The following is a 144,179-nucleotide window of genomic DNA, read 5'->3' on the forward strand; positions in this document are numbered from 1 at the left end:
ATGATTATGCTTTCCTGGAGAATAATGTGGGTAAACTTTTCTCGGAATTCCCTCCGGGTTAATGTTTTTATAACGGCCAACATTTCAAGTACCGTCTCGGCACTCATCATTCAGCCCTGATCCATACCTGACGGCGGTATCATCCATATATAAGGAGGATGATTTTCTAGACTCAACATGCCCTGAAGACGATGGACAACTCGACCATCGAAACATCGGCCGAGATGGAGTTGGCGAACCTGACCCGGTGGAAATCCCGTTGTAACATTTTGAGAACATCCACTACTAACCAAACAAATAATTTTAGTACAATTCAAAAACCAGCTCTATATTTTAAAACTTCGGAGCAAAAAAAACAACATCATTTATATTTTGTACTACCACTCACTGAACCACTGCCATGTACTGCACCATTGTGGATCTTGAGTTCCTCGTATCCCTTTCCTACCGTTCTCTTCTCCTCTCGTAAGCGCCTCCTTTTATCTGCGTTCTCTTCTTCTCCCTGCCGTTCTTGAATTCTGCCGTATCTCTTCCTCTGCTCTCCCAATACACCGCTACTTTAGTCTTTCTCCCGATCTTTCTTTTTAACACGTCTGCCTCCTCATTCTCTCCATACAAGTTTTCCCTTCACAACAATCTCCCCGTCCCTCACTACCATTGTTAGTTTGAAATTACATACAAACAACATGGTGGCTTGTTTATGTCATGTTACACTGTGTAACCTTCCTTCCACAATTCTATACGCTGAGAAAGCCTACGATCATTTGTCAGGAAAATAATTGTGCTTTTATATTTTGGGGGGTGTCCAGACCCCCTGGATACCCCACCCTGGCTAAGCCACTAGCCGAAACCAACTTCTCTCCGCACGATCTCGTTGTGTACCGAGGAATATTTGGTAAATTGGTCGGGTCGGGCCCCGTAAGGGATGGTCGGGGAGTTCGGTCGTGACAGGTGATCAGGGTGGAATGTGTGTAGCGCCGTTAAATATCATGATATTAAAATGGGCGATAGACCATGGGATATCATGATACAGTTGATTCCGGTTAATTGGGACGTATAGGGACTTGTGCACTTTGCCCCAGTTAAGCGGCTGCCCCAATTAAGGCAAACTCTCTTGTATATGGGCATAAACAAACGTTGAAATGATGAAAAGAAGACAAAAGAACGTTTATAATGCAGCCTAAGTTTATAAAACCATTACTTTGATTAATAAATCAGCGAGTTTAGTTAAATTATTATCATTTTAAAGAATTATAACAATTTAGTTTAACACGTTGCGTAATGGGATATTTAAATTCCTAGGAACGCCGAGATTGGAAATATGTGCCTATTAGGGCGTAATGCCTTTGGTTTAAACATGGTTAAAAAGCTAATGTTTGGAATATAACTTAACCCAATCAAACGTTATGATGCATCAATTCATTATGAATAACGAACAACAACTGAAAATGTACAAACGAATACATATTGTACGCTTTAAAATTGTTTAGGTTGACGCGCCTAAATGACGAGAATCTTCGTCATCCGTATGCAACGTGTTAAAATATTTTTCACAGCCTCGGGCAACACCGAATGAATGTCTTTTACTAAGTCCTATTAAAGAAAAGTCCTATCCTCTTGCGGATAATATAAAAACAAGAGCTTTCAAAATAGGGCAAGAAAAGGAACATTTGTGAAAAATGAGAGTAAATCGAAGGAGGAAAATATAAAAAAGTAGTACTCTGAAAACAAAAAAATTTAATTACGTCGCGAGTATAGAGTCTATGTCGCCGACTCATGGCCCAATAAAGCGGCATGCTGTCCCAATTAAGCGGAGAATACTCTATTGGGATATTCCTCTAATGGGTTCTGTTCTTCAAGATCTGCCCCAATTAAGCGGCTGCCCCAAGTAACCGGTGGACCCTTTTAAACGGAATCTACTGTATTAGAATTTATCAAGAACCTCCTCGTGGATTAAGTTTGATTGTCAACAAGTTAACTGTGTGGAAAATCATTGAAAAAAAATAGAGGGGTGACATTAATGACTCTCCACACTTTTTTATCATTTTCCTCAAACAGTGTCAACATTCTTCACTCATAATCTTCAAGAGCTGTGTCAGGTAACAAGTCAAGACCTGAAGAGATCTTGAAAATGACGTTTGAAGTGCATTGAAACTGGTCGGTGTGGAAAATTGCTATTTTCGTCTCCCTATTTATAATGGTGTTGAGTACTCAAGATTAGCAATGGATGATTGCCTGAATTATCACGCCAGATATGAACTACACCCATGTCTCGTATAGCGCAATTTCGATTAGCGCAATTTCGATATAGCGCAAATTCGTTCCTCGGGGAAACATTGCAACGCAGTGTAGCCTAATCAAAAGTGATAAAACGTGAACTTGCGCTAAGTACATACGAAATTTCTATCATTTTCGAAGGAAAACCTGGGTCAGGTTTCAAGGCATTTAAAGACTGTTTCACGTAGCTGCTAATGACTCGGAGGACTTCAAACTAAAATGATTTATCATTCATAAACTCCGCTAGCTATGAAATGGCATTGAAAGTAGCATTTTCCTGTCATTTCAATGAGTGACAAAAGGGCCAGGGTGACACAATAGTTGTTTTTAGACTGATTTGAAAAATCATCAACTGCCAGCAATGCATTACAAACCCCTGAGATAGCAGATGTTAGCCCACCCGCACGACAGGAGGGAATTTCAAAAGCACGTAAGAATTTTTTTTAACGTGAATAAAAGTCTTTGAATGCGTGCATACTATCTTTAAAGATGTTTTAAACTATAAACATTTATATAAATAATGTTTTCTAAGGCTTTTTATGGGAATATAGATGTTTTAGAGGAAATTCAATACCCAAGACCTATGCTACCAGGAACGCATCCCTATCTTCCCAATGTTAAAACGCTCTCGTATAACGCAAATTCGTATAGCGCAAAGGCCCCAAGGAACGCATCCCTTGCGCTATACGAGACATGGGTGTACATAGTCTGATTTGTAGGTCGAATTTTTACACTGGATCCAATTATTTTTAGCTGTCCTGGTATTTTATTTATATCGTATGAGTCCCAATATTATATCAGGCGTAACATTTTTATCTGGTGCAATATTTACTGTCTCGATATTAGTTATCGTTATCGCCAATAATCAATGTTAAAAAGTATCGTAATCAGTTATGGAATTTTCAATTATGCCCAAGCCTACTGTGGCGTACTTGAACGTATATTTACTTGCATCCCATTTTTTTAATGTAATCACTGTCTTTTATCTGAATATCATCTGTTCTTACTCGTCTTAATCTGCTAAGCCCTAAATTTATCTTATGTACTGCAGTTCAGTGACTTTATTACATGCCCATGTTTCGTGAAGGGCATATCAAATGCATTCCTATGCATGGATATACAATGTGTGTTCTGAAAATAATGGGAATTTCACCCTCAGAAAACTAATTCAGCAAGGAATTCAGCCAAAAATTAATCTTAATTAAGAGCCATGTATACCAACATAATTTTCAAATTTTCGGCAATCGGGCAATTTGCAAGAAAAAATTCAGTTCCCGTTACTTTCTGAACACACTTTGTATGTTTCCTGATGATTACCACATTTAAGCACTGTATGAAAATGCATAAATTCAGAATAAGAGCCTCGAGAATCGAATGCTATGATGTTGGACCACCAGCAAGCATTTGGCCTGAGGAGAATGCTATACCATTTACAGTCCTGACTTTAGTTATCATGATTGCCTATTATTGATGTTAAAAAATTGTTGTACCACGATATTACATTTCCAATATTGCCGAGGCCTATTTTGGCATAATGAGGAATATATCAGGGTTCTCACTCAACCGGGAAAACCTTAAAACCGTGAATTAGCCGTGAATTTCATCTACCGTGAAAAAAACCTGGAAATAGCCGTGAGTTTCGTCATAATACCCTAGAAATCTCTCAAACTTGATTGTAGATCTACGATAGACTGATTAAAAGAAAAAAAGGATGTTTCGATCATGTTTCAAGGCCGAGTCACGTGCAGATACAGTCCACGCATTTACCTGAACACGTGTATTCGAAAGCGCAACTATTAATTGGTCAATGTGTGCCATGACATCACATTGACCTTAAGCCTGTGATTGGAAGACATTTACCCTGGAAAAAATCAGGCACTTCTTCACTTCCCTGCCACCCTGCTCTCTCCGTTTTCCCACTCACACCCTTTTAGCCAGACATGAATTTTCCTAACGATGGGTGACGTCATGAGAAATAGCACTGTCATTGCTGCGTTTGCATTCAAGGCATCTGTTGCGTTTATAACATTTTTAGTAAACGTGCTGCTGATTATTGTTACGTGATCAATATTTCTGCCTAAAATGCCTTATCTGCAAACCGTGAATTTGATGACATTTAGACCGTGAAAACCTGAAAAAAACGTGAATATTGTAATGTAGTTAGAGTGGGAACCCTGTATATTTATAAGCATGGTCTCATTTTTTAATGCGTCACCTTCTATAAGACATTCAGCGTGGAGCACGTTAATTGATGTTCTCTGCTGGTCCTTTGGTGGAATGATGGGCCTTTCTCCGCATCCGTACGTGACTGAAATCCACTCCGGAGTCTTCCGATCGTGTTCGTGGCTCACTATTTTTCTCACCATCCCATCATCTATCATAGCATTTTCTCCACAAATTTCTCGAGTAAGGTTGATGAAAAAAAAACTTTTCACGGGTTTCAGCGCTGGTAAGATACTCTTAACACGTCGTGTACTAGGGTATTTAAATTCCTAGGAACGCCGATTAGGAAATATGGTCCTATTAGGGCGTAATGCCATCGGTTTAAACTTGGTTAAAAAGCTAATGTTTAGAATATAACTTTACCCAATCAAACGTTATGATGCATCAGTTCATTATGAATAACGAACAACAACTGAAAAAGTACTAACGAATACGTATTGTACGCTTTAAAATTGTTTAGGTTGACGCGCCTAAATGACGAGAATCTTCGTTATCCGTCCGGGACGTTCGGGGAAAAAATGACAAGAATTCTTGCCATCCGTACGCAACGTGTTGAGAGGAATCAATCAATTCGGCTTTAGCTTTTGTGAAAATCCATGTTGAAATGAAAATACACAACCTTGGTAAATTTTCACCGGACATTATTTATTGGTACGATGAGTTTCGACGCCGAGGCGTCGTTCTCAAGTGACTCAGTTTCAAGACTCACAGAATCTTCAAAAACTTCAAGAATCATTCAAGACTCATTTTCAAGACTCATTTTCGAGACTTTCAAGACTCATTTTCGAGACTTTCAAGACTCATTTTCGAGACTTTCAAGACTCATTTTCAAGACTTTCAAGACTCATTTTCGAGACTTGAGAATGACGCCTCGGCGTCAAAATGCATCATACCAATACATAATTTCCATTGAAAATTTACCAGGGTTGTGTATTTTCATTTCTACTCTGAGAACGGCGACGTATCGGGTTCCAACTCGTCACGCATTCTCAAGGCTGCTGAATAAATATTCGAAATGACCACTGAATTTTGCGAACGACAGGTGACGTCACGAGAGAACTTTAATTGCTGCGTTTGCATTCAAGGCGTCTGTCGCGTTTGTTACATTTTTAGTTACGTGCGGCCGGTGATCGTCACGTGATCAACATTTCTGCCTAAAATGGCTTAACAACAGGCCGTGGATTTGACGACATGAACCATGAAAATCTGGAAAAAAATGGTGAATTTTATAATTTTAGTTATTGTGGGAACCCTGTCTTTACACTTGCTAGCGCTCTTGTAAATACATATTTGAACATTGCGTGTGTTTATTACTGTTGGTGATGTGTTGACTGTAATATTTAACAGACCTGACTGAAATTGAATGTTAGAATGTGCTAGTTCCGCTGTTGTTGATGAGTGAAGTTTTATTTATCCATTGTGACGACACATGTTAACAATAAATGCCAAAATGAAAAACAAATGACAATCTATGATAAACAGTCTCTCCGCGGGTTAGCTATGTATTCCTGTTTGTGGACACGCGGACGCTGGTTCATCGAATTCTCACTGCTGGCAAAAAAAAGCATGACAAACAAATCAAATTTTGTTGAAATATCTCGAGTATTTTTCAGATTGAAATATGTATACATGCAAAATTATATTTAACATTTTTGTGTATAAATTTATATATATATATATGAAAAGTCATTATATTAAAATAAAAAATTTAAAGGCATGAAGTTTGTTTCATCTTCCTTGCATGTATGGCTTGTTGTTGTGTTGTTTTTCAGGATCCAGGCTTATTTACGAGAGTGTACAGTAAGTACAGTAGATTGAAAAGTAAGGTCTCCAACGATCATTACTAAATACATAGGGCACGCATGAAATCAGCACTGGACATGTATGATAATATAATTGAACCTTATTGTAAAATGAGATAGTCGAAAAACTGTCTAGCCTTGGAATTGAAAGCAGAAATTCAATGAAATAATGCCGTGGAAAATGATTTCTGCGACCTTCAGAAATTTTTTTAGGTAACTGAAATACGTAACATACGCATAAAATCAGCACTGGACGTGTAGGTACAGTCTTCTTTATTATTTCTACTGTATATATACCTTTTTCTCAACTTATACGCAACCAAACTCCACAAATGAGGTACCAAAATGTACAGAATTTATCAGAGAACATGCGACGGCATATCTTACTTCCTAAATATTGCTATTGTTTCCTAAAATTGGTTTTTAAATAATTTAAAAAAAAACAAACCGATTAATATTCCTGGCGTTAACGGTGCACAAACTGATACATTTGTTCATTTGCAACAATATTTCACATTCTTTAAATAACTTTTACCACAATGCGGCTGATTCCACATTCCAGTCTCCTGTTGATACGTAAGTATGAGTCATAGTCTGAGGTTTCAGGCGAGATGGAGTGGAAACGTGACATAATGAAAATGAAAAAGCAGGAGCAATTTCCACAATTTTACATTTATTGATACGACCGGTTTCGCTTTTCAGCATCATCAGGTACAAAAATATCAAGTGCGCTGTGCTTAAATAGGAAGGTAGGAGGGGGTGGTAGGCGGTAAGGCGGGGGAAGGGGATGGAGGGAGGGTGTACAGTCACGGGGCTTGGGAAAACTGAGGATGGGGTTAGAGAGGAGTATGACAAATACACTAATTGTCCTTAATGTCTTCCTACAAGGGGAAGGTGGGAAGGCCCCTGGTACCCTCTCCGCTGGGTTCCAACACTCCAGTCGCTCGGTCCGGTCACCTACCCCTGGATGCCTCATGGTGTCGGCCGTCGAGGAGGATGAGGGGGGGGGGGGCGGGCAACCGCGTCCTGGGGGAAGGGGGGGGAGGGGGAATGGCTAATGGAAGTCAATGGATAGGAGGGGTGAGCTGGTGTAGTACAGAAGTTCGTTGAGGAGGGGCTTATTTCTCTTTTTCCTTATGTTAATTTCTATTTGTTCCAGGGCATCAAGTTTCCTTCCTTTGTCGGCAACGTGGAGAATCACAGGATCAAATTCACAATCATGGCCCGAACTTAACAGGTGTTTTGCTACCATGGATGTCTCATCACCGTTTTCTTTGCACTTCTTGTGTTCTTTCATTCTCGTGGTGAAATCACGTCCTGTTTGCCCTACATAGCTCGCTCCACAATCACAAATTACCTCCTACCTTTCCTATTGAGCGTAGAGCTCTTGATATTTTTGTACTTGATGATGCTGAAAAGCGAAACCGGTAGTATTAATAAATGTAAAATTGTGGAAATTGCTCCTGCTTTTTCATTTTCAGTATGAGTCATCATGTGCGTTTAACAGAGGATAGTGTAATTACTTCCAATGTTGTGTTTTAAGAGGTCCTCTGACCTCAATGTGTACATGAACATTCCAATTAAATTTGTACATAAGACCCTGCCTTTTTTTCTACATTTTAAAATTAGAAAATTAAATTATCCCTCTGTGGACCTGCATTGAAAAGAGCGGGGGAAGCCCGCTGGGAGCGGGTGCAGCACGCTCGTAACGTAATTAAACGGTTAATAGATTCCAAATAATGCCTAGTCTTGGAATGAAAAGCGAAAAATGGACGAAATTATGCCGTGGAAAATGAATTCTGCAACCTTCGGGAATTTTGTTAGACAATTATTATAGGTAGCAGGTGCATAATATTAACAATGAAAATGTAACAGGTGGTACTCTAAACGAATATCTAAGAAAAAAGTCTGATACCTGCCGAGTTTTCGAATGCAGGGCGGATAATTAGTGACATTGGTTTGTAGTAAAAATTTATTCGTTGACTTGGGAAATTTTTTTATGTGTGAAAGTGTGGCACTCGGATCTACACGGATTGTGGATTGCTCTGTATTAAAAAATTTACAAGTAAGGTCATTTCCGATTGAAAGTCTCCTGGTAAAATTCAAGGAGGTTATAAGTATCTGGAGGCAGGGGTGCAGCTAGAAATGGGGTGGTTTCCTATTATTTCTTATTGCCTAAATCGAAAGATTATTACTCCTGGAGTATGTATTCACGCTTTTAGACTTTTTAATGACGATATCTATTTTTCGCGATTAAATGAAAAGTGAAAATTTTCAAGCGCGCGAAAATGCAACGGCTAAGCATGAATGCCGGGAAAACTCCATGTGATGTCATTCTAGTTCCCGCTGCCACAAGTGAGGTGACCTTGGGGCGAGGCTTTGAGCGCTGATACGACGCATGATGCTAGCAGGTAGCAGAGGAGCCTGCTAGCACGTAGCGCTTGGCTTAAATAAGGATTATTAATACCCTATCAAACAAAGGAAACTTTCTGACCTTGGGCAATTTTAATAGGTGATTATTAAGACATGTTTCCCTGAGCTCTGTGCCTCATGCACGCATTGGTAATCTCAGACGTTGTAAAACTCCTATCTACTCGTATAGCATCTAGGTCCCTGTGACGTCACGTGGAGTGGCATCGCATGGGCGCCAATCTGGCCTTTTTCAAATGAGGATAAAATTGACCATTGCCATTCGTCTAAACTGGAAATTCTAAAACCAAATAATTTGTATATTATGAATACACTAATGGTGGGTAACGAATCGCAATCAATGCCTTTCGTTTTCTTTGATGAAGGAAACTACCCTATTAAGGCTGGGGGGGGGGTCGGGGTTTAGGTTCAACTAAAATCGGGGTGTGTGTGGTATGTGGAATACCCACCAGGATAAGCGGTAGATGTGAGATTAATAAATTGCGGAATTTTAAGATAAACGGTTCAAAATGGTGAGTTTAACGGCTTACTGAGGGATATTTTATTATTCCTTATAGTATTTTATTAGTAATATCAATCCAATTAAGTAAAGTAAAGATAAACATTTCTCGGAGCTCTTGGGGGGGGTCTATCCCCCAAAACCCCTCCCCTTGCTGCACCACTATCTGGAGGTGCTGTTTCTGGGTTTCTAGCGTTGTCTAAGTTCTGCCATCATGGTTTGACAATTTTTGGACTTAGTCTCTGACCGATATTTTGAGGAGGCTAAGTTTAGTTCTGAAAAATTCAACTACATTCTACAGAAATACGGAATGTACTCAAATAACATTTTACGGAAGACAACGGTACCAATCAATTTTCAATTGACCCTCTGGTTTCGAAGTTAGCAGAGGTTTGCATTGTTTACTACAACTCCGTTAATTTTAGTGGTATAAACAATTTTTTTGGGCAAACTGCCAATAATAGATGTGGCTTCTTTATATAAAAATTTCAGGTTAAAGGAACGAAAACTACGGGAATGCCAAGCGCTCAAAGTTGGGCAACTTGATTTTACACGCAAAAAAACTGGTACTTTTTTGAGAAAAAATGAAATACAGGAAGTACTATCGAGCCAAAGATTTTTTAAAGTACATGATGGCACGTAAAAATAAATTCTCTTTCCTACGCTTTTTGTTGCATTGAAATTGATTGCTTCGTTTAGACGCTAGAGCTCCTCAAACTCTGGTATGTCGATTTTTTTTACAGACAGTAAGTGAAAATGCTATCATAATCATTAGAAGATATTTCACCGGCGATTGTCATAGGATTTTTTCCATCATTCGCAGATACTTCTATTTATATATAAACTTTGTGTCTTGCTAGCCACTTTGCTGGCGGGGATATCCTTGAAAATGTACTTTATTACTGTGGATAATTGTTAGATTTCTGTTGGCTATAGTAAAATTAAATACCTGTTTAAGTGCTCGTAAATGACTAGTTTACTCTGGTAAAATTTTATTTTCAAATGAGCTGGTTGTAGAACGTAACCGTGGTGATTGATAACAATTTTTCTCTGGGAAAAGACGTTTGAGTCATAAGTTCGCAAAGCCTACCAATGAAGAAAGAAAGAAAGGTTTACGTTGGGCGTTCTATAGTTTATTTTAATAATGTATTATGCAACGGGTTATGACAAAAAATTTCACCTAATAGTAAGCATTTACCCTTATAGGATTGTCAATGTTTTGGTTAAAGTGGTTTTGGTCAACTTCGTTCCACGCTCGAAACCAGCGGTGCCCCCTCCTGATATTCACAGCCTCCTTGGCAAAATTTGACTACAGTACTGCATTCCTTGATTCCTAAGACAAAGTACCGTATATGTCTGAATATAGTCCCCCCTTTTTTTCCAAAAATGCCCGTGGTAATAGTAAAGGAGAGATTATATTCAAACCCTTTTTTTTTATTTTTTCCTGAGACTCAAGCCTCAAAATTAGGGGGGGGGGAATACATTCAGAGACAGTGGTGCAGCGAGGGGGGGTTTTTGGGGATAAAACCCCCCTCCCCAGAGCTCAGAGAAATTTTTAAGTTTAATCCATTTTACTTATTTGGTTCAGTATTACTTATAGATTTGTGTTAGGATTAATCAAATATCCCTTAGAAAGCCGTAAAACTCCTCATTATACTTAAAATTTTTCTGGAGGAGGGCCACGGCAACTCCTGCTTACCCTGGTGGGTATGCAATACCCCCACACCTGTAAGTATTAGTCACCCTAAAACTCCCCCTAGCCTCAATTCCTAGCTGCGCCCCTGTTCAGAGGGGGACTATACTCGCAGAAATATGGTATAGAACCACCCACGTGACATTAGGCTGCTCAGTCGCTACTTAGCCACGGATGGCAATACATAGAAACTAAAAGAAAGTCAAAACCAGTAAAATTTTAATATGTAGTTTCGTTCCAAGGAGCGAAATGTAGAGATGAAATTGATTAAAAACCCAGGGAGCTAAACTCAGGCACGGTTCCCACTCAACCGTGAAAACCTTAACCTTTTCCCTACTACACACGTATATATGCGTGTGGACGTTTCCTGACCCGGGAGACGATGGGCGTATATTTACATGTGAGATTTTCCTGCCCAGTAGAACGAAAGCCGTATATATACGTTTTCTAGCTCCCCCCCTTTTAGGACGGTCACGGGTTTACCATGTCTTTGTCTCGGGACCCAGCGATTCGGGGTTTAGGATTAACCCTCCGAATCCGGGAGCAGGTACCGGGACCCTTCGTCTTTTATAACCCCTCTCAGCGGTAAGGGACAGCGGTCATACAATTATTTATACAGTCAATTTTTGAAATAAATATTTGTTCATTTCTCAAGAAATATACACTAAGATAGGAATTATTTGTCTTTTGAGCAGCGTTTACAATTTTTAAACGAAATTCTACGATAAATATTAACTTATATCTCGAGTTAATTGTAAACATCAACATGGAAATTGTTGCTGCGTTAAATGCGTTAATAATGGCCTTAGAACTTTGTTTAAAATTTGACAATGCTCAGATAAAAATGAGGAATTCAATTCAAAGTCTGTAATTTATGTGCAAGCAACAATTATCCATTTGCTAAATACATATAAGCAATACATAAGTTGACCGCGAACCAATGCCGCAGGTATGGTCGTAAACCCGGAAAGGAGGGAGCACAACTACGCTCTGAGTCCACGATAATGCGGAGTCCTCGCTGGGAGGGGTCGAAAAAGGTTCCACGAGACCCTTCTTAACGAATGCCCTCCAAAAATGCTCCGTACCACGAGAAAGAAAAGTCTCTTGGGGCTTAGTACAGCAGTCATGCTAAAACGAAAACTCCGCCGTCTCGAAAGGGTAAAGGTGGTATGCTTGGATTGAATTACAGCGCTGGTGTACCAGTGATGATGAGCCCCGAGTCTGAGCTTAAAATGTTGGCCATTATGGAAAAATTAACTTGGTGGAAATCCCGAGAAGAGTCTACCCACACTACAAGGGATGTTGGAATTATGCTTATAGCAAAGGGATGATGCCTCCTTTTTAGGCGGTATTCGCTTGGTACCATCATAATCAAATCCTTTTTAATTTTGTGTATCTACTTTTCACTCAGAAAGGAATCGTTAATCGCAGATGTCATAACTTTTGCTAATCCTCCGACGGGGGAGGCAAACCTCCAAAAGTGGGACCCTGTTTCTTCAACTAACACCACACATTCCCCTCTAAACTTGTATTGATAAGTCCTCTTGCCTTTTTTCATCAGACAAGAGTATAGTCTTTCATTCCAATAAAATGGAGCCCTTTGATGACACCTCTCTTTTCTTATTTACAGCAATTAGCATCTTTTTCTGTCTATGTAAGTAAATCTGGTACCTACTCTAGCTTTGATGTATCTTATGAAGTTATGACTTTTGCGTCAGCTTAAGTTGCGGAAACGATCATTGCTGTTGTTTGGTTATTTCATATACCTTTATCACAGTTGACAGACTTATTTTCCGCAAAGAAGTTCCAATTTGAGTTTATAGTCCTTAATGTTTATTCTATGAGGAAAGTAGAGATACAAATCGCCTAATTTCTCGCCAGTTTAATTTTCTTCGGATGAATTGATGAAGAAAATTTTTGATACTATTTTCCCATACAAGAATTGACGATATTGATTCAACGCTCTCCGATGATTCCCTTTTTTTTCCTCGGTTGTCGAGTTTCTTTAGGATTCAATCCAGCAGCTGTCATCTTTCTTTTCGTCAGCTTGTCTCTCAAAATACTTCTTCATTAGGGGGAACCTGATGCTCCTTCTTGCACTTACACGCAAAAATATCGCGTAATTTAAAATGTTCCTTTAAAATTATTTGTCTTTTATACTTCAATAAAACCCTACTTTTGGCCTAGTCTGATTTTCCGTAAGTTTTAGTTCTTCCTGTGGTACCGCTAAATCCATTTAGTCACATTCATAATGGAATAGAAGTGCATCACCATAGTTCGCACACCTTTATACATAGCCACTCCAGCGGCATCTTCATAGACCGCAGGCTCCTTTTCATAAATTCTCGGATCTAAAAATATTTCATCACTTCTCTAAAAGTTGGTAACATCGATTTTTTTAACCCCGAGGAGGCGCCTAATAAGGGACAAGTCGTCTCACTAAGCTTCCTTTATTACCTTCTACCATCTTCCGATTTATATTATCAAAGATGAACACTCTCCTAGCAGCACACGCGGGATGAATTTTGCTGTATTGGAGGCGTGGGAGGGGGAAAGGTGAGTGGGGAGGGGATAGGATCGGCTTGCTGCTCTTGTGTCCGCGACGCTGCGTGGGCATTGGAACATTTTCTTCGCGGGCGCGGACTCAAATTAGGCATTTTGTGGCTATACGGTGGCAGATACGTCTAAATGCACGAATTTTGACCCTCCCCCCCTAAATTGCATTTGAGCGAGGGTCAGGGGTTCACGTAGAGGTCTCAAATTTTTCATGTCTTATTTTTGATCGGTCCCACAACTTTTTTTCATTGGGCCAGATGGATTTGAAAAAAATCGATTTTTGCGATCCGCCCTACTGTACAGTCCTGGACTGAAGGCATAACTGACAGTGTGTGGCGATACCTTGAGGCGGATTGTCGGCCAGATGGGAAAACAATGAAGTCCGGCCTCAAGGTCGCTTGGCCTTGAGGCTGGACCTCATTGGATTCCCATCCGGCCAACGATCCGCCTCAAGGTATCGCCACACACTGTCAGTTCTGCCTTCAGTCCGGGACTGTACAGTCCAGGCCTTGAGGCCAAACTGAACGTGTATGGTGGGCCTTAGTGAAGGAGAATTAGAAATAGATTTGGAAGCTGTAGCAAATAAATACTTTGAAGAGTGAGAATTTCGCAGCCTATAAAATTTTATAATGCATTATAGTAAGGCTGTTTAAAGCCTTGAGCAGCCTTGTGCAGTGCCAAACTGGAAAATATTTTATGAATAATTCTACGTCTTGTCGATGGGTAATATCACCCATCAATAAACTTTATCATGAAAATAACAAGAGAAGCAGGGATGATACACAATTGAAAAATGTTTTCAAGGGGTTGAAAATAAAAAAAGTCAAACGGTTTGGGGATAAAAAAATGTTTAATCCATCTCGTAAAATTCTAGAAATTAAATACATCTCTCAACTATCAACGTACAAAATATTACTTCCACCTAAGACTCCAAACAATGTCCTCTCTTAAATCCCAAAAATGTTTAATCCAAAATACAGAATAAACATTGTACAAATACAATACTAATCTCTCTCTCTATTGTATAAATCTCTTGGATTAGGCCCACTGTTATCTTACAACAAAATTTTCAACAAAGGCAAAAGGGCTCTTGTCACATTCACTTGAGCAATCTGCAAACCGGACACAATTTGAGACAAAAATTCGACTTGTGCGTGTTTCAAGAATCAACGTTGTGCCCACGGGCGTAGCTGTGCGGGATCAGACTCCGTCTAGAATACTCGACAAACTGAGAAATTAAAACTGTCAATATTTAACAAAAATGCCATCAGAAATTAGGCACGATTAACTTCTACGGAGGTAACATTAACAAAAAATTCTGGGGGTGAGGATGGGGGGAAAGGGTACACTCCCACTCAGAATGAGGGCTTGTGGCATGTCCCCCGACCAGAAAAATATGACAAATCATAAGGTCCAAAATTTCAATATTTTTACAAAAATTTTCATTAGAAACTGGGCTTGATTTGAGCCCCGAGGAGGTTGAATTTAAAAAATAAATTCTGGGGGTGGGGGGTGAGAGAAGAAATATCCCCTTTCAAACTGAGTGTTCTCCCTTCCCAAACCAATTCCCGAGCTACAGGAAGACAGAACCACGCTTGCAGATAGGATATACGACAATGCCCTTTGAGAATATACCATAACACCAACATTGGAAAAAGAATGCACTGCCTTCAACAACAAAACGATGTCTAAAACCTCTTGATAAACTATCAAATCTTATTTACATCATCAACATAATTAGAGAACTTCAACATACTCAAAGTAATAAAGACTATACTATACACTGCGTTTGTTCTTTTCGAAGAAAATGCTTCGGCCGACTTCAAATCAGCACATGCAACAAAGGAAAATCACACACAGTCAACTCTCCATTATACAGTCCCAATTACTGGGTTCCAGGACTTACCATTGCGAAGAATATTCTGTTTGGGAGCAATTACGACGATACCTCTACGTACCTCAACGATAAAATTCATACATACATATACAAATACATATTTCTATGTAGAAGGTGAATCCTGAATATTTTCCACGATAGAGAATAAAATTTCCATTATCTGGGGAAGACCATCATGTTCTCAAACGTCCATGTTCCACAACTGCCCTCCGTTCGCCTCGCATTCATCAGCACAGATAATCGGAGAGTTGACCAAAACATTTCTCTCTCGACAAGACGTCGGTCAGCTTGAACAAATCACATTCGTTGTACATTTCAGTTTGCGACGTGTCGCAGTAATGCCCCCAGAGCTGACACCTGTATCAACGCTCCCGTCCCTGCGCTCCTTAGGAAATGGTTAGTTTGACGTTTGGATCCTTCAAGTACTTGGCCTTCTGCGTCTCAAACAATCGGATCAGTGCTTGGACGTACTCGTTGTGAACTTTGTCCACCTCTTCTTGCGTTGGATGGGGGTTCTGATCAATGTGTATCGGCTCACCGACTGAAAAAGAACAGGAGACACACATGATTGTTCATTGATCCCACTCACAAAAGAATTCTCTACTGTCGGCATCAAAATGATGTGCCACTGCACTTTGCATTGATGTACCATTGATGCAGCCTCGATTACATACATGGAATGACATTTTCAGCAATAAATGTTTCACTCGTTTTTTTTTAATACACCTTTAATATGCTATAATTTTCACGATAATCATTAGTTGTGGCCATATGAGAGTATACTTAACAGTAGGTAAATAAGAAAAAAGGTATCTAAATACACTAATCATTTTAATTGACTGTTGAATTAAAAGAGATCACATCGTTTTCTCTCAAATCATGGTAAAAAATCATGCGATATCGCTCGCTTTCTGTTATTAATAAATATATTTTCACTGATGCATGCATGTGTGTTTAAACACATAAATGTAATGGTTTTAAAGACAGTAGTGCCTTTCATTTCCAAAGGATATGTTAAAATGGTGGCTATCACTAAAACCTCTCTATAGTGAACCTCCATACATCAAATTGCCCAAATTTTGTTCCCCTCCATGACGATGTAAAGAGGTTTTATTGTATTTTTGGTTTTCCTAAATATAAATTTAGAATTTCAGGGTATTTAAACGCATTTGGGTAACTTCTAATAATTAAAAGCACTTAAAATATTTTTATCTGTCATTTATAAACAAAAATAAAGCACAAACAGACACCACCAGGAGATTAAATTACTACAAGCGTGATCCACCTGCTCCCATGGGGGCTTCCCCCCGCTCTTTTCAATGCAGGTCCACAGAGGGATAAGCTCGTTTCTAATTTTAAAATGTAGAAATAAAAAGGCAGGGTCTTATGTACAAATTTAATTGGAATGTTCATGTACCAATTGAGGTCAGAGGACCTCTTTAAACACAACATTGGAAGTAATTACTCTATCCTCTGTTAATACTCGTTTAGCGTTTTCCTTAATATTTACAAAAATATTTTGAAAAGATCTTACCCTAGAGACTACCCTTGCTACATAAAGTTGGCCATGAGAGAATACAGGGTCAGGCAGGAATAAGCCAGCTCTTTGCAAAGTCTGACCCTGAGCCTTGTTAAGAGTCATCGCATAGGAAACCTTAACGGGAAATTGTCTGCGAGTCATATTAAAAGGCATGGTGGGATCCGACGGCCTTAACTGTATTCTTGGGATGAGGACAATCTTGCCGGAATCGAATATTTTTTTAAAATCGATTATTTTAAAAAAATTTTTAAAAACCAATTTTAGGAAACAATAGCAATATTTAGGAAGTAAGATATGCCGTCGCATGTTCTCTGATAAATGCATTTGTGCATTTTGGTACCTCACTTGTAGAGTTTGGTTGCGTATAAGTTGAGAAAAAGGTATCTATACAGTAGAAATAATATAGAGGACACGTCATTTTAAAGGAAATTATATTCTCAATACGGATTTATTTTTTGTTTTGTGAAAAATTAAAAAATCGAGACACGCGAATGCAATAAATTACTCCGCACACCAACAAAAATTAGCCGTTTTGCCAACGTCATGAACTTTGTAACTCAACCTGGGGAAAACTGCTACGTCTACAACATTCATCTTACACAACAAGTTGCAAACATTAATGTAGATCAATAAAATGGCTTTTTCGTATTTTAGGAATGCGTATTTTGTTGTAATATAACAAAAATGTTTAAACACTATCTAGCCCTACAGTTTACCCCAAAAGAAGAAATAAAATAGATAGAAACACTTCTTAATTTATTTGAATTTTTTTTAAGATACGAAAATACATTAATTTTATGTAGTATAGATTATATATGGGCATTAAAAAAATATGCCAGAGCAAACGAATGCTGCATTGCCACATCTTGCGCACGAAATTTTGCTTCCTGGTAACCAGCACTGGTCCTGCGCAGCCCCGTTTGGCAACATGACATTGATAGAAGTTATTAATAGTCACAAATATCAATATTTTTATAGATTATGGATCATTATTGCCTAAATCGAAAGATTATTACTCCTGGAGTATGCATTTGATGCTTTTAGATTTTTTAATGACGATATCTATTTTTTGCAATAAAATGAACAGTGAAAATTTTCTAGCACCTGAAAACGTGACGGCTAAGTATGAATGCTAAGCGGATGATATAATGTGGAAAAGCCCATGCTAAGTCATTCTGGTTCCCGCTTCCGCCATGTGAGGTGACCTTGGGGTGAGGATGTGTGCGCCGCTGCAATGCAGGCCGCTGGCAGGTAGCAGAGTACCCTGCTAGCTGGTAGCACTTGGCTTAAATAAGGGTTATTAATACCCTATCAAACGAAGGAAACTATCCCACCTCAGCAGTTTTAATGTGTGATTACTAAGAGATGTTCCCCTGAGCTCTGTGCTTCATGCATGCATTGGTAACCTCAGACGATGTAAAACTCCTATCTACTCGTATGGAAACTAGGTCCCTGTGACGTCACGTGGAGTGGCATCGCATGGGCGCCAATATGGCCTTTTTCAAATGAGGATAAAGATGGACCATTGCCATTCGTCTGAACTGGGATTTCTTAAACCAAATAATTTGTATATTGTGAATACACTAATGGGAGGTAACGAATCGCAATCAATGCATTTTGTTTTCTTTGGTGAAGGAAACTACCCTATTCCTAGCTGCGCCCCTGGGCAACATCACCTCTTCTCTTCGCTACCTATCATCCCCCAACTCACACTCCCTCCTCCTGACAACGATACACTTCTCGTTCCCCATTTCACATAACTATCATCACTCATACATCATAACACACCAAAACCATCACTCATTTTTTAACCACCGCACATAACTCTCGCATGAATCGATCAGGTGGGATGGTTATCATTTCAAAAGTTGTCCTTTTTGATAATAGTATTACCCTGAAAATTTCATTCATCTCACTTGAAGGGTTTCCAAGTTATTCAAGATCGTGTGCTTCACAAAATGATGGCGACAATGATTATTCATGTGCAGGGCATTTTTCGGAATTTAATTTTGCCATCAATGCCTTCCGTTTTCCTGACATGTTAAACTACCATGTCTTGTCAATGCGATGTTTACGAATAGGCACGTAAATAGGGGCAATATGTCAGTCGCGATATTTTTACTGAACTCCTACTTCCCCTAAATTCCCACCGTGAGGTTTTAGGCGAACCCTTTCTCTCCAAAGTTGCACTATCATTTACAATTCCACACTTTTGATGAACCACAGTTAGAAGCGCTGATTTTTTTTTAGCTACATACGCCGGCGTAACTAGTTTTGTTGACAAATATTTCGCCATAGTTCGTATAAACGAATGCCTTTCGCTCCTGGGGACTGATCCGGGGTTCGTAAATTCGAAACATTTCATAAAATCGAAACTTCGTATAATCGAATAGCACCATGTATTTACCATAGGCTTTTCGCCGGGACCGCAATATCACTTCGTATAATCGAAAACTTCGTAAAATCCTGCTTCGTATAATCGAGAGTTTACTGTAATTTGTATATTATGAATATACTAATGGCGGGTAACGAATCGCAATTAATGCATTTCGTTTTCTTTGATGAAGGAAACTACCCTTTTAACCATTTGTATTCTTTTATCATGGATGTGTGAATCACCACTGGGACTCACTCAACTCACCGACAGTGTAGATTGGCTTCCTGAAGGGCAGGATGCCAAAGGAGTACTGGAAGATGCCACGTCCGAGGAACAGGACGGGAGCGAGGCCAATGACCTTGCGCATCTTCTCCTGTATGGTGCGCAAGATGCTGCCCTCTGGGTTCGAAATCTGGTCGTACACATCCGTCTCACCAAACGAGAACACCGGCACGATAGATGCCCTGGAATGGAAAAGAACGTCAGGGAAAGTACAGTAAACCCTCTTTACATCGTAATGGATGGGACCAAAATTTGGGCAGTTGGATATATGGAGGTTCACTATAGAGAGGTTCATTACGTTTCTGAAGAGACTGCAAAAATGAACGCAATATCCAGGAAAACGCACTAACCAAGCAAGATAATAGCAATTGGGGCAATTGCTTTCTGTGGAAAAGTCATCACCATTGTAACACAGTGAAACCTCTTTGCATCGTAATGGAGGGGACCAAAATTTGGGCAATTTGATGTATGGAGGTTCACTATAGAGAGGTTTCAGTGATAGGCACCATTTTTTCATATCCTCTGGAAATGAAAGGCACTACTGTCTTTTAAACCAATAAATTTATGTGTTTAAACAAACATGCATGCATCAGTGAACTTGTTTATTATTTCATAATAAAATTATTTCATAATAAAAGAAAGAGAGCACTACTGCATGGTTTTTAACATGATTCGAGAGAAAACGATGTGAGCTTTCTCAGTTCAACAGTCACTTAAAATTATTAGGACAGTTGGATACCTTTTTTCTTATTTACTGTTAGGTATGCTCTCATATGGAACAAAATGGCCTCAACTAATGATTAACATAAAAATTACAGAACATTATAGGTTTAAAAGAAAAAAAATAAGGGTGAAAGGTATGAGTATGAACAAACATGCATACATTCGTGAGCATATATTTATTATTTAATGATAACACAAAGAGAGCGCTATCGCATGGATGCATTTTGTTGCATTTTAAATGTTCGTTCAGAAATGTCCCTCCCTCACCACCTTCCCCTCTTCCCCTTTCTTCCACTCCCCTCAATCCAGAAGCGCTTTGATGAGTCGCACTGTGCATTAGCCAGTTACACCACCAAGTCATTTTCTTAGAGCGAACTTCGAGATGAGATTTACCAAACAAGATGTTGACGTCGCAAGTCCACATAGTGGCACATGAGGCATCAACATCTGTTGGTGTATTTAACTTTGCACCCATGTGCGTGACTGCGTACTAAGTCACTTGTTTCCGCAGTGCTTTGAAATTCGTCGTCTCAGAACAGCGACAAAATAGGGGTTTTTCACCCGGCAGTGGTTTAGTAAGCACGACCCTCGCCACATGTGCCACAGTGTGGAGTTGCGACGTCAACATCTTGTTCAGTAAAACCCATCCCAAAGTTCTCCCTGAGAAAATGGCTTGGTGGTGTAATAGGGTGGTTTCCTATTATTTTTTTATTGCCTAAATCGAAAGATTATTACTCCTGGAGTACGTATTTCACGCTTTTAGATTTTTAAATGACGATATCTATTTTTCGCGATTAAATGAAAAGTGAAAAATTTCAAGCGCGCGAAAACGCGACGCGTAAGTAGGAATGATGGGAAAAAGTCCGTGCGACGCATTTCTGGTTCCCCCTCCCGCCTTGTGAGGTGACCTTGATCGAGGCTCTGAGCGCTGATAGGACGCAGGAAGCTAGCGGGTAGCTGAGTACCTTGCTGGCTGGTAGCGCTTGGCTTAAAAAAGGTTTATTAATACCTTATCAAACGAAGAAAACTTTCCGACCTTAGCCAGTTTTAATAGGTGATTATTAAGACATGTTTCCCTGAGCTCTGTGCCTCATGCATGCATTGGTAACCTCAGACGATGTATAACTCCTATCCTCTCGTGTAGAAACTAGGTCACTGTGACGTCGCGTGGAGTGGAATCGCATGGGCGCCAATCTGGCCTTTTTCAAATGAGGATAAATTTGACCCTTGCCATTCTTCTAAACCGGTATTTCAAAAACCAAATAATTTGTGTATTATGAATACACTAATGGTGGGTGACGAATCGCAATCAATGTCTTTCGTTTTCTTTGATGAAGGACACTACCCTATTGGTTAACACATCTCACTGGCAATCGGGAGATCCGGGTTCGAATCCCGGCTAAGTCAAATATTTTTTCATGGCGAACTTCATCCGTTTGTCTATTAATAATTTTGTGCTATGTAAAGCCTAACGTAATTTAACGGAAGTAGATTTAAAGGAGGTAAACAAGACCGTTAATACACAAGAATTGCCATGAGAAAAAATTCCCCTGGACCGGGAATCAAACCACGGACCTTTGGTGGTATGGTATGGTATTTGGAGGAGGCGACCGACAGCTGAGGTCATTCACGCCATGAGGGAAGGGTAGGTGAGGAAGGGTGGAGAGAAACCTGGCGTCGGCATTGGCCTGCTCTTAACGAAAGGCGCCAAGGGGACCACGGCTTAACGTCCCATCCGACGGACCGAGTGTTGCGCTTGAAATGTCCTCCACACAACATTCAAGCAAGGATCGGGCAGTCTCTGAAAATTCTCTGCTGGGATTTGAACCCAAGCCCTCAGGGAGGGAAGGCAACACACAAGCCACCACACCAACCCAATCCCCATCCTGGTTAAGTCAAATATTTTTTCATGTCGAACCTCATCCGTTGGTCTATTAATAATTTTGCGCTATGTAAAGCCTTACGTAAAAGAGGAAGTAGATTTAAAGGAGGTAAACAAGACCGTTAATAGTTTATGTGGATTAAACTTACTACTTAAATGCAAACTGTTATATAAGATAATAATTAAAGCTTTTCAGCTGAGTCCACAATGCAACTGACCCTGTCTGCATAGCTATTCTGATGAATCCTTTCCTCTTCTTGAGGACCAGCTGATATGTTCCCGGGTGGCAAAAGAACGACTCCGATGCTCCGCCCACAATGACGGCCGCTACGTGCCCACCCTCTGGATTCGTCAACAGGTACTTGAGGCTGTCCTTTGATGCAGCCACGGAGCCTATTAATAGAACACACTTCGTGAAAGATACAACTCTTTTCACTTCATAAATGAAATGAAATTGAGAATCCAAATTGACATTGAGAAGGTACACAACAATGAAGACAAAAAAAATTGATACACAAAGTGTACAGCTCTATAAGTAACAGAAGTCATTGATCTTCCACTTTAGTACAAAAACTCTATGCAACACACTGTCGTCGTCAAAATGATGTGCCGCTGTACTTTGCAAATTTATATCTGGACTTCAGTGCATGCCATAATTATATGTAATACGTTATTTTACAGTAAATTTTATTCTCAATTCTTATAAATTTTTCGTTTTACGAAAAATTCAAAAATGTAGACACGCCGGTGCAATAAATGACTCCGCGCACCATAAAATTAGCCGTTTTGTCAACTTCATGAGCTTTGTAACTCAACTTAAGGAAAACTACTACGTCTACAACATTCATCTTCTACAAAAAGTTGCAACCATTAATGTACATTAATAAAATGGCTTTTGCCCATTTTTATAACGCATACTTTGTTTCAAAAGAACGAAAATGTTTAAATACTATCTAGTCCTACAGTTTACCCCGAAAGAAAAAATAAAATTGATAGAAACACTTCTTAATTTATTTCAAAATTTTCTATGATCCATAATCTATAAAAATATTTATATTTGTAAATGTCAATAACTTTTACTAATATCGTGTTGCCAAACGGGGCCGCGCCAGGCCATTGCTGGTTACTAGGAAGTAAAGTTTAGCGCGCAAGACGTGGCAACGCAGCATTCATTCGCTCCTGCGTATTTTTTTAATGCCCATACCTTATCTATATAACATAAAAATCATGTATTTTCGGATCATAGAAAAATTGCAAATAAAGTCAGACGTGTTTCTATTAGTTTTGTTTTTTCTTTAGGGGCAAACTTTAGGACAAGATAATGTTTAAACATTTTTGTTATTTTACAACAAAGTATGCGTTTTAAAAATACGAAAAGGCCACTTTATTAATCTACATTAATGTTTGAAACTTTTTGTGGAAGATGAATGTTGTAGACGTATAAGTTTTCCCTAGGTTGAGTTACAAAGTTCACGAAGTTGACAAAACGGCTAATTTTACGGTGCGCTGAGTCATTTATTGCACTCGCGTGTCTACATATTTGAATTTTTCATAAAATAAAAAATAAATTAGAATTGAGAATAAAATTTCCTTTAAAGTGACATATTATTCATTAGTATAGCATGCACTGAAGTCCAGATATAAATTTGCTAAGTACAGCGGTACATCATTTTGACGCCGACAGTAATCCTAATATAACTATACCACGATAATAAATGTACTTTATTAGGGCAAATTGCTCAGACACAAGTTATTGCTTACTCATTAAACAAAATTAATAATTGCACATGACAAAATATGGCACATAATTAAAAATATTACTTATTATGCGACACTAGGGAGAAACCCCCTTGCCTCACGCTTGATTTGACCTCAGGTTTTAGATGACTTACTCACGCTGAAAAAGACGTTCTTGCAAGAGACACACCCCCATTTTCGGCTGCAATTTCTGGGAAAAAAGGTGCGTCTCTTACACGTCCTTACATGGTATCTTAACGCCTGGTTACACGATACATTAACACAAACGGGGGTTAATGTCTAAATGTATGAATGCAAAAATGAATGCCAAAATGCACCGTGTAGCCACCCACCTTGTGCGAATGCATGAACAGAAAATAGAACCTGTTCTAATTTGGTTTATGCATTAAAAATTTATGCAATAACAAAGTGTATTTTCAAGGATATCCCCATAAGTAAAGTGGCTAACAAGGCACACAGTTTATACATTAATAGAAGTATCCTGAATGATGGGAAAAATCCTATGACATTCACCGGTGAAATACCAATGATTATGATACCATTTTTCATTTAATGTACAGTGAGTCCTCGTTTAACGTCACCTACCGTTCCTGAAAAATGTGACGATAAACGAAATGACGTTAATCGAGCACAATATCCCATAAGAAACAATGTAAAAAGTGAATACCGGCTCCTAGACCTCACAATTCCTACGCGAAAAAATTTTAGCGTATCATATTTGGGCCATTTCTTACGATTAAAATGCCAAACTATGGCATAAACACGAGTCCCTGTCTTCATTGACGGCAATACCAGCAGCGACGTACATCCTTCTCCATTTTTGTATCTTCCCGCGTTTGTTTTTTCGGCTTCGCTATGGTGGTCACCTGGGCATCATCATCGCTGAAACATCGTCGCAGTTACAGAAACCAAGATTATTGAGAACACGGCGAAAAAGTGACGACAAATACTCCGAGTTCTACCCGGAAAAATTCCTAGAAATCACTTTTCAGGTTCCAGAAAACCGTTACGTCAAGTAAAATTTGCTACAACTTTACTTGACATTTACGCACTTAACATTTGCGCACCTACCTAAGAATTCATTTTGCAGAAAATTTGCTATAAACGTAATCGAAATTGACAATAAACACACCGTTTTACACTTCGTTTAGACTGACTGTATTACCGCCCACGAAACGAACAACCTGCAACGCCCGCCGCTTCGCATTTTTTCTCGCGCGAAATTTAAAAGACCTGACGTTATCGCGAAGCAAAGGTGCGATAAACGAATGACGGTCTCAAAATTTTCGTGACGTTATCGCGAAATGACGTTAAACGGGGTGACGTAGAACGAGGACTCACTGTAGTTCATTTTCAGAACAAAACTCAGCCTCCTCAAAATATCAGTCGGAGTTTAAGTGCAAAAATTGTCAAACAAGATGGCGGAAGTTTGACAATGCTAGGAACTCGGAAACAGCACCTCCAGAACAGTGGCGCAGCGAGGGGGGGGGTTTTTGGGGGATAAACCCCCCCCTCCCCCAGAGCTCAGAGAAATTTAAGTGTAATCCACTTATTTAATTGGATTGATATTACTATATTACTACTAGATTAGAGTGAGGATTAATAAAATATCCCTCAAAAAGCCGTAAAACTCACCATTTTGAACCGTTTATCTTAAAATTCCACAATTTATTAATCTCGCACCTACCCCTTATCCTGGTGGGTATACCAAACCTCCACACACCCCGGTATTAAGGCCTGTTTACACGGTACATTAACACATACGGGTTAATGTCTAATCATGTATGAACGCTAGAATGATCGCCAAAATGCACCGTGTAACCACCCACCTTGTGCGAATGCATGCACAGAAAATAGAACCTGTTCTAATTTGGTTCATGCATCCGTACATGTTCCGTTCCGGTCCACCAAAATACGAGAAAAATAATGCAAGACAAAAATGAAAATTTATTCTAACACAAACAACAAAGATTAATCGATGAAATTAATTATGAATTGTTAACATGATCATGTAGTTTCAGATAGAGTATTTTGTTACAACAGAATTTTTTAAATCGTCGTCATCTCTAAGCACAGAAGACGGAATACTTTTTCCGTCCTCCATGAAAGATATAACGTACAGGCAGAAATGGTTCCTAAGTTATATCACCTGTTACATATTGTGACTATGCAACACGTGATTGATTTGGATACAAATTCTCAAATTGTGATCTAGGAAATCAAAATCATTCACGCAAACATACATTAGCTTGTACGTGTTAATGCACTGTGTAACCGGGCCTAAACCCTTTCACTGCTGTGAAGGTATCTAGTACGTTCGCACGGCATTCTGCTGTGAACGTACTTTTTCCTCCTCCCCGCCATGCACTTTGGCAAAAGCACTTCGAAGAGTCCCTAATCTAGGACCCTTTCCTCCACGAGCTCACCCACGCAGGACCATCTCGTTGACCCTACCAGCGAGGGAAAATGCACTACTAAGTACAGTGAGTCCTCGTTTAACGTCACTTACCGTTCCTGAAAAATGTGACGATAAACGAAATGACTTCAATCGAAGCACAATATCCCATAAGAAACAATGTAAAAAGTGAATACCGGCTCCTAGACCTCACAATTCCTACGCAAAAAAATTTTAGCGTATCATATTTGGGCCATTTCTTACGATTAAAATGCCAAACTATGGCATAAACACGAGTCCCTGTCTTCATTGACGGCAATACCAGCAGCGACGTACATCCTTCTCCATTTTTGTATCTTCCCGCGTTTGTTTTTTCGGCTTCGCTATGGTGGTCACCTGGGCATCATCATCGCTGAAACATCGTCGCAGTTACAGAAACCAAGATTATTGAGAACACGGCGAAAAAGTGACGACAAATACTCCGAGTTCTACCCGGAAAAATTCCTAGAAATCACTTTTCAGGTTCCAGAAAACCGTTACGTCAAGTAAAATTTGCTACAACTTTACTTGACATTTACGCACTTAACATTTGCGCACCTACCTAAGAATTCATTTTGCAGAAAATTTGCTATAAACGTAATCGAAATTGACAATAAACACACCGTTTTACACTTCGTTTAGACTGACTGTATTACCCCCCACGAAACGAACAACCTGCAACGCCCGCCGCTTCGCATTTTTTCTCGCGCGAAATTTAAAAGACCTGACCAGACCTGACGTTATCGCGAAGCAAAGGTGCGATAAACGAATGACGGTCTCAAAATTTTCGTGACGTTATCGCGAAATGACGTTAAACGAGGTGACGTAGAACGAGGACTCACTGTATCTAATTGATCTCGTTTGTTTTCTATACCTAATTTCTGTACTTAACTCTTCATAGAAAAGAGAAATCACATGTACCACTTGGCTTCCAAACCACTCATATATGATACAACAAGTCACTACTGAGACAATACACACAAAACTATCAACATAACAAGTATTAGATTTAGTTTTTTTTGGAATGATGCACGAAAGTAGTGCCTCTCTCCCCAAAAGTGACCGCTCTGACTGCATTTCTAAAATCAATCAATCAATCCGATCATCAAAAAATGATTGTTTCTTTCGCACTCCTGCCAATCAAGCACGTCTTTAAACCGTGTTTCTGCGATGAAAAATAACGATTTTGTTAACTTTGCTTTTTGCTTTGCTTTTGTTAACTTTTATTTTGTTAATGGCCATTTTCTCGTGGTCCGCAGCCACGTTTTTCAGCAAAGTTAACAAAATCGTTATTTTTCATCACAAAAATACCGTTCGAAGACGTACTTGATTGCTTGATTGGCAGGAGTGCGATGCAAACAATCATTTTATGATGATCGGATTGATTGGTTGATTTTCAAATTGCAGTCAGAGCGGTCACATTTGGGGAGGGAGGCCTAAAATCAGTCCGGGGGGGTTGGACATCTTTTTTTCAGGACCTAACACCGCGGGGGTTTAGGCTTCACCCTCTAAGTCTGGGAGCAAGTACCCGGACCCCTAGTCTTATATTACTCCTCTTAGCAGTAAGGGACCGCAGTCATACAATTGTTTATCCAGTCACGTTTCGAAATAAATATTTCTTCAATTCTCAAGACGAAAATATAAGTGTGGACGTTTCCTGCTCGGAGGGTCGAAGAGAGGGGCCAGCGAGGGAGAGCTCGCCGAGGAAAAGGTACCGGATTAGGGACTCTTTGGAAGGTGTACCACTCCCATTATTGAAGTACCTGCTCCATGGGCCCACGAAACGCATTTTAACCTTTTCGCCGCATGTGAGGAGTGGGTTTTCGGAGATTGAACAGCAGCAAAAGGGCTAATAAAAGGCACCCGCCATCGGATTAACCTTTCTGACATTTGACCTTTCGTCCACAAATCCTACCCGTAGCATATAAGCAGGAGGGGCAGGAAAAAGGTAATAATAAGAAAATAATTATACAAATAATTTAAACTAAAATTTACCCGTATTTAGCTTTAAAATATAATTTTATAAGCTTTAGCATTTAGGGGTAGTTTTCACCCCTAAAAAATAAAAAGCGCCCTTCGGCATAATATAGATTTTGAAGTAGGGGTATGATTAGTATAATCGCAAATTTTTATGCAAATTGATTTGGTTTGAAAAAATTTGTTGAAGGGGGTATGATTAGTATAATCACAAATTTTTATGCAAATGTTTTGTTTGACATTTTTTTTTCATTAACTCCCAATAAGGGTTGATTATTATGGGTTAAAACACCATAAAATTATTTTCCAAGCATAAAAAAATAATCATACAAATAATTTAAACTTAACTTTACCCGTATTTAGCTTTAAAATATAATTTATAAGCTTTAGCATTTAGGGGTAGTTTTCACCTCTAAAAAATAAAAAGCCCCCTTCAGCATAATACAGTGAGTCCTCGTTCTACGTCACCCCGTTTAACGTCATTTCGCGATAACGTCACGAAAATTTTGAGACCGTCATTCGTTTATCGCGCCTTCGTTTCGCGATAACGTCAAGCCTTTTAAATAAACACGAAGCGGCGGGCGTTGCAGGTTGTTCGTTTTGAGGGCGGTAATACAGTCAGTCTAAACGAAGTGTAAAACGGTGCGTTTATTGTTAATTGCGGTTACAGTTTCAGCTAATTTTCTGCAAAATGAATTCTTAGGTAGGTGCGCAAGGTTTTACTTGACATAATGGTTTTCAGGAACCTAAAAAGTGATTTCAAGGAATTTTTCCATGTAGAACTCGGAGTTTTTGTCGTCACTTTTTTCGCCGTGTTAACAATAATTTTGGTTCCTTTAATTGCGACGATGTTTCAGCGATGATGATGCCCAGGCGACGCTCGCCCGGGCGACCACCATAGCGAATTCCCATCGTAAATAATGCCCCACATATGATACGCTAAATTTTTTTCGCGTATAGAAGCCGATATTCACTTTTTACATTGTTTCTTATGGGATTTATGTTTTGATTAACGTCATTTCGTTTATCGTCACATTTTTCAGGAACAGTAAGTGACGTTAAACGAGGACTCACTGTATAGATTTTGAAGTAGGGGGTGTAATTAGTCTAGTCCCAAATTTTTTTGCAAATCGATTCAGTTTGAAAAAATTGCAAGGTTTTGCACTTTTATGAGCTTCATTTCCTGGACTATAAGGATTGATGACAGCCGGAGATGAAATGTCATAACATCCTTGGCACACAACCTACCTGAGCAGAGGAGGAAGTCCCTGTATCCTGGGATGATGTAGTGTCCTTGCAGCGTGAGGAGGTGGGGTTTGAGCCCCGGGAACACCTCGCTGAAGTTTGTGCCCTCGGTGGCGAAGTTGCCGAAAGCGCCCGAGCACAGGATGCCGTGGGGATGGCAGGCAAACAGGTAGTTCTTGGTGGGGTCAAGGTTTGCCAGTTTGATGAGTCGGATGGGGAAGTAGTTGCAGTAATGCTTCCACAGCGCCCACTTCCTCACCCACTGCACCCTGCAAACAAGAGCGCCACGTTTTACCACCTTATTATATTTATTTTTATGCCTTCATTTTGTGTGTGGTGCTACAGAAGAATGATGAAAATCAAATGGATCGACCGAGTTAGTAACGAGGAAGTCCTAAGAAGGGTAGGAGAGAAGAGAAGCCTCGTGAAAACCTTAATAAGAAGACGGAACAACCTTATAGGCCACATCTTGAGACATGATGGCCTGATGAAGACAATCGTCGAAGGACAGGTGGAAGGCAAGAATGGAAAAGGAAGACCTCGAACAAAATATATGGAACAAGTAAAGAGAGATGTGAAAGAGAAGAAATACGTAGGAGTGAAAAGATTAGCTGATAGGAGAACTGAGTGGAGAGCTGCGTCAAACCAATCCTAGGATTGTTGACCAGTGATGATGATGACCTTCATTTTCTCCAATACAAGTGGGAAGAGTAATAAAATATATTTTTGTAATGTGCAGTTGCCTACTTTGCCCCTTGATTTGACAAAATTTCTAACATTGTAATTTACTTCTCCCTAAACATTTTGCTACCACTAAGTAGACAAAAAATAGTTAGCATTCATACTACGCCAACGTATTCATCACTTGAACGAATTAATAAATTGTTCTCCTATGTTACTTTTTTAAACAATTAATGTTTATCATTAAAATTAATTTTTAAACCACTAATTTTCGACATTTCAAAGGAATACCTACTGAAAATATTGGTTTTATAGTGAAGAAAAATAATGAAATGTTGGTGCTTAGTCTTTCTACAGTAAAAATAGAGATTGGGCTCAGTGTAAAATTAAATACCCACCACGGTTTGGACATGGAAAAATTAAATACCCAGATGAGTGGTTGAGAATGAGCGAGTGAATTTTAAACGAATATTGTTTTCTCAGGTGCGCGTTCAGAGTGATTAAAACCCCAGTGGATGTATGCGAATGGGATAAATCTTGGCTGAAAAGTAGGATGCTGTCAAGGAAAACAAAGTCAAAACTATACAAGAGTATAATGCAGTTGGTAGTACTCTACGGATCTGAAACTCTTGATCTGATCTGAAAAATCTTGGACATTAACTAATAATCAAGACACAGTACTATTCCACAAACTTTTATTTTAACAGTCTACTAGTTTCGACGTTTACACCGCCATTATCAAGACTAACTTAGCAATAGCGTACAACGTCCAGCCTTATTTATCCAACAATAGTGTGAGGGAAGGAGGAGATATTGTTGGATAAATAAGGCTGGACATTGTACGCTATTGCTAAGTTAGTCTTGATAATGGCGGTGTAAACGTCGAAACTAGTAGACTGTTAAAATAAAAGTTTGTGGAATAGTACTGAGTTTTGTTTCACCATGAATATTTCATCGTTCCACCAAGTAACGCCCAAATCAGTTGATTTTATTCCCTAGGGAGTTGCTTATTCTAATATTCTCTCTCGGATTTTTTAATTTCTCCCTCTTAACCTTTTCCCTACTAAAGACGAAAATATATGTGTGGGCGTTTCTCGACCCGGGAGACAAAAGCCGCATATTTTTGTCCGAGGTTTTCTTACGCAAATGAATGAATGCAGAGCATTATACGTTTCTTAGATCTCCCCCTTTATGATGGTCGGGGGGGGTAGGTCGTCTTTGTTTCAGGACCCAACTCCGCGGGGTTTAGGCTTTACCCTCTAAGTCCAGGAGCAAGTACCCGGATGCCTAGTCTTATATTACTCCTGTTAGCAGTAAGGGACCGCAGTCATACAGTTGTTTATCCTGTCACGTTTCAAAATAAATATTTCTTCTTTTCTAAAGAAATATAAACTAAGAGATGAATTCTTTGTCTTTTGAACGGGGTTTGAAATTTTTAAACGAAATCCTATGATAAATATTAACTTACCGTATAAGCGTGAGTAAGAGGCGCACCCCTGTTTTGAGCATCGGAGCCAAAGAAAATAAAATCTTTTCGGCATTTTTTTATCCTATCGCGCGGCGTTGCAGACTTAGACTGGACTTTTGACAGTCATCAAATTTTCCACTTTCAATACTAATAATTCACGCGGTGTTTTTCAGCTAAACGTACACCATATGTATGGCGCTCGGAGATTAGTAGGTATTCACTTGTAACCTTAACCTTATGATAAACGTTTCCTAGGTCTCCCCCTTTTATGAATCAGCGAGACCCTTCTTAACGCATGTCTCGCAAAAATGCACCATACCAGGGGAAAGAAGAGTCTCTTGCGGATCAGCATAGCACAGTGGCGCAGTAAGGGGGGGTTTTGAGGGATAAAAACCCCCCCAGAGGTCAGAGAAATTTTTAAGTTAAATCCATTTTACTTAATGGATTAGTATTACAGTAGATTCCGGTTAATCGGGACATATCGGGACTTGTCCACTTTGCCCCAATTAGGCGAACTCTCTTGTATATGGGCATAAAAAACTTTGAAATGGTAGAAAGAAGACTAAAAAATTATTATAATGCAACATAAGTTGATTAAAATATTAATTTCATTAATGAATCAGCGAATTTAGTTAATTTATTATCATTTTTAAGAATTATAACGTTTTCGTCAAAAATATTTTTCACAGCCACGCTGAATGAATGACTTTTACTAAGTCCTATTAAAGAAAAGTCCTATTCTCTTACTGATACTATAACAACCCACTTTTCAAAATAAAAAATCTTTTGAGCTTTCAAAATAGGGCAAGAATAGGAACATTTGTGAAAAATAAGAGTATATCAAAGGAGGAAAATATAAAAAAATAGTATTCTGAAGAGAAAAAATTTTAATTTAGTCGCGAGTATGGAGTCTATGTCACCGACTCATGGCCCAATAAAGCGGCATGCTGTCCCAATTAAGTGGAGAATACTCTGGGATATTCCTCTATTGGGTTCTGTTCTTCAAGATCTGCCCCAAGTAACCGGTGGACCCATTAAACGGAATCTACTGTACTTATAGAATAGTGTTTGATTTAATCAAATATCCCTCAGAAAGCCGTAAAACTCGCCATTTTGAACCATTATTCTTAAATTTTTTTCTGAAGGAGGGTCCCCGCAAACTCCTGCTTACCCCGGTGGGTATGCAATACCCCCACATCCCCGTAAGTATTAGTTCCGCCTAAAACCCCCCCTAGCCTTAATTCCCAGCTGCGCCCCTGTTCAGAGGGGGACTATATTTGGACAAATACGGTAAAGAACCACCCACGTGACATTAGGCTGCTCAGTCGCTTCTTAGTCACGGATGGCAAGACATAGAAACTAAAAGAAAGTGAAAACCAGTAAAATTTCAATATTTAGTTTCATTCCCGAGAGCAAAATGTAGAAACGAAACGTAATGGATTTAAACGCGGGGAGCTAAACTCGTTGTCTAAACGAAATCGGAGTCAAAACCACTCAATAATAATAATAATGATAATGTTTTATTTGTTCAGAGATCTACTAGTACAAGGGTTACACTGATATAGGACGCGTCAGGTTAAAGAATATATATACAATAAATACAAATATACAATGATGCAAGATATGTCAAACTTAACCCCCCCCCCCCCTAGCCTTAATTCCAAGCTGCGCCCCTGGCATAGCAGTCATGATAAAATGAAAACTCCACCCTCTCAAAAGGGTTAAAATATGCTAAAGGGTGCAGAATGTATATCCTAAAAATCTCAGCCCGATTGTTTAACATTTAGAGGTCGTTCTTCGAGCATAAATGCAATAACATTCAACTTCCCAGAATTTGGGAAATAACATCATTTTCAGGGGTAACACAGTTTTACAGGCCCGTTGAAACAAAATTCCCTCCAGTGGCGGAGCGTGCATATACACATTTGCAACTGCACACCCAAAGATGAATGAATTATAAAAGAAAACTATATATTCCTTTGCAAAGAGAAAGATGGGATAGATGTCCACACAAAGATGGGATGTTAAGCTCCAAAATACAGCTATCTCCTTGGCAAATTCACCGTTCTACAAGTGGCCTCGCGCGCCGGCTGCATATTTGGTCTACGCGACCGCTTGCGGGTGCTCAGGCGGGACGACGTAAGCGGGGGGGGCATGCCATGTTCAGATGGGAGCAGACTCAACACAATGTGAGTGCGCGCGTGCATATTTGGTTAGTAACTCGCAGGTAGTGTAGCGGTATAGCTGCCACCTACACTATCTGCGCTCAGGATCCTAGTCCGTCAATGCCAGGGAGGCCCAAAAAATTACTTACAAAAGGACTTACAAAAAATATTGGGGGAGCCCAAACCGGGGATCTTGCTGAGAAATTTTAACAGCACAGAACACTCCCGATTACCCGTTCTAATGATGGGGAGAGACGGCTCGAATACTCGGAAAACATGGATACCCCAAACTTTCACTCAAATGGCTAGTAATATTCGTAATTTACGAAAACAAAAAACAACATATTATTATTTACGTAGTTATTCTGTTATTTGAGGGTGCTTCCCGGACTCAGTGAGAGCTTTCTTTGCCAGTACGCGATCTTTTTAGCGGCAACAGCAAGGTTTCACTCGTATTATTGCAGCATTATAAAAGGCGGGGATCGGGTTGGTGTGGTGGCTAGAGTGTTGGCTTCCCACCCCGTTGGCTCGGGTTCAAATCCCGGCGGTGGCAGAGAATTTTCAGAGACTGCCCGATCCCTGCTTTAATGCCGTGTGGAGGACATTTCAAGCGCAAAAATCCGTCCGTCGGATGGGACGTAAAGCCGTGGTCCCCTTGGCGCCTTTCGTTAAGAGCAGGCTAGTGCAGACGCCGGGTTTCTCTCCACCCTTCCTTCCACAACCTTCCCTCATGGCGCAAATGACCTCAGATGTCGGTCGCCTCCTCCAAATACCATACCATTATAAAAGGCCTGTTTTTGAAAACCACACATCCGTGGCCGTGTGATCACAAATACAGAAAAGTGGTTTGTACGAATGCTTCAAAACCACTGCTCGACGTCGGGAACTACACTGTCAGGCACCACGCTATGTAGTCACGTCTCGCACAAGTTGCCCGGGTTGCAACTGCTGCGGGACGTGTATTCGTGATCACGGAGCGCGGCCGTGCACTGCAAGGCTTGGAAAACAGGAACACAGTACTACCGCTAATGCAGCTAGTACGCGATCGCTTTCGTTTTACGGAGGGGATTCTAAGGGAAAGAATAATCCCAGTGGAACCAGAACGATGTCACGCGGACTTTTCCCAGCATTCATACTTAGCCCAGTGAGAAATGAGTTATCGAATCGCCGTCGATTCGACGTCCAAGTAGTCATCGATAAAACGTCGATGGCAACACATCGATCGATGTCTATATGGTCCGAAAATCGACGTGTTTTCGACGTCGATGTCATCGACGTGTTTTCTATGTCGACGTGGTACCGTCTTCTTACCTGCGATTACTAATAATAATTACGGAAATATAGATCTTTTCGGCTAATAAAGAGCATCTATTGCTGCCCCAACGACGGATTTCACTCGAGCACTTATTGTCTAAACAAATGACGGGTGAAATAATTAGTCTGTTTCAAATTTATTATGGTGAATTGTAACCTCAAGTCCTTCGTATTTATCTTCAATAATAATCAGAAACCCCTGAGAAAAAATGTGAGATGTTGATATCTAGGACGCGAGGCTAAAGGTATCGAAATGACACGAAACGAAACACCGACAGCAACCGACACAGGTTTCCCACGGTTCAACCGGCTTATCAGATCGACAGAGTCCAAAGATTAGCAGAGACCGGTAGAGTCTGTTGGAGACTGCCTTCAAGCTTCAACGACATGCACTTGCGGTAAAGTTGCAGAATGAAAAGGAATCCAAGATTGTTCTCCGAGATTAAGACTAATGTGTATGAATTAATAAAATAATTATTTAATTTTAGCTTTATGATTTGTGTCACATATGTTTTAATAGAGTCTCACAGTTAAATTTAAGACTTTGTCACAACATCACTCAGCCAATCAACACGCTGGCCCCGCTGACCAATGAGAATAACACGTCGAAAAATCGTCGATTGAACAAATAAAATCGACATCGACCACATATCGATCTATAGTCGTCGAATCGACGAAGATTCGACGTAGATTCGATGAACCATTTCTCACTGGGTAGCCCATTCGAGACGGTGGAGTTCTCTCCTTAGCATGACTGCTGCACTGAGCCCCAATAGACTCTTCCGTCCACTCTGTACGGAGCATTGTTGCAGGACATTCGTTAAAAAGGGTCTCGCAGATAATCACACATTCTCAGCACCAACCTTTTTTCAATCCTTCCTAGCGGGGACTCCGCATTATCTCAGACTCCGAGGGCAGTTGTGCTCCCTCCTTTCCGGGTTTATAATCATACCAGTGGCATTAGTTTACGGTCAATCATGCATTGTTTATATGGGTTAGCTATATGGATAACGGATGTTTACACGTAAATTGCAGACTTCGAATTGAAGTCCTCGTTTTAGTCTGAGAATTCTCAAATTTTGAACAAAGCTCTACTGTCAAGAATAACGCATTTAATGCGGCAACAATTTCCATGTTGATGTTAATACTGAAATAGAGATACAAGTTAATATTTATCATGGAATTTTGTTTAAAAATTGTAGACGCTGCTCGAAATACTAATAATTTCATTCTTTGTTCATATTTTTTGAGAAAGGAACTATATTTATTTCGTAAAATGACTAGATGCACAATAGGGTGGTTTCCTATTATTTTTTTATTGCCAAAATCGAAAGATTATTACTCCTGGAGTACGTATTTCAGGCACTTAGCTTTTTAAATGATACATATCTATTTTTCGCGATTCAATGAAAAGTGAAAAATTCCAAGTGCGCGATAATGCGATGGCTAAGTATGAACACCGGGAAAACTCCGTGTGACGTCATTCTCGTTCCTGCTGTCGCAAGTGAGGTGACCTTGGGGCGAGGCTTTGAGTGCTGATACGACGCAGGATGCTAGCAGGTAGCAGAGTACCCTGCTAGCTGGTAGCGCTTGGCTGAAATAAGGATTATTATTACCCTATCAAACGAAGGAAACTTTCCAAACATAGGTAATTTTAATGGGTGATTATTAAGAGATGTTTCCCTTAGCTCTGTACCTCATGCATACATTGGTAATCTCAGACAATGTAAAATTCCTATCCACTCGTATAGAAACTAGGTCCCTGTGACGTCACTTGGAGTGGCATCGCATGGGCGCCAATCTGGCCTTTTTCAAATGAGGATAAAATTTACCACTGCCATTCGTCTAAACCGGTATTTCTGAAACCAAATAATTTGTATATTATGAATACACTAATGGTGGGTAACGAGTCGCAATCAATGCCTTTCGTTTCCTTTGATGAAGGAAACTACCCTATTATAGACATTGAACTATAACTCCACAAACCTATTTTGTTCTAACTAGAACAATCTAAAATGTTGCTGTTTAGCTGAAGTTACAGGGAGACGTTATAGAATAAATAAAAGTAATGTAAATCAAAGAAATGTGAATTGCATGAAAAAATGAACAATAGTATGTGGATGACATTTTAGAGTGGGAAATCTCTACTCTTAAATTCTTGTTATTAATTTCTTCCACTGTAAAATTGAACACAATTTTTCACAGAAACGTTAAATTCACCCTACCATTATCAATGCCTCAGTATTTACTACAATTGAAACCAATGAACTTAATAAAAAGAAGCCGTATAATATAGCAGATTTCCTTATGTGGGAGTTTTCGAATAGCGTTACCTTATATATGTATCGATTTCACTCACATAAAAATTCTAAAATCATAAGATAATTCTAAGATAATGGTGATGACAGTTGTATGCAACACTAATACATCAATGAGAGCGGTTATATCTATGGGTATAAATCTTCTTTAAAGTGAGGCATGGTTGTACATACGACGATTTCACATCATAGGATGCTCAGATTTGTAATATTACGGAATGCTAAGGATTCCGGTGTTCTTAGGAAGTGGTTTTCTGAATGAATAAGGATGAAAAATTATAACCATTCCCCTCACACGACATGGCTATCACAAGTATATTTTTGGGAAGTATTAACCTAAATAAGTAATCATATGTATGAATTTACCTTCTACCTCCGCGTTCACAGATGTCCTTGTCGTACCACAGCCACAGAAGGTACAGCACGGTAAGGTAATAATATTTTGTGTAGAAAAATATGAATGCCAGAATGAGAGCTGCCACCAAACCCATGAAAAAGAAGGTACAAATCCAAAAGAGAGCGGCGAACGTCTGCATTCTTCTTTCCCAGGGCACATTTAGAGGTGCAAATTCTATCAATGCCATTGTGATCTGAAATAAATTCAAACCAATCCAAAGTTAGCGGCGGCAAGACTAGAGATAACGATCAAACCATTTAGATTTACGGACAAGACTACTTGTTGCATTCCCTCTCATGATTTTGAAGACGAACTTAAATAAAGCAATAGCGCATGCGCTAGTGACACTAGACGGGCGATATTCCCACCTACACGCCTCGCAATAACTTTGTTTTTATTTTTTTTCAAGCCGTAAATACACGTGTAAATGTAAAGAGGCGGGCCCAGAGATGTAATTCATCTAAATGCAAACCTTTGGCAATTTGAGATCGAGACATGATTACTGGAGTAATATCGAGCAAATCTATGATCAACGAAGGTCGAAATCTCGCGTTCCTCAAATGCATAATACATGGGTAAACTTAACATCTATGTGCACTACTGCTTTTACCTTTTACTGTATCTTCGTTGAATATTTACTTCTTTCGAGTGAGTGGAAGGTATTATTTTCCCTGGCGAGATAAGTACATCACCAAATTCTCCTCTTTTCCAGCATTCGCCTATCGGCACGAAGTCCACTACGGCCACATGATAAACGTTGACCGCATCACCGAAGTACTACCTGTCCGCGGAGATAAAAATGATAACAGACATGGCCAACCCGAAAGTCGTTGACCATCCGGATGATCCTACTCCGTCCTTTGATGCTGTGAAGTTTATCGTCATCCAATAAACTTTGAAAATTCTTGAATGGGAAAGGATGTTATTACAAATGATCACCAATGCGCTAAACTTCGCTTGTGCAGCTTCATCTGCGAATTGGACGTTGTGATTTATTTTCTTAATTTTTTTATCATTTTTTTAATCTTCCGATCTCAGCGTGTTCAAAGAACTTCATATTCTATTGGTAGCGTTGGAGGTGGGGTTGCAGTCCCATTCTTGTTGATTCTGTCTTTGTGTCGGTTGTCTGCATCTGCCTGTTGGCGATCGACATTTCAGGTAAGTTATTTCCTATTGTAGAATAGGATGTGCAAACAAGTTTGCTTCATTAGAACCGTGCGGGTATCATGTAATGATAAAACCGTGTAGTACGATCAGTAAATATTTGTGATAGTGTTGCTAGGAGAAATTTGAAATATTTTTAAATTGTAAACTGAATTGGGAAAAAATAACAGAAGTTTTCGAGACTTTGTCTTTCAAAGGAAAATTGAAATTACCCGCAATCAGAATCACTTTCCGAGTTTGCGCGGGTTCATTTCGAGAAAGATGAGAACTTCCGCGAACTTCACACGGACGTGGAAAATTGAATTATATGAATTTATATATTTGCTAGGAAATGTGGGGTAGAGCTGTTTCCCATTTTTGGAATTTGTTTCCTGTTGGTAGAACGTTAATCTTATTTAAAAATCTTCTATTTTTACCTGTGGTCGCTATTTTTCTGTCTGTTGCTGACTGACTCGTTGTCTTTGAAACTGAGGATATAGCTGTCAAGGTTCGATGATGGACTTGGGACACCTCATAGAATGAGTATCACTCTGTGTGTAAACTGTCTGATTCACACGCGTCATTTCTTGATATTTTGCAATGCCCACCTTGGTCATAGGTTTAGATTAATGGAAGATCTTCGATCTTTGTTCACGCCCCTTGGTTGTGAAGACATGGCTAGGAATTTCGAGGGTATTGCAGCATTTTTTATAGCGGTTTAGTGATGAAATTGGCTCACTTTTAAATGTAATGGAGTGGTTCATCGATATCTTATTATGTGATATAATGTGATCGTAATGAAGTCGGTGTTACTCCGATGTGCCTTCGTGATTTCTTCCAGCCAGCTTAAAACAAGTTTTTCCTGCTCTTGTGGTTTCATTGTTTATAAAATATGTAAATTTGAGCGAGAAAGCTCTCAATAATCTTGTTTCGACGATGCCGGCACGCAGAGCTTTACCTCGTTCGTTAATTAAGCATCGTCTTTGGCAATAATATAAAGTATCGTTTTGTCATATCCTTGTATGTTGCCACTTACCGCTATTGACGGTGAATTAAACGCCGTGCTTATTTTGTCAAAACGCGAAGCATGTTCCGAGTTTTTTCTCCAATTTATACGGAGTTTCCTCTCGATTTGTCGTGTTATCAGCTCGACCAGCATTTCATCATGTTTCATATCGAGGTGCAGTCGGTTAGTTGTAGAGAATTAATGCCAATGAATCAAGCGAATGTATTTTATGTCCTGAATGTATTATATGTCCTTAGAAACAATGTTTTAGAACAAGGAAAGAAAGAAAGTTTTACCTTTACCTTACCCACCATTAGTGTATTCATTATATACAAATTATTTGGTTTTAGAAAATCCCAGTTGAGACGAATGGCAATGGTCAATTTTACCCTCATTTGAAAAAGGCCAGATTGGCACCCATGCGATTCCACTCCACGTGACGTCGCAGGGACCTAGTTTCTATACGAGTGGATAGGAATTTTACATTGTCTGATATTACCAATGTATGCATGAGGCAAAGAGCTCAGGGAAAAATCTCTTAATAATCACCCATTAAAATTACCTAAGTTCGGAAAGTTTCCTTCGTTTGATAGGGTAATAATAATCCTTATTCAAGCCAAGTGCTACCTGCTAGCAGGATACTCCGCTACCTGCTAGCAGCCTGCGTCGTATCAGCACTCAAAGCCTCGCCCCAAGGTCACCACACTTGCGGCAGCGGGAACCAGAACGACGTCACACTAAGTTTTCCTGGCATTCATACTTAGCAGTCGCGTTTTCGCGCGCTTGAAATTTTTCACTTTTCATTGAATCGCGAAAAATAGATATCATCATTTAAAAAGCTAAGTGCGTGAAATATGTACTCCAGGAGTAATAAAATTTCGATTTAGGCAATAAAAAAATAATAGGAAACCACCCTATTTAGGCAATTAAAAAATTATAGGAAACCACCCTATTGACGTAGTCCCGTCAAAGCCAAGATACTGGCAGTGCTGGTCAATTGACATGCTCTCCTCTGTCTCTCTCACCGTACTACCCCTCCACCATCAGCGACCCCCTCTAAGATAGTCCGGGCTCTCACGAAAGCTCACCTGCAGACATAAAGTAAATAGAATATAGATCAAATCAAAATTTTTTGGAGATTGCCACTTGAAAAAGTATTTAGTTATATTTTCCTATATATTTATCTACTTCAACGAATAAAAATACAAATGAGCTCGAAATTTAGGGCCTGATTACACAATACATTTACAAGTACAGTAAAACCTCTATGTAGTGAACGTCTTTACATCATAAACCTCCATACTTCATACCACCACTACGGTCCCGTCAGATTTACATGTAAATTTATAGACAAACCTCTTTGTAGTGAACCTCTTTATCCCACAAGACCTCCACTTATCATACCAAGGAGATACACCCAAGATGACCTCCACAAAACGTACCGAGACAACAAGAGACTATGAATGCAGCCGTGATTACGTACATGGAATGGCATTTTCAGCAATAAATATTTCACTCTTTTTTTTCTTATATACCTTATTATGCTGTAATTTTCACATTAATCATAATCACGTTGTGGCCATTTTGTTCCATATGAGAGCATGCCTAACAGTAAGTAAGAAAAAAGGTATCCAACTATCCTAATCATTTTAAGTGACTGTTGAATTGAGAGAGATCACATCATTTTCTCTCGAATCATGTTAAAAATCATTCGATAGTGCTTGCTGTCTGTAATTATTAAATATTAAATATATTTTCACTGATGCATGCATGTGTGTTTAAACGCATAAATATAATGGTTTCAAAGACAGTAGTGCCTTTCATTTCCAAAGGATATGAAAAAATGGTGCCCATCACTAAAACCTCTCTATAGTGAACCTCCACACATCAAATTGCCCAAATTTTTGTCCCCTCCATGACGACGTAAAGAGGTTTTACTGTACAAGTTACAGTATGAATGCGTGAATGAACACGAAAATGCACCGTGTAACCACCCAACTTGTGGGAATGCATGATCGGAAAATATGACCTGTTCTAATTCGGTTCATGCATTTGTACATGTTCTGTTCTGGTCTACAAAAATAATTCACGTAAATAGACATTAACTCGTGCATGTTAATGTACCATGTAACCAGGCTTTTAGGGCCCATTTAGCATGCGTTTGATAAGTTGCAATCCAGTGGCAGAATGAGAGAGGTGCTAGGGGGGCAGTAGCTCATCCGGTTATCTAATTTACACTAGAGTTTTGTTCGCATCGCTGCGACTTGTGCACTTTTTTTGTGACTTCTTGCCCCTTTCCGTTCGCATCGCAGAAGGCACAAGTGAGAAACGATCAGGGTTCCCACTCAACCGTGAAAACCTTAAAACGGTGAATTAGCCGTGAATTTCGTCTACCGTGAAAAAACCTGGAAATAGCCGTGAGTTTCGTCATAAAACCTTAAAAATCTCTCAAACTTGATTTTAGAACTACGATTGACAAATCAAAAGAAAAATCGATGTGTCGGTCGTATTTCAAGGTCATTCAAGCGCAGACTCTGCACACGCAATTATCTGTACACCAATATTTGAAGTGCAATTATTGGTCGGTGTGCCATGACGTCACATTACCTTAAGCCTGTACCAACGCCGGAAGACTGGTAACCAAAGTGTTCATTAACCCTGGAGAAAAATCAGACACTTCTTAACTTTCCTGGCACCCTGGTTCCTCCATTTTCCCAGTCAAAACCTTTAGCCGAAGCTGAATTTTACCAACGATATGTGACGTTAGGAGAGATAGTACTTTCATTGCTGCATTGCATTTGCAGTGTCTGTTGCGTTCGTTAAATTTGTAGGTAAGGTGCGACCGATGATTATTATGCGGTCAATTTTTGTGCCCGAAATGGTTTTACTGCGAACCATGAATTTGACGACATTTAGACCGTGAAAACCTGTAAAAAACCGTGAATTTTACAATTTAGTTTGAATGGGAACCCTGAACGATGTTTGCCTCGCAGGCTCAGGTTCAAAAGTTGCAACTTCTGCCTGCCCCTTTTGCACCCTCGTCGATGGTAGGGCAAAAGTGGCTGGGAGGGCAGCAGAGAGAATTATGGGAAAAAGCAGACGAGCGGGACTGAAGAAGCTGACCGTCTTAACATTTTCATATGCTTCTTCGTTAAACCTTTCACGGGTGCTTGTCATTATGATTAAAAACTTTTGGGCTATGTCGCCGCGTCAATTCTTGGGTGGCCCCAACGTTTCCCGACCGATGCTGGTCACTTTCTCAAGGGATTGTGAAGAGTTGGGAATTTAAAATCTTATATATAGGTATCTGTGTCAGGTGGTGGGGGGAGGGGAGCCGGAGGTTGGGGGAGTGGGTTGCTGCTTGTTTTTTCTCATTACGGGTTGCCAAGTACAACTAATTTTAATGCCGGTGTGTCTGTTAAAATTATTCTTCTCTTCTTTCGATATTTCAGTGGCTTCTCTGACGAGTCTCTGTTTGAAACCTTTTGCTTTGGCAAGGATTTTGACTTCCTTGTGGTCGATTGCGTGGCCAAGCGCTGCGTGTTCGGCTACCACGGACTTTGTTGATTGCCCGAGTCGAATCGCTCTCGCGTGCTCTTCTAGGCGTGTTTTGACTGATCTGCATGTTTCACCGATGTAGGTCTTCCCACAAGTCTGGCAAGGAATTTGGTAGACTCCTTCCACTTGTCGTGGAGTTCTATCCTTGACGGTGTTTAGGAGGTGCTTTATCTGTCTGTGTGGCGAGAATATTATCCTTATCTGGAATTTCCGTAGGATATTTCCTATTACGTCAGTCGTCCCCTTAATGTATGGCAGGAAGGCTTTCTTCTGGTTGCTGAGGTTGTCTGTGGATGAATTCACGGATTCTGCTGTGTTGTTTTTTGTTTCGTTCTGTTTATCCCGTTATAAGCAACTAGTAAATGACAGTAGTAATATGAGATGCAAGCCAAGCTCTAAACTAACAGCGAATGAGATAGTTGATTTCATTTTCCTTACATTTCCATTTCGCAACTGTCATCTCCACACTGAGAAATCTTCATAGCCGTTGCATGAATTAATATACCTTCAGAATGCTCCCAGAATACACCTTTATGAAATCGTAGTCAGCCATTGCACATTATGTACTCTGTAAAATCTTTAAAACTATTCAAAAATCTTTTTGACACAGCCTTCAAGTTGTGAATCTGTATCATTGTTGGTGTTTGCTATCGTCGTTACTGTTTGTTATTACCATGGAACGAATCTGCTCATTTGTATTCTGATGGCAAAGGGCATTTATGTAGTGTGAAATAATGTAGTAATTTTCACGATTTTTGAAGCTCTGTAGCAACAAGAATATTGAGAATTATGAGGTCATATTTTACGTACGTCAATGACTTTAACTTACGTATACATGCATGTAAGAAAAAATACTATTTTAATTTTATTAGAGTACTGCATTTTGGATTTTCAAAACTCAAAAACAACTATTAGGCTTATTCTTTTTACGAAAAAAAATGACACGAATATCGCTCTAAGTTTAAAATTTACTTATAATTCAATTCATAATTGTAGGTAAATTTACTGGAAAATGTAACGAAATACTTTTTGTGCAAAGTGGTATTTCGGGTTTTAAAGTATACCGGGACTAGCCGCGGTGGTAACTTTTACGGGAGTCGCCTGCAGTGCGCAATCGTGCGAAAGATCCACAGAGAAAAAAATCATTCGCCTTGACCGGGATTCGAACCCGGGTCCCCCGATTTCCAGTCAAGTGCTTTAGCCAGTTAAGCTAACGAGGCATCATTCTTCCCTGTGGATATTTGTGGACACTACCGGACAGGGTGCTACTGGACTGCGGGGCATATGATGCCATTAGCAGTCCAAATGGTGCGCACAGCGCCACAGCCGGAGAGCAGGCCCGGACATAGAACACATAGAGGTGTTCGCTCTTGACTAGTTTTAAAGTATACCAGGACTAGCCGCGGTGGTAACTTTTATGGGAGTCACCCGCAATGCACAGGCAGAAAAAATACGAAGTCCAGCAACACCCTGGTAGTGTCCGCAAATATCCACAGGGAAGAATGACGCCTCGGTAGCTTAACTGGCTAAAGCACTTGACTGGAAATCGGGGGATCCGGGTTCGAATCCCGGTCAAGGCGAATGATTTTTTCTCTGTGGATCTTTCGCACAGTGGTATTTCGATTTTATCTAGTGCATTTTTCAACCCATTTTTCAGTGGATGTCTTCAAATAATAATAATAGATTTTATTGGTCCTGAGACTGGTATGTTACAAGTATGGGACAAGTCAAATATAAATCTTTAAATCATTTGAATACACATACATATATCACAACATAGTGCAATATTATATATCAGAAACCCGTTTAGCACATATGAATTTATCTTACAATGATCAATTTCCTAGGAATTCATTTACAGTGCAACCTCGATAAAACGACACCCCACGGTGCACGGTAGGAAGTAAGATATGCTGTCGCATGTTCTCTGCTAACTCGCTATAGCGAATTGTCGCTTTACCGGAGATGGCGCAAATAATAGCCAATATACCTCATATTACTCCTTTATTTTTATTTTCTCGCTTAGACGTATTTGGTGTTTTTTTGGCCATGGTGTGTTCCATCAAATGCTTTCTATTCATGCAACTCATGGACGTGCGGGTATCCTGACGACTGCTTTCTGCCGCCCAAGGAACAAAAGAAGATCAAGCATTCGCGAATGCTAATGCCACAATATTTTCACCAAAATTAACTAATTATTTATCGAACAACAGTTTACCACATAAATTTGAGACTGATCACTCCATTAACTTCATTTCTAACAGATCGCTAGCAAGTGCAGAGATTAAGAAGTCTTGATGTAAGGTTTTCCGGCGGTGAAACCCTCGCTATGGCGAGGGGCAACATCAAAAGGGCCTCGTAAAAACGAAATTTTTAACATGCTTATTAGAGGATCAATTGACGGTGCATCGGCTATCTCTCGTAATAGCGGGGGTCTCGCTATAGCCCGTACTCGCTTTAACGAGGTTCCACTGTATATCATAATGACACTTGTTTATCATTAATAAATTGACTCTTTTTTAAAATTTTTCCAATTTCTCTATTGATTTTATTTTTTCGGGTAGTTTGTTGTAGCACTTCAGTGCCATTTTGTATGGGCCCTCTAGGTGTAATTTTGTATGGCTTTGTGTGGTGTGAATGATTGTTTTACACCTTGTGTTGTAACTGTGTATATCGCAGTTCTTACAGAAAATATGATTGTGTTTTTTTTACAAATACAACAAGTTGGAGTATATATAAACATGGCAGTGGTAAGATGCATAACTTTTTAAAAAGTGGCCTGCAGTGATCCCTACTCTTGGCACCTGTCATGAACCTTATTGCTCTATTCTGTAATAGTAGAACATCTCTGGTATGACTGCTATTTCCCCAGATAATTAAACCTATTTTGGATTGAAATAAAGCATAGTATGCCATTTTTAATATATCCACACTAATCTTACTCATGAGCTGTCTGATATGGTAGCAGATGGAGGTCAGTTTTCCTATCAGGATGCTAATATGATTATTCCATGTTAGTTGACTGTCTACGTGAAGACCCAAAAATTTAACAGAATTCACCTGTTTCATTGATTTGTTATTTATTCTTACTAGTACACTTTCTATTTGGGGCTTTTTGGAGGTTGTGTAATTTAATATCATAACCGTTTTTTCTACATTTACTTTCAGGGCATTATTTTCACACCATTTGGTGACGTCATTTATAACCTCCTTTGTTAATTCTAGTGAAGGATATTTTGAATTACCTGAAACCACAAAGCTTGTGTCATCAGCAAATATCCATGATTGTACATCTTGGTTTGCTTATTTGCAAGATCATTTATGAATATAATGAAGAGAATAGGGCCAAGAATTGAGCCCTGAGGAACTCTAATATTAATTTCTTTTATGCTAGATTTAGCCTCACTAACTGAAACATACTGCTTCTCAAATCAAGTGCTCCGTACTGATAATTTATTTCTTTTTTTTCTATGATCAATCCTTAAAGTTTAAATACTTTCCCTAAAATCCTTTCAGGTGTTTGGAGCTACGTGTTGACCGTAACTCTGCCAGATGGAGAAGAAGAAAGTGGTCGTTCACACTCACCGGGAGCCATTAGTCAGGAAGAGATTGCTCGAGAATTATGACACCAAGTGAGTTAAGTGAATGGTGTTTTCCATTATGTATACATATATGTTCGCTTAATAGGGTGGTTTCCAATTATTTTTTTATTGCCTAAATCGAAAGATTATTAGTCCTGGAGTACGTATTTCACGCCTTTAGATTTTCATATGACGATATCTATTTTTCGCGATTAAAGGAAAAGTGAAAATTTTCAAGCACGCGAAAACGCGATGGGTAAGTATGAATGCCGGGAAAAACTCTGAGTGACGTCGTTCTGCTTCCCGCAGCTAGCTAGGATGCTAGCAGGTAGCAGAGTACCATGCTAGCTGGTAGCGCTTGGCTTAAATAAGGATTATTAATGCCTTATCAAACGAAGGAAAACTTTCCGACCTTAGCCAGTTTTAATTGGTGATTATTAAGACATGTTTCCCTGAGCTCAGTGCGTCATGCATGCATTGGTAACCTCAGACGATGTAAAACTCCTATGTACTCGTATAGAAACTAGGTCCCTGTGACGTCACGTGGAGTGGAATCGCATGGGCGCCAATCTGGCCTTTTTCAAATGAGGATAAAATTGACTCTTGCCATTAGTCTAAACCGGTATTTCTAAAACGAAATAATTTGTATATTATGAATACTCTAATGGTGGGTAACGAATCGCAACCACTGCCTTTCGTTTTCTTTGATGAAGGAAACTACCCTATTCCCTCACTTGCATTAGAAAATCTCAGCCGAAAATTTGCTGCTTTCGTCTCCCGGGTCGAGAAATGTCCAGATGCACATTTTCGTCTTTAGTAGGGAAAATGTTAAGGAGCCAATCATGATGCCTGGCAAAAGTTGCGTACCTGTAGATGGGTATTACAAATATCATTTTTTCACAAATAGGTTAATATCTTGTGTGTGCCATTTTGCCTTTAAATTTCTGTCAGTGATATCCTCTTGCATGAAAATAAAGTCAATATATTCTGTGATGGCATTAAAGAGGGTGCTCCCATCAGAGTGACTACCCTTGACATTTCATGACCAAATACATTTCACTTTACATAGTTTTATTCTTGACATAGGATTGCCTACTTGATACTCTTGTGTTATGAACTAAGTTCCATCAGATGTACTCGGTCCAAAATTTGGGTCCTTCTAGTTTGCAAATCCTTTATTCTCACATTCTGGATTACTTTCTGCATCTTCACTAAGATTAACATAATCCATGGGTGCCGGAACTTATAAATTTACATGGTGAGGGATCGGTAGTATCATTGTTTCCAAGTTGTTTGGATATTTTACTGTGTACTTTGGCGTAATTCCTTTAATTAAAAAAAATTACAGCCTCGTAAATGAACCTTAGTTTCCAGCCAAATCATGGGAATGGCAAAATTTTTATGGTATTTTACCTCAGTCCAACAAGTAAGAAGTAGTGATGGGCAAAGTCGATCATTTTAGTGATTCAATCATTTTGACTCGAGTCACATAAGTGATTCAATCAATTGATTCAATCACTATGATCGAAAAGACTCAAATGAATCAAGATCGAAAAGATTCAAAGGAATCAAGATCGAAAAGACTCAAAGGAGTCATGATTGAAAAGACTCAAAAGGAATCATGATCGAAAAGACTCAAAAGGAAGCAAGATCGAAAAGACTCAATCAATGGATGTAATAAATCACTTTGAATAATCGAATAAATATTGCCTCATCTGCGAAGAGCATTGGTAACGCCGATTGCTATCCATATTATCATTTCATATACTATTTTGATTGTGAATTCCTAGATAAGTAAATTAGATTGCAAAAATGAAGGAAGTAGTGTCATGAAAATATTTGGGAAGGCAAAACTGTCACAGTTTCTTAACACTTATAAAATAATTTCTAACTATAGTTGATCAAAATATAACACAAAATACACCACACACTATGCATGAATCTGATCTGCAGGATAATTTTATGAACGGCACAATAAAATGTAACCAGCTTTAACTTCTACTTCTTAACGTTCTCCTACAGGAGTCATCTTAATATTTTCCTTTTACGTGTATTGGTGTTATTAATACTGATAACTGTTGGAAAACATATAATAAAAAGATTACACAAGTATTCAGTTCTTCATAACATAGTATTTAATTTTCTCACAACTATTTCTGCCCTGAGGAAAAGAGATCAAGCATCGATCGTTCCAAATTTTGAAACAAACCGGAAACCGAGATGATTGATATGAAACCGGAAGTCAGAGTGATTGATGATCGACTTGTTTAACGAAATGAATCATGAGTCATTTGATTCACCTAGTGATTCAATCTTTTTGATCGAATCGTTCATGATCGACCCATCACTAGTAAGAAGCCTTACACAGGTGCCACACATTACATGGGGAGCCCATACTTTATCATGGTCACCCAACAGGCAGTCAAAATGCATGCTTATTAGCTTATAACACTGAATCAAAACTGTCTGTTTTGTTCCACCTTTGAGCCTTAAAAGAAATTTCACCTCACACACTGTACTTAAGGTCATCAGGATGGTTCACGCACTATCTAGGTCTGCTGAAAGCTAAGCCACTTCTCGGAGATTACTATGCAATAAGTTGTAAGTTTCTATGAGCAACAAAATTCTCATACCAGCTTCAGAGAAAAACAAAAGTCTTTACGCACCGACAGTTGGTCACATACTGATGTGACGTTGCAGCTGATTCAGCGTTGCTTTGAAAAAAATGATACGATGGTTGAAGCTTAAACATGTTTCGACAGGATAGGAAAGCATAACATCATAGGACAACATGTTTTGGCAGGAAAGTTTTATTTCATCTGCTCATGCTACAAACATATTTAAATGAATTAAATTATAAATTTCGTAAAAGCAAAATCATACATTAAGCTGTATAAAGAAAACTAGATATGATTGAGAGAATCTAAGCACTAATTCAGCGTGAAAAATACATTCAAGATCACCCAACAACATCTTTAGGACAAGATCTATGTTGACCAGTGTAATCACAACAGTTAACACTTTCAATGCTGACCATGTAAAACTCAAAATTGACCCCCGGTGCGGCTGTCGTTTTTTAATGCAAAACGATTGCATGGCTGCCAAAAGAGCTGGGAAAAATAATGAAAACATTTTCTTGGCCCTAATTTGTTAGCTATGAATTTTTTATTTATGACGTGATATCACGTCACCCGCACAGCGGGATATTAACGTAATGCGGGTTGCATACTTTCGACTTTTTCCCCGCGCCACCGTTTTCTTTCAATTTTTTTTCTGCGCTATGTATCCAAGAAAATACGAGGAAAATGAGTTTGTAATGTTCTACTGGTATCACCATTGGCATTTTGCCACTGCCATAGGGAAATTTTTGGCTTATATGAATGTATTGCAAGTTATAAGTACAAGGAGTCGCCGTGAACAGCTGTTTGATTGTGATGGTAGTTCTGGGCAAGATATTTCGGCGTATTCCTTGTACTAGTAATCCTAAGTGTCGGGGTAGGGTTCTATAATATTGAATAATTTTTACATTTTCCTCTGAAGCCACTATTCTCGTCACAAATTCCTTTACTCGTTTCTTGTTTTCAGCTCCAATTCCTTTCTTCACATACGATTAACTGTAAGCATCAGATATTTAACGAAAATGGTTTTCACATACCATTATATAGCCCCTTCACTGCAGGTGCTTGAGATGGTTGGCACTCCGCTTTCGAGAATATTTTCCGACGGTGTATTATGGTGTCTCTTGACGTGCACCACTCCTGCCGGCTGTTCTAAGGTTGGAGGGGGTACGGAGATGAAGCGAAAGGTGAGAGTAAAATTTAGTCGGTCCGCTTGTAAGGAATAGCTTTTTCGGGAGTGCTATCGGCACATCAAAAAGATGAGGAAGGTATGAGGAAAGATTTTGATGACACGTGTCCTTTTTGGGTCGTTGGGGTGGAGATTCCGGTGCCGAAATAATAATGGATGTGGAAACAGAAATAATCAACCCATAACTTCCTCATTACTATCTTCTGAACTCAAGCAAATGACATATTTATGCAATATGATGTGACCGAGTTAAAAGTTAATACATAAAAACTGGAACTAATAGTACCTATTTACAAGCAAATATCTCACAAGTAATCTTCATTTAGGCCACGTATCGCGGTTCTGACTACGAATATTCTGCGAAAATCTGAAAATGATGTAAATTTTTACCGCTATAATATTTTTTTCATTTGGTGCATAATAATATCAATTCGAGTAAACCATTCAATAATACGTACTGCTAGGAATAGATTTTCAGCATCTATGCCCATTATTACGTACCCGATTACCGAAAGCAACATTTTCTTTCTAATTACACGAGGGAAAAACTAATTCCATCGTGCTTAGAAATCTCTAGTTACTTCTTATTTATGAAGCAGCCCTAGTCTATTGAAAAAAGGAATCACATGACATGAAAAAAATATTATATTTACCCAAAACAAATTCATTACAATCGAAATGATAACCATTTTCAAATTATATATTATATACAACTACGTACAGCCATGTATGTTTTACCAATGTAGGAAATACCTCTCTCACAAATTTTATAACAATATATTTAGCCTATAATGCTATTTGCAAAATATGATACAAAAATATATAATACTATTTATGCCTTCTGATGAAAGAAAGAAAAAAACTCGGGACAGAGTAGAGGAGAATCCTTGCAGCCAGTGTAGATATCTGCGGTATCTTTCCTACGCCCGAGAGTGCTTGCACTGCAAAAGTGCAATAGTGCACCATCGATACTTCTTTCTGCCTCTTGGATGAGTTCAGGGAAGTGGGATTGAGATAAAGATGGTAAAAGTGGCTTAGGATAAGGAATGTAGGATGGAAGAATAAAGGATCTAATGACAGAAAGACGGAATTTATAAAGGGAAATCTTTTAGGCGGGTTCACGATACATGAAAAAGCGTGCATAGTTTCAAGAAGGAATTATTAGGGAATCAATGGAGGAGTGAAATGAATCTAAATTGACGGATATTTAGAGGAAACACTCAGGCTCTGAATCGTTTTGGCCGGTGTTCTGTGAAAAATGAAGTGCTTGAAGAATGCTAAAGAATCAATCACGACTCATGAAAGCAAAGCAGGTCAAACAAGATAGCAATGCTCCATTAGTCGGATATATTGGTTATAGGAATACCTACCTTGTGAAATATTAGGCCTATGAAGGTAAAACTCTTCATAGGTCATTGTTTCCAATTCCTAACCTATTCTTTCGGAGATTACAAGAAAGTATGTCTGTATACGAAAGAGGGTGTCTGGGAAAAGGAGACGCAAAAACACTTGGGTCGTTGGAAGGGGGTGGAATGGTGAGAGCTGGGTTTTCTATGAAAGTGATATTTTGAGGGGTCACTGAACTACGGGTCCACGGGTCTACCGCAAAGGACGTTGGGATGGAGAAAGACTGACGGTATCGTTAGAAGGTTCAGGGAAAGAATAGGACAAAGGGGATGGGCCAGGGATTGACATAAAGGGATCGGGAGTAGGAGGAGGCAACAGAGTACCTGAATGTGAGGGTTCAACCTCCTCCCCACCCTCCTCCTCTCAAAATTTCTAGCTCGGAGTCTTCAGAGAATGCCTGATGCCCATCTCTTCCAGGGGCTCCCGCTATCCTCCTTCGTGTACATTCGCCTAGAGAAGGCAGAGAGCTAAAAAAAGGAAGGATGGAAAAAAATATCTATATTATCGCTAAATATTATAAAAACGTAATAAACAATAATTAAACACATAATTAAGTTCCAGATAGTAAATACATATTACTTGTAAAGTATAATTCAAATAAAATTTGTTATACTCACGGATTAATAGAAAGAAATAAAAATAATAGCATAAAATACAGGGGGAAAATGAATGGAAATTGGCTTACCTTAAGATAAAAGAAAAAATTTCTCCCGATCCTCCCAGGAAAGGTTGCTTGAAACGGCGTTCACAAATACGCTGCTAGATCCCTGCTGAGCAACTTAGAGTCGAAAAATGTCATAATAGAACTGAACCGAGCTCTTACAGAGGGCTGGAACCCTCGGGGTACGCATGACGTGATATCACGTCATCAGCACCAGGGGATAGCGCACCATGACGTGATATCACGTCATGCCGCACTCAAGGTGTTAATCAGGAGTTAAATGATTAGTTAGGTGATTACCATAACTAGTATGAAAAAGGGTTGTTTCCTATTGTTTTTTTATTGCCTTAATCGAAAAATTATTTCTCCTGGAGCATATATTTCATGCTTATAGATTTTTAATTGACGATAACTGTTTTTCGCGATTAAATAGAAAGTGAAAATTTTCGATCGCATGAAAACCCTACCGCTAAGTATGAATACTGGGAAAAGCCTGTGTGATGTCATTCTGGTTCTGGCTGCCACCTTGTGAGGCCACCTTGGTGCGAGGCTATGAGTGCCGCCACGATGCAAACTGCTGGCACGTAGCGCTTGGCTTAAATAAGGATTATCATTACCCTATCAAACAAAGTAAACTTTCCGACCTTAGGCAATTTTAATAGGTGATTATTAAGAGATGTTTGCCTGAGCTCTTTGCCTCATGCATGCATTAGAAATCTAAGACAATGTCAAGCTCCACAATGTCAAACTCCTATCTACTCGTATAGAAACTAGGTCCCTGTGACGTCACGTGGAGTGGCATCGCATGGCCGCCAATCTGGCCTTTTTCAAATGACATTAAAATTGACCATTAACATTTGTCAAAAGTAGTATTTCTAAAACCAAATAATTTGTGCATTATGAATACACTAATGGTGGGTAATGAATCGCAATCAATGCCTTTCGTTTTCTTTGATGAAGAAAACCTTCCTATCGCCGATTAATTTCGATAGGTGCCATCTTTTTCCCTGTAAAAAATTGTTTCACCGACTGTTGGGTATTTCCCCCCTCCCCTTCGGCGAGTGTTGTCGCCCTCGGGGCTTTCCAAGGTCCAGCCGAGCCCCTTTCGGCCCCTTTCTCATGGTCTCCGCCAAGGGGACTTACACCCTTTTGGAGAGTGAGGGAGTGCCATTACTTGAGGGTCAGTAACCCTCAAACCCTAGCATCCACGCCCTCGCCGACGGCGTGGGTGTCAAGTCAGTGTTCAACGAAAGCCGGGAGCGTGTGGACGCGGAGTTTTGGCGTGCACTTCTCCGCAAGTTGCGCGGGAAATAAATCGAATTCGACTGTAGGTGTCCTCGCCTTTCATTTTATCATAACCCGGGGCAAACGTCCCTGCGCGCACTTCTTCTGAGCCACCCATCGGGCCGAATTGCGCGAACACAGACCGAATTGTACACCTGGACAGAGACGTGAGGGGAAGCTCCATGGAGACCGCTGCTATGCCGACAATGAGCAGACGAAAACGCTTTACAGAAAGTTTCCTTGTTGGTTCAACATGAACTTATATTTGTTACACTAGTATCTACATTCTTATTATGTAAAACTTCTTTACATCGCAATGGAGGGGACCAAAATTTGGGCAATTTGATGTATGGAGGTTCACTATAGAGAGATTTTCGTGATATGGACCATTTTTTCATATACTATGGAAATGAAAGGTACTACTCTCTTTTAAATTATTATATATACAGTAAAACCTCTTTACATCGTAATGGAGGGGACCAAAATTTGGGCAATTTGATGTATGGAGGTTCACTATAGAGAGGTTTTAGTGGTAGACACCATTTCTTCATATCCTTGGGAAATGAAAGGTCTTTTAAGCCATTATATAAATATATTTAAACATATAGGTATGCATAAGTGAACATATATTTACAATTTAATGATGACACAAAGGTAAATGTAAATTGTTCAAGAGGCCTTTTTAGAAAATAAATTAGTTAATGGGTTTTCTTAAAATTTTTTTCAAACTCTTTCGAAATAATGTTTTCAATTCTACGAGCACTTTTTAATGTCATTGTCACTATAAATAAATCACTAGCTGTTTTCGTTAATGCCTTTTGACCTAAGAAATAATTCCCTGGTCTAAGGGTTGTTATTTACTAATAGTGTTCGGAGGAAAGAACAATAGTTTTATATTTCTAAACATAATTTCTTCATCCTCGTTTTTTTTATTTGTGCAGCCTAGATATACAGTTTCTTCTGTTTTTCCTCGGTTGTTTAAAATAGATGTGAGGGTGAATGAAGGTATTCCAAAGGTCGCTGCCTTCTGCCTGTCCTCGTTGATGGCTAGGAAAATTGCTAATTATGTGGTAATGTCAAGCAGTCGCCTTCTTTTATTTCTCGAATCCATCATCAGCCTATGATTAATTAAGTAATTTTCATATTTAATGGCAAATAATTGAAAATACTCCTTATTATATCTTTAAGAATTGATTTATCATTCTTATAACATGTGACTTGTTAAAGATTATAAAAAAATAAGTAAACACGTGACTACTGCAAAAATTTGAGCGTAATTTTGAAAATTTTGTTGAATTCCCTCTCTCCAAAATAGAATGCACGTAGCATTCCGAAGAAAAACTCTGTCGAGGGCACACGAAAAACGCTAGGTCTGCGAAAGGACGTGATTACCCGGTGAGAATGCTGAGCGAACTACTTCAGAATGCGGCGGCGACGGTAAAAAATTTCATTGCCCTACTGCATATCAGATAATTAGCTGTCTCCTTCACCTAACACTGTTGCGCATGGATTGATGTTCGTTCAATATTGCTAGAAATTGATGTCCCGGACTCCCGATGGAAGAGTCAGATTTCGCGGCATAAATACGCAGGCAAGACATATGACTGTCGCTAAGCGCAATAAATTTTAAACTATGATTGTTCATGAAAGTATCGAAAAAATTACCAAGGCAGTAGTAAGAAAGTGCTACACCGGGAAATATGGGAATAAAATAACTGCGAAACTGTATTTGATTTATTTCAAGTCGCGGATAATTCATGAAATATTTTCATTTTAGAAGAGGAAGTAGCAATGCGGTCGAGTAATTCTGTCTCCATGGATGGGAGTGAAGTTAGTTGAAATATTTCCGTCAGTAAGTGATTATAGGCTGCGCTGGTCGCCTTTTTTTTAACTGAGCATAGTATGTAGGCACTCACAAGAAAATAAAGCCATCAGTAAAAGAAAGCGAGTGCTATCGCGCGATTTTGACCATGATTCGAGAGAAAACGATGTGTTCTGTCTTCATTTACCGTCACCTAATATGATTAGGATAGTTGGATGCCCTAACTAATGGTTAACGTGAAAATTATTAAAGGTGTATAAGAAAAAAATAAGCGTGAAACATTTATCGCTGTAAATGTCATTCCATGTAGGTAATCGCGGCTGCATTAATGGTCTCCAGTTGTCTCGGTACGATTTGCGGAGGTAGTTAGGCCGTCTCGGGGCTGTCTCGTTGGTATGATACATGGAGGTTTTACGAGATAAAGAGGTTCACTATATAGAGGTTTGTCCATAAATTTACATGTAAATCTGACGGGACTGTATGGGTGGTATGAAGTATGGAGGTTTACGATGTAAAGAGGTTCACTACATAGAGGTTTTACTGTATGTGTTTAAATAAACATGCATGCATGAGTGAACATATATGAGCAGTTTATTTTGAAAGTGGCCTAACTCCATTTATCTTCAAAAAGAGATATTTAAGGGTTTAAGGGCTTCAATGAATTTAAAGATATTCGTATAGGATACTAATGAGTCATACTGATTAAGCGTATCTAAGGGTGTTAAATTTATAGTTCCTGTTAAAATAGTGGCAAATATTGAGTGGATAATAAGCATTATCTTATTAGCATATTAGTTATGTAAGAATGGAGTTAGGCCACTTTCAAAATAAACGGCTCATATTTATTATTAATTTATAACAGAAAGTGAGCACTGTCGCATGATTTTTACCATGATTCTGGAGAAAACCATGTGATCTCTCATAATTCAATAGTCACTTAAAATGATTAGGATAGTTGGATACCTTTTTTCTTATTTACTGTTAGGTATGCTCTCATATGGAACAAAATGGCCACAACTAATGGTTCACGTGAAAATTACCGCATATTAAAGGAGTATAAGAAAAAAAGTGTGAAACTTTTATCCATGAAAATGTGAATTAAAAAAATTCCATGTACGTAATCGCAGCTGCATTAATGGTCTCTAGTTGTCTCGGTACAATTTTCAGAGGTAGTTAGGCTCAGGGGTGTCTCCTTGGTATGATAAGTGGAGGTCTTGTGGGATAAAGAGGTTCACTACAAAGCGGTTTGCCTATAAATTTACATGTAAATCTGATGGGACCGTAGGAGTGGTATGAAGAAAGGAGGTTTATGATGTAAAGAGGTTCACTACATAGAGATTTTACTGTACAGTGAGTCCTCGGTCTATGTCACCCCGTTTAACGTCATTTCGCGATAACGTCACGAAAATTTTGAGATTGTCATTCGTTTATCGCACTTACGCTTCGCGATAACATCAAGTCTTTAAAATTTCGCGCCAAAAAATAGGCGAAGCGGCGGGTGTTGCAGGTTGTTCGTTTTGTGGGCGGTAATACAGTCAGTCTATACAAAGTGTAAAACGGTGTGTTTATAGTTAATTGCGATTACGGTTTTAGAAAATTTTCTGCAAAATGAATTCTTGCGTAGGTGTGCAAGGTTTTACTTGACATAATGGTTTTCAGGAACCTAAAAAGTGATTTCAAGGCATTTTTCCGTGTAGAACTCAGAGTTTTTGTCGTCACATTTTTTGCCGAGTTCACATTAATTTTGGTTCCTGTAACTGCGACGATGTTTCAGCGATGATGATGCCGAGGCGACGCTCGCCCAGGCGACCACCATAGCGAAGCCGAAAAGCAAATGCTGGAAGATACAAAAATGGAGAGGGATTTACGTCACTGCTGCTATCGTCGTCGATGAAGACAGGAACTCGAATTTATGCCATAGTTTGGCATTCCCACCGTAAAAATGCCCCAGATATGATACGCTAACATTTTTTTTGCGTAGGAATTGTGAGGTCTATGAGCCGATATTCACTTTTTACATTGTTTTTTATGGGATATTATGCTTCGATTAACGTCATTTCGTGCGTAGGTTTCCGCGGCGTTGTTACTGCTAATTTCCGGGTTCTCCAGCCGTGTCTGTCGTTTATGGTTGTCTACAGTTTCGGAAGCCATCCTGCTTCCGTCTTCAGGTCGAAGGTGAGAAGTTTTCATTTTTTGCCGTCCTATATAGCACTGGCCGATCTCCTCCTGTGCGCTGATTGGTCAGAACTCTCTTCCAAACGTTGCTGATTGGGTAGCCGTTGTCCCTGTTAATATTTTGTCTTTTGTGAATTTCAATTGCTTCCCTGATTTGCCTTGGGTAGTAGCGACTCTCTTTTGCCACTATCTTCGCTTTTTCGAATTCAATGTTATGGCCGGCCTCACTCCAAACATGCTCTGCAATGGCTGACAAGTGCAACAATTGAAATTCACCAAAGACAAAATATTAACAGGGACAACGGCTACCCAATCAGCAACGTTTGGAAGAGAGTTCTGACCAATCAGCGCACAGAAGGAGATCGGCCAGTGCTATATAGGACGGCAAAAAATGAAAACTTCTCACCTTCGACCTGAAGACGGAAGCAGGATGGCTTCCGAAACTGTTGTCAACCATAAACGACAGACGCGGCTGGAGAACCCGGAAATTAGCAGTCATCGTTAACGTCATTTCGTTTATCGTCACATTTTTCAGGAGCGGTAAGTGACGTTACACGAGGACTCACTAGTATGTGCTTGAGACTGTGATTTTGTGTTTTGTTTTCTTTTTTCTTCAGGGAATTTCGGGAGTATAAGCATGACAATCCCAAGCGCGGGAGAGCCGTGATTGTCAACTTCAATGAATTCTACGAATCGGAGCTTTTGAGGAAAGGGTCGGAGAAGGATGTGGAAAGACTGACAGATGTCCTGGAGAACGGATTGGGCTTCGAAGTGGTCAAGTGGAAAACGGAAAACATGGAACGAGATGACCTCCTACAAATGGTCGCGGAAGGTTAGTGTCACAGGCAGTGAGGTCATAGGGTGGTTTCCTATTTTTTTATATTGCCTAAATCGAAAGATTGACCTTTGACCTCACCATCTCCTTCAGTCTTTCGTCCTGGCCATCTCTCTCAATAATCGTACTAATAAGCGGTTTGCAGGAAAATATACACTAATTAAAATCCTTCATCTCAGAGATGTTGTGCAGTGGAACTTGGTTATAACGTCATCAAAAGGACCAGAAGATTTTTAATGTTATACCGTGGCTAGTCCCGGTACACTTAAATAAACAGTTGAGATGATTGCGGACCCCGTAAGGACACAACCACAGAAATTTAATGTCTGAAAACTGTAGGAATATGGGAAATAAATTGAAACTCATTGGTTAAATTATTAGAAATTTTTATTCCTGACTTACTACCATTGGCATTGATGCGTGCCGGGAGCATGAGCTTGTATTTCCGCTCTTCTGCGGCCGCGTTAAATTCCTTTCAGCACATTTTTAATTCATAATATCTAATTCTTCAGGTGAGAAATCGCCTCATGCTAAATATTTCAGGATTAATGTATGGGAATCGAAGAGAGAAGCTGCAATAAATTTAACGGCAAATTCCGGCGGAGAAATCACTACGGTGCGCGATATTAAGTAGATGCGTTATGCCAATTGACCTTGGAATCGTAATGAGATAGAGCAAATGAACGTCGGCAGCATTAAAGAATGAAGGCTTAGCCTTTAATACAGTGGAACTTGGTTATAACATCATCAAAGGGACCAGAAGATTTTTAACGTTATATCCGAGTGACGTTATAAAAAAGCAGCCTTAAATCTGATTGTGAGTGAAAGGACAAAGTAAAAACGCAAATGTTCTGCTTTATACAACACTGTTTATTGAAATCTACTCGTACAATGGAGTATGTCCGGACACCAATTAAACAAAAGAGTTGCATCCCGTCACCAGCTCAACGTCCAGCTTGTGACCTGTTTTTGCTTTTGATGTTTCTACACATGGTTTCTATGAACTTTGAGACATAATACAATCACACTACCACTTTTGCAACCTAAGAATCGCAAAATTTTTGACGCCATACCCAAGCGTTGCAATATTTGTTGACGATATAAACAGGTTTTCGTACAACATAAAATAAATACACCAAAGAATGAAGTTCGCCATGAAAAAATATTTGACTTAGCCGGGATTCGAACCCGGATCTCCCGATTGCCGGTCAGGCGTGCTACCAGTTACACCACCAACTTTGCACCCGTGCACGTGACTGCGTACAAAGTCACTTGTTCCTTCAGTGCTTTGAAAATCGTCGCCGCAGACCAGCGGAAAATAAGGGTTTTTCTCCCCGACAGTGGCTTAGTAAGCACGACCCTCGCCACATGTGCCACAGTGTGGACTTGTGACGTCAACATCTTGTTCGGTAAAACCCATCCCGAAGTTCGCTCTGAGAAGATGGCTTGGTGGTGTAACTGGTAGCACGCCTGACCGGCAATCAGGAGATCCGGGTTCGAATCCCGGCTAAGTCAAATATTTTTTCATGGCGAACTTCATCCTTTGGTGTATTTAACTTTGCACCCGTGCGCGTGACTGCGTACAAAGTCACTTGTTCCTTCAGTGCTTTGAACAACATAAAATGTTCAATTTTGGCTGGTCTGCATAAAATGTGACGTTAAACCCGAGTTGACGTTACAGCCGATGCCGTTGTGACCAAGTTCCACTGTATATGTCCTTGTTTCCCTCGTAGTAATGCATAATATTATAATTTCAAACCTCTATCTCAGTATTTTGTTAAAGTTATTAGTTTTAAGTTACCTCTCCACACAAACGACATTTTAAAACCGACAGCGTATATACATGCGCCGATTAAGTTTTATATTTTGTAAACTGTCTGGTTGGGGTGAGTTTTTGACTCACTGGTTCTGCATTTGGAAACGAGCCTTCAGCGCAGCCGACGTGACAAAGGTGTTTCATCACCTTCGATCTGAAGATGCTGTTGTCTGTTGTCAACAAAAGCCAACGGTTGCGGTGAGATTCAGAACAAAATGCTGATATCATTTGATAAACGCCGCAAAAATCTTCGACAACGAGCTCCGATACTTTTCTCAAGTTTTATGCCAAGTATATTTCATTCATTTTTTTGCATATTGAGCATCACGGTCCGTACGACTCGCGGCTCAAACCATTCCCTGGCTTGGCCCGCAGTCCCATAATAGGGTTGTTTCCTTTTTTTTTATATTGCCTAAATTGAAAGATTAATACTCCTGGAGTACGTATATCACCCTTTTAGATTTTTAAATGACGATATCTATTTTTTGCGATTTTATGAAAAGTGAAAATTTTCAGGCGAGGGAAAACGCGAGGACTAAGTATGAATGCCGGGAAAAGCCTGTGGGACGTCTGGCTGCCTCTGTGTGAGGCCACCTGGGTGCGTGGCTATTAACGCCGCTACGATGCAGGCTGCTTGTTGCCTAGCATGGCGGTAGTTAAGAGTATCCTGCTAGCAGGTAGCGCTTGGCTTAAAAAAGGTTTATTAATACCTTGTCAAACGAAGAAAACTTCCGACCATAGCCAGTTTTAATAGGAGATTATTAAGACATGTTTCCCTTAGCTCTGCGCCTCATGCATGCATTGGTAACGTCAGACGATGTATAACTCCTATCCTCTCGTGTAGAAACTAGGTCCCTGTGACGTCACGTGGAGCGGGATCGTATGGGCGCCAATCTGGCCTTTTTCAAATGAGGATAAAATTGACCATTGCCATTAGTATAAACTGGGAATTCTAAAAGCAAATAATTTGTATATTATGAATTCACTAATGGTGGGTAAGGAATCGCAATCGCAATGCCTTTCGTTTTCTTTGATGAAGGAAACTACCCTATTAGCAGTGCTGGAATTCACTTCCCTTAACTTTTTTAGGAGTGAAATATTACTGTTTGTGTTTTTTATTGCTTGTTATTATGTACATTTCGTTACAAAAATTTTAGTTTTGGTTACGAATGCTACGAAGTTACACTATGTGCCAGTCGTATTTTGCCTTTTTTATTCTCCACGGCTGAAATTCTCCTACATATCCTCTGAGAGAGCTTTCAAACAAAAGGGTTCATGAGTAGGGCAAGAATCGCATGCGACGGTGCATTTGAAGATAGAATCGGAACTCTTTCCACCATTATGGGACGTTGCATTCACTGAAGCTATTATTTTAAATTTTGGATCCAGATCCAGTGTCTTCCGCGACTTTGGATCCGATGTATCCGATGAGGGGCAATATCCGTGGATATTTGGATCCGAGGTATCCGATCCGACCATCCCTACTATCTCTAAAACCTTACTATAGTGAACCTCCATTCTTCAAATTGCCCAAATTTTGGTCCCCACCGTTACGATATAAAGAGGTTTTACTGTATATCTTGGTGCTTGAAGGGGGGTGGGGAGTAAGGTGGAGAGTGGGGTTTGGGTGATGAGAAGTGAGGATATTGAAGGGTGGGGGGGGGGGGGAAGGGTTGTTTTTAGGGTCTCAAACTGAGGCAGGGTGAGGGGGAAGAAAAGAAAGGTTCCAGGATGGGTGAGGGTACTTAGCACTCATTCACTGTCTTCTTTCGGGTTGTGGTCGTCCGTATGGAGTCCTCGCACAGATGATCTTCTCCTCCTGGGTAGTTGACCCCGTGTCCTTCTTCTACTGTTCTTCTGTGGTGTGAAAGTGGGGGTGTAGTGTGGAAAGGTTTTGTAGGACAATTTTAAAAAACCTTTGGATATGCAGGCGGTCCCCGACTTTCGTACACAATGCGTTCCCGAAAACTTGTACGAAAGTCAAATGTACGAAAGTCGAACCATTGACTTCCATACTAGTTAGGGGTTATGTTCAATAAGAGCGGAATAAATGTACTAAAACCTTTTTTCATGCATTTTATTTCAATTCACTAAATTTTAATAATATGTTAATAAAATTCCTCAAATCATCTAATTTCTTTGGAAAATACGCAGAAACTGTAAATAAAAGTTAAAAAAAAACAAGAACTCCGTTGGCTATTGAGTGAAACTTCCTCTTGCCGTTTAAGTTGACATTCTACTTATTACGTCCACTATAAATAAAAAGACATATTAAGATGCATAACAAAATGTAATTGTTGAACCCGCACTCTGGGTACCTTTCAATTTTCACACCAGAATTCGACATTCGGCAGGTGGCATTCGTGATCGCGTATATTTCGCATGTTATTCAAAAAAGACAAAAGACAAACTGAATTCGGGTGATATTTCGTGCAATGTCGCAATAGCGTTGCTGAAGGTGTACTTGCATTAAACGGCACTCAAACGAAAAAACACAATTAGAAAGAAGATCTTACTAGTTTTATTGAAAGCTATTTGATGATGTCTAGTCAACTTATTTTGAAAAATATCTTCAATGAAGGCTTTCTTTTTCTCTTGATGAAGGAGCCCTATGCAGGCAGTCTCTGTCCCAAATAAATCACCTAGATTAGAGTCAACTACCAACAATTCCCTTCATTGTAAACGTTCGTATTGTTTGCATATACTGCCATTTGAAGCAATTGAATGTTGGGATGCGCAATAAGCATTGTGGGAATTTCAAAGAAATACAGACCAATGTCCGAAAGTCCGAATTTAGCGTATGGAAGTCAAGTAAAAGGTATCAATTTTGAACGTTCGAAAGTGCGAATTGTATGAAAGTCGAGGACCGCCTGTAGTAACGTATTTTTTCGGGGTCAACTGTGATGGTTGGGACTCTAGGGTCCAAATTCAGATGTGTCAAGAAAAAAAAAGGGGGGGGGGGGCGGCTGGGAATGACTTTTGGCATTTCATGGGAGATCCCTATTCTGTATGTGTCTGTGTTTTTGATATTGTATCGCCAGGAATGGTGAGGGGTAATGAAAAAGATTTTCGTTCATCAATGAATTGTTCCCCTGTTTTAACTTTTGGATTTCTAAGATTTCCAACGAGTCTAATTTTTTCCCTTTTATTTCGGTGTGGAGTATTTCTAAGTGAAAGTTACAATGATGATCATTTTCCTAGAGATGTTTTGCCACCATTGATCGGTCGTCCCCTTTTCTGAAAGCTCGTTCGTGTTCTTTACCCCTGATTGTGAAACTACGGCCAGTTTGTCCCACGTACGCCGCATTGCATGAACCACATGAAACTTTGTACACCCCACTTCTTTTAATTATTTCCGTTTTCTCTTTTGTATTTGACAGAATTCTACCTATATTAATCGGTGTATGGAACGAAACTCTGTATTTTTCCTTCTGAATGAGTTTTGCTATGCGGTACGATAGGGAAAATAAATCTATAAGTGGAAGTATTGCAATGTGTCATTTCAATAATATTACGAACTTCCACCACATCATGCCTACCAGCATACAAGATATGGTAGTTAGCCTGCTTATGGGACACTGTCATGTAATGAGACATATGCACCTGCTGGGGATAACAGACTCAGGTGCAGATGGTGTGAGATGGGAGAAGAAACAACCACCCATCTAATATGCGAGTGCCCCGCAGTCATGAGGACTCGATATAGACACCTGGGCTCACCTTTTATAGAGCCCAAGGAGGTAAGAGATCTTCCCATTACGGACCTTTTGTCCTTCGCTAAGGACATTGGCCTCTTTGGGTGATCCATTATCGGTGGTTGGCACAATGGACCTACAGGTCTAAGTGCCCTGGGAGTTGATCCCCCACCACAACAACAAATCTACAACCTTTCTCGGGATTCCCACCGGGTTAATGTTTTTAAAACGGCCAACGTTTCAAGTACCGTCTCGGCACTCATCATCAGGGCTGAATATCGAATAAATCAACATTGAGCCCTGATGATGAGTGCCGAGACGGTACTTGAAACGTTGGCCGTTCTAAAAACATTAACCCGGTGGGAATCCCGAGAAAAGTTTACCCACATTATTCGCCGGGAAAGCATAAAATCATATTTAACAAATCTACAATCCCCCGCTGCTTTCACTTCTACTATTTCCTTCTTCTCCTGTTTGGCCTTGATTGCCCAATCAAGGCCAAACATTTCATTAATGACGGGGAGAGGCGGCACCAATAATCGGAAAACACGGGTAATCCAATTTTTACTTTTATTTGTTGTAATTTTTACAACTTACCCAAATCAAACAATCTTTTATTACCTACGTGCATCGTCTATTATTTTAGATTGCTTTCTAGAATTGTTAAGAGCACTTTCTCTCCGACCGCCGATGGTTCCGTAGATCATTTGTTAACCGTAGATGGTCCCTAATACATATTTTGTTTTCAAATGCTATTGATTTTCATCTCTTGATTATTAGTTAATGTCCAAGTTTCAGATCCATAGAGTACTACCAACTGCATTATAGTCTTGTATAGTTTTGACTTTTTTTTTTCCTTGACAGCATCCTACTTTTCAGCCAAGATTTATCCCGTTGGCATACATCAACTGGGATTTAAATCGACCATTTGATTTAAAGCGATCCATTATCAATTATTATTATTATTAATATAATTATTATCATTATCGGATTAGGGCTCCTACTCAAACAAAATTATAAAATTCATGGTTTTTTCCAGGTTTTCACGTTCTAAATGTCATCAAATTCACGGTTTGTAGGTAAACCATTTTAGGCTGAAATATTGATCATGTAACAATCATCCGTCAAACGTCCCACTGCTGTTGCAACCCGGGCAACTTGTGCGAGACGTGACTACGTGTTGTGTTGCCTGACAGTGTAGTTTTCCAATGTTGAGCAATGGTTTTGAAGCGTTCGTGCAAACCAATTTTCTGAATCCTTGATCTCTGTGCCATGGATGTGTGGTTTTAGAACATTAATAATACGAGTACAACCATATTACGTATCTCCGCTAAAAAGATCACGAACTGGCGAAGAAAGCTCTCAATGAGTCTGGGAAGCACTCTAAAATAACGGATTAACTGTATGAATAATAATAGATTGTTTGTTTTGGGTAAATTAAGAATTAAGTTCAGAGTACTGTAACTGTTGACACCCAACAGTAACTGTTGAAGTGCAACCGTAACTGTAGAAAACCCAACGGTAACTGTAGAAGATCCAACAGTAATTGTTGAAATTTAACAGTTACTGTAGAGGATCCAACAGTAACTGTTAAAATCCAACAGTTTTTTCGCTAAGGGTTGTTTTGGGTAAATTAAGAACATCGCAAGATTGTGCTACCGGACAAGGTGGTATGGACTGCTGAGCTTATTGTGCGACTAGCAGTCCAGGTTGTGCGCATGGTGCCACAGCCGGAGGGCAAAGCCCAAACTTTGAACACGAGAGGTGTTTGCTCCACCACCTTGTCCTATAAAGCCACCACCACATACCACCTAACACCTTGTCCGGTAAACAACATACCACCTAACACCTTGTCCGGAACATACCACCTTGTCCGGTAAAGTCCACAAATTTCCACGGGGGAGAATGACGCCTCGGTAGCTTAACTGGCTAAAGCACTCGGCCGGAAATCGAGGGATCCGGGTTCGAATCCCGGTCAAGGCGAATGATTTTTCCTCTGTGGATTTTTAGCACAATTTGTGCATTGCGGGTGACTCCGTAAAAAATTATCACCGTGGCTAGTCCCGGTGTACTTAAATTAGAAAATGAATAATGATAAATCATACACTCCGACTAATATGGCATGCAATTTCAAACAGATTACTTAAATAAACATTGCAAGAATTTAAGAGAAAGTTTGGGTTATGCGTGTTTTCCGATTATTCACGCGGTCTCTCCCCTTCTTTAGCACGGATAATCGAGAGTGTACTGTAGTTATTTTAGATTACTTTGAGGATGGGAAGGAACCGGAGATTTCGTCCCACTAGGGCTTGTTTACACTGTTACCATCCTTAGCAAAAAAAGTGTTGAAATTTCAACAATTAATTGGCACTACTGTTGAGTCCAACGGTAGCTGTTGAGTCCAACGGTAACCGGCAGTGGCAGAGGATTTTTAGAGACTGCCCGATCCCTGCTTGAATGTTGTGTGGAGGGCATTTCAAGCGCAACACTCCGTCCATTGGATGGGACGTTAAGCCGTGGTCCCCTTGGCACCTTTCGTTTAAGAGCAGGCTAATGCCGACGCTGGGTTTCTCTCCACCCTTCCTTCCACACCCTTCCCTCATGGCGCAAATGACCTCAGCTGTCGGTCGCCTCCTCCAAATACCATACCATACCCAACGGTAACTGTTGGGTCCAACAGTAACTGTTGAATTCAACAGTAACGGCTGAATTAGTCAATAACTGTTGGATTTATTAGTTACTGTTAGAGTTAACAGTTATTGCTAGTTTTAACAGTCACTGTTAGTTTGAACAATTACTTTTTAGTTTTAACAGTGATCCCAAATTGCCATGGAATTCAACAGTTACCGTTGGACTCTGCATTTACTGTTGGATTCAACAGTAGTTATTTTAGATTACTTTGAGGATGGGAAGGAACCGGAGATTTCGTCCCACTAGGGCTTGTTTACACTGTTACCACCCTTAGCGAAAAATCTGTTGAAATTTCAACAATTAATTGGGACTACTGTTGAGTCCAACGGTAACTGTTGAATTCCACAGTAACGGCTGAATTAGTCAATAACTGTTGGATTTATTAGTTACTGTTAGAATTAACAGTTATTGCTAGTTTTAACAGTTACTGTTAGTTTGAACAGCTACTGTTGGTTTTAACAGTGGTCCCAAATTACTGTGGAATTCAACAGTTACCGTTGGACTCAGCATTTACTGTTGGATTCAACGGTAGTTATTTTAGATTACTTTGAGGATGGGAAGGAACCGGAGATTTCGTCCCACTAGGGCTTGTTTACACTGTTACCATGGTCAGCCCGGATTATCGGGAGTAAGCTGTAGTTTCGCAAGAGTGACAGCGGTCCCACTCAACCGTGAAAACCTTAAAACCGTGAATAAGCCGTCAATTTCGTCTCTTCATCATCATGATCACTGGTCAACAATCCTAGGATTGGTTTGACACAGCTCTCCACTCAGTTCTCCTATCAGCTAATCTTTTCACTCCTACGTATTTCTTCTCTTTCACATCTCTCTTTAATTGTTCCATGTATTTTGTCCGAGGTCTTCCTTTTCCATTCTTGCCTTCCACTTGTGTCCTTCGACGATTGTCTTCATCAGGCCATCCTGTCTCAAGATGTGGCCTATAAGGTTGTTCCGTCTTCTTATTAAGGTTTTCATGAGGCTTCTCTTCTCTCCTACCCTTCTTAGGACTTCCTCGTTACTAACTCGGTCGATCCATTTGATTTTCATCGTTCTTATGTAGCACCACATTTCAAAGGCCTCTATCCTTGCTTTCTCCGCTGCGGTCATTGTCCATGCCTCACTTCCGTATAGGAGCATACTCCAGATGTAGGTTCTTATGAATTGTTTCTTTACTTCCATATTTAAGTTTCCCGCTGTAAGCAGGTCTCTCTTTTGGTGGAATGCTCTCTTCGCCTGGGCTATTCTGCTGATAATTTCTTTCTTGCTTCTCCCGTCACTAGTTATCTTGCTTCCCAAATAACAGAATTCATCCACCTCTATCAGTTTTTGCCTCCCTATTTTAATGTTGGTCTTGACTTCTTCTCTTCTGCTGCATACTAAGATCTTGGTGTTCTTCGTGCTTATTTTCAGTTGATATCAACTCATTACCCTACCCATATTAGCCAGAATATTTTTCAAATCCTTCTCTGTTTCTGCTATAACGACTATGTCATCGGCAAATCTTAGCATGCTAATTTTTTCTCCATGGATATTCACTCCCAATTCCTTTTCTTTGATTTCATTAATGGCTTTCTCAATGTAAACGTTGAAAATTATGGGTGACACTGTACAGCCTTGTCGCACTCCTTTCTTAATTCTTGCATCTTCACAGCTGGGCCCTGATTTTATCACGGCTACTTGGTTTTTGCAATTTCGTCTATCGTTAAAAATCCTGGAAATATCCGTGAATTTCGTCATAAAACCTTAGAAATCTCTCAAACTTGATTGTAGGACTACGATAGACGGGTTAAAAGAAAAAAAAAACGATATTTCAATCATGTTTCATGGTCATTCACGTGCAGATACTGTCCTCGCATTTACCTGCGCACGTGTATTCGAAAGCGAAACTATTAATTGGTCCATGTGTGCCGTGACTGCGCATTCACCTTAAGCCTGCGATTGGAAGATGTTAACCCTGGCAAAAAGAATCAGACCCTACTTCTTCACTTCCCTGCCACCCTGCTCTCTCCATTTTCCCACTCACACCCTTTTAGCCGGACATGAATTTTGCTAACGATAGGTGACGTCATAAGAGATGGCACTTTCATTGCTGCATTTGCTTTCAAGGCATCTGTTGCGTTTGTTACATTTTTAGTTAACGTGCTGCCGATGATTGTTACGTGATCAATATTTCTGTCTAAAACGCCCCATCTGCAAACCGTGAATTTGATGACATTTAGACAGTGATAACCTGGAGGAAAAACCATGTATTTTATAATGTAGTTAGAGTGGGAAGCCTGTATAATGCATTATAATATTTTATAGGCTGCAAAATTCTCACTCTTCAAAGCATTTATTCTTGTGAAATTGCAATAGCTTCCAAATCAATTTCTAATTCTCCTTCACTAACACTGGGAGGGTTAAACTGGTCCCTATACTCTTGTATCATAATTATTTCCCTGCGTGCGCACTTTGCTCACAATTCTAGCCGCTGAAGAGGTGGTATGTAAACTTACCGCCAGCTAGCCCCTTACCGGCTACATATATAATCCAGTTCAAAATTGAGGGGGACGGTGGAACGGTTTTTAAAAAGCGGAAAAAAGTTCATAGAAAAAGCAGTTTCGCGAGAAGAAATACTTTGAAAGGCGAGAAATTACGTAATGCATTATTATGATTGTTGCGTGATCAATATTTCTGCCTAAAAGTCATGAGAGATGGCACTGTCATTGCTGCGTTTGCATTCTAGACATCTGTCTCGTTTGTTAAATTTGCAGTTAACGTGCGGCCGAGGATTGTCACGTGATCTATATTTCTGCCTAAAACACCGTATATACAAACCGTGAATTCGCTGACATTTTGACAGTGAAAACCTGGAAAAAACCGTGAATTTTATAATGTACAGTGGAACCTCGTTAAAGCGAGTACGGGCTATAGCGACACCCCCGCTATTACGAGAGATAGCCGATGCACCGTCAATTGACCCTATAATAAGCGTGTTAAAAATTCGTTTTTACGAGACCCTTTCGGTGTTGGCTCTCGCCATAGCGAGGGTTTCACCGCCGGAAGACTTTCATCAAGACTCCTTAACCTCTGTAATTGCTAGCGATCTGTTAGAAATGAAGTTAATGGAGTGCTCAGTCTCAAATTTATGTGGTAAACTGTTGTTCGATAAATATAATGATTGACGAAACAATGCTTTGCATGGTTTTTATTCAGTGCGGCGCTTATAAATTGTTTGAATAGTTAGTCGTTATTTGAGTAAGGAAATCTAGTGATGCAAAAAAACATCGCCTTTCGTCTGGATTTATGCTTACGTTTATCGGATAGATGCTTATCTGTCGCCGCACCACTCCTGTTCATCTGTTCGCAAGAGGTATATTGGCTATTATTTGCTCCACCTCCGGTAAAGCCACAATTCGCTATAGCGAGTGTTTATTAGTGCGTCGTGGGGTGTCGTTATATCGAGGTTGCACTGTACTTAAGAGCGGGAACCCTGAGTGAGATGATGCCCCATTGATGAAATGTGTTTCTTCCGAATGCCCCTCTCATTTCTGTCTCTCTCATATCTGTTGCAGAGGCCAAGCGAGAGGACCACAAGAATTCCGACTGCTTTCTCATGGTGCTGATGACTCATGGCACAAGGGGACAAGTCCTCCAGGTATATTTCCCACACCTACACGTACAATCGGATTCAAAAGTATTGCAACAAATGGAGCGGTGCCACTTTCGCCGCAGTTTGGAAATCGAGTTTCGGCATTTTCTATTGCACCAGCGGGAGGGAAATTTGAACAACATTCCCACCTCCCGTAACATTTTTATAACAACATCGTTAAATTGAAGTGTATGCGGGATATGTGCAATGTTTAATACCACATAATTTATGCAGCTCCTGCTAGATAATACATCTACGTCCAGAACGTCAATTTATCTTCTCTCGTAAGTTGGCCGATCCGTTGAAGTATATTATAATAATAATAATAATAATAATAATGATGATGATGATTTATTCGACGTTAAACACAATGCAATGCAAAGTCTTCGTCAAAGTCAATGAAATACTAGAGGTAGATAGTACAATTCTGAGTACTGCATTCAAGAAATTCATTCATAGAGTAGAAAGCTTGGCTACATATCCATAGGTGGAGACAACGCTTAAACTTGGGTAATGAACAGTCTCTGGCCTCTCGGGGTAGGTGGTTGAAAAGGCACAGCTCTATATGGTCAAAAGACTTGCTTGTTGTTGAAAGCCTACATTGAGGCTGAATGAGATTATTTTTTAGCCTAGTGTTATGATGGTGAACGTCACTACCAGTTTTATGGCTGTCCAGGTTCATTTTTACATTTATAAGACATTTAAATATATATTGACCATACAATGTCATTATGCCTAGCTCCTTGAATAGAGGTTTACAATGTTCCATAGCTTTTGAATTCGTAATGATTCTAATTGCTCTTTTCTGTAGAATAAATAATTCTTTAGCGGAGGAAGAATGGCCCTAAACCTCAATGCCATAGTTTAAGTGGCAGTGAAAAATGGCAAAGTAAACTGCTGGAAGATATTCAGTGGGAATGAGAGTTTTCAGCTTTCTTAGCATGTACAGTGAGTCCTCGTTCTACGTCACCCCGTTTAACGTCATTTCCCGATAACGTCACGAAAATTTTGAGACCGTCATTCGTTTATCCCACCTACGCTTCGCGATAACGTCAAGTCTTTCAAATTTCGCGCGAAAAAAAAGGCGATGCGGCGGGCGTTGCAGGTTGTTCGTTTTTTGTGGACGGTAATACAATCAGTCTAAGCAAAGTGTAAAACGGTGTGTTTAGTCTTAATTGCGATTACGGTATTAGCAAAAATTTCTGCAAAATGAATTCTTGCGTAGGTGCGCAAGGTTTTACCTGACAATGGTTTTCAGGAACCTAAAAAGTGATTTCGAGGCATTTTTCCGTGCAGAACTCGGTGTTTTTGTCGTCACTTTTTTCGCCGAGTTCACAATAATTTTGGTTCCTGTAACTGCGACGATGTTTCAGCGATGATTATATCTTAGACTGTACTCTAAGAACCTTGGATGATGCCCAGGCGACGCTCGCCCGGGCGACCACCATAGCAAAGCCGAAAAGCAAATGCTGGAAGATACAAAAATGGAGAAGGATTTACGTCAATGCTGCTATTGTCGTCGATGAAGACAGGAACTCGTATTTATGCGATAGTTTGGCATTCCCACCGTAAAAAAATGCCCCAGGTATGATACGCTAACATTTTTTTCGCGTAGGAATTGTGAGGTCTAGGAGCCGATATTCACTTTTTACATTGTTTCTTAAGGGATATTATGCATCGATTAACGTCATTTCGTTTATCGTCACATTTTTCAGGAACGGTAAGTGACGTTAAACGAGGACTCACTGTATATAGCTTTAGACAATTTTACAGTAGTAGAGAAAGTATGACAGTCCCATAGTAGTCTGCAGTCAAAGTCAAAGCCTAGTAGCTTTAAAGTGCCGGTATGATACAAAGTGGGGCTTAGAGGGAATACCATCTGTTGGGTTTTTTCTGTATTGAGGGCAAGCCCATATGCTGAGAACCATTCTTCAGCCACGGAGAGGATAACATCAGAGGGGTAAATGGTCTATTCTTCTCGGTCTTCAGCGTTAATTGTCTAACAATTAACGCTGAAGCTTTTTGATCAGCGATAGCGAACAATACATACATACAGTGGAAGCCTCTTATAACGAGTACGGGATATAGCGACAAGCTCGAATTAGCGACAGCTACCCAAGGAACCATTTTAAACCCTATGATTTAAATGTAAATTAAATTCGTATTAGCGATAATTGCTCGATTCCTCTCTTGTGCCATTCGTAATTACGACAGGTTGACTTTTTGACCACGTGCCACATCACTAGAATTCAATGCTTTTAAAACGGCATTTTTTCCGCCAACGTCGACGTCTACATGTTCCGTATTCTCCTATTCTTCCTTCCTTAATAAATTTCTCGAGTACACATTTCATTGCTCTTTTGTCATCTCCCTCCCGCGCATCCGCAGTGAGGTTAAAAATTATTCCGCCCGTCTGCTAGCACCATGGCTGGTAAACGCAAGTCCTTGGATTTAAAAACCAAATTGAGAATTATTGCAGATTGTGAAAGTGGAGAGTGTTCAAAGAGTGAAATAGCGAGGCCATTTGGAATTAATACATCGACATTGTTCACTATTTTAAATAAAAAAGAACAAATTCGTTCGGCAGTGCTTAAAGAAGGGCGTCCAAGCACTCAAAAACACCGGCGGCCCGGAGAGCATCCGCAGCTAGAAACTGCTCTTTTCTCGTGGTTTTGCCAGCAAATAGCCGCAGGGATTCCTATCACCGGCCCAATGATGAAGGCTAAAGTTGAGTATTTGTGTGAGAGGCTTGGTGAAGACAATTTTAAGTGCTCGGATGGATGGTTTGCACGATTTAAAAATAGGAAGGGGATATCCCTTCACAAACTATCCGGTGAATCATCAAGTGTCGACGTTAATCCTGTGAAAGGCTGGGCTCCGGTCCTTAAAGACTATTTGGACAATTACAGCCCCTGCGATATTTACAACGCGGATGAGACGGGCATATATTTTAACCTTCTCCCGAACTAAACTCTCGCCACTCGAACGGACCCCTGCAAAGGAGGGAAGAAAAGTAAAGACCGCGTAACTGTTCTTTTATGCGCCAAGATGGATGGTTGAGATAAGTTAAAACCGTTCGTGGTGGGGAAATCTGCCCATTCCCGATGTTTTAAGGGAGTTAAAACTCTCCCTTGCACTTACGAAGCAAATAAAAATGCTTGGATGACGGCTGCTATCTTTACGCAGTGGTTACGAGCGTTTGATGCCAGGATTGGTGGAAGGAATAAAAAAGTACTATTATTAATTGACAATTGCCCAGCCCACCCACCAATAGAACTAAGAAACGTTAAAATTGTGTTATTGCCGCCTTAAACGTTAATGCCATCAGCATTCCTATCAAAAAGTGTGCGCCACTGCCGCTAGAGGTCTCTACGTCCGCTGATATTGCGTCTGATTGCGTGAATCTCTACGAAACATAAATATTGCTAACAGACAGACAAAGAGTGGACTTCATTTATCATTTGTCCTTCTATTTATTTGAAACATTTTTCACCCTTTCCACCGAAGACAATAGATATGACTAATATGCTTTTAGATGCCGTAATGCTGTTCGGTTTCATGATTCCGATAGCATTTGAGTCGGCTGTTTTGAAACACGATAGTAAATTATTCATACAGGCAGACTTGAAGCATAAGAAGATTACTTCCACCTTCATTCCGCCGTTAACCTGAAAAGGATAGAATTGCAATGCTCATGTGGAACCCTAAAATTTTATCACGCTCCTTTCGTGACCCAATTGCAGCAGTCACCCATCATTTTCATTACTACTCGGAGAGATAGAAGGTATGAATTTTTGAACAGATTCCGAAGTTTTAGCATTTAATAGTCTGATGCATAGCCATAACTGGTAGTTATGACATGTATATTTGGAGCATCCAAGAAATAAGGATAATAACAGCTCATAATGCACAGTTCAGTACGAGTGAGTCTGAAGCTGGGACTTTTAAAATCGACTTCTTAATGCCTCGGCATATAGCATCCTGCATAATTACATATGATTTGATCATAGATTGCAAGTGAATATGATCATTAGTGAATTAAATGTTCAAAAGAATGATTTAAAACGGCTATCATGCTGCAATTTTCGCCTCTCGGCAGAAACAGCCGTGGTGACGCCTGATGAGTGATTTTTTTGTGACGATGTAATGGCATTCGGTAACAACGACAACTCACTATAGCGACAGATTTCTCTGTTCCCAACAGCTGTCGTTATAAGGGGCTTCCACTGTATATGATGTCCGCCGCAATATCACAGCAAATAATGCCACTGAGTGTATAAAATCAGCTTTAGCGACACTAGAAGACTGATTCATTCCCTTGCCTGCCAAACCTCGTAATGAATGCACCGAGGAGTCAACGAGTGAGATGGACTAGTGGCTACGGAGAAGACTTACCACGGCAGCAATCCGGAGTTGGTAATTCGAACCTCTCCTCACCAATTTTTTTTTTCATTTACTTAGTATGGCAGTGACATTTTTTATCCACTTTAACGCATATCAACTTAATTAAACACTGCTGTCGTTTTAAAATTTTGAATGGAGAAAATTCTCTTTTTGCTTTCCGCGGATATCATTATTCATTTTTAACGAAATATCAGTGCACCAATAATATGGAAAATATTTCAGTCAGGTAAACTGCTCCATCAAGTCCTTTTTCGTATTACCCGAATATTATATCGTTTTAAATAATATATATAGACACTCACGAGACCCGCTTAATTGATGGGGCCGGGTCGGTGTGAACTTGGAAGGTTGGCACATGAAGCAACCTGCATCCGTTGCCTTCGCGGCGAGCTGACGAGGACAGACCCGGACGCGACTGAGCAACCGAACCTCTCTACCACTCCTTACGTTTCTCCGTTTTTACCTGATGATAGCAACTCATCGCTATCATCAGGTAAAAAATTTTGTACCTGATGATAGCGATGAATCGCTGAAAGGCGTCATACTTGTATAAATACTGTGGACATTCACAAAGTTTTTTCACTTTCATTTATAACTGTAGTTGCAGAATATGTCATTGCTTCTTTTAAAAGTTTTTGCATGACATGTCAGTTCGGCACTTAAGGGAGAAGGTGAAGTTGAATTTCTTCACCACCAAGAAAGTAAAAGGGTTGAAAGGGTATAAAAATTCGGTGTTGTAATTAATTCGGTTGTAACTGAATGCACCAAGGGGTCAGCGATTTAACGTTCAATGCGACGGACTGTGCACCTAATTTTAAGTGCTCGGAGCACTCGAGCCAAGTGTCAACTTCTTGACTCAAATTTTCGAGTATCCCTACATCCCTAATCGAAACCATTTTCGATGGCAATAAATTACCTTGTAGAAATAGCCAAGTTTTTATCTCTTATATTCCTACAAAAATTGTTTCACAATAGGGTAGTTTCCTTCATCAAAGAAAACGAAATGCATGGATTGCAATTCGTTAGCCAGCATTAGTGTATTCATAATAAACAAATTATTTGGTTTTAGAAAGCCCAGTTTAGACGAATGGCAATGGTCAATTTTATCCTCATTGGAAAAAAGGTCAGATTGGCACCCATGCGATGCCACTCCACGTGACATTACGGGGACCTAGTTTCTATACGAGTAGATAGGAGTTTTACATCGTCTGAGATTACCAATGCATGCACGAGGCACAGAGATGAGGGAAACATGTCTTAATAATCACCTATTACAACTGCCTAAGGTCGGAAAGTTTCCTTCGTTTGATAAGGTATTAATAATCCTTTTTTAAGCCAAGCGCTACCCGCTAGCAGGGTACTCAGCTACCTGCTAGCATCCTGCGTCGTATCAGCGCTCAAAGCCTCGCCTCAAGGTCACCTCACTTGCAGTAGCGGGAACCAGAACGACGTCACATGGAGATTTCCCGGCATTCATACTTACCCGTCGCGTTTTCGCATGCTTGAAAATTTTCACTTTTTACTTTATGGCGAAAAATAGATATCGTCATACAAAAATCTAAAAGCGTGAAATGCGTACTCCATGAGTAATAATCTTTCGATATAGGCAATAAATAAAATAATAGGAAACCACCCTATTCACTATTTATTCACCCTATTTGAATCTTCCATTCCAACAAAAATTGTTTTACAATCGGTTAACCTCCAAGAAAATATTGGAGGAGTATGAAACTCATGCACGGATTATGTGCAGCCAGAGAATCGGTAGTAGTCAGGTGCATTTTCTGCTTCTGTGTAAGCATGTTCTCTGGAGAATAAATTTTTATATTTATTAATGAGTGTGTGGCTAATACCTATTATTTATGAGATTATTTTTATACTTGTTTGTTTTTTAAATATATTTTCATAATTTATTTTGTTTATAAAACCCAATTCAAAGGCCTTAGTGCTGTTTTTGGTGTTAAATAATTAAATAAAATAAATAATATCTATTTGCAGGCATACAGTTCATTCTTCTACCTGGAACAAGTTGTGGACTACTTCACGGGAGACAGGTGTCCCCACCTGGTGGAGAAGCCTAAAATATTCCTGGTGCAGGTACAGTTAACATTTGGTTGTGGGAAATTTCAAGAATGTGGGTAAACTCTTTTTGGGATCCCCAACGGGTTAATTTATCCGTAATGGCCAACGATTCAAGCTACGACTATCGGGCCCATCCTCAGGGCTACTGAATAGGTTAGTTTCCGTCATTAACACTTTCAACGCGGCGGTAATTTTTTTAAGTTTTGCCGGTGACTGAATTTTAATTCTTTGGTTTTAGATGGTTTTGGTCTCATTTTGAATAGATTGTTCATTGGAAGTTACGAAAAAAATTTTTTTTTATGAAAAATCGCAATTTCAAATTTGACGACGATCGTCGTCCGACGTCACCGGATAGCATAGCAGTCGTGTAATGCGTGGTTGCATAATTGAGCCCATTTTTCCGATGACTTTTTCTTTTTACCGTATGCCATGTTCTGTCTCTAATCTGACATGTCAATTGAATATAAATTGATCCGTGCCGTAAATATTAATTAGCAAGAACTTTGATGGCTGTGTAATATTCGAATTTCTTAGTCGTTGATAGAGAATTATGTGGCATAACCTTTTCTATTTCAACTTTTTGAATTTCTATTTGAAGGATCCGACGAGGAATATATCTTTCAAATCAAAGACGAGGTGGGAATTTAAAACAAATAAAGATGTAAATTTCATATATTTAAATTAACACTAAGAGGACGGGAGTTTCGCCCAATCTATAAGGACGGCTAGTGTTCATTTGATCACAAATTCCTTTTATCGAATTCAATGCCGTTTTTCTACCCATTGACGGTGTTATTGTAATATTGTTCAAATCCATTCTTTAAAAACTTATCTTAGCATTAACAATAGTATTACTGTTGAAAACAATACGTAATTATTATTTCTGAAAATAATGAGTTATATTATGTTCAGTTTTCATGAGTCTCAAAGTAAATTCGCTCAAATTTCAAAATTATATTGTTTTAAATGAAAAAAAGGACCTGCTCTAACCATTTATCTATATATAAAAAATGATTTTTCATTCATTGAAACTAAAATGTATAAAATATTTCGGAGCATAATTTTTCAGACTCGTTTTTATTTTTTCGGCGCAATTTCCGGGAATTATATTTTTGCGTTGAAACAAACAAAGGAGGAATAATACAGAGAAGGAGACGACATTCCAAGTGGATACAAAAATTGGGTTTAGACGACAACTTCCGAAGTGCTAATCACCCGAACCCGACCCGGGTGCTGATCCCTATCTTCCAGGAACTTGCGCTAATGCTTCTTACCCGTTCCAGGAGGGAATACCAAAGTTAGGAAACAATAGAATTTTACATCTTTCGCTCTTCCTCTGCACTCCCTAAAGGAAACAACGGTTTTCACCAGGTACATGGTGGGGGGACCGAAAACCAGGCAAAATAAAAAATATTTTGAAATTATTATCATTTAATACTTAAATTTTACATAACATTTAATAATGGAATACATAATATTTAATACATTCAATCATGGAGAGGACTAACATTGAACATTTCTATGAAATGCTTCAAAGCATGGCTTCAAGCACAGGGGTGGGCATCCCTCACAGGCGGGGCAAAAATATGCCGTCTCCTTCCTGAACCCTCTAGACTTACAGAACGTGCAGCGTCGTTGAGGGACACGTTTTCGTTTTTGGTCGATGTCATGTGTTTCCGGAAAGTGCTTAGACAATCCAAGGACCCTGGAGGTTAGGCTGGGAGAGGAACGAGGAATAGGTTCGGAATATGACGGACTGATTTTGTAGAGTCGATCAGACGGTTGCGGCTCATCACGACCAGGATTACTCGCAAAATGCAGAGCTTGCATGATCGCGGTGAACCTGTCCCTGCTAATGCATTTCCTAAAGTAAGGATAATTGAAAAGGGGGTCTACACTCCAATAGTCGGATATTATACTCAATGGGCATGTGCCCATGTGGTAGAGAACCCCCAAAAACGTTAAAAATTCCACCGATGTGAGCGGCTTCCACTTCGTTATTCTTGCTCTGGGAAATACATTAGCAGAAATTAAAACGTCTGCTTGTCTATTTGTCTCCGTCACTATCAAGTCCACCATGTCATCTGTCATGAGGAGGTCAAAATACTTACGGGGATCGTCTCCTGAGTCTTGCATATTGAGGCCAGGGGTGTCAGTGAAGGGGAATTGTGGGTGGGTTGGTCTTTTCTCCGTCCAAGTGTAAGTCTTTGTCGCAGTTCTTGTCGTAAGGGGAGGGGACTGAGAGCCTAGAGGGCCAGGAGAGGAAGGAGAAGCATATTTTGAGGGATCACCCACCCTACCTTCTTCTTCATCCTCCGAGGATCCCCACTCCGTTTCCCCGAAGGAGGAATCGTCGCTTTCTTCGTCCATAGAAAGAAGTTCCGCCATCTCCTCTGCAGAAAGCACCCTCCCGAATCTTCTTTCTTCCTCCCTCCTCTTCCTTTTTGGGGGTGGAAATGACCGCGAGGCCGATGGCTGCGGACTTGGGGGACGAGAAGGGGTGTCAGGGGGCTGGCGGCTTTCACCAGAACTCGAAGGGCTGGGGTTACTGCTGGAGGTTGGAAGGGGAGGTTTTGAGGGGAGTTGGGTGGTTTTCTCAATAGACTGGCTTTTGACACCCCGCTTCCCTTTCTTCGGGACCCCTTTCCCCGGTAGTCCCTTTGCGGTCCATTCCTCCGTGTTACCTCCGCGTTTCCTTTCTGAAAACAAGAATGTTTACAAGTACGTGTTTATATGAAGGTATAACAAGAAAAAACATCGCATAGCAATGAAATAATTGAGTAATGTTTATGATATCACGTACCTTACTGCCAAAGAACTTGGATCGGAAGTTATCAGGAAATATTTGTAAAATTTCGCTTCCACTTGTTTGCTATATACAGGAGAAAAAGAAACAATATCAGCAGACAAAATTGAAGCAAATCAATAATAGTACTTTTATTAAAATTACAATAACAACAAGCGCAAATGATGATAAATATTTATCGAATGTCATAAAGGAAATATTCAAGTTACAAGTGACTGGAGTAAAATACTGCAAATTATCACCTATTGAAGACAAACTAGTAAAAAAACGTAAAATATTTGCTAATAGCATATTCCTGGTAAAATTAAATGCAGCAATGTAATCACATGGTCCGGAATGCATTGTAATGCTTAGCCTCAATCTAAAATAGAATAATGAGTATCTGTCCAAAACGAAAATTATTTTCACATAATGTAACAATTTCACTGAAGAACGACTTTACTTCTCTGCTTTAAAATACAATTAAAAAACAACTTTACATTCACGAAGTTATTTTGTAAACGCAATTTCAAAATTTTATCACAAGCGATATATCTACAAAAAAAATTATAAAAAAATAAAAAAACACCGATGAAATCGTAATATGGGTACGAGGAGAATGCGGGGGTGAAAGGGAGGGGGGGAGGAAATCTCAAATAAAAAAATGCAAAACTTTCAACTAATGATTTTTACCACATACGAAAGTTGTTTTACGTTAAAAAGGGGTCGGTACACATTAAAACCACAAAAGGAGAGTGATAATTAACAAAAAAAAGTGTAACTTACCATCGAAAAGAAACAGCTGTAGGAACCTTCCTGGAGATGAGTCGCTCCGGCTACTGGCGATGCACTCGCTCTGAGGGCTAATGAACGACTGACAAGCGAAATGGAAGCGCTATGGGTCGGCGTCTCTCGTATATGGCCTTGGAAAGGGAGAGCGGACTTGGACGACGATCGTCGTCCGGCGTCACTGGATAGCACCCGGCGGACGACGATCGTCGTCAGTCAGCGTTGAACGTGTTAAAGAAAACGAAAGGCATTGATTGCGATTCGTTACCCACCATTAGTGTATTCATAATATACAAATTATTTCGTTTTAGAAATACCGGTTTAGACGAATGTTAATGGTCCATTTTTATCCTCATTTGAAAAGGGCCAGATTGGCGCCCATGCGATGCCACTCCATGTGACGTCACAGGGACCTAGTGTCTACACGAGAGGATAGGAGTTTTACATCGTCTGAGATTAACAATGCATGTATGAGGCACAGAGCTCAGGGAAACATGTTTTTATAATCAGCTATTACAACTGGATAAGGTCGGAAAGTTTTCTTCGTTTGATAAGGTATTAATAATCCTTATATAAGCCAAGCTCTACCAGCTAGCTTGGTACTCAGCTACCTGCCAGCATCCTGCGTCATATCAGCACTCGGAGCTTTGCCCCAAGGTCACCCCACTTGCGGCAGTGGGAAGCAGAACGAAGTCACGCGGAGTTTTTTCCCGGCATTCATACTTAGCCGTCGCGTTTTCGCGCGCTTGAAAATTTTCACTATTCATTTAATCGCGAAAAATAGATATCGTCATTTAAAAAACTGAAGTCTTGAAATACATTCCCCAGGAGTAATAATCTTTCGATTAAGGCAATAAAAAAATTATAGGAAACCACCCTATTATTTAATTTTTGTGTGGTTGCTTAGTCTCATTGTTACAATAAATTTATTTCATAAAAATATAATTCTATAATTAGCTATTTAATCATCTTAAAGCAGTAGAGAAAGTGAGTTCATTTCGAAAAAAGTCAGAGCCCATCTCATCAACAACCTGTATTACTCCCTATCCGAATACTCAAGTGAAAAACTTTATCAAAAACTTTTTCAGGGTTCACACTCAACCGTGAAAATCTCAAAACCGTGTATAAGCTGTGAATTTCGTCTACCGTGAAAAAACCTGAAAAAAGCCGTGAATTTCGTTGTAAAACCTTCAAAATCTCTCAAATTTGAATGTAGAACTACGATAAACGGATCAAAAGAAAAATCGATGTGGTGTTCACGTTTCAAGGTCAGTCACACGCAGACGCTGTCCATCCATTTATCTCCACACATATTGTAACCCGTCTCGTCGGGTTTTGGGGGTGGGGGAGGAATCTTTGGAGGGTTCACTCAAGGTGAGCGGGTCGTGGTTCGGGAATAAGGGAAGGTGGGGAAAACGAAAATGGAAAAGTAGGTTTGGGGTGGGTTTCACTTGCTGAATGGAGGCTGGCGTGCACGAAATAACAAAGGCTAAGGGGGATTAGCAAAAAAATCACATCTAATGAGTCATAATCTATTAAAACCTAAGCCTTCATTTTTTTAACGCTGCCGACGTTCATTTGCTCTATCTCATTACGATTCCAAGGTCAATTGGCATAACGCATCCTCTTAATATCGCGCACCATAGTGATTTATCCACCGGAATTTGCTGTTAAATTTATCACAGCCTCTCTCTTCGATTCCCATGTATCAATCCTGAAATATTTAGAATGAGGCGCTTTCTCACCTGAAGAATTAGATATTATGAAATAAAAATGTGCGGAAAGAAATTTAACGTGGCTGCGGAAGAGCGGCAATACAAGCTCACACGCCCGGTACGCGTCAATGCCGAACAGTAATTCTGGTGACTCACCGCGACGCATTAGACAGCGTTATTGGATAACTTGTTGCAGGAAAACCTTGATTGTGGGTCTAATGTAACAATTTCTTTGACTTAAACACGGCCGCTGGCTGGGACCAAGCCACCATTCACGGCACGGGCCACAGCATGGCAGAGAGTCGTCTCGTCTGAAAGCGGCCTGAATTTCACGGCGTCGTGACGTGAACGGCGGCTGGCAAAAAGTCGTTTTGTCAAAAAGCGGCCTCAATGTATCACTGCCTGTATTTCACACCGTAGACGGCACCGGACCGGATTGAAATGGGCGCCGTGATGTCAATGGCGCCGTGCTGTCAACTGCGCGATTCGATTCGTTTAAAGACATCCATAGACATGTATGGTTATTTGAAAGGACGAAGCGCTAGCAGTTAGGGGAAGGGAAGGAAGGAACAGAAAGGATAGGAGGAGAGGGGGATCTCCCTATTAACAGACGTATTGTCGGATATTCGGCTCTCCACTGAGCTACAATGCAAAAAAAAAATCATTTCAACAATGGCCAAATCTAATATCTAATTCTTCAGGTGAGAAAGTGTCTCATTCTAGATGTTTCAGTATCGATAAATGGGAAATAATGTTTCAAGTTTCTTTGAATCCGATTATGTTTTGTTATGCGTGCTTCTTTCACTGCCTTTCCTGGCAACAGCTGTAATCAAAACTAAGCGATTTTGTTGTATCTAGCTGCTGTCCTGCCTTCCCTCAACACCTGGGTGAGGGGTATCGAAAGGGAACCCAGGGCATGATACTTTTCGGTCAATTTGCAAGTTATACAGTACTATGGTTGTACCGTAGCTACAATTAGACTACATACTTGAACTATTCATATATGTACCTTGAACCAATATAAGTTGAACCATTTCTTTCATTTAGTTTTATCAGATATTTTGTACAGTCGAAATTGTGTTAAATGTTTTGTACAGGGATGCCGGCTTAAAAAAATATTGGGGGTCCCAAACCGGGGATCTTGCCCCGGAAAATTTTATAAGTAGTGAGTTTTAAGTTTTTTATGCATTTCAGAAGAGTCATATGAACAAGATTATCTTTATCTTTATTTTTATCTTTATTCATCCACGGCGAGGATTGGCCCTCGCGGATGTTGTATACAACACATTTATGAAAACATTCGATACAACGAAACATACAAAACATGTACATTGGATCAAAACATTAGAAACACATACATTACAAAGATTACATTTAAAATAAAAGAGAAGAAAAGTCCAGCTCAAAATACTCATGAATCGAGTACAGTGGATAATTGCACAGCCACTTTTCCAGCACATTTTTCAGTCTAGTGATGCTCACTGATCTGGCTTTGCTGGGTAATTTATTAAATAATTTTACTCCCAAATTGTCAGACTGGTTGTTGGTCTTAAACAGCCTACAGTAATTAGTATTTAGGCTATTTTTAGCCCTAGTGTCATGAGAGTGGATGGTGGATCGAATGGGGTAGGTATCTAAGTTATCTTTAATGATTAGAACCCGAATAAACTCGAATCTTGATATCTGGACACTTTGGGGAAAATCGACAAGCCTGAAACATTTTATCCTCCTACCCATAGCCAATTTTTGAGGGGGCATGGGCCCTTCAGGCCCCATGGAGTCGGCGCCACTGGTTATGTAAAATGCTTAATAAAAGCATAAGTATTCATGAAAAAGAAGGGTAGGAGAGAAGAGAAGCCTCATGAAAACCTTAATAAGAAGACGGAACAACCTTATAGGCCACATCTTGAGACATGACGGCCTGAGGAAGACAATCGTCAAAGGACAAGTGGAAGGCAAGAATGGAAAAGGAAGACCTCGAACAAAATATACGGAACAAGTAAAGAGAGATGTGAAAGAGAAGAAATACGTAGGTGTGAAAAGATTAGCTGATAGGAGAATAGAGTGGAGAGCTGCATCAAACCAATCCTAGGATTGTTGACCAGTGATGATGATGATGATGATGATTCATGAAACGTGTACCATATAATAATAAAATGCCTATCAATGTGGGAAAATTGTAGCATTATAATAACACCGCCAAGTTTTCTATAACACCGAAATCACATGGTTTTTAAACGAATTTTAGCAAAAAATAAAACCACTTTCACGGACCTCTATTTATTACATATATTGCTTATTGTATTGTGATTGCACAAACATCATATTGAGGTGTCTTTATTTCATGTGAAAATGTGATCTTAGGATAAATGAACGATTACTATTAGTATTTATTTAATGTTGAGCATTTTATTGTTGCAGGCGTGCCGAGGGGGGGAAAAGCAGTCGGGTGTGCGCGTGATCCCAAAGGGTGGGGGTGGCTCACAGGACAGCTTGACGCTGCCCAAGTACGCAGACATTGTGATTGCGCAGTCGCAGTACGAAGGTGAGAAGGAGGGAGGTTTGGAAACCGTGCACGCTCTCTTCCTGAAGCTCCGTTGCAAAATAATGAGGCTTGGGTCATCAAATCCATCGAGTCCTCAATTTACAAAGGTTTTAAATGTGGATTTGATAAGATTATATTATGAAATTAGAATCATTGGCGATCTGTTCTGTGTATTCGAAATTCGAGTACAGTGAGTCCTCGTTTAATGTCGCTTACCGTTCCTGATAAATGTGACGATAAACGAAATGACGTAGGCGAGCGTTGCCTGGGCATCATCCAAGGTTCTTAGAGTACAGTCTAAGAAATCATCATCACTGAAATGTCGTCACAGTTGCAGGAACTAAAATTATTGTGAACTCAGCAAAAAAAGTGACGACAAAAACTCCGAGTTCTACACGGAAAAATGCCTTGAAATCACTTTTTAGGTTCCTGATAACCATTATGTCAAGTAAAACCTTGCGTACCTACGCAAGAATTCATTTTGCATAAATTTTTTCTAAAACCGTAATCGCAATTAAGAATAAACACACCGTTTTACAGTTTGCTTAGACTGACTGTATTACCGCCCACGAAACGAACAACCTGCAACCCCCGCCGCTTCGCCTTTGTTTTCCCACAAAATTTGAAAGACTTGACGTTATCGCGAAGCGTAGGTGCGATAAATGAATGACGATCTCAAAATTTTGGTGACGTTATCGCGAAATAACGTTAAACGGGGTGACGTAGAACGAGGACTCACTGTAATTGATAACTTTTCCAAGAGACTCTTCAAGAGTTCAACAAGTTATCCCCTAAAGCATAATGGTTCACTTATAACAGAGTCCTCTACATTCTAATCTCAAAACTTCTCCGTTGACAAGTCGAGTCATTGTGTACACTTCCAAAATTGGGTCTGCCATTTTTTGACTAAATACTCCCTAGTGTCTGAACACTAGAACCGCAGACGGTACTTTTTTGTCCCATCGCCCTTTGCAAATGTTTGCCATTTATGTACTAGTGGTTTGAACTCATTTTTTACGCTCTTTCTAATGGTCATATCGAAAATATTGTACGATGTTTAGTTCGCGAGAAAATCGACGATTTACCTAGAACCGCGGGATGGGACTTTTTTGTCCCATGTGGGGAAAACATACAATTTCAGTTTTTTATGTACACTTATGTTGTATTTCGCATAAAATGTAACAGTTTATTACGAAGGGGATCGATGCACAGATACCGTTATTCTGCCAGTTAGAAGCGCAGAAGGGAATAGTCTGTGCACTGCGCCGGCCGCGTCACCTCTGCCCGACGCTGCGCCCCTCTTGACAAACAACACTTTTGCTGTCAAAATAAGTTTACTGTATTCCTAGTTATACTTAATAAAACGATTTAAACATTACCTAAACACGTGTTTTGTTCACACAAACCACAAAAAACCGCCAATTATACTTAAACATGACAGGATCAACGTATTTTGTCAATGGGACAAAAAATTCCCATGCCGCGGTTTTGGTGGGGTTGGAAAGTTCAGCGGTTCTAGTGTTAACACATTGCGTACCGGGGTATTTAAATTGCTGGGAACGCCGATTCTGGGTGGAGGAGATTGGAAATATGAATTTTTAAAGGCAGACCTAGAATTATGTTATTAGGTTTGGTGCGTATAGGTTAAGGGGATAACCATCTACAAAATTGCTCCTATTTAAGCAGTGTGATAGTAAAATAATTGACTCTACGATTGGAAGCTAATGGAACTACTTCGCATTTCTTCTGGACTAACGTACTGATAATGTATTATCTGATTTATCCACAAGTAATTAAAGGTTTGACCCTTTAGAGAATATGGTTTTTAACACGTCGCGTATCGGGGTAATTAAATTCCTAGGAACGCCGATTGGGAAATATTTGCCTAAGAGGATGTAATACCTTTGGTTCAAACATGGTTAAAAAGCTAATGTTAAGAATATAACTTTCCCCAATCAAACGTTATGATGCATCAATTCATTATGAATAACGAACAACAACTGAAAACGTACTAACGAATACATATTGTACGCTTTAAAATTGTTTAGGTTGACGTGCCTTAATGACGAGAATCTTCGTCATCCATCCGGAACGTTCGGGGAAAAATGACGAGAATTCTCGCCATCTTTACGCAACGTGTTAAATGCCTGTGGGGCACATTGTGCATAGGGTAGTTTCCTTCCTCAGCTTTCCTCAGCTATAGGGTAGTTTCCTTCATCAAAGAAAACGAAAGACATTGAATGCGATTCGTTACCCACCATTAGTGTATTCATAATATACAAATTACACATTTGGTTGTAGAAAATCCAGTTCAGAAGAATGTTAATGGTCAATTTCAACCTCATTTGAAAAAGGCCAGATTGGCGCCCATGCGATGCCACTCCACGTGACGTCATAGGGACCTAGTTTCTATACGAGTAGATAGGAGTTTTACATCGTCTGAGGTTACCAATGCATGCATGAGGCACAGAGCTCAGGGAAACATCTCTTAATAATCACACATTAAAAATAACTAAGTGCGGAAAATTTCCTTCGCATGATAGGGGAATAATAATCCTTATTTAAGCCAAGCGCTATCTGATATCAGGGTACTCTGCTACCAGATAGCATCCTGCGTCGTATCAGCGCTCAAAGCCTCACCCCAAGGTCACCTCACTTCACGGCAGGGGGAACCAGAACGATGTCACGCGGAGTTTTCCCAGCATTCATACTTAGCCCATTCGAGACGGTGGAGTTCTCTCCTTAGCATGACTGCTGCACTGAGCCCCAATAGACTCTTCCGTCCACTCGGTACGGAGCATTGTTGAAGGACATTCGTTAAAAAGGGTCTCGCAGATAATCACACATTTTCAGCACCAACTTTTTTTCAATCCTTCCTAGCAGGGACTCCGCATTATCTCAGACTCCAAGGGCAGTTGTGCTCCCTCTTTTTCGGGTTTATAAACCTACCAGTGGCATTAGTTTACGGTCAATCATGTATTGTTTATATGGGTTAGCTACAGTGCAACCTCGATATAACGACACCCCACGGTGCACTAATAAACACTCGCTATAGCGAATTGTCGCTTTACCGGAGGTGGAGCAAATAATAGCCAATATACCTGTTGCGAACAGATATACAGGAACAGGAGTGGTGCGGTGACAGATAAACATCTATCCGATAAACGTAAGCATAAATCCAGACGAAAGGCGATGTTTTTTTGCATCACTAAATTTCCTTACTCAAATAACGACTAACTATTCAAACAATTTATAAGCGCCGCACTGAATGAAAATCATGCAAAGCATTGTTTCGTCATCATTATATTTATCGAACGACAGTTTACCACATAAATTTGAGACTGAGCACTCCATTGACTTCATTTCTAACAGATCGCTAGCAATTACAGAGGTTAAGGAGTCTTGATGAAAGTCTTCCGGCGGTGAAACCCTCGCTATGGCGAGAGCCAACACCGAAAGGGTAAAAAAGAATTTTTTAACACGCTTATTATAGGGTCAATTGACGGCGCATCGGCTATCTCTCGTAATAGCGGGGGTGTCGCTATAGCCCGTACTCGCTTTAACGAGGTTCCACTGTATATGGATAACAGATGTTTACACGTAAATTGCAGACTTCGAATTGAAGTCCTCGTTTTAGTCTGAGAATTCTCAAATTTTGAACAAAGCTCTAATGTCAAGAATAACGCATTTAATGCGGCAACGATTTCCATGTTGATGCTAATACTGAAATAGAGATACAAGTTAATATTTATCATGGAATTTTGTTTAAAAATTGTAAACACTGCTCGAAATACTAATAATTTCATTCTTTGTTCATATTTTTTGAGAAAGGAACTATATTTATTTCGTAAAATGACTAGATGCACAATAGGGTTGTTTCCTATTATTTTTTTATTGCCTAAATCGAAAGATTATTACTCCTGGAGTACGTATTTCACGCATTTAGATTTTTAAATGACGATATTTTTTTTTTCGCAAATAAATGAAAAGTGTAAATTTTCAAGCGCACGGAAATGCGACGGCTACGTATGAATGCTGGTTAAAGCCCATTTGACGTTATTCTGGTTCCCGCTGCCGCAAGTGAGGTGACCTTGGGGCGAGGCTCTGAGCGCTGATAGGACGCAGGATGCTAGCGGATAGCTGAGTACCTTTCTGAATGGTAGCGCTTGGCTTAAAAAAGGTTTATTAATACCTTATCAAACGAAGGAAACTTTCCGCACTTAGGTAATTTTAATGGGTGATTATGAAGAGATGTTTCCCTGAGCTCTGTGCCTCATGCATGCATTGGTAACCTCAGACGATGTAAAACTCCTATCTTCTCGTATAAAAACTTGGTCCCTGTGACGTCACGTGGAGTGGAATCGCATGGGTGCCAATCTGACTTTTTTCTAGTGAGGATAAAATTGACCGTTGCCATTCGTCTAAACCGGTATTTCTAAAACCAAATAATTTGTATATATGAATACGCTAATGGTGGCTAACGAATCGCAATCAATGCCTTTCGTTTTCTATGATGAAGGAAACTAAGAGGGACAATGTAAGATGAGGGGTCCGGGTACCTGCTCCCGGATTTCAAGGGGGAAAGCTTAAGCCCTGTTGTTTTGGGACCTGAAACAAAGACATCGCACACCCGCGACGGAAAAAGTGATCGCGATAGTGATGACTTTTCGCAACAAAAAAAATGATTGTGTGATTCAGGTTGTACTGGCCTTGACAGATCAGTGAATGAAACTACTCGTTTAGCCCGGATAATTGGGATTGTACTGTATGTAATGGCTATTGAATTGCTCTTTAATATACAGTAAGAATCTTATGTGTATCCTTAATAATCTTCATGGGAGGGTGATGGGCTTTGGTGGTATCAGCCGTGAGTGCATTGGCCTTCACTGGCCCTATGCTTCTCCCCCTGTGGGGCTCTCCCTATATCAATGCCATCTGGTGGTTTCTGAGTGCATGCGGGACATCCGTTTGGCACCTCGTTCCCCACCATACATCATAACCATCTTAACACATTCAGTGCGGAGCTCGAGCGATCACTTTTCTGGTCGCGAAAAGCAATCGCTCGAGTGATCACTTTTTGCAATGAAAGAAAATGATTGTGTGATTCAGGCTTAACCTTTTCCCTACTATACGCATATATATACGTGTGGACGTTTCCTGACCTGGGAGACAAAAGCCGTATATTTACGTGTGAGATTTTCCTGGCCAGGAGAACGAATGCTGTGTATAAACTCCGCAGCATTGGGTCCCGAGACAAAGACTACGTAAACCCATGGCCGTCCTAAAAGGGGGAGAGCTAGGAAAAGTATATATTCGGCATTACTTCACCTGCGTGAGAAAATCTCCGACGAAAATCTGCAGATTTCGTCTCCCAGGTCAAAAAACATCCAGACACATATATTTTAGTCTTTAGGAAAGTTAAGGGAAATGGGCTGGTATGATGTTTTGTATTGCGTTTATGGAATGTGCATACACAGGCAGAACCCAGCTTTCGCACACAATGTGTTCCTAACAAACATGTGTGTAAGTCGAAAGTACGAAATTCGAACCATTGAGCCCCTTACTAATTAGGGGTTTTGTTTCAAAAGAGCGAAATATATGTACTATAGCCTTATTTTTTACACGGATTTAATTTTTAATAATAAATCAATAAAATTCCTCACATTATTTCATTTCTTTAGAGAATACTCTAAAACTGTTTATAAAATAAAAAAAAAAATAATTCCTTTGGGTGCCTAGTGAAACTTCCTCTTCGTTTTCAAGTTGACATTCCACTTATAACGTCCATTATAAATAGAAAGACATCAAGAAGCGTAACAAAATGCAATTGTTGAACCCTCACTGCTGATACGTTTTAATTTCAAAAATTTTAAAAATTAAAAAAGGTACTTCCAGGATGGGTGCTAATCTGGAACCCTTTCCTCAACTATATAGTCTATTCACTTTATGTCTGCGGGTGAGCTTTCTTGAGAGCTAGGACACACTCGAATGGCTTCACTGATAGGGGAGGGGTAGTACCGAGAGAGAGAGAGAGAGGAGAAAACACGCTACTTTGTCACTGAAAACGTATGAGTTATAGGTGGCCACAGGTATTTTGGCCGAGACAATATACCTACTCATTTGGAAGGCATTGGGTATAATCCTTTCACAGAAGCCCATGACATTGTCAGCTACCGCACTGAATGATGCACCGTTGGTGGAAGGCATACTTAGTCACATACAAGGAGAATGCGTGAGGTTTGGCAACACTGCTCCACGAGCAGATTCACGATGTTCACTTGGCGGAGGTCGGAGAGCGACTCACTGAGGCCACGCCTACTGTTTGCTGATTGGTCGAGGGAAATTCACGTGTCGAGAAACTCTCCCTCCCCTCTTCTACACTTGCTTTGGCCACACCAGCTCACCCGCAGAGATAAAGTGAACAAAGCATAGCTCACCCTCGCTGACCCCTCTCTTCGACCCTCCAAGGTGCCTCCCTCCCTAAACGTGACCGCTCTGACTGTGCAAATTGAAAATCTATCAATCAATCCGATCATCAAAAAATGTTTGTTTTCATCGCACTCCTGCCAATCTAGCGATCAAGTACGTCTTTGAGCCGTGTTTCTGCGATGAGAAATGACGATTTTTTTAACTTTGCTAAAATTGCCATTTTTCCAGTGGTCCGCAGCCACGTTTCTACAGCAGACTCACGATTAGCTACAGATGGGAAAAAAACATTATTAACTCTTAGAATGTCTCACAAGGGGAGACCACGAAACTTGCTCCGCCTTTTTCAATGGTGTACAGTGAGTCCTCGTTTAACGTCACTTACCGTTCCTGAAAAATGTGACGATAAACGAAATGACGTTAATCGAAACATAATATGTATCCCATAAGAAACAATGCAAAAAGTGAATATCGGCTCCTAAACCACACAATTCCTACGCGAAAAAATTTTAGCGTATCATATCTGGGGCTTTTTTTACGATGGGAATGCCAAGCTATGGCATAAATACGAGTTCCTGTCTTCATCGACGACAATAGCAGCAGTGACGTAAATCCTTCTCCATTTTTGTATCTTCCCGCATTTGCTTTTCGGCTTCGCTATGGTGGTCGCCCGGGTGAGCGTTGCCTGGGCATCATTATCGCTGAAACATCGTCGCAGTTACAGGAACCAAAATTATAGTGAACACGGCGAAAAAAGTGACGACAAAAACTCCGAGTTCTACACGGAAAAATTCCTCGAAATCACTTTTTAGGTTCCTGAAAACCATTATGTCAAGTAAAACCTTGCGCACTTACCTAAGAATTCATTTAGCAGAAAATTTGCTAAAACTGTAATCGCAATTAACAATAAACACACCGTTTTACACTTCGCTTAGACTGACTGTATTACCACCCACAAAACGAACAACCTGCAACGCCTGCCGCTTCTCATTTTTTTCTCGTGCGAAATTTAAAAGCCTTGACGTTATCGCGAAGCGAAGGTGCGTTAAACGAATGACGGTCTCAAAGTTTTCGTGACGTTATCGCGAAATGTCGTTAAACGGGGTGACGTAGAAAGAGGACTCACTGTATTTTTTATGGCCTTCAGAATGGTGAACACATCCCTGAGCTGGTAGTGGTTCCGTTGAATGGGCCTTAGCTTGGCTGTAATTATTTAATTTTCATGCGGTACTTTTCACAAGCCGCGTATAGTTCCATGATATCGCAGAAGGCGGGTCAGGTGGAGTAGTGGTAGTGTTTACGGCTACCTCCCAGGGGACCAGGGTTCGGGGCTCCGTGATGGCTGTATATTTTGTTGTCTTCATTGTGATTATTCGGAGTCAACTTTTTCATTAATTTTAATTGCGACAAGGATAGACATGAGACTATTTTTTTATCATCATAATGGCGTTTAGGTATGTCTATGCTTGTGGCAATTAAAATTAATGAAAAAGTTGACACCGTATGATCACAATGAAGACAACAAAAATACAGCCATCACGGAGCCCCGAACACTGGTCCCCTGGGTGGTAGCCTTAAACGCTACCACTTCCCCACCTGACCTGCCTTCTGAGTTGTGCGATATCATGGAACTATACGCGGCTTGTGAAAAGTACCGCATGAGAATTAATTAGTTGCAGCCAAACTAAGGCCCATTCAACGGAACCGCTACTAGTTCAGGGATGTGTTCACCATTCCGAAGGCCATAAAAAATACGACGTTGGATAAGGGGGAGCAAGTTTCATGGTCTCCCCTTGTCAGTGGTACACCCTTGAAGTTTAAAGCACCATTATTAGTGCAGTTGAACATTTAAATGATGTCTTTCATGCAATGCATATCGATGGCTTACTTCTTACTTCTATCTCAAAATTCGGCCAGTTTGAGACAGCTATTACAAAATTCTTGGCAAACATTAGAGATTATGCCCTATAATTATGTATATGTTGGGTGAACATTTAACATAATAAATAAATTACTGCGATGAAGTTGATGCGTAGTTTTCCGCGGCGTTGTCTAGATAATGTCTCCATGTTTCTGGGTTTCACCGAGTGGATTTTCTTTGTGACGACGCCGGTTGGAACACAGGAGAAACTGTCCTCACAAAGAAAATCCACGCGGTGAAACCCAGAAACATGGAGACATCAAATTACTGCGATGTATAACAACTTTGAAACACCCAATATTACTTCAATACTTTCAAATAATATTATAATTGTTTTATTTTACTTTCCTAACATATAGGGTGTCCCATTTATCTTGACCACCAGAAATTCACCGCCACAACTCAACAGTGCCTGAAAAGGTGGAGTGGAGAGGAATATATGAATCAAACTGTCGACCACCAGAAATAACTTTTTGTCCAGATGCAAATTCAAAAATGTGTCAAGCAAATGTTTACTAGCAGCCAGTGGGACATTAATCAGCATGATTGCCTTCTGCGTAGCTTTGTTATTTACAAAGATATGAACAGCGGTATGTCTTTTTTAAATGGCACCCTACACTTTTTATTCGGCAATTCAATTCCCCTCCTAAAGACTTATTCAAAAGTGTAGCACAGTGGACTATTAACATAAACACAATGTTATGAAAACGTAATAAACTCATCCACTTACCGTGGACAAGTTTATTACGACTGGTGTGCACTTTACTATGTTTCCATTAGTTCACTGTCAACGTCAGCAAGTAGTGGAGCAGTTCCAATACCCATATACCTGCACTAAGCACCTAGAGAGTCAGTCATTTTTCATGACACTGTTATTAAAGTTAAAAATTATAAAATATATTATTAAATGCAAATAGATGGCTAAGTTCTAACAACACATACCTCAAATTCGGCCGGTTTGAGATAGGTATCTTAAAAAAAGTGTAGTGACATTTAAAAAATAAAATTCAAGCAAAAAACAACTCTTTGTTTGCAAATGTATGCCTCTTTTTCAGTTTTATGAATTTTTGGTGCTTAATTTTAGCCTGCAATAAAAAATATAAATACAGCTGGCTCCCGATTATTCGGCTGAGGTTATGCGGGTTGCGGATTATCCTTGCGTGATTTTCACTCTCGCTCAATTTTTTCCACAATCTTTATACAGTAGATTCCGGTTAATTGGGACATATCAGGACTTGTGCACTTTGCCCCAATTAAGCGGCTGCCCCAATTAGGCGAACTATCCTGTATATCAGCATAAGAAAACGTTGAAATGATAGAAAGAAGACTAAAGAATGTTTATAATGCAGCATATTAAACCATTAATTTGATTAATTAATCAGCGAGTTTAGTTAATTTATTATCGTTTTAAAGAAAAATAGCAATTTAGTTAAAAATATTTTTCACAGCCTCGGGCCACGCTGAATGAATGTCTATTACTAAGTCCTATTAAAGAAAAGTCCTATCCTCTAGCAGATAGTATAACAACGAGAGCTTCTAAAATAGGGCAAGAATGGGAACATTTGTGAAAAATAAGAGTAAATCAAAGGAGAAAAATAAAAAATAGTATTCTGAAAACTAAAAAGTTTAATTTTGCCGCGAGTATATAGTCTATGTCACCGACTCATGGCCCAATAAAGCGGCATGTACATAGTCCCAATTAAGCGGAGAATACTCTACTGGGATATTCCTCTATTGGGTTCTGTTCTTCAAGATCTGCCCAAATTAAGCGGCTGCCCCAAGTGGACCCATTAAACGGAATTTACTGTAAAAAAAAAAAATTGGATGCAAAATCATCGGAATTACTGCATTAATGCATGGATCATCCGGGCTTATTATTTCTGTTGGAACCCCCTTCATGAAGTGGTAGCGATCGCACGCTAGCTGCTTTCGCAGGAGCACCGTGTTCCTGTTTTCGAAGCCTTGCGGTGCGCGACCACGCTCCGTCAAAAAGATCGCGAACTGACGAAGAAAGTTCTCGTTGAGTCCGGGAAGCGCTCTAAAATGTCAGGATAACTACATAAATAATAATACAGTAGACTCCCGATTATCCGGCTGCGGTTTATCCGGGTTGCGGATTATCCGTGCATGATTTTCACTCTCGCTCAATTTTTTCCGCGATCTTTGTTTTTTTAAATCCTACGCAAAATCACCAGAATTACTGCATCAATGCTAGGACATACGGGGCTTATCATTCCCGTTAGAATCCCCTTCGTGAAACAGAAGCGATCGCGCTCTAGTTGCATTCACGGGAGCACCGTGTTCCTGTTTTCCAAGCCTCGCAGTGCGCGACCGCGCTCCTTGATCACGGATACAAGTCCCGCAGCAGTTTCAACCCGGGCAACTTGTGCGAGACGCGAGTACGTGGCCTAGTGCCTGACAGTGTAGTTTGCGACGTGAAGCAGTGGTTTTGAAGCATTCGTGCAAACCTTTTTCCTGTATCCGTTATCACACAGCCACGGATGCGTGGTTTTCGAAACCAGGCCATACACAAAGCATTAATAATACGAGTACAACTATGTTATCGCCGCTAAAAAGATCGCGATCTGGCGAAGAAAGCTCTCAAGGAGTCCTGAAAGCACTCTAAAGCAACACAATAACTGCATAATTAATAATATATTGTTTGTTTTAAGTAAATTATGAACATTAAAAGACATTTAACTGAAAGTTTGGGTTATCCGTGTTTTTCGATTATTCGTGCCATCTCTCCCCATCATTACCCCGGATAATCGGGAGTGTACTGTATATTGTATGTTTTATGTAAATTATGAGCATTACAAGACAATTAACCCATTTGGCGTTCGGTCAACTTTTTTGAAAAATCTCTCCAATGAAGGCTGAACTACAGCCTTCTTCTTCTTCTCTAGATAAAGGAGCCTATAGCAAACGGTCTCTGTCTCTCAGAAAAATCACCCTGATATTTCAGATCAGATATTTTCAGATCCAAATGCATTTTCAAATTCCTGACGCTGAGATTGCCCCAACGATTGTTCAATCCCTTGGGAAGAGTCACACCATGTGCCAGTCATATTTTTCCTTTTTTTTATTTTCCACGGCTGAAATTCTCCTACGTCACCTCTGCGAGAGCTTACAAACAAAACGGTTCATGAGTAGGGCAAGAATCGCATGCGACGGCACATTCGAAGAGAGAATCGGAACTCTTTCCACCCTTATTGGGGCGTTGCATTCACTGAAGCTATTATTTGAAATTTCGGATCCAGATCCGACGTCTTCCACGACTTTGGATCTGATATATCCGATGAAGGGCAATATCCGCGGATATTTGGATCCGAGGTATTCGATCCGATCATCCCTTTTACAGACGGGCCTGTAGTTGGGCCGGTACAGGGTACCCCCTAAAATCCAAACACGCAATAAGCGTACCCTTTTAACTAATTTTTAATTTTGGCTGGTCTGTATAAAATTTGACGTTAAACCCGAGTTGACGTTACAGCCGATGCCGTTATAACCAAGTCCCACTGTAGATTGTGACTCATTGGATGTGATTTTTTCGCTAATAGGGTGGTTTCCCATTATTTTTTTATTGCCTAAATCGAAAGATTATTACTCCTGGAGTACGTATTTCACGCTTTTAGATTTTTAAATGGCGATATCTATTTTTCGCGATTAAATGAAAAGTGAAAATTTTCAAGCGCGCGAAAACGCGACGCTTAAGTATGAATGTTGGGAAGTCTCTCCGCGTGACGTATTTCTGGTTCCCCCTCCCGCCCTGCGAGGTGACCTTGAGGCGAGGACGACGCAGGCTGCTAGCGGCTAGCCTAGTACCCTGCTGACTGGTAGCGCTTGGCTTAAATAAGGATTATTAATAACTTATCAAACGAGGAAAACTTTCCGACCTTAGCCAGTTTTAATAAGTGATTTTTAAGACATGTTTCCCTGAGCTCTGCGCCTCATGCATGCAATGGTAACCTCAGACGACGTATAACTCCTATCTTCTCGTATAGAAACTAGGTCCCTGTGACGTCACATGGAGTGGCATCGCATGGGCGCCAATCTGGCCCTTTTCAAATGAGGATAAAAATGGACCATTGCCATTCGTCTAACCCGGTATTTCTAAAACAAAATAATTTGTATATTATGAATACACTAATGGTGGGTAACGAATCGCAATCAATGTATTTCGTTTTCTTTGATGAAGGAAACCACCCTATTCACCTAAAATCGCAAAATTTTGTTTTTTATTTACCATCTTATCGTTATTTCGTGTTGTTTCGCGTTATTTTGCGATGTTGCGACTTTCGAATTTCACGGACCTCTTCTCATTGGTGAAATTATTAGAAATTTTTACTCTTGACTGACTACCACTGTGACTGCAATCATGTGAATTTGATTTCAGGTTTTGCATCGATTCGACACACAAGGGAAGGCTCCTACTTTATCCAGTCTTTTTGCGACGTCATCGAGCACGATCTGCCCAAGCCCAGGGAGAAGAAGGACGACCTGATGACACTGCTCACGCTCACTGCACACTACGTTGCGAACTTTGAATTTATGGAGAAGAAGTGAGTCTTGTTCTGAAGAGAAATTGCTCACTCATTTTCACATTTGCCATTTCTAGCTGGTAGTGGACCCTCTTAACCCGGGACTGCCCGCCCTACCCCCTCACGACAGACCATGAATATAATACATATGTCCTTGATAATTCTACATCTACATCTATATAATACCCCACAAGCCGCCTAAAAGGCATGTGTCAGTGGGTGTTAGGACACCAGCCGTTTACAGTTTAAAAAAAAAAAAAAAAAAAAAAATGAAGTACTCTAACGAGGAGCATTTATTAAAGTCCTTTATGGTTCGGGGGAAAAATGAATTCCCATATCTATCCATTCGGCGAAAAATCTCTCTCTTAATTTATTGCTTCTATCGGACCTGGAAATATAGTGTGGCTCTAATATAATGTTTTCCGTGTCGCTCTTAAAGATATCCATTTTCAATTTTTCAAGCAATCTAAGCCTAGCGCGCAGCCTCCGAGTCTGCAGCGGCTCCCAGCCTAATTCGCTTAACATCTGGGTAACGCTGTCTGTACGCCCATAGCAGTTTTTGACGAAACGCGCAGCCTTCCTTTGTATTTTATTCAGTTCACGGATTAAGTCTTTCTGCACCGGATCCCATACGCTCGCTGCATATTCAAGGTGCGGTCGGACGAGAGCGAAATAGCACCTTTCTTTCACTTTCTCATCTGAAAATCTTCCCACAATACGCTTGACGAATCCTAATTTCTTCAGGGCTATCCCGCAAATATTCTTTATATGTGTTCCCCACGTGAGGTTAGTAATTACGCAGGGACGGAAGACCCACCACCCAGATAGTATGAGAAAGAGAAACCAATGCTTTCAAATACAGTGGAACTTGGTTAGTACGTTCCTCCTTAGTACGTTTTCCTCCTTAGTACGGCGATTTCTCTCGGTCCCGGTACCATCCGAACAAAATACAGGTAAAAGTATTTGGTTAGTACGTTTGAAAAAATTGCACTTTCCTGGTTAGTACGCTCAATTGCTTGCCGTGACGCAACCAGCAATTCGTTCTCCAGTATCTTCTCAAGGGTCGTAAACCTCCGAATTCATGATTTAATTTATTATTATTAGCCATTAAAATTCTTGCATTCATTTCACATATCTTTCTTCGACCGTGATTTATCCAAATGCATTTCTCAATTCTTATGACGCGATGAATAATAAAATATGGCCATTTATCAGGAATGTCTGACTATGCAAAACTGCAGCCAATGAGAAGCCCCAATTTTCCCCACCCCGAGCTCCTCACCTTCTGTTGCCTCTGGAGTGCCCACTGCGCACAAATTTCACGAGTGGGCAATTGTTGCTATTGCACGAGTTATCATGATGAAGAAATGAGTCTTATCCAATTCCCACTTTATCTAAAGCAGTACTGCACGACGTCAGTGCTACGGAGTAGGTGCGTATTTGACTACTGCTGCGGAAGCAGACGATGCTCTGGATCTCCACGCAAAGCTTAGCTTAAAAATACTTCATCTCGGCACGAAAGCAGACGACATTAAACAAATTTGAAAAGTAAATTTCAACTGTATAATATAAAATCTTCTTGTTATTACGTCGTAATCTAATAATCTTGCGTGTTATTATTCGATATATCGATCGCTATAACAATCGATATGGCTTTATTCCATAAGCGAATGTACGGCTGTTGCCGTAATTTAAGGTTAATATAATTTTGTCCAATTTTTATGATGTTTAAAAATAACCCGTTGACATACTCAGGGTTGTTTTTATATTCTCTGAGTATGCAGTGACAAAAAAGAAATGACTTAGCTATACTTGTCCTCTTTCTATAAATACATATAGGATAAATCACGGGAGAAAGACGCCGTTTTCATGTAATTGTCATCAGGAAATCTATGAAACATTGTGATTTTTTATTCACATGGTATTGTTTTTCAATGTAGTGCCCATTTTATTTATTTTAAAGGTGAAAAGAGTTCAGGAAGGCGTTCCTACGAGAACTACCGATAGTAATTGTAATTATGACGACTTTTCCACAGATTGCAATTACCCCGACTGCTATTTTTTACTTTCCTCGTTAGCACGTTTTCCTGGTTAGTACGTTCATTTTTTGTGGTCCCTTCAGAAACGTACTAAACAAGTTCCACTGTACCGTATTTCTCCTAATATAGTCCCCCTCAGAATGTAGTCAAAGATTATGCAAAAATAAGAGTGTCAGGAAATAAAAGAGAACATAATGTATTTATGAAAGGGTTATTCTAAAAAGTTATTGTAGAGTTTTATTTAAGGGCCGTATTCTTAGTCGACCCTACATATCCGTCCCTACATAACAAAAGGCCCCTACATGTATTTCTCATTCTACCCTACATAAGTGGTGGGGGGCAATTCCGTCGTCAAGTTCTCAGAAATGACGTAGATGATGGAGCAGCGTCAATTTTCCACTCTGGTGGAGTAACGGGAACTATCTATGATACTAAGAGAAGACATCCGATAATTTTCAGGCATATTGTTAGGGCAACGGCTCATGGTAAATAAACAATACGTGTCGCCCGCTGTGGTACCTTAATTATCGCTACAAATACTCTCATATCAAGCCAAAAGTAGAGCCTTATTGTCTTTAAATTATTTCGAAAGCGGTCAGTACAAGATAGTAATAAGTACGGAGCAAATATGATCATTGACGTGGAAACTTAAGTAGCATCATCGAGGTTCGTCATTCGCTTTCACCTTCCGTAGTTAAGTTTATTATGTGGCAAATAGTGGCATGAAAATATGTTTTCTTTGGTTATAGGTAAACGAAGTACAGTGCACTCTCGATATAACGACACCCCACGGTGCACTAATAAACACTCGCTATAGCGAATTGTCGCTTTACCGGAGGTGGAGCAAATAATAGCCAATATACCTGTTGCAAACTGATATACAGGAACAGGAGTGGAGCGGCGACAGATAAACATCTATCCGATAAACGTAACCATAAATCCAGAGGAAAGGCGATGTTTTTTTGCATCACTAAATTTCCTTACTCAAACAACGACTAACTATTTAAACAATTTATAAGCGCCGCACTGAATAAAAATCATGGAAAGCATTGTTTCGTCAATCATTATGCCAATGCACAACCGACGAAGCCATTTTTCTATGCACTTAATTAGTTCATTTACGTGATCAATCTATTATTTTGGTATTTTCCACTGAAAATTCAAAAATTAACTGATAAAACAGTATCGCGGTTAATACATGCCTCAAATGTTTCCATTGGTGTATGTTTATTGTTTCTGTACGTTAAGCGGCTGTGAAGTGAAATAACGCATTACATTTGTTTACACAGGCGAAAACGGTGGAAGGTTGTATAACGTTCCCGCCTTGGAAGACTTTTTCTATCAGATAATGTAATATCTTTATCATCTATGGTAAAAAGTTTGCTAAGCTTGAAAAATGATGTGATTAAAATTGCCGTTGTTGAAAAAAGTTTCTTTTTGTGTGTTACGCTCGCGACATATTTGAAATAATACACAGAGTTTACCACGGCACTGCAAACGAGAGTTAGTTGTTCTGTGAGTTCTTCCAGCGGCCACCAGGGAATGCTCAGCTACCCGCGTGACAAAAGAGAGCGCCAGTACGACTCCGACCACTGACGCGAATAGTTCACCCTTGTAAATCCGCAACGGAGAATAAATACGTCAATCCGGACTATTCATGCTGAGTATCATTTCTTCGTACATCCTACATCATCGCTAAGACGCACTACCTACCTTTAGAGGCATCATTGCAAGAAATACCTCATACTGCAAGGGTTTTGCCGGGGAGTTGTATGTAAAAAAGTTCCGTTTCGTGTATGTTATATGACGCGGGGAATACTTCTAAAGATACTTATGATTGGAGTCCTTTCTTCCACGACTTGGGGTTTACACCGCAGGCATCACCAGCAATTATGAGGGGAGATAATGCTTCGCATTAGTATAATCATCTTTCCGCACTCTTAACATTCTTGATTCGCAATCTATCCCTGAAATACTCCGCTTTAGGCTTGGGCGTAGCCCCTTTCTCAGAAGTTCCCGCAGATTTGAATGGGCAAAACCACCTGAACAAAGCTCCTTATAACTCTTCATCGTCTGCATTTCTTGGGCGCTTTTGTTTTTTTTTAATTTTGCAGAGCGAATAGGAAGATAAATTAATTTCGACACTCTCATATTACTCCTTTATTTTTACTTTCTTGCTTAGACGTGTTTGGTGTTTTTTTGGCCATGGTGACTGCCATCAAATGCTTTCTATTCACGCAACTCACGGACGTGCGGGTATGCTGCCGACTGCTTTCTGCCGCCCGAGGAACAAAAGAAGATGAAGCATTCGCGAATGCTAATGCCACAATATTTTCACCACAATTAACTACTTATTTATCGAACGACAGTTTACCACATAAATTTGAGACTGAGTACTCCATTAACTTCATTTCTAACAGATCGCTAGCAATTACAGAGGTTAAGGAGTCTTGATGAAAGTCTTCCGGCGGTAAAACCCTCGCTATGGCGAGAGCCAACACCAAAAGGGTCTCGTAAAAACGAATTATTTAACACGCTTATTATAGGGTCAATTGACGGTGCATCGGCTATCTCTCGTTATAGCGGGAGTGTCGCTATAGCCCGTACTCGCTTTAACGAGGTTCCACTGTATTGGTTTCCCAAAAGTATAACAAGTGCCAAACGTGAAAAATATTACTATGTATTCGTAGAAATAAGGTGCATGTATACCGCTATATTGTTCTTATTAGTTCAGTCAATTTTATAATTTATTTAACATGGTGGCTATAAAGTGGTAGTATTATTACCTTTCCGCTGTGTTACTGTACATTTTAAAATAGTTCGTGTGAGCTCATCCCCCTTAATATCCATTGTAACGTAGATTCTTTAATCGAAGTGATAAGTAGATGATATTTGGCTGCCATGTTTTTGTAGGGTTTAGGGTTGGTTCAGCTACCCTACATCAAGTAGGGCCCGTTTAGTTCCAAAAATGGTCATATGTAGGGCGAGATCGGCTTATGTAGGGGCTGATGACGTATCCAGGGTCGGTTGACCCTACAGGGTTGACTAAGAATACGGCCCTAAGATTTCAGTGAAGTTACATAGAGCAAACTCACTAATTAACAGATAAAAGAACCATAACCCATTCATCAATTTTATAATTTTTACTTGTTACAGTATTGTTTCTTGCGTATTTTCAATTTTTTTGACTAACTTTTATCTAGTTATTAAGAGCCAGAATATCCATTAGGTTCTATTTTTTCCCCCCTGATTTTGAGGCTTCAGTTTCGGGGAAAGTTAAAAAAAATGCGTTTGAATATAGTACCCTCTTTTAATTTTATCTCAGGCATTTTTGGGGAAAAAGGGGAGACTAAATTCAGAAATAAACGGTATTAGGGATGGACGGATCCAGGATTTTTATCGGATCCGGATTCGGATCGGATCCTTGATTTTCGGAGCCGGAAATGGGGGACTATATTCAGACATATACGGTAGTTTCCTTGGCTAATGGACAACAGCAAGATAAATAAATTACTAGGAAATGCTAGGATTCGTTGTAATTATTTCATGGTGAATGCACCACGAAGAGTAGTGAGCCCTCTCTCAGAGAAGGGATAATCCACGTAGGGCTCCCAGTGGTGAGGGTGCCCAGTCCTCAAAAAAAAGCCTTTGTGTCCACTACCTGCTAGTGGTTTTTTTGCAGTCAGCCATTTTATGGTTCGTAGATATATTTAAACCTTAAATTCGCGAATAATTAATTTTTATGTTAAAGAAAGAGAACCACATGCAGCATACAGTTGCCGTTTTATAGTGGCCAGGTAACAGTACATAAATTAGAGGACAAAGAAGAAATATAACTAGTAGAATAAAAAATTAAATTTACAAAAACAAATGGACAAAAAGAATCTGCTTAGGTACAGCCTACTTCGGTGACGGATAGGATAGGGAAAGGCTTACGAAGGATTTCAATGGAAGTGCAAAGGGGTCGATGTGTGGAGGGAATGGGTTCAACGCAGAAGCAATGGGATGACATCCCATTAGAGAATGACATCACCTTAGAGAAGTACGTGATAATTACCTCTATGGTTCGAAACATGTCTTTCAGGCAAAATAAAGCAGTGGAAGTCCACGAAGTCTCTTTTTCATTTTCGAGAAAAACCCTATTTGTCACTGGTTGGCGACGACAAATTTTAAAGCTCTGCAGGAACAAGTGGCTTCGTATGCAGTCACGTGCACGGGTGCAAAATTGAATACACCAAGGGATGAAGTTTGCCATGAAAAATTATTTGACTTATCCAGGATTCGAACCCGGATCTCCCGAATTCCGGTCAGGTGTGTTAGCCAGTTACACCAACAAGCCATTTTCTCTGGGAGAACTTTGGGATGGGTTTTGCATAACAAGATGTTGACGTCACAAGTCCACATTGTGGCACATGTGACATCAACATCCATTGGTGTATTTAACTTTGCACCCATGCACGTGACTGCGTACAAAGTCACTCGTTCCTGCAGTGCTTTGAAATTCGTCGTTGCAGACCAGCGGTAGAGTAAGGGTCTTTCACCCCGACAGTGGCTTAGTAAGCACGACCCTCGCCAAATGTGCCACAGTGTGGACTTGTGACGTCAACATCTTGTGTGGAAAAACCCATCCCAAAGTTCGCTCTGTGAAAATGGCTTGGTGCTATAACTGGTTAACACACCTGAGCGGCAATCGGGAGGTCCGGGTTTGAATCCCGGCTAACAAGGGGAGACCATGTAACTTGCTGGCACATAATATACTTGCTGGCGGGTACTGGTGGCATATGTGGCGAGGGTCGTCCTTACTATAGTCTATTCACTTAATGTCTGCGGGTGAGCTTTCGTGAGAACACGGATACTCTCAGATGGCTTCGCTGATAGGGGAGGGTAAAGTACCGAGAGAAAGAGGAGGAGCAAACATAACGTTGCCAAATGTACATAGCCACTATACTTTGCCACTGAAAACGTGAGAGTCATAGGTGGCCACAGGTATTTTGGCCCCGGCACTGAGACAATATGCCTACTCATTTGGAAGGCATAATTTTGGGATAATCCTTTCGCAGAAGCCCATGACATTGTCAGCTACCGTGCCGAATTCGAGGCACTGTTGGTGGAAGGCTTACTTCTCATATTAATCATATTTCATCCACTATTGCATCTGGATGCTATCTCATTAGACGCATGATGCAATTAACCGACTCACGAACAGCTATCACTATTTATTTTGCTCATATCTATAGCAGGCTAAGATATGGTATTTTAGCCTGGGGTCTATCCCCTAAGGCTGTTCGTATTTTTAAATTACAGAAATGGGCAGTCAGAATCATCTGCAAAGCTAGGAAACGAGACAGCTGTCGCAATCTTTTTAAAAAGTTACAAATCCTTCCCCTACCTTGTATTTATATTTATTGTGCTGCGATGCTTATAAGAAATCACCATTCTCACTTGACACTTCTAAAGAATCTTGATATTCATAATCATAACACGAGAAGCAGAGACAATTATGCTGTGAGACAACATAACCTTTGTATTTTTAATACTGGTCCTGTCACCATGAGTTGCAGGATTTATAATAACCTACCTGCCTCATTAAAAGATGAAAAGGTGAAAGGAAATTTCTCCTCTAAATTAAAGATGTACCTTTTAAACAATGCCTTTTATTCTATTGAGGAATTCCTCAATTCTTAATTGTTTTGTTGTAACTGTGTAACATTCTTTTATGTATTGTTCATTCAGAATCTCTTGTGTAAGTGTTTATCTTTTTTGACGGGTCCTATACACCCATGTCTCGTATAGCGCAATTTCGATTAGCGCAATTTCGATATAGCGCAAATTCGTTCCTCGGGGAAACATTGCAACGCAGTGTAGCCTAATCACATATTTTAAACGCTCTCGTGATAAAACGTGAACTTGCGCTAAGTACACATGAAATTTCTATCAATTAAGGCATATTAATATTATTTCTTGCCTCAAATCTTCTTTTTTGTTCATATATTAATCGAAATTCATTGCTGTGCAATTGCCAAAAGTATTACTCGTCATTGGGTCCAGATAGCCGGCCTACCGAAGTAATTTATCTCGTCTCCTTAACAGAATGATAATAAATAATTTAGATCGTTAATTAAGCGTGGGACTAGTGGAAATGAGTTTTTTTTCAGCAATACGATTTGAGACGTATTTTTGCCGTCGTAGGTTACCGGGCGATTGACTTCCAGGTAGTGTGTCTACGCTAAAGCCTTCAAGGTCATCGGCATTCACGGGGGAGAAATGGAGCGGTGGCCGAGTTGCGCATGAATAGCATCGACACATAAAAGGGTCCGCTATAGAGTCTCAAACACAATGGCTTCGTTCCCTCCCCGCAGTCTTAGGCCTTCTGCGTCTCAGGAATACAGTTCAGCAGAAGAAGGTGATTTAGATAGAGTCATACAGAGTAAAAACCACGAGAATATGGCAAAAAATAGGAATGCGTGTAGAAAAATCAAGAATTTATCAAGAAAAACCATAAACCTAGAAGAGGACTTGAGAGAGGTCAATTGCTTTGAAAATGGAGAGCGTCAAAGCGATATTGCGCAGAAGTTTAAACTCACGATGCCTTATTCTGAATAAAGACGAAGCTAAAATATCAGTGACCTCAGCCGCACTAACTTCAACCAAGCGGTCTACACATACGGAAAGTTCATGGTGAATCAGTACAAAAAGACGAGAGTGGTAATCGCTCCGAGACATTTAGTGAAAGCTCTGGTTGGTTCCAGAATTTAAACGGCAAGCAGGTATTTTCAGTGCGGCGATATCAGGTGAATCTGCAAGTGTTGATAGCGCAGCCACCACAACATTTTCTAATGAACTCCAAGCTGTTATTGAAAGTGGCTCCTTTCCCCCTCAACTAGTTTTTATTGTTGACGAGACGATATTCTTTTGGAAAAGAATGCATTCTCGTTCATTCATTTTCAGGGAAGGAAAACCTGGGTCAGGTTTCAAGGCATTTAAAGACTGTTTCACGTAGCTGCTAATGACTCGGAGGACTTCAAATTAAAATGATTTATCATTCATAAACTCCGCTGGCTATGAAATGGCATTTAAAGTAGCATTTTCCTGTCATTTCGATGAGCGACAAAAGGGCCTGGGTGACACAATAGTTGTTTTTAGACTAGTTTGAAAAATCGTCAACTGCCGGCAACGCATTACGATCCCCTGAGATAGCAGATGTTAGCCCACCCGCACGACAGGATGGAATTTCGAAAGCACGTAAGAATTTTTTTTAACGTGAATAAAAGTCTTTGAATGCGTGAATACTATCTTTAAAGAAGTTTTAAACTATAAATATTTTTAGAAATAACGTTTTCTAAGGCTTTTTATGGGAATATAGATGTTTTAGAAGAAATTCAATACCCAAGATCTATGCTACCAGGAACGCATCCCTATCTTCCCTATGTTAAAACGCTCTCGTATAACGCAAATTCGTATAGCGCAAAGACCCCAAGGAACGCATCCCTTGCGCTATACGAGACATGGGTGTATATGTTTTTGCATATCTTTTGGCACCAATAAATTTATTATTATTATTATTACTTAGTCACATACAAGGAGAACACGTGAGGTTTGGCAACACTGCTCCACGAGCAGATTCACGATGTTCACTCGGCGGTGGTTTGAGAGTGACTCACTGAGGCCACGCCTGCTGTTTGCTGATTGGTTGAGGGAAAGTCACATATAAAGATACTTTCCCTCCCCTCATGTCCACTTGCTTTGGCCACACCAGCACACCCGCAGAGATAAAGTGAACAGAGTATAAGCCACTGTCGGAGTGAAAGACCCTTCAAAGATATTAGGCTCAACTATGTGGAAGTTAATACAGTAAAACCTCTTTACATTGTAATGGAGGGGACAAAAATTTGGGCAATTTGATGCATGAAGGTTCACTATAGATAGGTTTTAGTGATAGGCACCATTTTTTCATATCCTTTCAGAAATGAAGGAACTACGGTCTTTTAAACCATTATATTTATGCGTTTAAACAAAGATGCATGCATTGGTGAACATATATTTATTATTTAACAATTACAGAAAGCGAGAACTATCGCATGATTTTTGCCGTGATTTGAGAGGAAACGATGTGATCTCTCTTAATTCAACAGTCACTTAAAATGATTAGGATAGTTGGATATCTTTTTTCTTATTAACTGTTAGGCATGCTCTCATATGGAACAAAATGGCCATATCTAATGGTTTACGTGAAAATTAAGCCATGATAAAGGTGTATAAGAAAAAAATACAGGTGAAACATTTATCGCTGAAAATGTCATTCCATGTACGTAATCACGGCTGCATTAATGGTCTCTAATTGTCTCGGTATTATTTGCAGAGGTAGTTAGGCCGTCTCGGGGGTGTCTCCTTGGTATGATAAGTGGAGGTTTTACGATATGAAGAGGTTCACTACAAAGAGGTGTGCCTATAAATTTACATGTAAATCTGTTGGGGAATGTAGGGGTGGTATGAAGTATGGAGGTTCATGATGTAAAGAGGTTCACTACATAGAGGTTTTACTGTATTTGAAAATGAAAAGGAGACTGAGGAGGAGGAGAAATATTTGGCTCTGCTCCACCCCTCACCTCTGATCTCTCATTGAAACAGGGTGGTGTCTGAAGATGGTGCAGGGCCTGCAGGAGATGGTGCTGAAGAGGGACGCGTCATGGGCCACGACTCAGTGTCGTCGTTGAAGGAGCTGGAGGAAGGAGGAGAGGGGCGATTGGAAAGAGGGGGTGTGGAGGAGACGGAGGAGGTTGAGTCGGACGCGAGGCGCTTTGATACCTCTAAAATTCGCAAGCCGTCCCCTCCCCTAAGGTACGAACCCATCCAACTGGTGAAGCAGCAGCCGACCATCATATCCACACTCTTGCGACTCTACTACTTCTACGCCAAGGGCAAGGACAGCAAGGGGAAGGACAACAAGGACAAGGAATGACGTCATCGTTGCAGTTTTCTTGCAGCGAATGTGCCTGGGCAATACGGAAAGTTAATCAGGGTAAAAATAAGATGTACTGTGGGCTTACTTAGTGTAATCTATGAAAAGCAAGAACAAGATAATAATCAGAGATAATACAGCTAGGGCAAAGAATGACATCATGGTTGCATTTTTCTTGCAGAGAATGTGCCTTCGCAATAATGAAAAAAAAAAAACAAGATGTCATTTGAAGTAATTTTGTGGAATCTATTAATAGCAAGAACCAGACTGTAAACAAATGTAAAAAACAAGGGCAAGGAATGACATAATGGCTGCAGTTTTCTTGCAGCGAATGTGCCTGGGCAATAATGAAAATAAATCAGTGTAAAAATAAGATGTCATTTGTGGTAATTTTATGGAATCTATTAATAGCGAGAACCAGACTGTAAACAAATGTAAAAAACAAGGGCAAAGAATGACGTCATGGTTGCAGTTTTCTTGCCGCGAATGTGCCTAGGCAATATGGAAAATATATCAGGGTAAAAATAAATTGTCATGTGGGCGAACTTTTTGTAATCTATTAATAGGGAGAACAAGATAATGAACAAAGGTAATACAGCAAGGGCAAGGAATGAAGTCAGGGTGTTAGTTTGCGAATGTGCCTTGGCAATAATGAAAATAAATCAGGGTAAACATAAGATGTCATTTGAGGTAACTTTGTGGAATCTGTTAATAGCGAGAACCAGACTGTAAACAAAGTAAAAAAACAAGGTCAAGGAATGACGCCATGGTTGCATTTTTCTTGCAGCAAATGTGCCTGAGCAATATGGAAAATGAATCAGGGTAAAAATAAAATGTCATGTGTGCTAACTTGGTGTAATCGATTATTAGCGAAGATCAGATATAAACAAAAGGTTTTGATTAAAAAGAGAAACGAATACATAATGGTACTTGCATGCAGAGTATGGAATGCAAGTTTTTCAAAAAATATGCTCAACTTATTGTTGGAAATGACGATGTCTGCTAGTGAAGGGCAGAAGAGGATTCTTGTGTTTGCATAAGTCTCATTATTGCAAAAATTGGTCATTATTTGGTTGACACACTCAGGTCTGCAATTAATGTCAAACAAACAAGGTAATATTTCATATAGGATTATTTTGTTTTTTGAAATGCTACAGAAAATATTTTTATATAGCATATTATATATTTTTTTATATCAGCATGTATATCATGGTTTTTATCAGACAACCTTCCATCACTTCATTCAAAAGTCAATATCATATTGTGCAATATTTGGTGTAGTGTGATATTTTTAAATGAATATTGCTATGGATAAAAGGTGCCTTATTACTATACCTTGCATATTGTGATCCTTTTTATGCATGTACATATGTTGTAATTTTTAATGGCAGATATATTTTAGATGGTTCCAGATGATAGTATCGTAGATGCGTTTTTAATGGCAGTTGATTATTATGTAGATGTAGATCGATAGCATAAACTTTATGTTGACATAATAGTTGACTAAAAGTTATGAGATTTTTCTTGCAAACTTCTCTTCTCTAATGATATCAATATCCTTTTTATTATCTTCCTGTCCAGGATCATTCTAAACGTTGAATATTATCTTGTCCGAAAGATTGAAACCCTTATTTCAAATTAATCAACTCGATTATGTTCACCTGTATATTTTACTAAATGTACAGTGAGTCATCGTTTGACGTCACATACCGTTCCTGAAAAATGTGAGGATAAACGAAATGACATTAATCGAAGCATAATATCCCATAAAAAACAATGTAAAAAGTGAATATCGGCTCCTAGACCTCACAATTCCTGTGCGAAAAAATTTTAGCGTATCATATCTGGGGCATTTTTTACGGTGGGAATGCCAAACTATGGCATAAATACAAGTTCTTGTCTTCATCGACGACAATATCAGCAGTGACGTAAATCCTTCTCAATTTTTGTATCTTCCCGCATTTGCTTTTCGGCTGTGCTACGGAGTGCGGTCCAATGAATGCTACTTCCGCTACCAGCCGCTACGGACGGTGCTCCGGAGCACCGGTCCCTAGGCCCTACGTTTGCTACGAGAATTTCTTTTCGGACCGGTCAGGAGCGAAGTCAAAATGGCGGAAATGAGCGAGGGCGGGCAAACTGGGATTATGAAATCGAAGAGATGGTTTTATTTGCGAATTGAGGCGGGCGGGCGTCGCCTGGGCATCATCATCGCTGAAACATCGCCGCAGTAACAGGAACCAAAATTATGCTGAACATTGTTCTCTTGGGCGTTTTCAAGGAAATGTCTCTCATGCTAAAATTTGCTAAAACCGTAATCGCAATTATCAATATGCTCACCGTTTTACACTTTGTATAGACTGACCGTATTACCGCCCATGAAACGAACAACCTGCAATGCCTGCCACTTCGCCTTTTATTGATCGCGCGAAATTTAAAAGACTTGACGTTATCGCGAAGCGAAGGTGCGATAAACGAATGATGATCTCAAAATTTTTGTGACGTTAAACAGGGTGACGTAGAACGAGGACTCACCATATTGACAATAGTGTAGAAGTGAATTATGGGTATTTGTGGAAAAATGCCAGTAACTTTCGTGTACAGTTAACCTCCGATTATCCAGGCTAATTAAGTGGAGAGTGGAACATCCAAGAGACAGCAATAATCAGAAAACGTGGATAATCCGGCATTTCACTTTTATTTCTCATAATATTTGTAGTTATCTCAAGACAAACTGTATATTATGATTTGTGTACATATTTTGTCATAGTAGACAGCTTCAACGACTCATTGACAGCTTTCTTCACCCAACTGCAGATTGCTTAAGTGGTTTATTTAAATAAATAAAAGATCGTAGCACTTTTCCACAAAAAATGTTTTTACTGCATACAACGAGTTTCGGCTCACTGAGCCATCGTCTGGTACAAGACATCTGGTCAGTACCAGATGCTGGCTCAGTGAGCTGAAACGTGTCGCATGCAGTAAAGACTTTTGTGGAAAAGTGCTACGATCTTTCATTTATTTAAATATGACTTCTAACTTCCACCAACAGAAGCCTGAATCTGTTGAACATATGCTTTAGTGGTGATAATGTCACTGTATACTCATAGGCCAACTTCTCCATGTACAGTAAACCCTCATTATTACAAAGATCACGGGATCGAAAAACCGTAGGTTTGTAATAACGAACTTCATAAGATCGTTTCTTTCTGGAATCATTTAGAAAAAAAACATGCCTTGCCAAAATTCCTTGTCTCTTCAACCTCCCATACTTATATTCGTTCTGCAGAATTGATTTAAGGCCGTTTTACACGGTACTCGGAATTGCGCAATCTGATGTACGTGCGAAGGCGCAATCAAAATTGCGTCGTGTAAAGCTGTGAATTGCTAGAACACATGCGAGAATGCGTGGGCGCGAGATGGCAAAACAAGCCCCTGTTCTACTTCAGTTCATGCATTCGCGCAATTCCATGCCATTTTAGAAATAAATGCAGCTCTAACCTGCGCAATTCCGTGTACCGTGTAAAACGGCCATTAGAGTATGTTATACGCGATTACTGTATACGACGGCATATAATACGCACTTTTTTTCCTAAATGTGATCTCTAAAAAGTTACCTGCGTCTTATCAGTGAAGGACACAGGTCAACTTTCAACACCGAATGCTATTTTTAGCTCGGATAAAGGTCTAGACACACGTAACTTTTTCTACATCTGCCATGATTATTTTATCAGGTTTAACTAAATTTTTGTCAACAAAAATTAGCTCAAAAGAGGGAACTGGGGTGGTTTCCTTCCGACGCTGCACTGTTCCCGTCAAAAAGTAAACAGAACTTGTAGCGCTTGCTGCGCCCTCTTTTGTTCCTGCTTTGTTCATTTTGCTTTTATAATAATAACAATAATATTTAATTTCCTGTTTGCTATACAAGTATAACATAGGATTTAGTCAAAAGAGGAAGAAAAGTTAATAGAAAAGTTACATAGAAATTTCAAAGAAGAGATAAGCAGTTAAATGCATACATAATTATATTAATTTGTCATTGAGATACTCATCAATGCTGTAATAGCATTTTTTAAGTAGCAGTTCTTTTAGCTTATTTTTAAAAGTATTATCACTCACTGCACATTTTATTGGATTTGGGACTTTATTACAAACCATAGAGGCTGAGTGATGAGCTGACCTTTACTGCTTACATTTAAAGGCTGATTATTCAGATGGACATTGTCTTTACCACGTGTCTCGTGGTTATGGATTGAGGAGTTGGACATAAACAGGTGCCTATTGTTTCTCACAAAAGTACAGCAATTCAAGATATAAACTCAGGGGGGAGTAAGTATTTTAAGTTCTTTGAATAGAGGTCTTCCTGGGGTCCTAATTGAGACCCTTAGCATACTCTTGATAGCCCTCTTTTGTATTGAAAATGCCTTGATTGCAGCGCTATTATTACCCCAGAACACAATTCCATAAACTAAAAAAGAATGGATTTTGGCAAAGTAGATGAGTGCGAAAGATCCACAGAGAAAAAATCATTCGCCTTGACCGGGATTCGAACCCGGATCCCCCGATTTCCGGTCGAGTGCTTTAGCCAGTTATGCTACCAAGGAGTCATTCTTCCCTATCACCGCGGCTAGTCCCGGTATATGTACTTTAAACTAGTCTAGAGCGAACACCTCTTTGTGTTCTATGTCCGGGCCTGCTTTCCGGCTGTGGCGCTGTACGCACGATTTGGACTGCTTGTGGCATCATATGCTCAGCAGTCCAGTTACATCTTGTCCGGTAGTGTCCGAAAATATCCACAGGGAAGAATGATGCCTCGGTAGCTTAACTGGCTAAAGCACTCGACAGGAAATCGGGGGATCCGGGTTTGAATCCCGGTCAAGGCGAATGATTTTTTCTCTGTGGATCTTTCGCACGATTGTGCATTGCGGGTGACTCCCGTAAAAGTTATCACCGCGGCTAGTCCCGGTATACTTTAAACTAAAGTAGATGAGTCTTAGAATCTGAGTTGAGGTAGTTGGGGCAAGTTTCCTGATCATGTAGATCCCAGTATTCATTTTATTGATTAATTTGGTTGTGTGAGGCTGCCAGTCAAGGTTCATATTGAGATATAAACCGAGAAATTTAGAAATTTACGAAACATGAGGACTAAAAGTTTGGTAATTGCATTCAATGATTGTTTATTTGGCTTTTACATAACGTGAGAACTAAGAGAAACCACATTTTAAGTAATTGTTGCACTGCGCTGTCGTGTGGACTATTGAAACTATTTTCCTCGTGAATGGCCTTCTAAATAAGGGTTCGTCTTATAAGCCAGTGTGTCTTTAATGCCGTCAAATGTGGTAAGTTATGTACGAGTATAATAAGTCTTCGACATGCGATAAAAATGTAATCTCTTCATTGTTCTATTTTCTTCTTTAAATTGCTTCTGTATGTGACTTAATAATAATAATAATAAATATTTTATTGGTCCCGTTGATATGTAGTGACATATATAGGCCCCGTCAATAAAGTGACAGTACATATATAAAGAAATTTAAACAAAATACAGCAATATTACATGTCTTTATACAAGTATTCTTTTACATTGTAAAAACAATTGTCAAGTAAATATTCTTTTAATTTATGTTTAAAACATTCTAGTCTTTGCACATTTTTTATTCCATCTGGTAAATTGTTAAACAATTTGCATCCCATATATGCAGGCCCTTTGCTGAACAGAGAAAGGTTGTGAGTACTAGTTATATAATTAGATTTTTTTCTCGTATCATGATTATGAACATTTTCATTTGTCTTCAAGTTAATATACACTACATTTATATAACTTAGGATACCTCAGTTATATAAATGTAGTGATATATGTGTAGTGCTTTTGCGCAATAGAATTCTAGAATTCAGGGCATCAATGTGCAATGTCTATTGCTCAAACTTTCCAGACTTAATAAGAAGAGGACAAGAAGTGGGTTGGAAACTCTTCTCGGGATACCGCGCGGGTAAGGTTATATGAGAGCGCCGACGTTTCGGGTACCGACTCGCTACCCATTCTCACGGCTACTGACAGAAAATTCGAAGTGACCATTAAAGCCCAGCGTTAGGAGGGGCCGGATTGGTTGAGATCCGATTGTTGTTGCGGAAGACCGTGGACCAGCGTAGACTTAGCTCTGGCAAGCATAACTCTTTTAAGGGTTCTATTCCAAGAGCTGCCGATCGAATATCCGGTGTATCTGTTGACGTTTTTATTCTCTAGTCTTATTTCAATCGCCTCTTTGGTTAAACGATCCCAGAAATGATTCAATCGCCATAAAACTCTGGTGTCATCCCACCGTATTTTATGGTCCTCATCGAAGCTATGCTCGACTATGGCTGATTTTTCCGGTTGACCAAGTCAGAAATGCCTTTGATGTTCTTTGAGACGAGTAGATACGTATTGTTCGCCCAGTCTCAACCACGTAGACATTACCACACTCACAGAGGATTTTATATACTCCAGGAGTCATAAGGCCAATTGGATCTTTTGCACAGACGAGGCGATCTCTTAAAATCGTCATAGGTCGATGGATGGATTCGATATTATACCTCCTCAAAACCCAAATATTGTTTTAAGATTTTTCAAATATTGTTCGCCGGGAAAGTGTTAAATCATACATAAGTGGGTTGAAGTTTACATTGGACTTAATTTGGGAAATGAATAAAATACAAAGGGGGGCTCTACGGTTTGTCGAAAACTGCTACAGTGTATATACAGCGTTACCCAGATGTTAAGCGAATTAGGCTAGGAGCCACTGGAGGCTCGGAGGCTGCGTGCTAGGCTTAGATTGCTTGAACAATTGAGAATGGATATCTTCAAGAGTGACACAGGGAACATAATAATAGAGCCACACTATATTTCCAGGTCTGACAGAAGCTATAAATTAAGAGATATTTTATGCCGTAAGGATAGATATGGAAATTCATTTTCCCCCTGACCGTAATGGACTTAACACTTTGCGTGCCATGGACGTAATATTACGTCTTTCTAATTTATTGACTTTGTTTGCGTGAAGCCGTAATATTTCGCCCGTGGTACTTTTCCAATTTACTGCTTAGGGGTTCTGTTTTTTCAAAAATCAACTGCTCGATGGATAAAGAGTTCACTTTATGTCTTGAGGACGAAAAGTCCTCTGCAGCTACCGGCATCCTTATCTTAGGCCACTTGGTGTGAAAAGTCTTTTGCGGAAGGAACCGTTCGTTGAGGGTGCAGTGACCCTTTTTGTCATCCAGGATTTATAATGCTTTGCTTGGAGAAATGTTTTTTTATGATTTCCATGCTTTAAATAGTTCAAATTGGGTGCAATAAAAATTTTTTATGCATGTTATGGCGGTACATCATATGTTGCAACTTTTTTATTTTTAAAAAACGGTAGGTTTTCATTGTTAAATTATATATTTAAAAATTAGCAATAAATGTTATTCAACTCGTTCATAAAGAAGAGCAAAGTCCATTTTTACTGAAATGCACATGGATGTAAATACATTTTTGATGCTAATGTTTTAAAACATTTTACGAATACAGTAAAAATGGCTGGATTTTTCAGTAGGGCTTTAAATTTAGCAGCCGGCCGGCAAGTGTTAAGTAAATGATTGTCGTAATTTTGCATTTCCTTTTCACGTGTAAACAGCTGGTGTCCATCACCCCCTGCCACACACCTTTTAGGCAGCTTGCGGAGTAGTATGTAGATGTAGAACAATGGTCAACAATACTAAGATTGGTTTGACGCAGGTCTCCGCTGAATTCTCAGCTAATCTTTTCACACCTATAAGGTATTATTTTATCTTTTGAATTCTTCCTCATCCAGGTAGCAATCAAATTATTGATTATAAACAAGTGTTTGGATGACATTATGCCTGCTTATAAGAATTCCGTGGCATTACAAAAATTGTTATTACAGCATCAAACTTATTTCTAAAATATACTGTAGTGTAGGGGGGTATGCAAGAGCTTGTGGTTCGTTTCATAAGGGCTTATTGTGGCAAACTTGCCATGATCAGTGATGTAGCAAGGTGGGGATATCCTGGAAAACGTATTTTTTACTGGATTTCAATTACCTATGGCAAATTAAATACCAATATAAGGGCTCGGCTCTAAATTTACAAATTTTGCCCTCAAAAAGGCGAGTTTGCGGCTTTAATGTCATACGTGTCCTCTCATCGCATTAATTCACATGTATCGCATCAATGTCGTCTATGCGATTTACACGTATCACTACTCATGGGAAAAACCTAGAAAAAAGTTGCGCATTGTGATTGACTAGATTATTATTGCCCATAATTATACAATCTAATTCTTTTTTTTTGCGGCAATTAAGCTTCAAACTCAGATCCGGAAATAATCCGAGTTAACAAATAATATAAAGTATGTTTGGAGCATAGTCAAAGTAGCTCATGTTTGTTTGTAATATTTTCGAGTAGAGGGAGTTGTGCAAAAGTGGAAACCCTGTTTTAAATCATGCCATAACTAACTTGTTTTTCAATGAGTTTTTTCTAAATTCATTAAAATAACTCACAAAGATACCACCCTTTATAAGGGCTTTTGGTATTATGCTAAATTTATCGTTAAATTCATAAAGATTATAGTAAATTATAAATAGACATTTTGATTAGATTTTCGAAATGCACTAGCAATGTGGAAAAATGTGTATTCTTGCTGTAATACTATAGAAAAGTGAAATATCAAATCATCTATTTATTATTCATTGAAAAATCAACGCACAGGCATAAAAATAGCAATTTTCAATAAAATGCTCACAAGAAAATATCACAAATGTGGTTCTTATTTTCACAACTGGAGCACAAAATATGTTCTTCTTTTCTCTTACGGAAACAATTCCTTTTTTTCACGGTTTGGACATCCTAATTTTCCCATTTACACTTGGGCTTGAGGCCAATAATCTTCATAGGCTTATGAAACTGGCGAAAAGTTGATGTAGTTGACAGAACACATTTAGGTGACGGAAATGTGGAAACGTTTCAACATCTACCCAAGTGTTGTGCTTCCACATTACAAGCATCGGAATATTGAACTATGAAGCTATAAAACTATGCTACATTTTCCAGCTTTTAGATTTCTAAATTATGTACCAGATTGTAGTATCAAACATCCCACACAGCACACTCAAAATTTATACCGTATAAAAGTTGCATAAATGGATAGGTATAATATGCAAATAATATTCCGTCGATTATGCACATAATATGCGAATAATATGCACATAATATTTAAATATTATGCCGCCGTAAACTATTACTATAATATTGACATAATATGTATATTATTACATTGTTAGTAACATTTCATCGTTAATTATGATTCATATAAGAATCATAAATCAGCAGCCACCCAGCAAACTCAAAAATCCTCTTCAGTATAAAAGTTACATAAATGGATAGGCATAATATGCAAATAATATTCCGTCGATTATGCACATAATATGCGAATAATATGCACATTATATTTAAATATTATGCCGCCGTAAACTATTAATAATATTGACATAATATGTATATTATTACATTGTTAGTAACATTTCATCGTTAATTATGATTCATATAAGAATCATAAATCAGCAGCCACCCAGCAAACTCAAAAATCCTCTTCAGTATAAAAGTTACATAAATGGATAGGCATAATATGCAAATAATATTCCGTCGATTATGCACATAATATGCGAATAATATGCACATTATATTTAAATATTATGCCGCCGTAAACTATTAATAATATTGACATAATATGTATATTATTTCGTTGTTAGTAACATTTCATCGTTAATTATGATTCTTATAAGAATCATTAATTAACGGCCACCCAGCAAACTCAAAATTCTTTTCAGTATAAAAGTTGCATAAATGGATACGCATAAAATGCACATAATATTCCGTCGATTATGCACATAATATGCGAATAATATGCACATAATATTTAAATATTATGCCGTCGTAAACTGTGATTGTATCCGTAAAAATCGATGATCATACATCCTCTGTATAAAAAAATGTGAAAAATTATGTTTTAATGTATCACTAACAATTTCGTATCGTTCGCAGAATACTCCGCAATTATTATTATTGTTTTATTTTACACACCGGCATACTCCGGTCTGGCGAGGTAGGCAGCTTGGTAGCCATATTGCCGTTGCGTCACGTTGCGTCGTTGTTAGCCTTAGTTGTTGTTGTTAGCATTGTTAACAGTTGTTAGCCATTGTTAGTTGTTGCCGTAGCCATATTGCCGTAGTTGGGTGAATTGAACGTATGTATATTGAAAAATCTAACATTAATGAGGAAAAGATGGGTTTACGGAGCTATTTTATGTCACAGTACTATTCTGGTAACGCATATACGATAAGGAAAAATAAACTTCATTGTATGAAGAACAGGACTTTATTTAAAATCAAAGTAAGTACATGTGAGTCGTTGTCGTTTGTCATAGGGTTTGCAAGCAAATCTGAAATTATTACGCTCATAATTTTGAGAGTTATTCCCAGTTTTTAATTACCTAAATGTATATATTATGACGGTACTTTTTCAGTCAGAGTCCCAGCTTGAAAAGTGAAGGAAGGCTATTCCAAGGAAAGACGAAGTATTGGCACTTAGAAACTGATCCAGGTTGTGAGCTGCACTTTCGCCCTGAAGATATCACATACTTGATGATACATGCATATAATTATTTTAATTTGTGATTATTAGTGACAATATGATCTTTATTGTTTCCGAGTGTATTTTCAAGAACGGCTTGCTTACATCGTTTGCGTGATTGCTCGCCACAACTCAATGACTTACAGAGACAATTATGCGATTAGAAGACCTTTTTGTGGTTTGGAATCACATTTTGGACCATTTATAATACATTCGTTAAGAAAAGACCGTAGATGTTCAACCATGCGGACGTCATGGAAGGAATCATCGCGAGTGTTGTGATTGTGAATTCGTGTGACATACTTTGTGCTTTTTAATCTCAATTTCATGAGTAACGATTATGGAAGGGTGAATGTTTGCCTTTAGATATCATTTACATGTTATTTCAACCAAATTTGCGATGATATAGGACTCCTGACTGAATGTTTGAAAATTTGTGATACAACGCTGAAGGTATGAGGATTGTGCCCTGTTTTAGTGCAATGTACCTATGGTGTCTCTAGATGAATGATTTATTAAATTTCTCCTCGTTTCCAGAAATCACTTTTTATTTATGTAATTTTCGAATATAATGTAACTGCATATTATCACACATCAACGGTATAAAATGTGCATAAAAGGTACGTAGATATGGTATATATGTGCATAATATGCAACTATATGGCAGCCCACATCAATGGTATAAATCATGCATAAAATGTACATAAAAGGAGCATAGAAATGGTATATATGGGCATAATATGCGCATATATTTTAGGCCACATCAATGGTATAAATCGTGCATAATATGTACATAAAAGGAGCATATAAATGGTATATATGGGTATAATATGTGCATATATATAGCCACATCAACGGTATAAATTGTGCATAAAATGTACATAATATGTGCATATAAATGGTATAATGTCCTCATAAATTGCGATATATGCGCATAATATGCGGAATATATGCACTGATGGAATGGCATTATGTTTGCATATATACGGAATATATGCACCTTTTATGTACATAAAAGGTGCATATAAATGGTATAATGTCTTCATATATTCCGTATATATGCAAACATTATGCCATTCCATCAGTGCATATATTCCGCATATTATGCGCATATATCGCAATTTATGCGGACATTATACCATTTATATGCACATATTATGTACATATTATGCACGTTTTATACCATTGTGGTGGCATAATATTCGCATAATATTTGAATATTATGTGCATATTATTCACTTTGTGCTGTGTGGGATATGTATGAATCAATCATCATAAACTGAAAACACATCCATCACAGGCTTACTTAATTACTTTCCCGGAAAATGTTTTTTTGCATAGATGGACAAATATCCGAATAAACAATTGATATAAAGTACCTATGTTTGGAGCACTGATATAGTAGCTTATATTTGTTTTATAATATTTTGGAATACATAATTTTGCAACTAGCAAAATTCTTTTATACAGTCTGAGAGAATGATTTAGAATTTTCATAATCTGTCATTACAAAGTATTTGTACGAATCAATTATAGAACAGTTTGATAATTATCAAACTGAAAACACATACATAACAGGCTTATAGAGTTACTTTCGGAGAAAATGTTTTTTTTTTCAGAGATAGACAAAAATGCCAATTTTAAAAGGCGCTGGAATCCACACGCTTCATTGTATGAGATTAAAAAAGATGGAAAACGTTGTTGTAATTATGATGTACTTGAACTGAACAGAGATTATATTGCCATAAATTGCCAGTTAACGAAAAAACTCATAGAGATAGCAATAAATTGTCCTCGTTGCCATGCTAGGGTGTGTTCACTTAAAACGCCTGTTGCCGCAACTACTGCGAATGCTCTTGTGCCGATAAGAGCGAATGTGCGCAATTAAAAGCTAGCATTGTTTCACGTGTGTCTGTCCACCAAGGACATTGTAATATACTGGAGGAAGCACCACTGGTTCCCAGCGTGAAGCAAAGTATGGCCAGAATGGGGGTGATTGGGTAAGACAAGCCATGCACTATTTGACCAAAACAACAACAACAACAATCCCACAAGGTTCAATGCCTAATATTTGGCCCAATGTTTGGTCATAACTTGTTAGTAAATTAAAATATACAATGGAACCCACACTGTAAACCTTTTTTTTTCTTACTTTATCGGTAGGTTTCACGAATTTATGTCTCAAAAATCTTTTCCCTGTTCAGTTTTCAGATTAGCTGGTTACGTTCAACAACCAGCTAATCTGAAAAAATTATCCGAGAGTAAACTTGTCATTTTCCTGAACTTATACGGTCGGAACCAGTGTTGCTTCCCCCAGTATATTACAACGTCCTTGGTGGACAGACATGTAAAACAATGCGAGCTTTTAATCGTGCACATTCGCTCTTATCGGCGCAAGAGCATTCGCAGTAGTTGCGGCAACTGGCGTTTTAAGTGAACACACCCTAGCATGGCAACGAGAACAATTTATTGCTATCTCTATGAGTTTTTTCGTTAACTGGCAATTTATGGCAATATAATCTTTGTTCAGTTCAAGTACATCATAATTGCAACAACGTCTCAGTTACAACAATCTCATACGAGGAATCATAAGGATTCCAGCACCTTTTAAAAATTGGCATTTTTGTCCACCTCTGAAAAAAAAACATTTTCTCCGAAAGTAACTATGTAAGCCTGAGATGTGTGTGTTTTCAGTTTGATAATTGATTCATACAAATACTTTGTAATGACATTATGAAAATGCCAAATCATTCTCTCTCACTGCATTTTTTTGTTCAACCCTGTCATATATTTAGTCGCATTCAACAAAATCAGATGTATTTATGACTTCATACTGTCATAGTCTTGCTGTTAATTATATATACGTATGTATTTTTTTTGTTCTACTCTGTCATATATTTAGACGCATTCTGTGAAATCAATGTATAATGTAAATCTACTTATTCTTGTAATTTGTCTGAATCTATGATATTTATAACCATATATATTCCTAAGGGACAAAGTTGTCCCGGAATAATAAATTTCATATTCTATTCTAAATTTTATATTCTATTCTAAATTTCATATTCTATCCTAAAAGAATTTTGCTGATTGCAAAAATATGTTCTCAAAAATATTATAAACAAATATAAGCTACTTTATCAGTGCTCCAAACATACTTTATATCAATTGTTTATTCGGATTTTTGTCCATCTATGCAAAAAAAAAAAAAAAACATTTTGAGGGAAAGTAATTAAGTAAGCTTCTGATGGATGTGTTTTCCGCTATGATGATTGATTCATACATATGTTTGATACTACAATCTGGTGTAATTAAGTAATCTACTGGCTGGAAAATGTAGCATAGTTTTAGCTTTATAGTTCAATATACCGATGCTTGTAATGAGGAAACACAACACTTGGGTAAATGTGGAAACGTTTCTACATTTCCGTCACCTAAATGTGTTATGTCTGCTACATCACCTTTTCACCAGTTTCAGAAGCTGATGAAGATCATTGGCCCCAAGCCCAAGTGTAAATGGGAAAGCTACTTCGACAGTCCTCCGAACAGACTTCATATTAATTTTTTATCCAGATTTTTGTCCATCTCTGCAAAAAAAACATATTCTCCGTAAGTAGTTAAATGAGCATGTGTTCTTAGTTTATGATGATTGATTCATTAATGTGTTTGATGCTACAATCTGGTGTAATTAATTAATCTGCTAGCAGGAAAATGTAGCGCAGTTTTACCTTCACTATTCAATATGCCGATGGTGGTAATGCTCAACACTTGGGTAAATGTGGAAACTGGGTGCTTGGGTAAATAAATTCGCGAAACTTACCAACTAAGAAAGAAAAAAAGGCTAACAGTGTGAGTTCCATTGTTTATTTTAATTTATTAGCAAGTTATGACCAAAACTTTGGCCATAAGTGGTGATTGATAGCAATTTTTCTGTTCAATACTTAAATACTATGTTTATTAATCTGTTAACAAACCCTGTATCTAGGACCTGAGTATATTCTGAGCTTTAAAATTTTGAACAAAAAACAGCTTCATCATCACTTGATGGAGACATATTTAATGAAAAGAAAGAGCTGCCTAATGTTTTTAATACATATTACCGTCATAAAATTTGACAGCATGGCCAATTATATAGGAAAAGTTATCGAATGATCAAAGTAATTGTCGCAAATGCAAATTATTAACAGCAAATAGTGTTATCAAAGAAAACAAGAGAATTTTATTGGTCACTTGATTTGAAAAGTAGTAAAAGCAGACGAAGACATCTTGACAACTTAGGACTTAAACTTGTCTGAAGCTTTGAATGAATGAATCAATGAATTTATTACTCCAACCTTGAATGTACACTTTTTTTAACAACACAAAATTAATGGAGCTTTAGGTAGCTTCAATGGTTAAAATAAAAGAAATATTTATGTAAAATTTTTATGTGAAAGGCCACAGTAATTACCCACGCCTGTAAACGCCGCGAACAACCCTAGTAGCAGCAAAAGGATTATATCTGTATATTTTTAAGAGTTCGAAATACATCGGAATACAGATTTGAAAATCTCTATATTATACTTATATTTTATATATCTCTGATGACCCATGGTCCTTGATGTATACCAGAATCTTAAAAATATACAAATAATATCCTTACGTCATAACTAGGGATCATCAGACATGCATAAGATATGTATACAGATATATATATATTACATAATTACAGATATATATTACATAATATGCAGATTTACAGCGTGTTATACATATTTAATCTATATAAAATCCATATTATGGCAGCGGATATAGTGCGTTTAATACCTAGCTGCTGGCAGTGGCGGTTTGCCCATAAGGACTCTCGGACGCCGCCCCTCCCAAATATTTGAAAAAGTAAAAAAAATAAATATCCATTAATTTATAATTATACATCTGATTAATCAAAGCGTTTTTTCAGTCCCATACATCGAAAGTGTTGGAAAAACACGAAAAGAAATAGCGCGAGAAGTTCGTATTTGTAGCCGTGGGGCGCTGGCCAGAACGTCCCAATCCATCCCCATGCAGTTATATGGAGAGTGGTAGTGGTGGGGGCCGCTGGTGCTATGACGCGTCTAACGTTGTGTCTTATGGAACTCTTGGGACGTCGTCCGAAAATGCGCAGAGCGACGTGTGAGTTGACATCGCTGCGCAGGCCGGCGGGCGTACAATCTGGCGTCTACTTAGTGCTGCCACAGAAAAGGGACGTACGGAATCAGAATGGTCACTGTACTGGGTGTAGTTATACGATTTTAATTTTTAATTACTGGTAGGTATTGCTACAGTAAATAAATTATCCCATTATGCTTGCGTTTTTTGGTGTTTGAATTCCGGAACACATAAAATCCAACCAGTTAAAGGCCGTATTGACGAAAGAAAACTATTCTCGAGTATTTGACACAGTTCTGTTATGATTACGAATTTCAAGAACCTTGGGGAAACTAATATTATAATATTTAGGCCTTAACAATGTATTCATATCTTCCCGATGATTAGAAATACGGTACCTATTTTTCAGATAAATTTATCAAAAGACCTGCAGTATTAGGAAAAATCAGTTAACATTCCCCACTGATTTATAATTTAAGAAATAGTTGCGTGCGTGAAAGGGTGAAGGATTAAATATGATTTAAATCGTTAAGCGTGACTTTAAATAGAGTCATTCAATTAATGTCATGAAGTGCCGCGTACAATGCACCTTTTGTGTGTAGGTTCATCATTTTTCTAGCCGTCCTTGTTGTATTAGTTCATGTTCACCTAATTCCTCAGTGGCAGAGCGGTAGCTATCTGACGGAAAATGCCCACTTGGGTCTGATTTAAGTGGCCTCGAAGAGTTCATATCAGTGAGGAAATCCTTACAGCTCCCATCTGTGGCTCAGTCGAGTCGTCTTCTTTTACGATCTAGAACTTATTTTCTGTTATATCATGGCAATGATTTCGAAGACACGGTCATTCCAAATGCGACCCGTTGGCGTCTCGTGTGTTTACCACATATGAATCTTAGACTCAAGGAGATGGTCCGTGACGTCCTTTGTTTGCGTGAATGCCTTTGCTGACCTTAAATTCGTCCCTCAGCTGAATCAGCATTAGTGGACCACGACTTCTATCTCCCTTGAGTCGTCCTTATAGTAACGGCAAGACTCTCGGAAAGAACGGAGTGAAATGAGTTCAGACATCATTTTCGAGGAGTTAATTGTGCGTAATTGGCGATTAAGAAGTTTCTTAGTGCTGTGTGTACATTCAAGAAGACAATTTTGAATTAATCAACAGTGCTCGTTTTTTTAAGGGAAATATAGGGAAAAATTGTCCCAATTCTGTGTCCAGGCACCTTGTTCTTTTTGGTCGTATTTTTCGTCGGCCTATTTTGTGTCGTCCCTTGTTTATTTATAGACTAGTGCCCTTGCCATGTGTTCAATCAGAAAGAAATTGTTGTCCAGCGCTGATTTCAACGAACGTGTAATTGATCACTTTGCTGGACAAAATGAAAGAAGGATGGACTTTTGCAATACAACTAAAGGCCTGTGAGTATTTCCTATTTTGTTAAAAATGTGTGAGAAATGTTTAATTGTTGATTTTAAATCATACTGTATTCAAGAAGTATCGCGAACACCGCCATCAAAGTTTACATCTGCAAAGCAAAGCGCGGGCATTCTAGTAGTGTTTGTTGCCTAGTGGAAGTCAGTGACACTCTCCTCCCTCCTCGGGTGTTACAAGTGTCATTGCTACCTAAATCATAGCAAATGTTGTATAGATTTGACAAATAACGCATTATTATTGCAAAACGAACAACAGAAGTGTATTGCGGGCATATCCGCACGAAGAATGTAGACGCTAAAACCTAAAGTTACGTATTTTCGTTTGTATTTGCAAAATATCGCAGCAAATATATTTTTATTCTTCAAGATCATTGATCAGTATCATCGAGAGTCCGGACTAAGCCGATCCGTATGACCGAGAGTCTACTGCATTTAGTATTTATTAATCAAGCTTTATTAGGAAAACTAGGTATTTTTGTTGAAAAAAACGGAACGTATGGCATCACAGAATTTAATTCCTATATTGCCGTAAAAACTTAATAAAATACACGAAATATTAAAAAATTATGACCCCCCGGTGGAGTGCGCCCCCCCTAGCATTTGACTCACGAGCCGCCACTGGCTGCTGGATTTCGGACGTATCCCTAGTAGCACCGAAAGGATTATATCTAGATGTAATACATATCATAGTATACACTGTATGCATATTATATCTGTATATAAAATACATGCAAATGTCCTCCACCATGCAGATAATATCTAGATATTATACGTATTATATCTGCTGCCATAATATGGATTTTATATAGATTAAATACGTATTACTCATCGTGAATCTATATATTATACATATCTTATACATGTCTGATGATCCCTGGCTACGCCGTAAGGATATTATTTGTATATTTTAAAGATTCTGGTATGCATTAAGGACCGTGGATCATCAGACATGTATATACCGATATGCAAATCTGAATACCGATGTATTTCGAAATCTTAAAAATATACAGATATAATCCTTTTGGTGTTACTGGGGATGTAACCAGCGTTTTACGTGAACGCACCCTCATATCTCTAAATTTTGTGCGAAAATGATATGAGTTCATAGTCCCGTTGAAAGACACCGGAACTTCTGCAAAACTTTCCAGGGAAAACTAAACTCCGCATGAAAAACTACGACGGTAGGCCTCCGTTTGAAGTCAGCTCCTCGGTGGCGTTGTATTCACCTGCGAAATACAAATAGTTGATTTATTATTGCCATTCTCCATCAGCTGTAAAATTATATCACCATTTTTTACGAGGGTCGTTTAATAAGTAATGCCCCCCAAAAAAAGAATAGGCCGGAAACACTCTTTAATTGTATGCGAGCATTTTTTAAAACATTTTTTTAGCATCTGTTATTGTTCAGCACGCCAAGTCTGAGTTTCACCGAGCATGAATACACGATTAACTGTCGGCGTCAAAATTATGTTCCGCTGTACTTTTCAAATTTATATCTCGGCTTGTGTACGTGCTGAAGTAATGAAAAATACGTAATTTCAAAGAAAAATTTATATTCTAAATTTGGAATCATTTTGTGATGAAAATGTGGACACGCTAGTGCAATAAAATGACTCCGCGCACCGTTAAATTAGCCGTTTTGTCAACTTCATCAACTTTTAAACTCAACCTAGGGAAAAAAACCACATCATTCATCTTCCTCAATGAGTTGAAAACGTTAGTGTAGATAAATAAAGTGGCTTTGGCGTATTTTTAGAACGTATATGTGTATCGCATAATAGTTACCTAAATGTACACACATGTACACGCGTACCGGCAGTTCCATCGTGGAAGAGGGTTCCTTGCTTCCTTACATCTAAATTCCAAGTTATTGGAACGAAAACCGCGGGAATACGGAGGGCTCAAAGTTGAGCAACTTGATTTTACGCGCAAAAAAACGGGTACTTTGTTTTTAGAAAAAAATGAAGTATAGAAAATACCGTGGCGCGGAATTAAAAAAAAAAATTAAATGATCCCACGAAGAAATAAATTCGCTTTTTGTTTCAAAGAAATTCATTGCATCGTATACACGATAGAGCTCAAACTCGGGTGTTTTGCTTTATTTTTTGCTGACATTAGTCCTCTCCCTTCCGTGGTGCAGGGGTGAAAACCTCGCGCTTACAAGGCCCGGCCCAGAAGTTTAACCCCGCGAGCCCGTCCTGGAGTCCCGTTCCATTAGGGTAGTTTCCTTCGTCAAAGAAAACGAAAGGCATTGATTGCAGTCGTTACCCACCATTAGTGTATTCATAATACACAAATTATTTGGTTTTAGAAATCCCAGTTTAGACGAATGGCAAGGGTAAATTTTATCCTTATTTGAAAAAGGACAGATTGGCGCCCAGGCGATTCCACTCCACGTGACGTCACTGGGACCTAGTTTCTATACGATTAGATAGGAGTTTTACCTCGTCTGAGATTACCAATGCGTGCATGAGGCACAGAGCTCAGGGAAACATGTCTTCATAAACACCTATTAAAACTGGCCAAGGTCGGAAAGTTTACTTCGTTTGATAAGGCATTAATAATCCTTATTTAAGCCATGCGCTACCAGCTAGCATTGTACTCTGCTACCTGCTAGCATCCCGCGTCTTATCAGCACTCAATCAGCTCTCAAAGCCTCGCCCCAAGGTCACCTCACTTGCGGCAGTGGGAACCAGAACGACGCCACACGGAGTTTTCCCATCATTCATACTTAGCCCCGCAAGCCCGCCCTTGGGTCTCGTTCCCTTCTGTTCCTGCGGTAGGCGCCTTAATCGGTAGAATACTATCTTCTATATTATTTCTACTGTATAGATACAATTATCTCAACTTATACGCAACCAAACTCCACAAATGAGGTACCAAAGTGCACAGAATTTATCAGAGAACATGCGACGGCACGTCTTACTTCCTAAATATTGCTATTGTTTCCTAAAATTGGTTTTTAAATAATAATAAAAAAACAGAAACCGGTTAATATTCCTGACGTTAACGGCGCACAAACTGATACATTTGTTCATTTGCAACAATATCTCCCATTCTTTAAATAACTTTTATCAAAATGCGGCTGATTCCACATTCAAGTCTCCTGTTGATACGTAAGTATGAGTAATCATGTGCGTTTAACAGAGGATAGTGTAATTACTTCAAATGTTGTGTATAAAGAGGTCCTCTGACCTCAATTTGTACATGAACATTCCAATTAAATTTGTACATAAGACCTTGCCTTTTTTTCTACATTTTAAAATTAGAAACGCGCCTATCCCTCTGTGGACCTGCATTGAAAAGAGCGGGGGAAGCCCGCTGGGAGCGGGCGCATCACGCTCGTAATAAATAAAAAGGGGGGTAATGGAGGGCCAGAGCATATAGACGAAGTGACCAAATCGCATATTTTTAATCGTATTTTTCGCGATGTTCCACCACCTAAAAATTATTTTTTCAATGCGCCAGCCGAAAGGTATTAAAAAAAAAAAACACCTCCAGAAACTGTTTTTCTTTTTTTGGCCCTTCAAACATATTTTATAAAAATATGCGTTATAAATTTTCAAATCAACACCATATCTTCTGGTCCCGATCAAATCTCTTGAAAACAATTGGAAACTTGCTCCATTAATAAAAGTTTCAAATGCCGTTAACCGCATTAAAAAAATATGCCTTCTTGACCGAGATATTAAAAAAGAGTGAAAATCGTATTTTCGATCCAGCCGGCCCTGGTGGGCCTCTAGCGGGCTGGAAGTGTGGGGAGGTTCGTCCTATTTGATACCAAATCGCATACCCCAAGTACGGGAAAAATCCCGGAGGGGAGACTTTTCACCCTCTTTATCCGGCTATGCCCTTTATATCCTCACACAGATTGCGAAAATGCGATCTCCTATGTTCCACTGCGGCTTTGGTGTTTGCATCTTGAATATATTCGTCAACGATCAATCTATATTTGAATATATTTGTACGAGCATGCTGCGCCCGTTCCCAGCGGGCTTCCCCCGCTCTTTTCAATGCAGGTCCACAGAGGGATAGTCGTGTTTCTAATTTTAAAATGTAGAAAAAAAGGCACGGTCTTATGTACAAATTTAATTGGAATGTTCATGTATAAATTGAGGTCAGAGCACCTCTTTAAACACGGCACTGGAAGTAATTACACCATCCTATGTTAAACGCTCATGATGACTCGTACCTACTTACGTATCAACAGGAGACTTGAATGTGGAATCAGCCGCATTTTGATAAAAGTTATTTAAGGAATGCGAGATATTGTTGCAAATGATCAAATGTAAATGTCTGTTTGTGCGCCGTTAACATCAGGAATATTAACAGGTTTTTGTTTTCTTTTGTTTTTTTTTGTTTTGTTTTTGTATATTTTTTAATCATTTAAAAACCAATTTTAGGACACAAATGCAATATTTAGGAAGTAAGATATGCCGTCGCATGTTCTGTGATAAATTCTGTGCATTTTGGTACCTCATTTGTTAAGTTTGGTTTGCGTATGAGTTGAGAAAAAGGTATCTATACAGTAGAAATAATATAGGAGATAGTGTATGCGTATTATCAGTATAAATAAAACTTTATAATGGTCGTAATAATTTCTCGGAGTCACTGTGGTGGACCTTTATCGGAGAGGGTATTTTCGATGTCCTTTGGATATGGATCGCGCAATACCTCCTGCTAGATCATACACTGAGAAGGTTCAAAGTTTGTTCATAGGATGTGTATGGTATTGGACATTTATCTGACGTGGTGGTTTGAACTAAAATTGAATAAGCATCGTGCACTACCCGACGATCTTCATTGAGTAACAACTTGGAGCGTTCATAATAATATTTCACATAATTATATCATAAGATGGCACTGTCTTGTATATGCGTATTATCAGTATTAGTAAAATTTTGCACGTGTCTTAATAATTTATTGTTTTTACAAAAGTAAAGGTGGTGCAAGACAAGGGCGTACCCAGGATCATAACTAGGGGGGGCAAGCCATGGACTAGGCAGGGGGGGCAAACCAAGTCCTGACATTAGTTTATCAGATTATTTCCTTGAAAAATTAGTTATATTTTAGTTACATATATTGTACTAATACATACAGATCATCTTTCGTGGGTTTTAAGAAAATTTGTTGAATTCTTTCGTTTCAATTCAGAACGGATTTTGCTCAACCCATTATTCCCCAGACTGTATGTACGGCTTTTTACTTCGCCTCTTTCGCATTTTCTGAATTATTTTGGCGTAATTTAGACGAATTCCTGGAGAAAAGAATATATTTCCACCATATTATATGATTTTCAAAATGCTGCGTATACGCAACGCTGGGAAAACTCCGGTAAATAAATACAAAAAAAGTAATTAAAAAAAATAAGGTTACATCTTCAATTGCTTTTCTTGATTTGTACACTCGAGTTAATCAGTGTTCCTTTGAAGGAAATTCCCCATTCTGCCTTTCAACGGACATGCTGGGGTATTCATTTTCCCTAAGTGTGTCTCGTACGTGCGCATCGATTTTTATGCCAAACGCCATCGATCATAAGAATACAATTATATGAATGAAAATGTTAATGGAAGGGACAACATAAGAACTGGAGATACTTAAAAAGAGTCAGTTAATCGAAGAAAAAATTATTCTGAGCTAGAGACTTGTTCTGAGAATCAGAATTCAATAATGTTGCGTTAACGCAACGCTGGGGATTAATAGGTTAAAGACTTTTACCATTTCTGCTTCTAGGGGGGGCAGCTTCCCCCCCTGCCCCTCGCTGGGTACGCCCATGGCTACAGATAATTTTTGCGCACCCCCCTCTTGAGTTTTTGAGTTGAGATATTATTATTATTATTTGAGCTTATGCACTTTCTCAGCTGATTAAAACCAGCTGGAAATATTCACCTATCCTATGGTCAATTTAGGATTAGGCTCGGATGCTAAGGAAGAGAATTCACCCTATCCTACACTGTCCGATCATGCCCGACCCAGGAATCTTCTCACGATCTGGCAGGTCTGTAGTAAAACAGCTTTTTGCCCGAGGTTAATCAGTTGTTTTTTAATTCCCAGGTCTTCGACTTCTTTTTTGAATCTTTTAGACAAGACTCCCTCCGCAGAGATTATCAGTGGGTGTATGCTGTCGTCTTTCAACTTCCAAATATTTTTTATTTCACCGGCCAAATCCTGATATTTTTGTGTTTTCTCTCTTTCCGTAGACTCAACATTGTGATTTAGTGGCACTGCTACATCGACTATGTTTGCTCTTTGCTGTAATTTGTGGATCAATAAAATATCAGGCCTATTGTAATCTATGGTTTTATCTGTAAGTATCGGTCTGTCCCAATATAAAATGTGTGTATCTGTCTCTAGTACGGCGAGTGGATGGTATTTGTAATATGGTGGAGTATTTTTTAAAAGTCCATAGGTAGTTTCTAGGTTTTGGTGGATAATTTTGGCCAACTGGTTGTGCCTATTGAGATAGTCATTACCAGCAAGGGCTGAGCACCCCGAAGTTATGTGTTCAATGGATTCACCCGTTTTCCCACATTTTCTACATTTATCTGCAATTTCAAGTTTTAATATATTTTTTTCATAGTTGTGAGTTCGTACAACTATTATTATTATTATTATTTTTGTCCTATTTTTTCTCATCTCTTATACCTGCCATGCCTGGATGGCTCATTTGGACCTAGACTATCAAATAATCCATTTGGAGTCTTTCTACTTTTCCTTTGTATTCAATGTATGTGTGTGTCAAATGTGTTTAATACTGATTTTTTATGGTGCGTATGGGTTTCCGGGCGCTCCAGCCGCGTTCGTCGGTTTTGGGTGATGACGGTTTCGAGAGCCATCCTGCTCCCATCTTCAGGGCGAAGTGAGAAGCTTAATAGGGTGGTTTCCTATTATTTTTTTATTGCCTTAATCGAAAGATTATTACTCCTGGAGTACGTATTTCACGCTTTTAGATTTTTAAATGACAACATCTATTTTTCGCGATTAAATGAAAAGTGAAAATTTTCAAGCACGCGAAAACGCGACGCTTAAGTATGAATGCCGGGAAATATCTCCGTACGTCGTATTTCTGGTTCCCCCTCCCGCCCGGTGAGGTGACCTTGAGGCGAGGCTTAGCGCTGATACGTCGCAGGAAGCTAGCGGATAGCTGAGTACCTTGCTGAATGGTAGCGCTTGGCTTAAAAAAGGTTTATTAATACCTTATCAAACGAAGAAAACTTTCCGACCTTAACCAGTTTTAGTAGGTGATTATTAAGACATGTTTCCCTGAGCTCTGTGTCTCATGCATGCATTGGTAACCTCAGACGATGTATAACTCCTATCCTCTCGTGTAGAAACTAGGTCCCTGTGACGTCATGCGGAGTGGAATCGCATGGGCGCCAATCTGGCCTTTTTCAAATGAGGATAAAATTTGACCCTTGCCATTCGTCTAAACCGGTATTTCAAAAACCAAATAATTATTGTATTATGAATACAGTAAAGGTGGGTAACGAATCGCAATCAATGCCTTTCGTTTTCTTTGATGAAGGAAACTACCCTATTTTCCGCCGAGTTATATAGCGTGGCCCCTGGGCGCTGATTGGCCAGGGCCCTCTTCCATGTCTTATCGATCGGGAAGCCGTGGTCTCTACTGAAGTTCTTCGCCACGCTATATAACTCGGCGAAAAATTAAGCTTCTCACTTCGACCTGAAGACGGGAGCAGAATGGCTCTCGAAACCGTCGTCACCCAAAACCGACTAACGCGGCTGGAGCGCCCGGAAACCCATACGCACCATGATAATCGCCGCGGAAACCTACGCAGGAATTTCACTGATTTTTTATCAAAATGTTACTCTATTTTTTTTTACCTGATACCATTGAAATTCATTGTACCTCCCAAACCCATCACAAGAAAAGTGATGAGTATTCACAAATTTGTGGATGCTAGTTTCCTATAATGCCAAAGAAATAGTCGAACAGCGACTATTTCAATATTTTTCGTCCAATTACATTTTCCAATACCCTCCCAAATACTTTGTAAACAATATTAATAAATGAACTGGGAAGGAATTAAGTTTTTGAGTAAAATATTGTAACCGTATGGGCGCCGTCCCTCGGTCTACACCACTACTAAACTAATACCAGGCCAGCGTAAATCGGGTCGTGAAATACGTTCTCGTCCGAGGAACCGTGACAGGTTGCCAAATGAAAGGTCGGGACACAAGTATCTATAACAGCATTTATTTTAATAATTAACAAACAATTATGAAATCTAATTACCTTCATTAACAGAGGAACAGACCAAGCATGCAATGGAAATGGATATTTCGGGTGGAGAAGAAGCCAACGTGAAATGACTGGCACACGTAACGCGCCGCCCGCGACCAAGCAAACCACAATACGGAACTCGGAAAACAGATCCCCATTCCCTCATTCACATCAGAAACAAACGCGAGGGAACTCAACACGACGAATTACAGGCAGGGCAAGTGCTAGGGGGCTCACAGCTTTGATGTCCTGGTGGAACTCCAGGATAACTCCCGGCGAAACTCCAACAGCTGTTCCGGCGAGACCGCTGCTCAAAATCGGGATCGTTGTCTCACCGCGTAATCAGCCCTTCCGGCCATCGCCGACTAGTGATGAGCGATATATCGCTAACTGTGATTGAATCACCATTACTGAAAAGTAGCAGTCACTGTCAGGGACGCCGACTTACAAAAAATATTGGGGGGGCCCAAACCGGGGATCTATCCCCGGGAAATTTTATAAGTAGTGAGTTTTAAGTTTTTGAAGCATTTTAGAAGAGTCATATGATCAAAATTACAACACCGAGATCTCTTACCTCGATATCTGGACACTCCGGGGAAAATCAACAAGCCTTAAACATTTTTCCTCACACCCATAACGAATTATTGAGGGGGCTCGGGCCCCCTCAAGCCCCATGGAGTCGGCGCCAATGGTCACTGTCGGTGATTCAATATTCGAAATCACTGTGATCGGTGATTCGATCACTGGATTCGGTGAAGATAGCTCTGGCTGCTACCAAGTGACATGCGATATATCGCCACCTGTGATTGAAGAGAAGTAGCCGATCACTGCCGGTGACTAAATCACCAAATACTCGAAATCACTGCGACTGTGAATACGGTGAAGTTAGCTCCGGCAGCCACCGTGATAAAACAAGGATGCCTTATTCATCTTTTATGATAAATAAGACATTCTGTGCGAAATATACAGCTGAAGCTTTGAATTATGATGGCTTGATTATAAATATGTATAAAAAATGATTGCCCCTTATCAATTCTTTTACCACATCAAATTTACTTAATTATTGTAATATAAACTCGGAATTAGAACTATTCCCTCAAAAAAATATTTTGCCTAGTTTATTTGTTACTATTGTGGAGAGCTCATTCCTTGGAATTGGACAAAGTAGCGGGAATAGCAGCGCCACAAATCACCGATGACTTTTAAGAGTGATTCACCTCGGTGATCGCAATCACAGTTAAGAATCACCGTTACTGATGAGTAGCAGTCACAGGCAGTGACGGCGCTAACAGGTGCGGGGCTAGGGGCGAACCTTCAGTGCGGGGCCCTTCACTTAAAATATTAAACTCAATACCCCATCTACAGACTCGAGCATTTTGAATCCCTACCACTCTCTGGCTAAGTATGTGTTCCCCTCCCAAATTCAGACTTCGTAATTACGCCGTTATGATACCATCACGCAGTTGAGTTCAAAATAGTATAATACAAATTAAATTTGTAATTACATTTGTTCATAAAATTATAACGTAAAATAAACATAGAAAGCGCGCTTTTTACTTTAAATTACTGCATTATTATTCCTTTTTCATAATATTATTTTTTGTCTTGCACGGACTTAACAATGCAGTAATAGTTGAAATTGCGTTTTCAAACTATCGTATATTTTAATTTTTTTTTCACGAACGCGGGGCCCCCCAAAGCGCGGGGCCCGGGGCAGTCGCCCCGCCCTATGGCCGGCTCTGGTCACAGGTAACGAAGTGATCCGAAAATCACAGTTCCGCTCATCACTATCGCCGACCTTCCGCCAGCCAAGGTTGGCTGAGATCTTTTCATCGCCGTGGTTGAGGAGAGAGGGAGAGAGAGCGAGCCCCCGGGCCCCAACTCACACCTCCTCTGCTTCCCCTCCTTTTTCCCCTCTCGTCGTCCGGAAACAACTGCCTCACAACATGCGTTGAGTTCTCTCGCGCGCGAGTTCCGTATTTTTCTTTACTCCCCTGACCCGCGACCGCGCTGGCTTACTCTCCACCCGGTGACCCCGTGGAGTTACAATATGTAAAAATGGTCACATTGAATCAAATTGACCCACTATGGTTAAATAGGGTATTAGGATTGGTCGGGAATGCCAGTTTTAAAAGGTAAAATTTCCTGCAGAGTGCGTACGTGTTGAACCAGTCTCGAAATTTTTGCGATTTCTACCCAAAGACAACAAAAAGAGTAATGGGAACAAAATCCCTTTGAGAAGCAGGTGTGACTCACATTAAAATGGTCCACACAAATTCTATAACAACGTATTTATGTATGAATATTATGGTCCCGTGCAGTGTCTTACCACCGCCTTCTTCGGTCTGGGTCGTTTGGCACAACAAAAAATACTAAAATAAAATACTAAATAATAAAATAAACTGGGAAGAAATTAAGTATTTTGAGTGAAATATGCGAACATGGTCGTATTGGGTCATACTGACCCACTCGGGCATAATAGGGTGTAAAGGCCTGTTTACACGGTACATTAACACGTACGGGTTCATGTCTAAATGTATGTACGCCAAAATACACCGTGTAACCACCCAACTTGTGCGAATGCATGCACAGAAAATAGAACCTGTTCTAATTTGGTTCATGCATTCGTACACGTTCCGTTCCGGTCCACCAAAATCATTCACGAAAACGTACATTAACTCGTACGTGTTAATGTATCGTGTAAACAGGCCTTAAGGATTGGTGGTGCCGCCTAGTGTTAATAATTACCTCTCCCGCACTGCTACAATGCTGGCAGTTACACTTCGCATTTCTGGATTGAGATACATATAAAACTTACATTCATGTCACGCCGTAAAAAATGTTAACAACTTTGCGGAACTGAATTAAAATTAATGGAATGCAATTAAAACCACATGCACGTTCGTTTAAGTTTAGCTAACATTCTCCATTCCTAATTTTTTTTAAGAAACTCGAGAAAATGTAGTAGCCCACTCTTGCTATCGTACCTTGTTCATGTTATTGCAGTAATTATGTTTGACAAAAAAATATTATATTTCCCAAAGTACGAGGTTAATTAAACTCATCTAAAACATGTAGACCAAATTATTATGCAAAATATGCAAACATCGTAATATCGGGTCAAATTCACCCACTCGGGCATAACAGGGTGTAAGGAATGGTCGGACATGACAGTGCTAACAATTATTGTAAGTGTCCGCTACTGGTGTCACCAAAGAAGTAAGTAAGTAAGTACAGTATATTCCGTTTAATGGGTACACCGGTTATTTGAGGCAGCCGCTTAATTGGGGCAGATCTTGAAGAACAAAACCCAATAGAGAGGAATATCCCAGAGTATTCTCCGCTTAATTGGGACAGCATGCCGCTTTATAGGGCCATGAGTCGGCAACATAGACTCTATACTCGAGACGAAATTAATACTTTTTGTTTCCAGAATACTATTTTTTTATTTTTTCCTCCTTTGATTTACAGATTATTTTTCACAAATGTTCCTATTCTTGCCCTATTTTGTAATCTCTTGTTTTTATAATATACGCAAGAGGATAGGACTTATTGTTAGTAAAAGACGTTCATTCAACTTCGCCATAGGCTATATGAATAATATTTTAACTAAATTGTTATACTTTTTAATTTAATTTAATTTAATTTAATTTAATTGCTTTAACAGGCAAAATGCCCATATTACCATATAAACACATTATCAAAATAATAAACAAATCAGTACCATAGCATCAACAGATGTTATAAGACACAGTAGAACATCACATAAACAGTAGTTCTTAGTAATTCTTAAATATGATAATAACTTAACTAAACTCGCTGATTTATTAATCAAATCAATAGTTTAATAAACTGATGTTGCATTACGAACAGTCTTTAGTCTTCTTTCTACCATTTCAAAGTATTTTTTATGGCCATATACGAGAGATTTCGCCTGTTTGGAGCAGCCGCTTAATTGGGGCAAAGTGCACAAGTCCCGATATGTCCCAATTAACCGAAATCTACTGTAATGTGATTGTTGTGGGCACTCACCGTTCACCAGGGGCGACGTCTTCATTGCGTTCTCACAACCTCCCTCGTCCCTGCAGTCTCCGAATGGGCAGTTGACCACGCCGTCGTTGACGAACATATTCATGATGCAAACACCAAAGCCGCAGTTGAACATTGTTTTGGAGGAGTCATCTTCGCAATCTGTGTGAGGATATAAACGTATTATCACAAAGTAAAATGATTGAAGTGCCGTTAAGAAAAGAGTGCGTCATCACCCTGCAATGATAATTTTAACCCGGTAACGACTGAATTAAAAAGTTTCTGCAATTTTTGTGATAATCGTGTATTTAAATGCCAATGAAATTCTAAGTCACTAGGTGGAAAATTTATTCTTTGAGCAGTAATAGTTACGCCTAGCGGTACCATATGGTACCACCAAAATATTTTGCATCATAACATCCCAAATATTAGGCTCACATCAAATAACCATACTTTATATGATGTAAAAATAGTATAACAATCATAATTACATAATAAAACCTTTATATTAACAGTACATAAGGCGTAAGTAAAGAAAATCGAAATGCTTACTCCGAAAATTCCGTTTTTTTTGGGCTTGTTGATAATTCTCAATTTTCAAACGGCTCTAAATACGTTAATTACAGCTTTACAATAGCAAACTTTTCGGAAAAATATTATTGAAATAATTCTCATTAATTTGAAACTCTCAGAAACCATAATTAATTACGATAAATGACAAAAAAGTTACGTTTACCTCTGCACTACCAGCTGGTACCATTTGGTACCGCTAGGCGTTAACGGGTTAAGCTTATCACATTCCTATATCCTCAATCGAACTCTCATTTTTATCATGGTTTGCGAAAATTTTAACATACCATTCATTTTTTTCGCAAGTGTGACTGCAAGCATTCTTGAGAAGGCTTTTAATTTCACCAAAACTCTCCCCGGAGTCTTATTTAAGTACATATTTATATTTATAGTAGCAGGCGCGCAGCAAGGAATTAAGGATAGGGAGGTTTTTAGGAGCAATTAATACTTGTGAGTATGGAATACAAGAGGTGAGGATGTCCTCCCTCAGAAATTTTCTATGATAAATGGTTCAATATTGTGAGTTTTACGGCTTTCGGCTGAGGGCTATTTTATGAATCCTTACACTGTTCTATAATATATATTTACCCCTTTAAGTAAAATGGATTAAATTTAAAATTTCTCTTGAGTTCAGGGCGGGTTTTTATCACCCAACCAATTTTTGGGCGGATTCATCTGAGGCAGTTGCTGTTCCATCTAATACAATTTTATTCCTAATTTTCGAAGAATATACACCAATAGTTAAAATAAGTGTTCAATGGTGTCAGGCTCAACTTTGTGGAAGTTGAAGTTCACAAATGAAAAAACGACTTCGTTTTCTTCCATTAATTTATTTTGACGGTACGACATGTTTCGACCTTGACCACTCGTAAATGACCGCTCAAGGTAGAAACATGTCGTACCGTCAAAATAAATTAGTGGAAGAAAACGAAGTCGTTTTTTCATATGTAAAATAAGTGTGTCAATTTATGATTTATCGTTTTACACGATGCAATATTGACCACGGAAAAACGCTTGTATCGTTAAAATTAGCCGCCTGCTACAGCGTGTAAGAAAACTGAGTCCAAAATAGTTTGCACTCATTTTAAACTAGGACACTTTACCTTTCCTTTACTCCATCCCACTTTCATGTAGTACTCATGGTACCGACTCTAATTCAATCCATCCGAATCAATATTTTTGCGTTCATCTCGGTTGCAGCATTCTTCCTTTTAGATCCCCTTCAGCTACTGCGTGGGCGGGAGGAGGGGTAGAGGAAGGAAACAGCGCTGGTACGGAGTCTGTTGCTCTCATTTCGCCAGCAGCCGCCGCATAGTATTCGATTTGTCAGTGTCCTTCACTGCGCCACTACATAGTAGTATATTTTGTATAGTAACTTGGTAATTGAAATTTTTGCTTAAAATTTGCACGTGCAGGTATCTTAGTATTAGCTATAAATTATTTGATGGCTCCAACAAATATATTGCGAGGCATCATTAATGGTACCAGATATTCATGGGTTGTTAATGTGCACCTCAGAATAGAATTCGTTTGCAAATAATCAAAGATAACGTGACTGCTACACAGATATAAATCCGCACGCTGGTGCACTACGCGTGAGGTCTGACGCGAAATAATATGCCAAGAATAGCCTTTGTTTTTTCATAATAGTAGACACTGTAATATCACGAAGATAACAAATCTATGGCTACGATTCAGCATAAAACAAGGACAAAATTCATGAAATTTAGCTTTATATCATTTGAAATTTTTAACGAGGGAGATTTCATCCACAAAAGGAAAATTTTATCCCACTAAATTGACTGTGGTAACGAGATACAATTTTGCACTGACGTTTTTGTAAACTAAATAAGGCAAAAGCATTTATCGCTCAAGTTGAGTTTAAAACTCCCTTTCAGATTGTAAACGTACAAAATAGATCACTGTGAATTCATTTACTCATGGAAATGCAGCGTAAATGCGTCTTGCTTGCATTGACAGATATCACGCTTTCACATCAGCGGAACGAAATACTCAAGGAAAAACATTACCATAGTATGGCAGAATGCTAGAAATGAGGTCATGTACAATGTTTGATAAATAAAATGACCGGACTGATTTTATTCTGCGCAAACCGTTCCACGAATATAAACGAATTACAGTGCGCCATCTTGCGACACATCTGAAGACTTAAACGAGAGGTGCTTCGTTCCTCTACGTGGAGTCGTTACGCAACAGCAGCGTTAAGTGTCCTGACCTGTCCGTCGCGCAGTGCAACGGCAGGAATGAAGGAGCTAAAGGAATTGCGTGTTTGCGTGAAATTTTGTTTAAAACTTGGCCAAAGTGTTACGGAGACGTTTGGAATGATTCAGTAAGCCTTCTTTTATGCAGCTATGAGTCGAAGCCAGTGTTTTAAGCGGTACATCCGTTTAAAATCGGACAGAACCTCGACAGTGGATACGAAACCCTAGGGCGGGCTCACGGGTTACACTCCTGGGCCGAGGTCTGAAGCGTTAGCTTATCACCTCTGCACCGCAGAAGGGGGAGAACAGGAAGGAGGTGCCGCCGCGATGGGAGCCCGACGACGCCTCCTGGGAGGGGATAGGGAAGGAAGGGAAGGGACGAGGAATCCCGCACCGTCGCAGAGGCGGGCGGGTCCTACTACTAACGAAACCAAGCTCACGCAATTAATGTTCTAACAATCTCCGAGGACCATTCTATTAGGATGAAGGAACCAACGATCGAATCGTTAGATGACAGAACCTCGACAGATAAAGTTTAGCGAACGGTTCGGCCTTCCACATCGACAGATCTCAATCATGTCAAATTGACGAACGATTTGGTGCGGGAAAATCGCCTTTTAAATGTTATTGAGGTTCATAAAGAATGAATCATTAGTAGAGATGCGTGAAAATCGCAAATGCGATGTGCGCAACTAAATGCGATGACTGGACTTTTATGATATTTTTACGCAAATTTGCCTTTTCGCCGGCAAAATTCGTGCATTTTGTACCGAGCGCAGTCTAAATGCTCCGCCGACAATCACTGCTTAAACTGCATGTGGCCAGCTGCTAGTTGGCTGGGACTCGCGAACTACAAGTGGGCGCGGGCAAGCTACACCTCCGCCACTATACGTCTTATACCTTAATTTATTACTGTTCCACAAGATAATTATTTAAAATATTCAGTATTTTGTCATGTAACTGTGTTTCACTACATTTTATCGGCATCCACCACATTATGAAAATAAATTAATAGACGCTACAAAATGCGATAAACTGTTATTGAAAGTGCGATAAATAAAAATGAAAGTGTGATTTTCACGTATCTCTAATCATTAGTTTTAGATCGTATCAGGTAATTTCGATCGACATTTTGGGAATGACAGGCGTCACATCAAAGTCCGTCCCTCGAGATGGCGTTTCCACCACGATAACCCTCCGGCTCACACGCTGATCGCGACAGTTTTTCGCTAAATCCAGAAATTCCGTCATCACACAGTCACCCTACTTCACAGACGTGGCTCCATCATATTTTTTCTGTTTTCAAAGTTAATGTCAACGTTGGAAGGGCACCGATTCGACTATACCTACTGCGGACGTTAAAACTAATTGTACAGCGGACCTGAAGAAGATCCCGAAGGTACCTTACCAGACAAGGGAAAGAGCTAGAAAAATAAACGATTTTAATTTAAAACTTGTCTAAAGTGTTACGGTGACGTTTGTAGTGATTCAGTAAGCCTTTGTTGATGAAGCTATAGTTGAAGCCAGTGTTTTAAGCGGTACAACCGTTTAAAATAGGACAGATAAAGGTTCGCGAACTGTTCGGCATTCCACATCGACAGAACTGAACCATGTCAAATTGATGAACGATTTGGTGTGGGAAAATCGCCGTTTTAATGTTAGGGAGGTAGAGGTTCCATCTCCAAAACCAATATCAACTTCTTAGATGTGGACATACAACTTTCAGATAATAACAAATTCAAAACATCGGTTCACATCAAAGCTACTAACAAACAACAATACCTTCACTACAGCAGTTGCCATCCACCACACACCAAACGTTCCATCCCTTATTCCCTCTCTGTCCGGGGACACAGAATCTGTAATAACCCCGAAGACCTTCAAAAATTCCTCTCCAAACTCCACACCTCTCTTCTTCACCGCGGCTACCCCGAAAAACTCTTGATGAACAAAATAAGAAAAAAATCGGCTATTCACAATAAACCCCGCGCAGACAAACATTGCTCTCCTTCTCTGCTCACAACCTACTTCCCTGGTGCTCATTTGCTACAAAACTTATTGAAGGACCTGTACCCCATCCTTTCCAAACACAAGTCCACCTCTCAGATTTTCCCGTCCACTCCTCGGATAACATTTAAGAGACCACCGAATTTAAACACCATATTTAAAGCCACCCGCCCTCTCCAAAAGTCGCAGTCAGTCACTATCTCCACACCCTCACCTTGCAATCGTCCCAGGTGTAAAACCTGCAAGATATTCTCTCCACCCCCTGCCTCTTTTCTCCCCAAGCTTAAATGCCTACCGATTTTCCCCTCCACTACTTGTACTTCCACCAACATCATCTACCTTCTTCATTGTAATTTCTGCCCTGCTTTCTATATTGGCCTATGCACTACCCCTCTCAATCTCAGAATTAACAATCATCGCGCCTCCTGTTGTCCATCTTCCCCCCACTCCTCTCTACCAGTTCCTACACATTGTCTTTCACATGATTCCATTTTCAATCATTGCTACAAAGTATCCATTATTGCCTCCCTCCCTCCCACCGACTCCGCCCTCAACCTCCACACCCTCGAATTGGCGTGCATTTGGCACTTTCAAGCCAATAGCTCTCCGGGTCTGAACGTTGCATCCTAAC

General features: G+C 39.5%; 2 protein-coding genes and 1 non-coding gene across 4 annotated transcripts; 2 read left to right on the forward strand and 1 right to left on the reverse strand.

The window, feature by feature from the left end:
- Nucleotides 1-14,311: 14,311 nt before the first annotated feature.
- LOC124172796 (2-acylglycerol O-acyltransferase 2-A-like) lies at nt 14,312-38,657 on the reverse strand. Of its 2 annotated transcripts, none has more exons than XM_046552282.1 (6): nt 38,549-38,657; nt 37,908-38,131; nt 29,599-29,864; nt 22,400-22,574; nt 19,559-19,758; nt 14,312-15,918 (listed from the first exon to the last, which is right to left on the reverse strand). In XM_046552282.1, exons 2-6 carry the CDS (start codon nt 38,123-38,125, stop codon nt 15,764-15,766), a joined length of 1,014 nt encoding a protein of 337 aa, XP_046408238.1. In that variant the 5' UTR covers nt 38,126-38,131; nt 38,549-38,657; the 3' UTR covers nt 14,312-15,763. The 2 variants fall into 2 exon arrangements, with proteins under 2 accessions (XP_046408238.1, XP_046408237.1); XM_046552281.1 differs by lacking the exon at nt 38,549-38,657 and adding an exon at nt 38,210-38,298.
- A 352-nt stretch (nt 38,658-39,009) lies between these two features.
- On the forward strand, nt 39,010-110,573 carry LOC124172795 (caspase-3-like). The gene is made up of 8 exons (XM_046552280.1): nt 39,010-39,096; nt 47,162-47,277; nt 59,000-59,214; nt 70,974-71,056; nt 77,453-77,551; nt 85,247-85,370; nt 98,114-98,279; nt 108,926-110,573. The coding sequence occupies exons 2-8, from the start codon at nt 47,198-47,200 to the stop codon at nt 109,254-109,256; spliced, it is 1,098 nt and encodes a 365-aa protein (XP_046408236.1). The 5' UTR covers nt 39,010-39,096; nt 47,162-47,197; the 3' UTR covers nt 109,257-110,573.
- Nucleotides 60,661-60,732, forward strand: Trnaa-ggc. The gene has a single exon. It is a non-coding gene; the product is annotated as a tRNA-Ala (tRNA).
- Nucleotides 110,574-144,179: the final 33,606 nt, after the last annotated feature.

Source organism: Ischnura elegans (assembly GCF_921293095.1).
Source record: "Ischnura elegans chromosome 13 unlocalized genomic scaffold, ioIscEleg1.1 SUPER_13_unloc_3, whole genome shotgun sequence".
NCBI lineage: Eukaryota > Metazoa > Arthropoda > Insecta > Odonata > Coenagrionidae > Ischnura > Ischnura elegans.

Coding starts and splice junctions, on each gene's coding strand:
- LOC124172795 (XM_046552280.1), top strand. CDS start 47,198: ATGGAGAAGAAGAAAGTGGTCGTTCACACTCACCGGGAGCCATTAGTC. Junction 59,215..70,973: donor CCTACAAATGGTCGCGGAAG/GTTAGTGTCACA, acceptor TATCTGTTGCAG/AGGCCAAGCGAGAGGACCAC. Junction 85,371..98,113: donor TGCGCAGTCGCAGTACGAAG/GTGAGAAGGAGG, acceptor ATTTGATTTCAG/GTTTTGCATCGATTCGACAC.
- LOC124172796 (XM_046552281.1), bottom strand. CDS start 38,236: ATGAGAGGGAATGCAACAAGTAGTCTT. Junction 38,132..38,209: donor GGAATGCAACAAGTAGTCTT/GTCCGTAAATCT, acceptor AATTTATTTCAG/ATCACAATGGCATTGATAGA. Junction 15,919..19,558: donor GAAGCCAATCTACACTGTCG/GTGAGTTGAGTG, acceptor GTTCTTTTTCAG/TCGGTGAGCCGATACACATT.